This window comes from Styela clava, chromosome 5 (assembly GCF_964204865.1).
Source record: "Styela clava chromosome 5, kaStyClav1.hap1.2, whole genome shotgun sequence".
NCBI classification, from domain to species: Eukaryota; Metazoa; Chordata; class Ascidiacea; order Stolidobranchia; family Styelidae; genus Styela; species Styela clava.
The window spans coordinates 12,027,313-12,140,864 of record NC_135254.1 but is presented as its reverse complement, the minus strand read 5'-3'; the positions used below and the strand labels follow the sequence as shown (position 1 = coordinate 12,140,864).

Here is a 113,552-nt window from a genome sequence, read left to right as displayed (position 1 = left end):
CTGTACTCTGCGTGCTTTCGTATGTTTGAATCACGTAGGCGATTATCACGCGCGAAAGGATTGCTGGACTCGTCTTCGCAGTAAGATACGGTCGTTTCCGTATCCCAGTGGTCGACAAAATACGGCGACCGAAGTAAAATAATCAGGCCCGGGACGCTCCACTGAATGGCCCGTTCCCCGACCTTGACCCCAGAAAATTTTTCCTATACTTTACCATTTTAAAACTTGCGGTGCGTATTTTAAGAGTGGTTTTGCGAGTTGTTGCCTGTAAAACGGGGTATTTGTTTCAAACTATCATTCTAATTTATATCATTCAACAATCTGTTTTTTAAAAGTACCAGTAAAGAATTTTAGCCTAGTCCATCAAAGATATTTCTACACCACATTTTTGCCTACTGTAAATAAACTGAAACTTCTGGGGAGACAAAGTAATCATATTATTTTAATTCACTTACTTACTTATTCACTTATTTGATTTATATTTAAATTTCCGAAAAACAATTAAAAACTAACGAATATATTTCAAAAACGCCAAAATGAGGTAATTTTCACGACCACGCCTGAAAATCTGACTGAGTGAGAAATTTGTCTGAGCGGATGCAAAAGGGGGCATTGTTACGTTTATTTTTGCATCTTGCTGAATGGCCAATGACACGAAGTAAACAAGGAAGTCTATGCCCGGGAAAACATCCAAACGGCGGTTTTGGCGACGAATTAGTTTTATTTACAATCTACGCTCGAGGAGTAAATTACATTTTTTTATGTAACAGAATTTATCGCGAGGCACGTTTAGACAAAATTTTATTATATCCTTAAAATTATATTAAACAGCTTCTCGTTTAACGAGCCTACAATTCAATTATAATTAGACACTAGGAAACACACAGAAGAGTTGATGCTGAGTGCAGGGGTTCAATAGCGCAGTAAATATTAGAATATATTGCAATGCAATAAGGAAATAAAATTCATATTCTATTCGAGGGATTTATCACTGCTTAATTCTTGTAAGAGTGTATCTTCTTAAAGAAAATCTTTATCAAAATTTGACAAACCATGCGATAACATTCATTTCGATGTTTGGAAGTACATATGTGTGCGAACAAAAATATTTTCGAAAATGAACATTACAAAGAACAAGATAGAACTAGGATTAGTGATGCCCATTTGGAAAATCTTCCAATCTTGGCGTCGTAAAGCTATCAAGCGTGATGTAGCAACAAGACAGTGTCACATTAAATGTCATTGTAAGAATTTTTTAATAAGACGACTGAGTTGAGTTCACGAATTGTCGCGGTTTTTGCCCGCTGTTCCGTTTTTAACTTTAAATAAATATATGCGACCCGCAAAAGATTAGCAACCCTAAATGTAAAATGGGGTGAATTTAGGGAGTTAAATGCTATAAGGCAAGAGTACACGGCGGTTTTTGAGGAGGTAGAACCTAGATTCTTCCATTTCCGACCGCTAATATGAAGAGCGGTTTTCAGCTGTGCTACTATTGCTATCAAAAAACGAAATCGTCTTTCCATCAGTAAACAGGGTAATTTTAGATATTATAAAAAACTCACTGAAGAACACCAAGCTCATCCATCTCATTAAAAAATACTATAAACTATGATTTGTCTCGTTATTCGGTCTGTAATATATTCGTTTCAGACTTTACATTTTTTTCGCAGTGCCGGGGGGCGATGAACTTGTATAAACTACTGTAGGGGGGCGATGATACAAAACGTTTGGGAACCACTGGTTTAGACGATACACGCCGTTTTTTTGGTAGGCCGAGGAAATAGCGAAAAATAACTATAGGTAATGGTTTTGCCTTTAGTACGAACTGGGGCGCTATTTTGTATATAATGGCCCACATTTACAATAATAATGGGTACCACGCCCTTTAACCAGATAAGGGCTAGCGAATCGAATATTCTAATTTGAGATGGTGTACATTTTATCGAAAGATTTGCCTCTATAAAAAAGTAGCGGTGTGTTTCGAAAGGGTAGTAACTATTATTATATATAAAGATTGTTGTTCCATTTTTCGAAATCGAATATCTAACGTTAATTTAATAAATTCATATTTAACTCCTAAATTAGAATGATGGTAATCAGGGTTCTTCCAGTATTCATCACGGTAACGGATAAAAATATTTTTATCACGATTGTCTGTTCCTGCCGTTCATATGTACTTGTATAATTGTTGAATGGAGAGCAATATGAAATTTATATCTAAGATAATGCTTACTCGTGGTTATTTATCCCAGCGTTACTATGGTGTTTGATCAATTTTCAGATATAATTCAGTGGTGGCCAACACGTCAATCGCCACGTCTCGTGTAGTCGATTGCGTCTGATGTTGAGTGAATTTAATAACATACCCAAAAATACCTTGAACCAGTTTCATGCAGCTTCTGTCGTATGTTTTAAAACAGAATGAATACCTTACTGTAGTGTAGATGCGAAAAATACGATATACACATGCAGTATTTGAGTCTTGATAGATCATGTTATTACATAACAAACGAAAGTTTGTTTCATGGGAATGAACGTTTTGACTGACAAGTGACAAACGATCCTACAATAGCTTCTGCAGTAGCCTATGCAAAAGGTATTGTCTCATTCCAGCAGTAGTGTGATAAATTTTATTCGCAACGGTATAACAGTGGCACCAGGATGCCCGATTTTTTCTAATTCCATGCGAGCGAAGAATCAGACTTGAAATCGGAGGAAATTGTAAATTAAATAGGCTACTGAAGTTTGATCAGTCAAAATTAGGCAGGCCTTAGATCTGAATTACATAAATAGATAGATTTTTTTGAAAACTTCACAATTTGACAATACAAACTGGAAAGCGAGCAAAACCTTCAAAGAAGTTTAAAACAAGATGAGTATCATGTGCCTGCTCACCAACAGGCATTCACACAAAAAACACAAATCTTGTTAAACAAGGCTTGACCAGAAATAAACACACAAAAAATACGCGAATGTAATAAATTCTCGGGCTGTTGAATACTTTTAAATACTCAGGCTAATAAGGCCAATTCGATCTGATACAAAGACAACGTGTGTAGGTGTAAGGTGACGAGAATTGTATGATTTGAATAAATCCTAAAGAAAAGATGAAACGTTTATTCTGGTACAATTACATAATCAAAATAGCAAACAAATAGAGCATATAAAATACAAACTTTTGTGGCGATTTTTTTTTAAAATGCACCAACAGAGCCGAGCTCATTGGCAGCGGTAGAATTGTCGTATATGTGCAGTCATCTGCATATTTAGTACTTATTCGTTTTTGTGTATGACTTCATTATCAATCAGTCGGTCGCGAGCTATTTTGAAGATTTCAGTCGATCGCGTTCGAAACAGGTTGGCCACCCCTGAGATTATAATATCATAATATAGCTATCGAAGATGGCCAAACATGGTCGTATTTCACGGCAATGGATGATAAATGAGTCAGCAGATAATGTGGCTACCTTATACTTTTTTCTTATAGAGGCCAGACAAATGAAAGCGTAAATAATGTATTGCGACAGTTTTCGCTGCTTCAATACATAATATTAGTTTAGGACGATAAGCAAACAAGTCAGAAAGCAGTGACAGGCTAATATGAAGGTCTTCGATGCTATTTCTGTATTTTAAGGAGTTCAGCGTTCGCAATATTCACGTAGAAAAGGTTAGATAGAAGCTTCTTTCTGCGAAACGTGAACTTCAATGAATATAAAATGCTAGTCATTTAGTCGCTGCAATTTTATATAAATACTAGTGTGTAATACAAGATAGCTATTGTTCGTCAAACAGTGAAAATGCTATACGTATTCTATTCTATGAGAATGAAAGTTATAGATAAGCAGGATATTCACCCAATGATTTTTAAATTTTCGGTAGTAATACTGCAGAAGACTCACAATGAATTGTTAAGAATGCCTTATTAGTTCAGAGTAATACGAATCTATTTTTTTTCATCGTGCACTTTTGACACGTAAAAGGTGTATGCAAACAAACACAACAACATTTTCTGTTTTATCCGTAAAGTATTCTGAAAGGGAAAGTAAGTCGTTGGATATATGTGACTCATTTTTCCTTCAGGTAACAGATTACTATAGCAATACTATTGGATTTATGTATTGAGTATAGAATGATAACTCCGCTGGATATATTATCAATTGAATCGTGGCTTCTGATTGCAAGCATAGTTTTACTTATCAGGTTGGTGCAAAGTAGACCGAGTAAGTGTATATAAATTTATACCGCATTTACGTTTTGACATTGACGATCGACTGAACGATAATCGATTGCTATTTGCAATAAGGCGCGGCGCATAAGAAGGTCGATTTTTGATGAATTAAAAACAATATTTATCCAATCAAGTATTTTGAAACAGAATTGGCGAATGTGAATCATACAGAAAACCGCATGTTGTAGTTTATACTCAAAATCACATTTCACAAATACGTTTTACTTTCAGGTATTATTTGAATCAAAAATGGAGCTACTTTGAAAAACTCAACATTCCCTATGATCCACCATCTATACTCAAACTTGGAAGCCTCCTAACTGCTTTCAGCAAAGACGTAAGATAAGATTTTATGAATAATTGTTTATTCAGAAGTTTGCCATAAAATACTGCATGAAATGAAATGCTTATTCAGTGAATTATGGCCTGTAATTAGTTATTCGTTTTTTATTTATTTTTTATATCAATTGAGAATATCTTTCTAATAGCATCCATAGTACAATGTTTTATACGAAATCGAATGGTGTTACTAAATTTAGATTCAGGTTCTTCCCAGCTGTTCGGGTCCGAGATTTCTATCTTGCCATGGCATAACAATTGGAAAAAATGACAATTTAGGTCCTTGGTGCGATGGAACCACTCATTCAAGTGATGATGAATTTTGGTAGCCTCTTAAACCTAATCATTTTACGAATTTATCATTTGACTGGTGGTTATGTGCCTATTTCATGAATATTATATTATTTTCAGAAAGCGTTTGAATACGACAACGAATGTAAGAAGAAGTACGGTAATATATGGGGGTAAGAATATATATAAGTGTATTGATTCAATTTATATCGAATAATTTGCCTAAAACACTATATCAATAAGTATAATATTGAATGAAATGTGAATATATCTGATCTGAATAAGCGAAAGAAGAAAAGATCGATTGCAATAAGATATTTTTAATCCTAAATCAATTGTTGTACGACATGCATCGTTTGGATTGTTTTTTTAAGTTTATTTACTTAACGCACTTATAATAGTTAAAAGTCATTGGACTCAAAAGTCATTCGTTTTAGGATATTCACGGGACTATCACCCAGTATAACAATTCACGATCCTGATATCTTGAGACAAATTTTTATTAAAGAGTTTCAAACATTTCCAGACAGACAGGTAAGGTCTACTTTATTCCACAAACAAATTGTATTTATGATATTCTAGTTGCAAAACATGAAATATGTATTTCGAATGACCGAGTTACATTCATTTACAAACAATTTGGGGTAGGGAAAGTATGATACATACGAAGTTCCAAATTTTCATTCAATTTAACTTCTTAAGCCGCTGCTAAACCTTTCAGAAAACATTGCTCAAAATAAGTGGAAAAGAATTGAACAATGGATTAACCGCAGTCCAAGGAAAACAATGGAAACGTATAAGGTAAGAATCGTGAATGTTAAACCACGTGAAATATTGAAAAAAAACTTCCCGAATACGGAAGTGTTAGAGAGGGATAGTGGTGGAAATTATTCTTACTGCATTTTTGTAATGGCTGTGAAAATTACATTGAATTAATTCGTGAAAAATTAGATGCATGATCGTGATACGTTTTCAATTCAATAAATTTTATTTCAAACTAACCGTACGTTCAAAAAGTTTAGTATGTTGTTGGTTGGTTGGTTAGCTTTATGAAAATCAGTATTAACCAGATAATTGGACAAAAGCGAGTAGTTTACACAAGACGAACACTTCTGAGATAATCTCGCAATGTCAATATTTATAAAGCCGGGCAGAAATTCCTGAAGTGAAAAATTAATTTTTCAAAAGTTAATTTTAATTATACATCAATTTTTATAAAATTCTCATTCAAGAACGACAATGACACCGACGTTTTCAACTTCAAAACTGAAGCAAATGTGTGGTATAATAGACTGGTGTGCAGGCAATACTGTTGATGCACTGGACCGAAAAGTTGAGAGTAACAACGGGGTTTTCAATTCAAAAGAGTAAGTTATACCGTGGTCTCATTCAACAACAAAGTTTCTATAATTTCTTGTTCTCGAAATAAATTATTTGTTATAATCATAACAACATCTGGAACGCACATCAATGAAATAACTGAAATTTATCATTGTTTCGGTTATTAAGCATAAATCTCCCGATATTTCCAGAGTCTTTTCCCGTCTTTCATTGGATATAGTATGCTCAGCAGCATTCAGCACCAAAGTTCACTCGCAGGATGACAGAGTTGAAGAGCCAGAAGCTGCCAAAAATGCCAAAAAATTGTTTTCCGGAACATTCAGTCCCCTTATCATATTGCTTAGTAAGTTTCACTGAAAGTTTTACATCTTTACCAACTCAGATTGCATTGTTACTCTAATCCTATTCTACATATCCCACGAAATTATTTGTCGAAAGTATGAATTTCCTAACGGCATATGAAAACTATACCAGAAGTCATACACGGAAATATGTAGTTATTCGTGGTCGAATTAAAATAACTTTAAACAGAAATGCGCCATATTTTAAAGGATTTTATCAATCTATACTGTTATACTCAAACGCGCATTTTCGCAAATATCTTAATCACATGGAAAATGTACAATTAAAATTAAAAAAAGTTTTTCTTTTCCAAAAAAATTCATAAATAATAATTAAATATTCATGTTATTTCAGTTATTTTTCCATCTTTGGAAAAACTTGTTTTCAAATTTAACATCGCATTGTTTGGAAGTGGTGGATTAGAATACTTCAAAAAACTAACACATCACCTAATAAAGCAACGAGAGGAAAATCCACATGAACGTGTAAGTATTATCGTTATTAAATTGATATTGTATTGTGTTGCCTTATACAGACAATTTTGACGTAATTAAAATTTGATTTTCGACAGATGTAATCGAAATAAAAACAATAAGTTACACATCAGCCTCGTATAAACTACCTTCGAAATCTTGACAGTTCAGCCAATCAAGTATGTCGTGAATCAAAGTGATTGCAACATGATTTTGAACTTATATCTAAAATTTATGTTTTCTTTGACAGACTAGAGTAGATCTTATGCAACTGATGTTGGATGCTAAAGTATCCGAAGAAAAAATAAAAGAAGGTGCAGAAAAAGGTTGGTATCTTGACATATGTAAGCTTGCGCTTCAATTTTAATAATCACTTTAAAGTTGTCATATAGTTACAGTATCTATTTCTGGGTCAGGTTAGATTACATATTTGCAATTGCTGTCATGTCTCTTTAATCCAATACGTCCCTTTTGTAATAAACTTGAACATCTAGTAATACCTTTCTTTACTCTTGTTTACTTTGATACGACATTTGTTAATCTTCAGGCATGACAAATATTGAAATCGTTGGAAATTCAATGTTAATGATTTTGGCTGGTTACGAGAATACTGGGAATACAATGAGCTGGACAGTCTATAATTTAGCTCAACATCCGGAAATACAGTTCAAAGTTCAAGAGGAAATCGATGAAATGATGAAAGTTCAGGTAAATTTATTCATACATACATTCATATGACTCAATTTTTACTTTTCGACTTGTCCAATGTCTTACGTTGACATCGTTTGGTTTGCCTTCAATCCCGTGTACTATGAGCAAACAGTTTATGCAAATAGGTCCAATAAGTTTGTACGCTCAAAGATGATTCGATAAAAACTTAGTATTTGTAGAGTAGTGATATTTTTTGCTTGGCGATGGATGTGTGAGATTTAGTATGGGACGCGGAAAATAAAATCTGCTCATTGCTCAGAAAATATTTGCCGACTCGAATCGACTGCTGAACGTACAACAATGCCCTTCTCGCGATTATCGTGTCTGACTAACATTTTGTGAGATAGCATGAACGCGTCGAATTAGTGTTATATTTAACTGCTATTTTAAATTTTATTATATCATTATTTATTCGTCAAAATTAAACCAGCAAATCTTATTCATTCTATAAAAGTTCCGATTTCGCATTTATGACCGACATTGTTTCAAAACTTCTTTGTTGAAATTGTTTTTATGAAGGGCAAATTTGACTACGAAAGTATGACAAAATTGAAGTTGTTGGACATGTGCATCAACGAAACTCTCAGACTTTACATGCCGATTATAAAGTTTGTATATTTTACCAAACAGCCATATTCGTTTCTCTAATGACGAAATGTCACCTGAATAACTGGAGAATACCTTTAATTTTTGAGTGTAATGCAATTTGGTTAATGTTTTTTCGCATTAGTCAGAGATTGCAGACATCTCTTGCATATTTTGAATGTACAACTTGATACTTGAATTTAAACACAAAAGTTGAATTAGATCATATGCAAATTAAAGATTCTTCTTTGAGTTTTACATGTCGCGTATTTTTGCAGGAATGCTCGCTTCTGTGAAAAAGAAATCACTATCAATGGCTTAACAATTCCAGAAGGTATTCAGATAAATGTACCAACGTTTGGACTGGCACATGATCCTGAATATTGGGATGAACCTTACGAATTTAAACCCGAAAGGTAGAATTTTCATGTCATTTATGTGAATATGAATTTTAATGCAGCGAGTTTGTCGATTTATCGTTTCAGTCCCGCTCTATATCCCACGATTCCAATTATTTCAGTATTTCTTGAAGTTCATATATTAGACTGAAACCGTGATTTGCAAATTGTGGTGCTTGTTGCTATTAGGTTCATTGGAAAGTTATTGACTCATAATTTGTGCGGAACGTGAGTCAATTATTTGAATTTGGAGCGCTCGTTTAGCCAATGCACGTTGGTGTGCCTGAAGTAGGCATGTAACGTGATGAACAATGTCAACAAATATGTGATGTGTGGCAGGTACAGCATGTTCCGCCACAAATACTGCGACATTTCATAAGTATACCGACATGCTTTTTTTTATTATATTCTACAACTCTCATACGCGGTGTTGAATATAATGACTATTTTCAGGATGGAGGACATGAGCCAAATTGACCCAATGGTTTATCAGCCGTTTGGGGCAGGACCACGTAATTGTATTGGGATGAGATTTGCTTTGATGGAAATTAAGATGTCTCTAGCAAAACTTTTGCATAAATTCACATTCAAACCTGCTGAAAATACACCGGTAGGATAAAAACTAGACTTTGAATATTTTTACATATAGGATAGATTATATTTAGAGACTACAATTGTGTCATTAATTATGTGATGTTAAGTATGTACTTGTCCATGTAAAAACATTTTTTTTGTTTTTGGCGTTCTTTGTATCCCATGAAAGTAAACCCCTTGACATTTCTGTTTCAGCAACTTTTTCTATTGCTAAAAAAACATTACTAATTTTCCACCCTCATCTCCAAAATAGGTGAATTGATTATGACTTGGAATCGTGTAAATTTATTTCTGTGCCATCTTATGTATTTATGTCTTTCAATAAATTATCAAGTGCAAACTATATAAGCATTTCCTATTTAAGCGTTTGTCTGTATTTTATTTCCAAAAGACATTAACATCCATAGGCGCAGTAAAATGACTTCATAAAACGGTGAAAATATTATTTCCTGAATAATATCTGGGCGCTGTTTTTGATTAATACACCATGGCTCTCGTGGGAACTTTTTTATTCTACAAGAGTAAAACCTTTAGCAATGTGTTTGACTAATAATCATTCAAATTAATAATAATAAACCATCAAACATTTCGTTTTCCAGGCACCTCCTCTGAAGTTGAAATTTACAATGTCTGTGCGTTCTGAGGTTGATTTCAACTTGGTCGCCATACCTCGTGATTCTGTTTCCACCTAATTGCACTTGGGCTAATTGTGTTAAAGCTTGATTGGCAGCGCCTGTCGATTTTAGCTTTGTATTAAATTTAATTTCTTATTGGTATCATTTGTGAAATTTAACTCTTTACTGAATCTATGTATACTTAACCTTCGGACAGCTCAAATCCCTGACATTTTTATGGGTATTTTTGAACTTATTTTTTTTGTCAACCATTAAGCCCTAAATCTTAACTCATGGCTTTTTGAAAGCGTCTGCTAGAGTTCTATTCAGCAATATATCTTTAAAACACACTCATCGAAAAAAAATTTTTGCAAAAAAATTTCAAAAATTTCTAAAAAAAAAAAAAACTTTGAGATATTCTGTGTACAGTAGAGGGTTAATAATTAATTCCTGATTAATTAATTTTTTCTTCAACGTTTTCGTCAAGTTTTTCCTAACATAACAATACCAAAACGACTATTATAGCATAAAAGGGTTATTACTTTGAAATTCACAATTGTATTTACAGTATTATCAAGTTCAAGGTCCAATTACCGATTTTGATGACGTCACAGCTCTTATTATTACTGCACAGACCACCCCCAATGCAAAAAAATTAAATTTTTTCGACGGAAATGCGCGTAGAACGACGTAAATAATCCCATACGTACATTTACGCGTTAAAATTACCATTAATTTTACGTTTTTTTTACATACAAAAAATCTCCATACCTCTGCCAACTATGGAGCAGTCAAAATCATATTTATCAAAACAACACAGCGCCAGGGATGGTCAGGGATAGTTAGTATGACTGAAAATACATGCTAAAACAATAATAAGTCGTTATAAAGGAGTATTTCCTGTCTGAGCTGAGTCGACATTTTCAGACGTCTGACAGGCAATTTTGAAATCCACGCTATTTATACGATTCGCACTTTGCGTCACGGCTGGAAGGTTTTATCGCTTCTCTCATACCAGGGCATTAGGTCAATAAACAGCTAAGAGCGATAGCAACAGTAGGTTACCATGTGCTAGCCTTAATAGCGTTGAAAAGCCCATATGGGCTTACCGGCTGTGGGAGGGTTTTAAGATGTTTTCTTACTGTAGTATAAATGTAATATTTGTTAGTGTAAATCTCTAAAAATGATTACGGAATCTATTGTTTTGTATTACTATTGTTTTGTTTTGCGAGACACTTTTGCAGAACCTATGTCTTTGTTGTGATTTTTTTTTATCCATGCTGACACGATAAATCGACATTGGGGCGAAAAAGAATAGTACTCCCGTAGTATGTGAATCAAAATGGCAGACACCGGAACGTCGTATGTGTACCAGGTTAGGGTTAGGCATAATTTCAGGTACAAAAAGTACGGGAGTCATTTGGCTAGTACCCGAACTCTTAATATAACTAAAATAAGGAAAATTGGAATAGAATTATAGCCTAACCTTAACCTGGTACTCATACTGCGTTCCGATGTCCGCCATCTCGGTTTACAGACTATAAAAACAGGCTGTACGCCTTTCCAGTGTTAGGCATAGTCATAAATCAGGACTTCTGAAAACATGACTTCAGTAAGTATTTAACAAGTAGAAGACGGCCAGGAAACGAATATTTTCAGATACCATGATTTCCAATAGTTTTTAAAACCCATATTTAATTGGAAAATTTTATTGACTTCTCAAGTTCATTCAAAAATGTTTATTTTATTCTATTTTGCAAACCTACATGTAATTGCACTCTAGTTGGAAATGTATTTTTTTTATTGAGTATATTAAACCGCAAAGGCTACACAATTTTGGTAACGTATTGCTATATGCCCCGTTGCTTTTCACCTAATTGAAATGATACCACATTATCGTAGCAACCACTAATGATCACCAACTACGAGAACAATAAAACATCATTTTAAAACGTCATATACGTAAGTATATTAATTTTTAAGTTTATTTCATCAATATGATGCTGCAGGATCAAACGACAAAGAAGTGTCAGCCTTTGTTTTGTCATATAATTTTTACTATATCTATGCTTTATTATTTGAGAGTAGTTTTAGTGAACAACAAAAATTCCCTGCACGTGTTCTGAAAGAATTTCCCGGTCACGGCGACAAACCTACCGCACTACGCATTCGGGCACCATCTGCAAATAATAGCGCGTAAAATAAAATGCATGTATCACATGTATGAATATCGATACAAATGTATGGAAATACATAATACTCATTCAAACATTGTACATGTAGTTATACGAAAGCACTATGCAGACATAAAGTTCTTCAGATTGGTGGGATACAAACTCACTTTCATATATGCTCATGCATGAACACTGTTTCGTGCGTACACTGATGATATCCATATAAACAGTGGCGTTATCATCGTGATGCAGTAATGGTTTTTCTAGCATTCGCAAAAAATACAAAATTGCAGTTATAGGTGACATACTGATACAAATGAAGCAACGTCCATTGAAAAAGAGCGATTTTTGTCGATTATTTTTTCGGAGTTTTTAAAATGAAATTGCCATGTAATAAATCTTTGTCACATAGAAGAAATGGCAAGTGTTCCAAAAGCATCAAGTCTGTTGCGGTCATAGTAGATTTTTCACCGCGTACCCCCAATACATAACACAAAACATGGCTAATGATGAGGTGTGTTACGTTGGCGACAGTTGAGTGCACGGTGACCGGTTCTAGATGTACGTAAGACGCAAATTTTTCTGCATTTGGATGACCCAGATAGCGGATATGTTTTTCGGCTATAAGGAACGATCGACCGATGAATGTCGTCCGGGCCTTATGGGAGAGCCGCGCAAGGCGATGTCTGCGACTCTGCTGTTTAATAGCTAGATCTAGATGGGTTTTTTTTTCAAGATCTAGATATAAAATTTGGAGCCTATGGAGCCGGGTAACGCTGCAATAGACTACGCTGAAATTGGCTAACAGTACAACATGTGGTTATATATTTTTATTGAAAATGATGGTTTTGAACAAGTAACTCATTTTTTTATGCGTCAACTATCCAAAACTCTCTCAAAATAAGTATCAAGAATTTTGCTATGGTAAGTGCAGGAAATGTAAGTGTCGGAGAAACATCCATAGGATGATGCTAATAACTCTTATCTCTGCTTGTTATTATTGCTCTCTTCGTCGATATGATTCGGCTTTTGCAGTTTTCAAGACTTATGCTCTCGTGATGTAAAATACCACGCATAAATATCTATAGCTCTAAAGTTCCAGCGCTAGTTTAAAACATATTACCGCAATGTTGTTTTTGATATTTGTGAGATCATATGGATCATAACACGGTTCTTTTGATTTACGTTCTTATTCGTAAAAGAAATGTACATGTCCTAATTTTATATTAATTTTTAATTATTTAACTAAAGGTATCACCGTTTTGAGGAAAATCAACCCAACTTTTTGAATCAACTACACATTCTAAAACCACCTACAAGCACAAAAAGTGGCCACATTAGGTAACATAATAAAAATAAAGTTACCTGATTTACAACAAATTTTTGAAAACACACATGAAAACTGACAAACAACACGCAAAACCAGGAAATGGGGGCAGTGTTTACAACCTGCACGCTTGAATATTTGTCTGAGTGAAAGAAGTATCTGAGCCTTACAGACATTGCAATTGTTACGTCATTGTGGACTAATTTATGATTGGTCATTGTTAAGGATATAAACAAGGAAACCGATGTTCAGTGAAACATCCATTACATGGGGTGCGGAAAATTGAGTTAACTAAGTCGGAGCGAAAATATTTCGTCTATATTAAAGCTAGAAGACTTCGACGTTTTAACAGCCGCCTGTGCGATATTCTTGTTGAATAACGAATGTTTGAAGCAGCCCGCAAGAATTTCAACGCAGCAAGTTACAGGCTGCGAGACAATCTCACTCTTGTCAATGAAGCGTCATCCTTATTGCTTGTGAAAAAATATAAATTTGTAATACTTGCACTCGTTAGTGTATGCATGTACAATCAAGTTTATAAGGGTCCCTGGTTTATGTTTTCGTCACTAGTAGTTATCTAGAATTTTGGTAATAAGTTTTGGTGATATTGACGTGCTTGTCTATCTGTGTACATAAATAACTCTTGTGACATCACCATCATGTGTAGATCACGATTGCACGAAAATGGCAATGCACTATTTGAGAAAATTATATTAGGGTATTGACCCTTGGCTTTTGCAAAAAAACAATGTTACCAGTTGCGTCTTTCTTTAACTAACAGAAAATAGATTACGGGTATCATTAACTGTATAAAAAATGTATACATTGCTTCATTGTTTCGTCTATTGTTCTGTCTATTATTTTCTCCATTTTGTCGTCGTACGTTTTTGTTGGATTTCTAGTTATATGCCAACAACAAGATCAAGGGAATCATTAATTGCTACGACCTGGCTCGAGATTTTATCCAGTAATTTGTTAAAATTGAAGAGTTCATGTAATTGTTAGGTGCAAGTATATGAGATATTATCAAAAAGTACCAAAAATATCTCAGGTTTTCTACCAAAGACGTACCCGACGTCTCTATGAATGGTTTATTTGCTATCAACAATGACGGTCTCTATTGAATTTTCAATGCAGACTTTGCAAACAACTTCAAGGAGATTGGATATAGAAGATGGATTTTTACAGTGCCCCCCTGTCGAGCAAAAAATTGGGTGAATGTGCTTTTATAAAATGATTTTCAGTGAGATTAAAAGTCTGTAAGATGACAATAAGGAAATTTACAATTAAATGCAAATTTGTCTAAGGTGTGGCAACTCTCTGTGCTACTACGAAACCAACCTATTATTACCAAACAAGCCGCTAGGGTATCTGCGTTCTGTGCCCTAATTTTTCAAGGGTAAATACATAACATGCAAACATAGAATATCAAATGTTTTTCACAATCTTTTTTCCGAACGACCCCAAAAACAACTTTCAAGTGTCCAGGGCGACCCCAGGTCAATTTATATATTTTTAATGAAACTTCTAAAGCTTCTTTCACTGGACTTTTGAGTTTGGTTATGTGGTGGTATTGAGTAAAATAAGCTAAAGCCAAACAGTGATGTTACAATGGGTACCTACATTTTCTATAGCATGAGCCTAGAATAGAGCGAAGCCTATGGGCCTGTTTTTCAGTAAGCCATGGTACAAACTGCTAAATTTACCATGATTTGTCAAATCCTAGATGTTTTTCACATCCATCCTCTACCATACCTCAGCGACTCCACCGACCCCATGACCTGTTTGCGACCCTACCTACTTATCACTCCGACCCAATTTGGGATCGCGACCGCTGGTTTGGGAACCCCTGTCCTAGATGATCTTTTTGAGTGGACTTTTTGATTAGTATAGCCCCTCAAGCTTATAATATTTATTGAAGTGGCAGACATTGCGTGTCGAACCAAATCACTCGAATTTGGTATTATCAAAACCCCCGTCTGGTATCTGCGAATGATAAGCATTTTCAATGTAGTATGATGCTGTACAATCCATATGGTATGCTTCAAATGTACAGTGTTGCTTTTCGTTCTAGACGGATCGGATCCAAGCCGCTCATTAACACATAATGACAAAAGGTGACGAATTGGCTAAAGGTCACATCCACGCATTCAAGTGTGTTTTCATTTCTCAAGACCTCTGCGTCGAAATGAATCGTTGTATAAATCATCTTTTCTTACTGAGTTTACATAAAACAATCCAACAGAATGCATTGAAAATAAATGCTAATGAGGTGTTCGTACCGGCGGAATTTCTTTGCTAACAACTACGTGTGACTCAATAACCGCTATCGGGGACTGAAATTCGATATCAGCCGGGGTACTTGAGGGTCAACTGCACTCAAACGATACTTACCTTCAATGCTGCCTCAATAAAACACATGCATTTAGGTGAATGAACATGCTATGCGTTTAAATTTTGTTTGTTTTAATCCTCCCGTAGGGGTTTGTTTGCTCTCCTGATTCTGTAATCTGTTATTGTCAATTATTTTATTGCCTGTTTATCATATACACCTCCAAGTTTATAATCTTAAAACGAGGCGAAGCGATTACTGGATATATTAACCCAATTTAATTACATAATATTGTAATCAGAGGCAACGTATTAATACCAAGAATACTATCTTTTTTATATTTTCATTTATAGTAAAAAAAATTAACTTTCTAGAACCTAGAAAGTAAAGTAAAATGCACAAATTTTTTAATAAGAAGAAGAAAGGAAATAAGTTCAATCAAACATTTTTATTTCATTTTTTTTTAAATTTCTTGCTTTAACTAGTTTCATTTTCACGCCAAGTGTTATTCCAAGAATTGAACGATAGGCAGCATCCTCAATGTTTGGATTATAAACAGTGGGGGTGGGATTGGCGAGATTCAGAAACGGTAACGTGCTGGCTTTTGTTCCTAATGACATACAATTTTAGATAAATAAACTAAAAAACGGTAGCTTGAGTATAGGGGTTGAATTAATGGTATCGGTACTTACTATAGTACACCTGATTACTGGTAAAAACTTGGAACTATTTGTCAAGTTTAATGCGGACGTCGTTCATTCTAAAAACTCATAAATAAACTACAGCAGTGACGTCATTACTACAGCTCCAATTAAGGACGAGTTAGGTAACAGATATGCGTTCTGGTTGAATTACACCGGTTTTTGTTGTCCTTGCATCATGTTTAGAGTAACCTCAAGCAAAAATGCATTCATAAGTTTGAGACAAAAGAAAAACAGCTCCACTAAAGTATCCCTAGATTAGATTTTCTAATTGCCAAGTTAGGCTTATCAGCCAGCGGGTCCGTGAGTTTTCAAGAGTTTTTTTTTTATTATTATTATTTTTTTTTGGGGGGGGGGGGGGGAGGGGGGGTCCGACCATCAACTCTCCGCTGGATACGCCCCTGGTTAAAAGCGATACTTAAACTTTAATTCAAAACCTAATGTGTTTGATAAGAGTCTTCAAGCACCGAGTGACGTGGGGGAGGGGGGGGGGGGGTCTAAGTAGCGTTGAGCTAAGTAGCGTTGGTGGCTAGTCAATACATTACATTTAAATTCAGATTCGATTCACTTCGAATCTTTGATAAATAGTTACTCGAATTCAACTCGAGTCGAGTCAATAACACGAGCTGCAATCCCAACCTTAAGATATTTGCCAATACACATTGTCAGGACAATAGGGTGAGACGTGAGAACAGCTCAGATAACCTAGTTCTGTTTATTTATAAAATATTAGCCAAAGACGTTCACGGTCTTGAAAACAAGAAACCCAAAAGCATTTTATAATGATGGCTGGTCCTAGTATGACTCAGACTTGTAAAATTTCATTGTTAAGATTACACCAGCAGTAAATGAACAACGCTTTAACGCCTGATTACTTTGAAGCAACAACGGAAGAGTCAAGCATTTATTCCCCTCGAAATATTTTCAATATGCAGAGTAAACTGTCTGAAAAACATAGCAGTTCACCTAATTGACCGACATTAGAAATGATTAGCTTATTATCGGTCTTGCACCTATTCTGACATAGCCTTGGTATTGTTACCTTCTGGTGAACATGAAACTATTTTTATGAAATCCACTTCAGATATAATATTTTAGATAATAATATGCCAAGATTTACTGTAGTTTAATTGACAAATATTTCTGAAAATCTGTTGAAAATTTACTTCCACCCACAGTATTATAGTGTTTATATAGTTATGTTTTTGCATTACAAGTGCATAATAGAAGAAGATGAAAACTTTATTAGTAATTCCTAGCACTGGAACTGACTATGTAAAGATTGCTTGATTCTAGTCAACCTCTCAATAGGTCCAATACATTTGTGAGGCAAAGCCCAGTCGGAAAATTCCAAAATAGGAGCTCCTTAAGTATATACGTGACTTACTACTAGCCTCGCGCTTTGTTTGAAACAAAAAACGCATAATACCAATAAATTATGTTAAGAACAAATTCCATCAGTCCAATTCTATTTTAAAAGTTGGATATCAACTATGTTAGCAGATTTGGAAGTTGTTTTTCATACGAAACTTATTTTGACTTTCGTTGATATCAAACGAAATGTCAAAGGGTGACAATTTTTGAATGAAACAGAATCTTGTGGGTTCGACCGCCAACATGCTATCGCTAAACAAATATTTCACGTACATACTAATTACTAATTTTGTTAAGTTGTACGGTGCAAACAACTTTGGAATACTGCGGGAAAGGATGTGGTTTAACAAAAGAGATTTTGAAATAATTTTAATACGAATAATAACCCAGAACCGAGAAGAGATCTGTCTTTTCCGATAAATGTATTATGTATTTGATAATGACTAATGCAATTCAAATCAAACTAATACCTTTACATATCTACATTTGATATTTTGTGCCTATACTAACTTGAAGATGAGCTTAGTCAAATTTCTGATTGACGAAATGGAAGTTTCGAAGTTTGTGTAATCACTGAATCGTAAATAAATACTGTAAACCCAGTTTCCCGGTCTAGTCTTCACAGATTACCGAATGGAAAGTTTTAATTTTTTCAAATAATCTTGATACAAAATTTAGTACGTGGTATAAAAATATGTACCAAAAATACCAACAAAAATAGACTAAAGATTTCTTGATTACCTAAAAGTCGATATAATCCTTATATGTACTCTTCAGTATATTTTACTTTCCCAACTCAAATGTACTGGCATGATAACTCAAATATCTATTGTAAAACTGCATGCGTTGTTTTTCTTGAGTATTATTTTTAGGGTAGCGACTTGGAAGGGGATTATTTATTGTCTCTTAAATAATGAAATAATAATTCCCGTGTAAAAACAACACAAGGTCCCAGTCTGAGAGCGACGGAAGTAGGAGAAGAAAAAGGCCATCTTCTTTTATTTAGTTTCAATCAGTCCAATAGAAAGGAAGCATATAAAACTGGGGAACCCAAAAAACTTACTTTATTCCTAAGCTTACAGTTAAGCTTTAAAGAGCAATTAACATCGTAACTTGTGCTTTACGGAGCAAACACAAATCTGACTTTTGGGTGAGGCGAATCAGAGAATAAAGAGCAAATGGATTTCCACGCCGCGATATCGGTGGTGATGGTTATTGCAATGTCCTGCCTCATGGACGGTAAATACTTTTTAATATTTATTCTTAAGAATATAGAATGTAATATTCTGGTTCAACTCATTTTGGAGTAACAATTTAGGTTGCACTTTTTACTCCCTTTATGTATAGATTCTTAAAAAAGATGCTCAGGTACATCCCATTGCCTATATTCACAAAGTTGCAATTATTCGCTAGTACTTGGACTTAACTGTAATGGCATGGCAACTTTAAAGATATAATATAAAACCAACATGCGCGCCACCTTATCCACGGTACAATTGCAATGCATTGTTCGAGTAAGTGTGCCTAAGCGAAGCCAAGTGGATTTTTCCAAAGAGTCAAATTTTCTAAAAATAATAGCTTCGTACGGATAGGTGTCTTGAAGATTTAGCGCAACCAAGTACGGCTCTCGTAACAATTTAATATGGCCCGTCGAACTTGAATGAAATAGTTTAACCCTTTTTTTTTTTTACATTTTTGCGTTTTAGATACCACCGTTGTACGTCATTATCATCAGTTTAAGCATGTGTATATTCATAGCAATTCAGTTACACCGGTATCTTAATTATAATTTTCGGTATTGGGATTGCATACGAGTCGCGTATTGCGTGCTCTCCCCCTCCCGGCCCGCGAATATCTTTCCGCATCTAATTTTGGCCCCCGGTTGCCCAACTTTGGGAACCACTAATTTAACCGAACTAAAGAGATAAATCATCACAATCCCTATTAAGAAAATTGGGGTCCATTCGTCCTTTACTGCTGCTGGGTCTTGAAAGGAACACCGCTATTCTACACACTTTATTTCGTAAGGCAAAAATATCCAATGAAAAAAAGGAGATAAAGTTCATTTCAAGTATTTATTTTAATTCCTTCAGAATGCGCGGAACGTAATTTATTTGAGATATGAGAAATTTTCACTTGAATCATCCCCGGCTCAAACATATCATACTGTAGGTTGATGTAGCACCGTGTTCTAGTAAATTGCTTTTGCGTGATGATAGTCGCACCGAACAGCTTTACAAACTCGGCGTTTGAGAGTTCTCAAAAGGTCGCTAATATGTTTGCAATACAGTATTAGAAATGCCAAGTAGAAGTGTTTGTGCCATACTTTTGTATTTATTATTATTATATTGCCGGTTTTATTTTGCACGTTAGTTAATTCAAATCTAAAACTAATTTATTGTCGTTCGTTTGCCAACCCATTTGTCTGCCTCGTAGATCGAAATATAAACAATCAACGCACAATCCAAACAACAGATACAAAAACAAATATCTTGAACAATATTATTTCAGAAAACACGGACATAAAGAAGTCAGATATACAGAATACAATCTTCCTTATGAAATAACAGTAAATTCTGGCCTGAAAGCCCCGATAAGACTATTGTTAAAGGACGATGCGATGTAAATTGTGCGACGAGCTTTAACAAATCTTCACGTTCAAAACGACGAACAAAATATTGAATTAACGTGTGTGGGCTCGAATATGAAATTTATGAAACTTATTGTTGGGTTTGCGGCGTATATCTATGGTGACCGTCTTAGGTGTGGAAACTTGATTTGGTAAACTTGGTGGCATATATATATTTAAAACTTCCATTTATATTAATATTTATCATCTCACGTCTTGTCATCAATTTTAAATCAAGATCAGCATCCACGGGACGATGTGCTTTTTGGAGTACCAATTTCTTTTGGCTTTGGCATAGACAGCACAATTTATTGATATGATACATATTTAGCCGCTGTGCAAATGGGAAGATGCAATAGCATTATCAATATGCTATTGTGATACAACTAAAACCCTTTCTTCTTTTGCTTGGGGATTCAATATGATACGTGGTCAAAAGTGTTACCGAAAATATAGTTAAATATCAATGAGTAAAAATAGGTAACGCGTCAGCATCCATGAAAATTATTGATAGATAGCAAAATCTAGTTTTGCTTGTATTTTTGCATGCATGTATAAGCTATCATGAAATCAGGTAATTAGGTAATTTTTAAACCTATATTAAATTATTTCATAATTTTCTATTTCAATCATGTACTTGAAATCATATGTAAAAAAAATCATTAATTATTTTATATTTTTATCATTTCAGCTCAAGTTCAAGCTCAGTAAGTAACGTCTTATTTTTTTCATTCATCGTACGTGATAAATATTTGATTTTTTCGCAAAATAATGTTAAAATAACGTTGAAATAAACAATGCGTGAAAATACAAAATATCGCCCAAAATCTAGAAAGTAATATCTGGACCGCAAAATAAGGAAATTGTATGTCTGCAAACTAGCAGAGCTTAGCAATGACCAATGCCTAGGAAAATATGTATCTGCCTGACTTATCATCCATTTTAAAAAGAGTAGACCCGGGGTCGGCAACCTGTTGTCGCTCGTGGGACAAAATTACGGGTTGCAAGTCTTTGGCGGGCCGCACATATTTTTAGAAAGTTAAAAACCGAACGACACATCTCTCGAATAGAATATAGATTTTTATTTTTTCATGGAATTGCATCTCAAAAAATTCCATTTGAATATATTCGGCGCCATTGAATCCTGTGCCGACCCCTGGAGTACACAATAACTTATTTTACTTCTGGTGCATAATGTTACGAAATAATTAATAAATTGTAATATTCGCATGAAATTTGGCGAAACACGGCAAACGCAAATTTTTTTTATGTTGTCTCAACTTCATCGGGCGTATGCTATTCAAATTAACGAGAACATCTGGCACGCTCGCGCTTTGACCCAATCTGACAGAAATTGTACCCAAGTCGTTTGCAATTCGATCTAATTTCCAGTTGTATGCGTCAACAATTTGGGTTCGTTAATTGTACGACACAAAAGAACGACACTCGAAACGGGACAATGAAAAATTTTTTAATACCATTCTTTCAATGCCCGACTTGGTTCACTAGACAATTGCACCGCATTGAAATTGGAGAACTACTTCACTCTGACTCAGCTACGTATATTTAGAAAAAGTTGTAGATTTACCAAGCAAAACTATCTGCTGTTATTTGTCTTGAGAGTTATTTTCTCTAATATTTCGGAAGAAAAAAATGCGCGCATGAGGCAAAATATCACACCGGTCACAAACACAAAGTGACCGTTAATAATTAAAATCTGGTATCCCGTCTTCATTTGTTATGTTCACTTCCTTGTACTCAGTATATATATACATTCAAGGAATGAAGCTTTTTTCAAGAAGTCAAATCGAAAGTTGTACAAACAGTCCTCTTCTGATTTCAACCCTGGAAGTTTTGAGAAATTGTAATGCTATATACAAATCATTTTGGCGTCATTTGATTTTTTGGCATGTTTGACTTGCGGTGCTACGATTGACTTTGTCATACCACGAATTGGCAATTATTGCTCCATAGCGCCACACATCGCCAATATGATTTTTATTCGAGAGCAATTTACAGTTATTCAATCAATGAAAGACGAAACTACCCTCACGAATTAATAATAATGAACAATGAACATTGCAAATTATATTCCGAATTGTTTCAAATTGATCAGTTAACAGCAACAGAGTCATCTTATGACCGAACGTGTATGTCACGGGATAAAGCTATGAATATCTCTGAAGTTTTCAACTATACGACACTTTAAAAGAAAGATATTTTTTGTCGGGAATTTCTAACACTCGGCGACACAAAGTTAACGCTGTGGTGCTTTAGATGCAAGCTATACATTTTTATCGCCGTTGACACTGATTAGAATTAATGTTTCAAATGTGTTTGAGTCCATTTTTTTTGAAACAGACATTATATTTGTCTAATTGCCCATCACGTTTAATGTCTTTATGCTCTTTCGAGAGTGTTGGCAAGGCATCATTTAATGGATTGTTGCGGCGTGACCCATCATCCATTAATAAAAAGCTCAACATCCAATTAAGAGTATTGTAAATATAAAATTTTTGAGTAATTATTCAGTTTTAACAATTGATGTATTTTTTTATGCTTGCGTATTATTAATATTTTCTATCCATATGTTCAGGTCATGCGGAGGACTTCATGACGAAATGAGTGGGACAATTGAATCGCCGGGTTACCCTAATAATTATCCTCCGGACCAATACTGCAAATGGGACATTCCTAAAAAAGATAACTACTATATTATTATCACTACAGACGATTTTCTGTTAGACGAAGCGTACGACGGCAAATGGTAAGAATAAGATATGTTTATAAACTTTCAAAAGCTTTGATGTGGCCATGTATTTAAAGATTTCTCGTCATGAAGACGTGATTTTTACAAACTGTTTTTAACGCAAAACAACTGGGTAATATACATATGAATCAATATTGAAGGGAGCAGTAAACTTATAAGTGACTTGAACGTATATATATTGCTTTTATATACAGGGTGTCTCAAAAGTAAGTATACATTTTTAATTTTGATTTGTTTTTCAGGTACTCATCATAAAGCGTTCATTTTTTCAGAAAATATAGTATGTATATGTAGTAAAATTTAGGTATTGTTTTCACTTCTTAAAAACCCATAGAATGACGAGGAGATTAACCCAATAAATAAGGTGAAATGAAGTGCTGTTTGGCAAAAAGCATATAAATAAGACGAACTCAGTGCCTCTTTAACATAGAATTTGGAATTAATTCGGCTCCTACACGACGAAAAATTTGTGCAATCCATCATAAATTTATGGAAACTGATCTGTAGTTGATGCACAAAGATCAGAAGGATCAAGGAGCGGACGCTCTGAGGTAAACATTCAGAGCCGAATTAATTCCAAATTTTCTGTTAAAGAGGCACTCGGTTACTTCTTGCCAAACAGTAATTTTGCAATTATTATTTAGGTTAATCTTCTTGTCATTCTGTGGGTTGTTGAAAAGTGTAAACATGTCTAAATTTTACTATGTTTTTACTATGTTGTCTGAAGAAATGAATGCTCTATGATGATTATACCTAAAAAAAATCAAAATTAAAAGTGTAAACAAACTTGGGTATTTACTGTTATTGGGTAAAGACAAGCTCAAAATTATGGGATGGGCAAATGGGACAGTCAAATAAAAAAGTAAACCTTTTGTTGATCTTGGCGATTCCTGGAAAAATCTTTGATGTATATCATAGGTTACTCTGTGAATTTTTGAAGTCTAGATTCAAACTAGCTCTATGTACCATGTTTTAAATAAAAAAAGAAACGTTTTTTCAACTTCATTATCAAAAAATATAAATTCATTTAAATAATTAACAGCTAAGCAGCACGCGGGAGAGTATTTGTTATATATATTGAGAATTTCCAAACATCTTGACCCATTTCAGCAAATGCCCTTAGCAAATGTTGCAGATGAAAAAGCGGAGGAGAACGCATTCTAATATGATTATGACACCATATTATATATTTATATATATATATATATACATCTTTGTAAACGTTTCTTTTCTAATATCTTTGATTTCCAAATTTTTAAAAGCTTGGACTACTTATCTATCAAAAAAGAAGAATTCTGTGATAAACAAAACTTTACGAGAGAGTATTACGATGGTGCCACTTTACTATTTGAGTCAAATACAGATCGAGAAACAAGGGGATTCAAGATGTCCTTCGAACAAGTACTCATACGTGAGTATAGCAGTTGTGATGCTATAGACTAGAGCATGGGTGGGCACGGTGTTTGAACCAGCGGCCAACAATTTTGGCCACCTAGTCTGGCGGGCCATGTTAGTGTGACGTAAAAATTACGATTTATGAACAATATTTACAGTATTACGAAGCTAAGCTAAAGAACAATAAGTTTTCTGCCAAAACTAAATTTAACCGCAATTACAACAAATTCCTTGAGCTATTTTTAGCTAAAACCTAAAAAATTTGGTTTCAGTTTGGTTGTCGGAGCATCAGGTGGCCAGATTGAATTAACCAACGGGCCATATTTGGCCCGCGGGCCGTTTGCCCATGTCTGCTATAGAGTGACATAATATTGGCTAACGAATTACCCAGCTGTGGTGGATGTATAGTTTCAATAAATGTATTCAATTTTCGAACTAGTAAGTTTATAAACTGTTGAACTATACCAATCGTGGTAAGCGTTAGGAATACGTTTACCATTGTACTTCTGACACCACGTAGCGGTTCGCGGTTTCGAGTCCCACAAGGAATAATTATATTTGAAAGGAGTCCTGGACTCCTCGCCGTCAATTACCTTCACCATCAGGCACATGTATCTGAAATAAATAGCTGGGTAACTGATTTCCTACCCGATACGGACTGGTAACAAGGTACGCTATGTAAATACACCTTCTTATAGGCTCTTCTCTCCCCTGTGATAAGTATGAAAATTGTATTCTACTATATAACACGAGCATTATCATTTTAAAAAATATTTTTTGATACTACTTATACATTTATTGCAATATTAAAATTTGGATATTTTCAGCTACTTGCAATCCACCGTGTGAAAATGGGGGAAGTTGCATTTTAAACGATACCTGTTCCTGTCCTGAGTTTTACGCTGGATTCAGATGCTCATACAGTAAGTATCATTTCAAATTTCGTTTTGAAATTACGAATCTGGAAGATCATTGGCTAACTACGTAAATATGGCACAATATTGGCCTATTTTTAGATAATTTCCAAAAAATCTAAATGAATAACAAATTCCACTTGAAATCATAAATGTATTATATAGTTTCACATTTTGTTTTTTAATAATTGTAAGAACATACCATGTTAGGAAATTGGTAAATTTTAATACAATTATGTTAGTTTTTGTATTGTTAACATATATACTATATATACCGGTATATATATATATACATGTATCCATTTTCGTAAATTAAACTACTGCCAGGATTGTTAGTAACGTTAATTTACGTTTGAAAATTTTGATTTAACGTATATGATTCTTAGGTTATGCAGATCCAAATTCATTAATACCAGCTATGGAATTTCAAACTTTTTTTCCCTCGTACATCACATGTGCACTCTACGGAAATTCCATCATTCGAACTTTCGACGACCTACACTATCATTTCACAAGCTCTTGTCTGTACACATTGAGTGAATTTGGCGCTTTTAAGGTAATAACTATAACCACAATATAATATTTCACATTTATTAAGCTTGTCTATTTTATGATAATATATATTAATTAAATTCGCTTCTGTAGTATGTGCATCAAGATGTCGCACAACCTGAAACATGATCGGTACAATGATATGTTCAGGTTGTGCGCCATTTTAGTGCACGTACTTCTGGAGCTCCTAATATTTTATATAGCACAGCTTATACCTTTAACGAAAGTAATGTGTTATACAGATTACGGTTGAACTGAAAAATAACACGATCAGAAGCAGGAGTTCACTTAAGTCTATAAAAATTACTAAAGGGGGAGTTGACGTTCTTTACATTACAAGAGATGAAAGCCAAGAAAACAAAATGGGGGTCAAGTCTACTGACGGAAGGTAAATGAATTTTCAAATAATGTATAACTTTTGTACTGGACTTTGCCATTTGTTTAAAATAAAATCGTCTATTAATTTATACAGATATTGCTATACCATGTGACAAACCACCTAAGCTTCAGAAAGTGATAATAGGCAAAATGTATATATTGAACGATTTGGTTTACACTTGCATAGTTTAAAACAGAATTTGATGACACTTCTCATTTTACCAAACCAAACATTCAGCGTAAAAATTATAAGGCTCTTAACAATAATAACTCACACAGAAGCATTATCTGGGACTCTAAATTAAATATGTTTCAGGTTTTTGTTTAATCCACTCAAATGCTCATAGATTTGGGAATCAAATTATGATCAGCTTATCTATAGAAAATATCTTACTCCATGAAGTCAATATAAAAATCAGAATCTACGCCAGAAGTTTGAATTTTTAAATTTTGATGTTATTAAAAAGAATATAAGGTGACTAAGCATTCTCTAATAACAAAAAGAAGGCTTGGCTACCAGAGTTGGAGTCAAAATTTCATTCAAAGAAAATATAATTATGTGGTAATCTTTACAATATTGCACACATTATAGCTTTATTCAAACTACCGGATATGTTGGCGTTTATCAAGTGACTGTGACGTATAGCAAAATTCGTATAAGACAAGATGGATTCAGCTTAGAAGTCGACAAAACAGGAGAAAGGACATCCCTAAAACTAGATCGTAAATATTCCGGAACAGCCAAAGGCTTATGTGGAAACTTTGATACCGTAGCTTCAAATGATATGAAGACACCTTCTGGTAAGCAGAGATTTTGATAAAGAAGTTAGTTACATGTTGTCAACGCCTGTCTTTTCCAAATTGTTATACGAAATCATCACCTTAAATTCCAATATATTAATGCAAGTATTTTTATGTCCATGATATATTTACCTATTTCTATATTATTCACACAACAACATTAACCCCGTAGCTATCGGTATATGTACAACATTCTGATGACAAGAAATTAATTAGCTTACCACTAAAATATAGAAAGAACTTATAACTCAGACCGCTGCAGTTGAATTTGTTAGAATTTTGAATATAGTTAATAGACATCATTTGTCTTTTTTTAGGTAATTTAGCTGATAAAAAGCTACTAGAAATGTTCCTAAATTCATGGGCACAAGACCAAACATGTGAAGTGGAGAGCACAACAATCGATACCCTTCCGCCTTACGTAAGATTGAGTCGAACTTCTTTTATTGTGAATACAAATACTAATCAGACTACAGACAATAATATAGTAGGATGGATGAATCGTTATAGGCAGGGCATTAAATTGCATAGTGAACGAAGTCGTTACCTATCAGTGGTTAGGCAAACTTGGCGACGATCCACCAGTCAGTCCTCGTAGGCATTATCATCCCGGTTTGCTAACGATTTGCACAATGGACTAACTGTCGAACATTAGCAGCCCCTCTCAGATTGAAATATTTTGTGTTGTTTACAAATGGTAATTCAGTGGTACTCAACCCGTTTCGTTGATTTCCTTCCTTCGTTTATTTTGTAACTTTTTATTCCTCTCTTACTATGCATAAAAATTTAATTTGTTTAATCTTTATTGGTCCTTTAACAATTGATCTGCAAGTCACACTCTTACTTTAGTGCAGTTCAAGTAGTTTATGAGTAGTTTATAGCAAATATTGAAGAAAACCACAGGGCGGGTTTAATGATACAGTGACAGTGTTCAATAATATTGTTGGCTACACAGAAAATGCGACAAAACTCCTCTCTTGGAAGAAATTCCTCTCCGGTTAGGATAACGCGGCTGCACGTAGACAAATGAACAATCTGGCTGGCTTCTTATTGTTGGTTCAATATGTTTTAGATTAAATACAATTGTTCAAGCCTCTGAATTAAGATATCGGATGGTTTTGAATTCTGCACACATGATACAATCTAATTCTAAAATTGCCTAAAGTCAAAGAATGCGTCTCTTTCTTGCACAACAGTTTGCTGATATTGATTCTCATAGATGTTGCTAACTTGTTTTTCGTTTTGTACAAATACAATAACAAACGTATATATACCATTTATTGAAAGAGTGAGTGAATGAAAGATGAAACTCTTCATTAAAATAAAAATATTTTATTTTTTATTTTTCTATTTACAGGCAGAAGAAGTTTGCAAAGTCATAAGGTCAGCACCATTTGCGGAATGTAATCAATTCATTTATTCAATCTTCTATTACGAAATGTGCCAATGGGACGTAACTGAATGCGGTTTTACGGATTCCAATAAAGATTGTCAATGTTCTTCCTTAACACAGTATGTTCAAGATTGTATTGAACTTGGCTCACTTAGTGATCTCAAATGGAGAAACAACTACTGCCGTAAGTTTATATATTTATATACCCAAATTTTACATTTTAAGTTACTTTACTACGTTTATTAGGTTTGATCTTAATACCTCAATGTCCAAAACTGTGTGTGATGCTTTTAGAATTGAATTTTCATCCTGACATGAATATCCATTGACTTACTATAGAAATCTGTAATCAGATCATTCTGAAGTTTTAAATAAAAATTGCACATTAAGCCAGACGTGACGCGTTGAGTAGATTAGTTTCAGCGTCTACTTTATAATATAATTTTACGAGTTTCGAGCTCCTGCTCACGGAAAACGTTTATACACAAGCTTTACTTATATAAAATAGCAATGTTTTTATTTTCTTGGGATGAATGAGCTAAATTTGAAACATTGAAAAATGGTTTTTACCATGAACATTTATTTCATTTTTTTATTCAGTGAGTTACGTTTATGTCTTTTAGAAAAAGAGTGTCCGTCAAATCAAATATACAGTGAATGTGTTTCGTTTTGTCCCAAAACTTGCAAACATATAAAATCGCATGCGAGTGAATGCGAAGGTGGTTGTTCAGATGGATGTACCTGCCCGGACGGTATGTAGATATACACTTATGACTTGTTCTTAATTTGCCACTTTCATGCTCAATTTCATCCATGAAGGACGATAAATTATTAAACACAATGTTAGTTAAAATTGAGCTGATTCGAATGTGTAAATACTTTCATTTTGAATTCTATAGCCAATCGTACTGTAAAATTGAACTGTATTGTTCGGTGCTATATTATGTACGTAACTGCATTTTTTCTTGATATATTTTAATAAATCAGGATTATATCTCGACGGAGAAGATTGCGTTAAACAGGAGGCATGTTCTTGCTATATCGGAGATCAAAAGTATACCAACGGGAGCATTTTACCAGAATCGTGTAAAACTTGGTAAATATTGATTATATAACTTCATATATATTTTATATGTGTTAATAACGTAGTAGGTGCCAATTCCATTTGTACATCACTAATCAACAGATGGAGAGCCCCATCGCCCGATTTTGCTCAACTCTCTGTATAATATATCTGTATACGTATTTAATCTAACGTTTCTTGTTTTATATTTGTCAAAAAGAGTGCATGCTGCACATTTGTGTTTTAGGCTAGTAGGTCCTGTGTATGCATCCCGTCTCAATTATTAATATTTCTTACTATTACGACACACACACACATACATACAAGATAGTAATACTAAACCCATGAACAATACCAATTTCTATTTGACTAAAACAATAGCATAGACTATAGACGTATAGCATGTTCATTTTTTTAATATTTTTTATATTGATCGAGAGATCATTTTAACCAGAGTGTTTTTGTTTCAGCACTTGTAATGGTGGAGTATTTGACTGTCAAGAGACAACGTGTGATGGTAAGGTTTAACAGTTATAACTTTCAATAAATAAATTGTCCAATCTCAGGTTGAAGGCATAATGTGATCAAATATTATTCTGTGTCCTGGGCTTTCCAGCGATGTTGTGCATCAACGCGGAAACCTATTTTAATCCTTGTTGTGTTATTTTCCATTGTAAACTATAGATTACGGAATGGTATATGGGAATCCAAATTATTACACGTTTGATGGTTTGGTTTACCCATACGATGGCGTATGTGAATACGTGGTTGTTCAACTACCGGATTCTCTACAAGTTGTACTCGACGTCGTTAAATGTGGAATGGAATCAGATTTCACATGCATTGAGTAAGTTTGATTTTGATACAAAGAAAGTTGCAAAATTTTTTTTTACAGCTTATCATTCAGTAAACCAAAAAAATATTTCTGTTATAAAATTTAATAGTATTTTTTTGTTACGATATGATTATTTGAGTAAACAAGTCTCGATAATTCCATCTGTTATCATATATAATCAACTAATTCTCTATAAAATATTGTTTTTCAGTCATGCGACAATCATTTCCATCTTATTTCCGAGAGTAAAATTGCTTAAAGATGGCTCTGTTGAGATAGAAGGCAGACCGGTAAAGCTACCGTATCAAAAATGTGGGTATTCTTCACCAGTTACTCATAATTAAGAAGAACTTACATTAAAATTATTGTATATCCCCGCATATAAGCATATTCAAGTTTCGAAAAAAAGAGTTACAAACAAACGGGTTGGCTTATACGCGCTTAACTCTGATCGCACTCAAACGAAATGACATTTTATAAATAAATACTCAATAGCGCAAACTTAAACTGAACGATATTATGGTCTTTAACGGCACCAGGCTAACAATAAATTCTGTTATAAATACTACATAATATTAATTAAGAGCTATTTCATAGGCTTTAAAATGCAAGAAATGCTAAAAATTTCCTGTCATGCTTGGTCATTATCGAAACTGAGGATGAAAACAAATAATTGCGACACAATTTGCGTTTAGATTTTTTTCTCGTGGTCACCCAGGATATCTCGACAATGTTAAAATATACATGAATGTTGTAAAATATCCTCGACCTGTTATAAGTACTTCAAATCGGCATGATTCAAATTCTTTTCTGTTGGCGGCAGGAGACTGTTTTCAGTTACAATAAAACATAAAATATTATAATTATAAAACGTGGAGACAGGCTAGCTAGAATGTTAGCGAGATTTTCGATATCCTTTTAAACACTAAAACGGTATTCGAAGTAATATTTGAATATCAAATTCAAATTGGACATTTCTGTCTGTGATAAGTGCGTACGACGTATTACAATTTTTAGAGTCAGCTCATATGCGAATTTTTATAAATTCACGTCTTAGGACCATTTTAGAGGTCGGCTTATATACGATGATATACGAATACAATCTCGAGTGTCAAACTTAGGATATCATTGTTAAGTATCTGAAGCTATGACAACGAACCTGGGTGAATAAACACTAAAATTGTATTTATTCATTTTATAGTTAATATAATAGTATATGCTTGTGTAAGTCCATGGTTTTCAATTAGGATTCCGTGGAAAGCTCGGGTTCAGCCACTATGGTTAAGATGTTCTACAGTTTACATTCAAATTCGAGAGTCTGTATCAGTAGTCGACAAACTTTATGTTCTGCTGGGCCAAATTTACGTATTTCCAGTAGCGTGTGGGTTCACTTCAATTTCCGCTTTCAAACAACCGATATCAAACTTTATGACGCATCCGCAACTCCAGTTTTTGCGTTAAGTACAACTAAGAAAAATGTGTCCGGCCCGCGGGCTGCAGTTTGCCGTCCAATATTCTATATTAGAATATATATGTATAATATTCGGATACAATCAAATACACGACTATAAAATGGTCATGCAAATGTGGTTCACTTATATTCCGTTGAAAACCACCAGGGTGTCCGCATCAAATTGTTGTTTCACATTTTATTGATTGGCATATTTTACAATAGCAATCGGTAGAATGTTTCATTGGGGCACTGAGAAGATTTAAAACCACTGGTCTTAGCTTTTGAACGACAATCTTTATTCGATCAACAGCAATTCACTCACTATAAAGACTGCAGTACTATTTATCAGCGTATAAATATGAATTGAAACTGGAACCTTAACTGTCAGCAACCGAAAAAGTCATTCTTGTTTTCGTTAAAGGGGCCTATTTGTGTTGAAAATAAAAAATGAGCTTACCTCTATTGGTTTCGAAAAATTAAATAATAATATACCGAAAAAGTCATTCGCATTATAAACATTAGATATTTTTGGTATTAATTCATAACGTCACCTGTATCCACAGACGGCCTACTAGAAATTCAACAGATAACTTCAACAACAGTAGTTGTAAAAGTTGTGAAGTCGAAGATTGAAATCCGATGGAGCATCGGCCCCATTCTTCTGATCGATTTGGATAATTCTTTACAGTGTGAGTACATTGCTTAACTACTAGCTCGCTATAGTTAATGTTAAAAAAATGTATCTTATTTTGCAACCGAAATTGTAAGGAAGGTCAATTCAAGCATAATTTTAAACTGTGATTCTCAAGTTTACACTAACACTTCAATATTGAATTTCAGCTAAACCTCGTGGCATGCTGGGAAATTACAATTCTAAAACAAATGACGATTACACAAGCAGTAATAATATAGTTGAAACACTCAACAGTTTTGCGGAGTCGTGGAGAACTGACCCGATGTGCAACGAACAACCTCCTTCCGGAAATGAAGATTGTATTCCAATAAATGAAGACAGTAAGTAGAAATACTAGAAACAATATTCCCATAACAAATTAATATTAAACTAGTGTGAAGTGTATATATGAATTGTGGTACTAAATCTTTGATGTGATAAGATAAAACATCGCTTTTCTGAACCCAATTTTTCTATGGTATCGGATATTTCACCCGTTGCTGTTTTATTTTAATTCACAGAAAACACTTTTTTTTTATAAGTCATGGTGACACTTTGATATGGCCCCTGACATTCATGATTATGTATTTATGTATTGCTTTCTTGCAATTTCAAGCATCTGTTTCTTGATATTTCAGTCGAATATTAAAAACAGTTTTTCTAGTTTTTTTTTTAATATCTATTTCATCAATTTATGACCTAATTTTTTATTTATTTATTCATTTATAGAGACAAGATGTCACAATGCAATACATAAAACAGATGCATTTGAACGCTGTTTGTCCACCAACTCATTCGCAGATGAAATCTTTAAGCTCTGTCGCTCATCTTTATGCTCAACCACATCTGAGACGCAAAAAGAAGAAATGGTCTGTTCATCACTAGCTGTCCTTGCAACAATGTGTGCAATGCAAGGTTTCATTGTAGATTGGAGGAGTGCAAATCTTTGCCGTAAGGCTTTAATGTGTTTCTTTATTGGTTACTAAGTAAACCTAAAAATAGAGAAAGCAGTTCCCTTTGCATGGAACGTTTTATGCTAACATCTGAAGCATTGTGTTTGCAAGCAAATAGGATATTGCAATATGCTCTTGGTTAGAGTATGTAATAAACTATACAATAATTTTAAAACCTATCTATCATAAAGAGAACAACAAATAGAAATTACCAAGTACAGATTTGAGCATAATACTACTTTCGCGTAAGTGTATATGAGGAAAATTTAATATTCTGCATTTCATCTTTTGTTTACCATCACTTTCCTCATTCTCTATTTCGTTTTTGTTTCATATTTCTATCTTTTTGTCAGCCATATTATGCCCAAAAGGCGAAATATATGAGCCATGGACAACATCATGTGGACGAACATGTATAGGACTCAGTGATACTGAAACCTGCACCACTACACTTAAAGCGGAAGGATGTGTCTGCCCTGAAGGTATAGATAAAAATTGTCAGAGATAAAGTGTCACATATAAGTCATAAGAGTTAATGAAGTGTTTTTCTTATCAATTTCTCGACGACTAAACATGTGACAGACTTTCCCTACCATTTGCTATATAAAACTACAAAGTGTAAATAATTATCGCACTCTTCTACGTATTTTAATAGTATTCTTCCTATATCTGTAAGGCGTCTCCTAAAGATGGAAGATTTTGACTTTTGCATTGAACCACAACGATATAGTTTCCACATTATCACATAGTTGGTCAGTTTGGAAATAGTAACATCTAAAAAACAGATGTTTGATTTCTACATCTCTTATCAATAATTGGCATTTTGCTTTGGTCCAAATTAGATTATTGCTGATGTGTGATTGATTAATTAATGTTGTAATGATTCTACCCTGTTGAGAATTTAAAGATAAGATTACAAATTAAGTCTGGTGATTTTATCCAGCCTGTTTAGTAAATGATTTTCCAATATAGGGACACGAGGGTAGAGCATCGATAAATATAGCTTAGCCTCAGTATACCAGATTTTCTGAAAAGATATGATCCATCTGTGAATACCCTTACTACATGTTATACAGTAAAAAATAAAACTGCGCGCGCACACGAGCAGAATTGTAAAATGCTGTTTACTATATTGAACTGCAGGAAAATTTGAAGACACACATGGAAATTGCGTTGAAATAAGTCAATGTGGATGCTATTTCCAGGAGGCATGGCGTCGACCCGAAGAATACTTTGATGTTGGCAAAGACTCGTGGTATGTGCAATAAAATAATTTATTGATCGCATCGCACTCAGCGTTAGCAATACACTTGATACCTTCAATTTCCCTGCGTTCAAATCATGTAGGAATTAGTTATTTGTGAAAGGATTTCTTTACTCCTAACCGCCGTAGTGGGTTCACGTAGCTGCTGGTCGTTTACGGTTTTCTCTATCATCAAGCCAATCCATCTGAAACAAATTATTGGTGAACAAATCCCATACCCTTCATGGGCTTGTTATCGGGCAAGACGTTGTACACCGCGTGATTAAATCGTCTTATTGGATTTTCTCTTTTTTGGAATAAATATTTCATCTGAAAAGTCTCATCTAAGATACCTAAGCAATAAAAATAGTTTCTAGACCAGGGGTGGGCACACCGCGGCTCGCCAGACTTTTTGTGCGGCTCTTCTCGCTAACATAAATTATTATACAAATTTTAACTAAGAAAAAAACTTTAATGTTAACTCTTTTAATTTATTAAAAGTCGTAAATGAGTTTTTGTCAATGATTAAGACAAATTATGTTTTAGTATGAAAATCGCTGTAGCGTTGAATTTAAGTCAGTCAAGTCAGCAAATCTTTCGTCACAATGGACAATGTTTATTGATGCGTCGGCGGTATTGCAGCTTAATTGCGGTTAGTTAGTCGAAGTTACTGTTCGATATGTCCTCAATTAAGAAACGAAAGTACGAAGATGAAAACAGAGTTGTCAAGTAAGAATGGGGAGAAGAATACGCATTTACCAGTCAGAAGAATAAACCTTTGTGCATAATCTGCCATAAGCTACTAAGTCAGAATAAAGTCAGCAATGTTAAACGGCACCATGAATCGAATCATGAAAACATAGCTGCCTTGTTCATCTATTTATTGTTGTTAGACTCTTGTGTGAATTTTTTTTCTGTTCATGGTATTTTGATAATAATGATAAATTCACAAATTCTGCGCTCTTTTAAAGTTCTGACTTGCAGCATGCGGCTCTTATACTAGAAAATTGTGCCCACCCCTGTTCTAGACTCCAGAGCGAATTGAACGAACAAAATCCATGGGGTATATTAACATACCAATTTCGTCAAAGCATTCTAACATATTTTCATATCCAAAAAACAACAATATTTTAATGTAAGATAGAATAGAGAAAAAAGACGAATAGAGGCATAGCAGTGTCGTGTTTAGATAAGGGTAGACAGTGAATGTTGATTGATTCGTTTGATTTTTTGAGTCTGACTTGAGTTTAGACCGATAAAAGTTTGTCCCAAGTTTGTGAACTGACTTGTACCAACAAACACAGTCAAAACCATATGGGAATTAGATAGCATATCCCAAGATTGACTGACCAGAATTTGATAAACTTCGTTGACCGACTCTTACTCGGAAGCCCCCTCCTTCCCTCTCAACGACAACACCTGCGTGAATGAAAAGACGTTGAAAAATCTTCATTTCATTTTATTTGTAGTTTTCCACGATACACAGAATACAAACCTATAACTCATATCCAGACTAGAAAAACATTGAAAAATATTGAACGGTATATAATATATATATATACGATGTTCAAACAACGAATTAATATTGGAAGTGTTATCTCGTGATTCACGTCATTAACAGAAACTCTTATTAACTCAATAGGAGTTATTATGTAAGTCGTACGGATGACAACTTAAGTCTGATTATATATCAATTCATTTTAATTTGATAATGACAAGACGAAACATGTTACTGAAAGCTAAAGGAAAAAAATCAACTTTGTTTTCATAATTTTAACTTCAATTGGAATAAATCTGAAGGGGTGATATTACAACAGTACTAGCAACTTTTTGTTAAGGTTTAAAATTTAATTTCAAAACATTTGAGACCTTGGCACATGGCCTACCTCGAGCATCGCAGATTAAATACAAATCCGTTCCAATCCTCAACATGTTCCAGAACTATATCAGCTTTTGCGTCTTATTGCACTCCTTGTCTATAATTATATTTGGAATGTGAGAATAAAAACGTCGGGTAAAAATTGAAACACACGTTTTTACACGAGAAGAAGACCCGTTACTTTGTTCAATAAATCTTTGAAGTTGCCACAGAATAATTTTGTGTACACGTTTTGGTGAGTTTACTCAATGAGAAATTGATATTTTACAGCGAATGTAAAGATGGCAAAGTTACCTGCACTGGACCATGTAAGTGTTTGTTACTTAATATAATTACTGGCCCTTGGTGCTAATATATAAGTAGTAACATGTATATTAGCTACTTTTATTATTACTTATCGATTTTAATCGGTAAGTATGTTGATAGGTATTTGTCTGTTAGATTCACGCGATATCTCACGAAAGCGAGATCGAATCTGCTCAAGATTTTGCATGTGCACTAATTATATGTCGTACCAGAAGCCTATTGATTTTGGATGAATTATGTCGTATAATTGCGAGGTATTAATTAATTATTGCTGGGACACAAGGTGTCACTATGGAGTAAGAGCGCTGTTTTGGGGGATCACCTACTTTTCGATCGAGTCTTCGGTCTCTGACCGATATTCTCGTTTTGATTTTGTTCTTGTCGTAACTCCCGCATTATACCAATTTTACCTGATTAGTTTAATTATGAAAAAAAAGAATGCTTAAATTTATGGACATATACGAAGGTCAAATGACGGACCGCGGTAGATCAGGAGACTTAACGACCTACACGTGTCATTTTACCCGGGTTTGTCGGAAAAATGATAGTGCAGCATGACGAATACCAAGATCCCATGTATAAAGTGTTTCTATGAACTAAAACAAAACAGTAAAATTGGGATGATATTATATCATATATAAAATGAAATGAAGTCAAAAATTAATAGCTTTTTGGCAATTTTTCCAATCTTCAAATGTTGAACGTTTGGAACCGATTTGTGTTGTTATTCAGAGGGCCACAACATCGTCAAGAACAGCAATTTATCATTCTGATCCATGTGTACAATTGGTGTCCAATAATACCAAGTTTTATTTTCCAGCTATGAACTGTACGGGAGACATGGTATATTCACGTTGTGAAGGTGGGAAATGCCAACCAACATGTTCAAAAAAATCAACAAATTGTGAAGAATGTGTACAAGGTGTTTGTTGAAATCTTTTGAATAAATATTTTAAATTCAAAATGTCAATATCTTTGTATTTGTGTACAGCAGTCAACAAGAGTAAGACCTTCTATTTACGTGAAATATCGATTTGAATGACTTTAATTTTAGGTTGTGTGTGCCCAAACGGAACGCTGTATGATCAAGGAAAATGTATAAATGAAGAAGACTGTCCCTGCCATTTTAAAGGTGGGACATATCAAGATGGGGAAGATGTAATAGATGATTGTGATCATTGGTAAGCAGCTGCAGAAAATCCCATTTAATATTATTGAACTACATATGTCCATGTATAATTCTGTAAAAAATTGGCTTTCATATATAAATTTATTGTTCCAATGATCAATTCTTTTAATACCTGTTAATTCAAAATAACAATTATAGCAATGGCTATTTTTGTCATTGGTATTACTATAGTACAAACCACAGTTATACCTCAATGACGAAGTGGTTACCTCGATATCTTTTACACTTTATGAAATGAATAGAAAGCTATTTTATTTAATATTTTATTAATAAAACTGTAACATACATATTTTATATTTGAGCCTGAATTAAAAAATAATATATTCTCACTTTCAGTATTTGTAAGAAAGGTATGTGGGATTGCAAAAGAACTACAATGTGTTCAAGAACTTGTAGTGTAACCAGCGGAGCCTATTATAAAACATTCGATGAGAAGCGATTCCATTCAAAGGGAACATGCACTTATCAACTCATGTCGGATGATTGTGGGAATGCAACAGCATCAAAGAACTTACATTTCTTTGATATCAGGATAAAAAGTTATCTATGTGAAGATAGTGAACATACAATGTGTAACATATCATTGCATATCAGAGTTGGGGTGAACCATTTTTAAATCTTTTCAATATTAACAACGAAAACTTTGATGTCTGAATTTATATGATTGCGTTTAATTATCATTACAAAATTATATGTGGCTCTATCGCTTGTTATTACCGCAAGGTTATTCATAGGATATCTTGGGGTTTACTTTTAGAAACAACCGACTACATTTCAACTCATACATTTCATATCATATATCATAAAAATAGAATAAAAATTTAAACAGAGAACCAATTAAGCGATGTCTGATCTGGAAAAACTACCATGCTACTTGGCAATGTCTCATCAATGTAGTTAACACTATACCAGTGTTTTTATTTAATATTACAGAAAGTCAAAAGTTACATCGCCAAAAGTTCCATTTTGTTTAATTCTGAAATTGCCCCTATTCCTTCATCTGTATTCAAATACCGATATAAGTATTTATTTTCAGAATCAAATATTCATTTTGTCAAGAGATCAGCCAATGCATGAACTACCTGCTTCAAAAATTTCATCTGTGTATGGAAATCCAAAACTAAAAAAATTGCGACTTGGATTTCACCAAGTTTTAGAATTCGATTTCCCGGAGTACTATATTCAAATCAGTTATGACAATAAAACATCTGTTAATATCGAAGTATCCAGAAACATAACAGTAAGTGCACAGAATTGAAAAAATAAGGTTGAAGCATTCTTATATTTTAAATTTATTTTATTTTTAGTGTCTTAATTTAAGCGTGAAATTACACACTATTTTGTTGAAAGTCGAGTGTGAGCAAATTTTATTGCTTCGTTTATTTGTTTATTTTTGTAATGATATTTTAAATAAAGATTTTCCCAAATCACGATATTTGATAGTGTTATGTGAATAAATAGGTTGCAAAAATGCAGTGTGGAACTTTTAACAGCATATAGAATAATTATTTTTAGGATCAACGACCCCTGTGTGGTCTTTGTGGTAATCTCGACGATTCAGCCTCTAACGATTTTGGTTTGACGGATTCTGCCGGTTTCGTGAATTCGCACAAAATTGACCAATCTTGCGCCGACATTATGCCGTCACAAAAGACAGCATGTGAGGACAATGAACATGCTGAAAAGAAGGCAAAACAACAATGCAACATTATGAAAAGTTCTCTCTTCAGCAAATGCCACTCAATTGTATGTCACACCTTAGTTTTGCAAACTAACAACTAACTTTTTATCTGAATAACCTTAAAAACATTTTCATTAAAATGAAACTCGTTCTAAAATACATAATTCTCTTCATTTCTCTATCAACTTTAAAATTCTAATAATATAATAAATTATTGCAATGTTTTAGTGACACGAATTTTAATCTATACCTAAAATCTATAAGTATACTTTTTAAATATTCGATCATCGACTGAACTTTAGGGCAAAAGCTTTAAATAGACTTGGCAGATGTTGTTTATATGACGAAAAAAATTTCAAATGTTTTTTAAAGTTTGCATTTATTGACGTAAAACATACGATGATATTACAATAATAACTGAAAATAGGTTGAATTAAAGTAGGAGCAGTTTTTTTTTAATTACAAATATATAGGCATCGTCGGAAGTTACCAGGGCAATCTTCTAAATAAGATATCCGCCTCAGAATTATCTCAACTTGACTTATTCAGACATATATTTACTGGGACTCAGATTCAACAGAAAATTTAGAAATACGTAACTCGACTTGACATGCAACACGGGATTCGGGGAATTGTACTGAATATTAGTTTTGGGCATATAACTCTAAATTAATTGATAGGTGACTCATGTCCACTCTAAATTCCAACAAATAAATCTGTAATATTTTTTCAATTTTGTTATTTCATTCCTGTTTGTTTTTCATACGTTAGCTTGATGTTCGAGAATACTACGAGACGTGTGTTGAGCAAACCTGTTCATGCACAGCTGACACAGATTGCGACTGTTTTTGTAGTTCTGTGGCTGCCTACGCTAACGCTTGTGGACGTAAAGGAGCCAAGGCTAATTGGAGACCTTTAACAAGTTGCCGTATGTTCATTAATATTTTTATTAAATTAGTTTCTAGAATTAAAATATTGAGATTGAAATGAAAAGGAGTAATTTTTTGGGCGAAGTTTTTGCTTGTATTGTTACTGGTAAACAAATAGACATTAAACGATTATAGCAAGTCATTAATTGTAAAAATGATGCGCTCATCGAAGATAAATAAACATTTTCTATTCCATTTAATTTTTAGCCGAGTTAATTTTTTCTCAGTTTCTACTAAGAAAAATGGGTACAGTTACGAACGGGCCAGAGTAGAGTTTGTCAGCCCGTTTATCCGAACTTTGGCTATGAGGATCTTTGCTTCTTTGCGTTGAAGTGAAAAGCAGTTGCTAAATTTTTATTGTTACGTTATAGGTAACTTGTTGCTGCTCATCTATTATATAATGTTTTCTTGTAATATCCCATTTTCCTGGAAACATAATATGAAAAGCGATGAAATATTTAGAACAGGTATTTGTATGGCCTATTGCATATTCGCACTTTATATTTTTGTAGCTGTCGAATGTGAGGAATTTACCGATCCTGACGGCGATCTGTGCGATGTAAAGTACGATGTATGTCACAATTGCGTCAAAACATGCTGCGTCAGTTGTACCAGAGGTTGTTTCGAGGGATGCTTTCCCAAGTAAGCTTCAAAACACAGGTTTCTCAATTTGTGATCTAAAATTCAAATCGACTAAATTTTAAGATTTCATCCCAGTGATTAAATTGCACGTCATATCAAATTTAGCCTAAGTAATGACGATGAGTTTTTGAACAACATTTCAAGCGTTGACGAGAAATCTTATTGTCTCAATACATATTGGAATAAATCTTGTTGATACATCTATAGGTGCGATGAAGACTTGGTATTTGATCCAAAAAACCAAAATTGTGTATCCGAGAACAATTGCACCGAATGCCATTACAACATAACAAAAATAGGTAAATACTGCGAATTTTTAATTTTACCTCTCTGATGTAAAGAGGGATTTTTTGAGATCCATGTTGACATTGGCACATATAAAACATACACTGCAACACACTACAGTAATGTGATAAAATATCGAACTCAAGTGAAAAATGACAAGAAAGCAATAAATGTATATGTTCGATCCATGGTTCCCAACCCAGAGAATTAAATTACCAAAGCAAAACAATCATTTTGCATAATATTTATTTCCACAAAACTTTCTAACTCGCACTAGTGAGATGATATGCCACCAGCGAGGTATTGAAATCATTGCGTTGCTTTAAGAAAATAGATACTGTCAAGTTCTTGCGCTGTGATACTTCCCATATATACAATTACCATTGAGCAACACTTCAATTCCAAATATAAAATGAACAATAAAATTTACCACAAAATAAATAAGTAACTTTCGATTTTTTCCATAAAAGTCGCGACTCATTGGTTGGGAAACACTTTGTTAGAAGAATACTGTGTAAACACAACATTTTACTTTTATTTTAGTGACAGCCCCAGTTTCGACTACTAGTTTCACCATGGCATATTCGACAGGTAATTTATATATTTTATACAATGTTTTTTATGTAAACTATAGCCTGTAAATGTTAATATCTATAGAGAAGAAGCAGGGTTCATCTGATAAAAGGCGGAATTTAGTAAAGTAACAACATATTACTGCACTTATTGTTGTGAGATTTTAAGCACCTTAGCACTATCAATCATCTGTCATATAATACATGGGCAAAATACGGTCCGTGGGCCAAATACGGCCCGTTGGGTAATTCAATCTGGCTCCCTGATGCTGCCACAATCAATCTAAAACCAAGTTTTAGCTAAAAAAAAGCTCAACGAATTTATTGAGATTGCAATTATTTTTAGTTTTTGGCACGTGGCTAATTGTTTTCCACTTTTGCTTTTGTAACACTGTAAATATTGTTCATAAAATGTAACCTTCTACATCACACTTACATGGCCCGTCAGTCTAGGTGAGCGAAAATTTCGGCCTTTGGACTGAAAACCTTGCTCACCCATGCGTTAAATGCAGCTGGTCTGTAAACAGATAACGATATTGATTTACAAATTATGTCGCACGTAAATACCAGTAAATTATAGTATTTACAACATAACTCAAGTCCATTTCTATTTCATGCAGCTACAACTACAATGATATCGACACCTGGCTTTATTTCCGGTTAGTGCTGTTTAGGTTTCTTTTAGTGGAAAAAGATTTATTCATGTATGATAGAATTTTTGTGGTGATCCTTATTTTTTCGTGAGCAAACTCTTCAATAAAATATAATAGATGTAACACTTCTTTGATTTGTTGATTTCAGCCACTGCGCCAATAGCGACAACAATCTCTGAACGTAAAAAATATTTCGAGCCTAAATTGTTTTTAAAAGGTATTTAATTAAAAATTTAATCAGGTCAATACAACAAGAAAATTTCGAACAAGAAGTCAAAATAAGTTTTCATATATTATATGAACGAGAAAAAATGGTTATCAATAATATTCGAGAAAATGTTTATTGTTTACACTCTTACAGTAACGACAGCCTCAACTTGCGAGACAGTTTGCACAATTATATTTGATGATACAACATATGTTTAAGTTTATTCTAGTAAAAAAAAAGGTTTATTCATATACGATAAAATTTTTGTGGTAATCTTTTTTCGTGAGCAAACTTTTCAATAAAATATAGTAGTTGTAACACTTCTTTGATTTGTTGATTTCAGTCACTACGCCGATGGCGACAACAACTTCCCCAATTTCTGAAGGTAGAAGAAATTTCTATTACATACCTAAATTGTTGTTATAAAGTATTTAAAAATTTAATCAGGCCAGTACAACAAGAAAATTACGAACAAGAAGTCAAAATAAGTTTCCATGTATTATATGAACGAAAAAAAATGGATATTAATAATAATCGAGAAAATGTTTATTGTTTACACTCTTTTAGTAACGACGGCAGTGACGACAGCCTCAACATGCGAGACAGTTTGCACAATTATGTTTGATGATACAACATATGTGTTGGTAAGTCGGCAACTTCTGTAATACAAATTTGATCTAGGAATAGTTTTGATAAATTGCTATTTTCCATCTTTCCTGTGTTGATGTTAAAACGAATCTGATTTCGAAAATATTTACAATTTTGCGTACTCTTTAAACTGGAAAAACTCTACAGACCCTATTATTTTGATATCAAATTTTCTCCCGGTGCTCAAAGGAACCGATATTTCACCCGAAATTTTGCCATTTTATTTAGTAAAAGACTAAAAAAAAATTATTACGCCTGTCCACCTATCTTTTAGGGCAACTCCAAGCTTATGGCGCACCGGTACCAATGGCCGATCTTCTTTTTCATATATCCAAGCATTGCTCCAACTTAATCACTCCTTTTTAAAAACGTACATTGGTTTCAATATTATTATCGGATATTATTGACGTTTTGTCTTTAATTATTTATGAGTTCAGTGACCGTGTATTTTTTTAATTTTCTAAGAATGCCAATGAATCGAGGGATCTCAGCTGTTTGAACTACAAATGCAAGTTAAACGAAGACAATTGTGCATTCGTGACTAGTGTTTCACGAACATGTCCAGATGTAACTTGCACGGAACAGCAAGATGAGGTTCAATATGCTACCCCACATCTTACACAAAATCAATATTATTTCTGCCGAATTTCGGTTATTGTATTTAATCATGGATTCAAAATTTCTGAGAAGTTTTTTCAAGTTTAGATATCAGCCTCACAAATCAACGATATCTAATTAGAGTTATTCAATTAAAAGTATATTGCAATTAATGTTTAAAGAATAATCCAATATTCCATAATATGTATCTTTGATAGAGTTCTTTTGTTTGCTGTCACTTTGTTCTATAACTCGAGTGGATTTTGTTTGGAGCTGTTTACTTCGTATCTTGCATTGAAAATTGATAATGATTCGTTTTTGCTTAGGTTCATAAGTTTAGAATCATATTAAGGTTATTTTAAATATCATAGGTTACTGTGGATTGCTGTACAGAATGCCAATGTGCAAGGTGCATTGTTGGAGACAAGTCGTATGATGCGGGGACCTATTGGAAGGAAGATGATGGGTGTACCGAAATGGTATGTTTCAGATAACAAATTGTTTTACGTACTAATAAAATATGCAGCTTTTGCGCGAACATTATTTTTTGCAATTTGAAACTTTAAACTTTTTTTTTTACATTGAAGAGTTGTCAAATAGTGAATGAAATTGAAATATATATCTTATAGATACACAAATTTGAATGCCCCTTAATATCTTTCCATCTAAAGATAATGACACCCGATGTTTGATTAATGTTTGATATCATCAGTGTATATTTTTTTGCACGGTTCTTGACCATTTTTTTAATATAACACATTTAAAAAATATGATACCCAAAACCAAAATATGTAAAAACATGATTGGAATATAATGACTTATCAAACTATTTGTTTTATAAAGCGTTGTAATCCAAGTACCTGCGAACCTGAGAAATATTATGACTACAGACAGGATTGCAAAGAACCATCATATTGTAGACTTTACGAAAGTATAAAAACGATGAAAACTGTTGGAGAGTGTTGTACTAAATACATGTGAGACTTCAATTGTTTTCATATGATAAATGCTTACAAGATATTTATTGACACTGAGCTTCATTTTCTCGTCGATGTGTACATGAATCAAAACTCAATTTATATATGCTAGATTTTTATTCAATGTGTAAAGGCTATTGATACAGAAATAGGATATTACCTAATAACATATAGAAGTAGAAAATCGTTTTGAATGAAACAGCACGTTTTTGTTTTTTTCTCGTGCTGATTTAAAATTTACATTAAATAAAAATAAAAAATAAAACGGAGAAAAAAAGGTCTGAAAATAGCAGAACAGAATGTATTTGAAATAATTTCAAAAACTTTGAAAACAAACATAAATTCAATAATTTAGTTGTGAATGCAACTCGACTCTTTGTCCAACAAAGAAATCGTGTTTCGCGGGTTCAAGAATCAACCAGGGTTTGTCGAATGACTGCTGTAGAGTCGAAGAATGTCTGCCAACTTGCCGATACGATGGAAAAGAATACGCGGTAAATATTTCCCTATTGGATACGATGTTCCCCACGGGATTCTTGTTGTTAAGAACTAAAATAGATTTTTCCCCCGACTACCACACCACTCAAATTCGAATAGTAATAAACAGAAGTGTCTCCAGAGCAATACTTTTGTATTATCTGGAATTGAGAGATTAATATAGAAGTTTTGCCACCCGTAATTTCTGCACTAAATTCCGGCAATCCAGCACATCAACAACGGCATATAATGAAATTACAGGTAGTGTTATTCACTTTGAGTTGGGTTGCGCGAGTCTTACTTCCTATCCGTCCTCTATGTCTTTATGCTAGTGGATCCGTATGCGTACACTGCAAGGATGCTGTAGCAGGAATAGTCATGACTATTCTATACAATTGAAGAATCCTGCTGCACATCTACATAAATGCATTTCTTTAACGTTTTGTCCGTAAAAAAACAGGCTTCAAATTGTTGTAAACTGCTTGTCCGAGAAAGTCTGAGTTTGGTCGGACGAAATGATACAGAAATACATTTATGTTAGTGTGCAGTAGAATTCTTCAATTGTATAGGATAGTTTTGTTTAAGTTTTATTATTATTGATCAATGATCTCGTGATATTTACGTAGTAATATTGAATTAAAACGTGTACAATTGTTCAACAGAATGGTTCTCTGATAAATATTCAAAATTGTTATGACGAGTACTGCGAATGTAGTGATGCTGAGTGCGAAATAGTGCGACGGGACGAAATTAAATGTCCCCCAAGCGAACCGTGTACGAACAATGAAGTAACTCATTACCCTTCAATTCTTGATGATTCCGGATGCTGTAAAACTCATCAATGCAAATGTAAAGATTTTCTTTTAAATTATCGTTTATACTAGTAATGTGTTAAAAAAAATGATTTAAATAGTGCAGCAAATTCGCAGTACAGTTTATTAATGTAAATATTACGTTTCAGCTCAGGGGTTCTTCATTATTCCATTATTTAAGTTTTTATAAATTTCAAAAGTAATTTTTCCCCTCAAATATTTTACATTTTTTATCTACAAAAAATGTATAATGATTATGGGGCAAGTTTGGCTTGAAAAAAATATTTAATTGATAATTGTGAACGTGGATGCTTGAAACTGATTGCGTTGAATTCACATACATGCAATTAAATTAATTCTTACCTCCAACTTGAACTCACACCTGGTTGTAAACTCATGTTTTGGTTGAGAACCTTTTAGAAGATAATAGTTTTGGAAGATAATAGTATTGTATTGACCATACAAAAAGTCTTTACACTCATTTGTCTCAATGTTCAAACATCACTCCAATCTATCGTGGGTGCAAATTTTTCATTTTTTGTCAAAACGGAGTTCATATTACCAATTCAACCTTTTTTTGTTTTTAATTACATTGTTCAACTTGGCTGCATTTGATTTTCTCACGAGGAAGATTCTTTGCTTTTCAGTGAGCGATATAATCTCATTAAAATTTATTTCCCGTCCCGTTTTTGAACTCTCATTCCAAAATAGGGATAAATTATTTCATTCTCAATTTTCCAGGCGAGTGTACGGTATATGGTGACCCTCACTATATTTCATTTGACGGAAAGAGGTATTCATTTCAAGGAATGTGTCACTATACTCTTGTAAAAAGTCGAGATACGGACGATTTAGAGATAATCTCGTAAGTACAAAAATTAACAACACAAAGTTGAGTTAGTTCCTCGAGGGCTAACCAGTTCGAACACTTCGAATGAATTTGGTATTGGTTTAATATTCATGTAGTGACATTAGCCTAGTGTATACCCAGTAGCATAGCAACCGATATTTCAGCGTGCAACAATGATACAGTGATGTACATAATTTGAACCTCCAGAAGTATGGGCACCAAGATGGCGCACAACCTGAACATAGTATGTGTGTATCGGTTAGGATTCAGTACAATAGGATCGGTTAGGATCCTGTACAATCTTTCGGTGAACCGAAGGAAAAATGACTCACAACTTTTGAGAAAATTCGTATATTTTATGATAATACAGACTGCACCAATTTCACATTTTGCATTCTTTACTATTAAATGTAGATGTTATTGATTAGTGACTTTCTGATAATCTGAAATTGTTTGATTTCCTCATAGCAGAAACCGTCAATAATTATTTATCTCCAATTTTCAAATTTTAATCTGCAATGGTTTTTTATGCTATTGCGTTGTCAATGCCATGATTTTCTGATATACTTCAATACACCACGTATATAACTTATTCATAAAACGTTATCATTTTAATAAAATTTAACGAAGCAGTAGGTGCGTCTAAAACTGTAACCCATGTAATAGCTTGAACCTTGGACTGCTACGACTTGGATGAAGTAATAAACGCAAAGTAATAAAACAAAACAAACGACGAGTTGACAATTACGACACCGCTGCGTTTTGCATTTGTCTTGTATCGTTTGGACTATCAATCTTAAAAAATACAATCAAGCCCTAATGTCTAATATTGCTTCAAATATCTTCGAGCAGTTTCTACCTTCAAATCCCATGATCATTCAAAATCCCGCGAGACTCCATCGCCCAGCGCGTCGATATATTTTCCTAAACATGGAAATTTTTGATTTCTCGTGAATGCATGACTGTAACCATGTTTTGTTTCTGTCTGGTACAGGGATAATCAAGATTGCGTTCCCACTGTGCAAGACGTGAGTTGCGTGAAGTCAATCATAGTTATATGGAAAGGAACAAAGGTTGTACTTGCGGTTGGAAATATAGTAAGTGCTAGAATTTAAGATTATATAGTTGATTACATTAGCGTGTTCTTAAATACTGTCTCTTTTTCATTCCTGTATGTTAGTGTATCTGTATACACCGACTGCAAAGATATTGTAGCGGCAATCAAAGCAGCTATATTGAATGGTTCTAATATCTTGTATTACAGAATGAAAATTTGTGAAAGTGTGACATAAGATATTAGAACCACTAAGAATAAAGGGTTGTACAATTGTTCAAAAATATATCAATCAAAAATAGCACATCTGAATAGCACATATCTCTTGTTAATATCAGTTAATTGTTAGCAGGTCTTTATAATAAATATTTTGTACGGTTTTCCTCATTGAAAATGAATTTTTTACATTTCACATTACAGAAAAATACACTTATTGGCTTATATCTTGTGTTCAGAACTAGACGAAAGCCAATAGGGAATTTTTTTCCGTAATGCCAATGTTTTAATTCATTTTTAATGTAGGCAATTGTACAAAAATTTTATTAGAGAGATCTGCTAGTGCTAACAATTAATAGATATTAACCTATAAAACTAGAATTCGGTTGGAAACCGGAGACTTATCGACCGAAGGTTAGGGAATCCCCCAAAACAGTGGTCTTACTCTATAGTGACACCGTGTGTCCCATCACTAATTAATCAATAACTCGCTAATCATACGACATAATTCATCGAAAATTAATAGGCTTCTGTTCCGAACTATGATGAATGCACATGCAAAATTTGGAGCAGATTCAACCTCGCTTTCGGGAGATATCGCGTGTATCTAACAGACAAACAAACCAACAAACAGACAAATACCTATCAACATACTTACCGATCTTAAGATCGATAAGTAAAAAGAGATACTTCAAATATACTTTGAATGTGTTATTTCTGATTGATATATTTTTATATTTGAGGTAGTTAATTAGTTTGTGACCGTTTTAAATAAATATTAATAATTATAAACTCTACTCATTTTTTTTGTAAATTTAGTAAACCTTATTATTACAGATAAAATAAATAATTGGAGATTCTGGAGTGGTATTTTGAAACATTTATTATGGACTATTCACATATTTTCTTCATTTTTGAATGTACAACTGCATCAGATTTAAAAATGAGACCGGTTTTCATTATTTTTGTATTATATATACTTTTTATAAAAGCAAAATTTTTGTCCACCCATGTTTTATATTACCGAAGTGCAATTACCATATTATAGGGCGCACCTTAAAACCTTTTTTTTTAAAAACCCATTATGCACATTATCGGTCAATGCGCCAAGATCAGGTTTTATTGCGTACCATCAAAAGCAGTACTTGTACTCGTTGCGTTATATAGACAGATGCGCCTTATGTATGAATGAAAACCCCGAAGTATGAATGAAAACCCGATCTAAGCAATTTATTGACAGTGCACGTTATAACACTTTCATTTAGTCTTATGATTCGTAAAACATGATAATCCTAATATATTCTGGCTTAGTGATATGAAACCTGCAGAAAATTTTGATTGTATACATTTATTTTTCAAGATGTATCTCAATGATGAACGAGTGACAACTTTGCCGTTGGATTCTGGTGGAATAAGAGTCACAAGATTGCCAGATTTCTACCTTCGCCTGAAAATTGATGAAATCAATCTTGTCCTCGATTTCAAGGGACATAACAAACTAGGCTATACTTTCATCAAAATACCAATGGATACAAAATGGTTTAATAAAACCGTTGGGTTGTGTGGTATGTATGGAAAGAATACTAAACAGATTTTAGTTTTTTATATTTTAAATTTTGGTATAGAAGTTATATTATGTATGCCGATATTCTTTGGCACTTAAATATTCATTTCTTATGGTTCAGTTCTTACCAAATGAGAACTGTTGATATTGATAAATTTGATCGTTTACGAATGTCAAATTTTTGACTGTTTGTTACTTTTTGATTCTTTATAATCAACAGGTTAATTTTGCAGCATTCTATAATCAAAGTGTGTGGCCTATGTGTCGTTAACAAAAATTATTGTTTATCTCGTTAAACTTTTTTTTTTCGTTTTTATTTTTATCCAGTAAAAGTGTTAGGACATGTTCTTATACAAATATTTTAGCATTATAGGGAGAGTATTAAGCACTATCAAACTCTTACCATGGAATATTATTATTTATTAACAACGTAATATTTATTGTAGGTACGTGTTCTAATACCAGGGACGATGATTTTGAAACAAAAAATGGAACTAACACAACTGATCTTGAAGATTTCACTTCTAGTTGGCAATATAACGCAACAGACAAAGAGTGCTTGCCATGTAATCCTCCTGATCACAAAGCATGTTGGAATTGTACCGATCCAAGGTTTAAATTAAGACTGACTTTAATTTTTCTTCAAATATTCTCTGAAGTCTGAAAACGACTTTGAGCAGGCAGCCAATGCTACGTTTTCAGCTGGTTTATAGATTAGCACTACTCTTTATTAAGTGATTTGTATGGCTTGGAATTATAACAATTTCAGTTTTGAATACATCCTACTTTGTGTAGATTATTTAAGAACAGCATTTTATAATTTATGTCATATGTTTTATATTTTTTCATTTTCCTATCACCAATCAATTTGAACCTGATAGTGAAATCGAACTCCGGCCGTCAGACTAAACGCATGAATTTATTTATGACTTAACCAAGCTATAATCAATACACAACCTCTATGATTATATTTCTAGAATTTGTATTGTGTAAATCTTGTTTTATTTTTAGACACGAAAATGACATACCTGATTACTGTAAAAAACCTTGTAACAACAGTTCATGTGAAATGTTGAAATCAAATATCTTTGCAAATTGCGCTATACCAGTCGACAGTTATTATGATTCTTGTATGGAAGATAATAAATTAACAAGAAAAGTAAGTAGATTTAGACCAAAAATATTTTCATAAATCAAAAATATTTTTTTTCAAATTGAAGTAAGAAATCAATATGTTTGTCCGGTTATTTGCGTCCCATTTTTTTTTTCTATTGAAACACTTTTAAAGCACTTCGATTTTCGCCTTCGTATATTTGAGCGCTTTTTATTTGTTTATTTATAGTGTTCAGTTTGTGACTCAAATGCAATCGCAACATATGCAAAGAAATGTAACTGTGTGAAGTGGCGTAAAGACTTCAATTGCAGTAAGTATCAATACATGATTTAAAAATATTTTTCGAAATATTTTTACAATTCCAATTTGAATTTATACAAAAAAAGTAATTGCTACAACAAAGTTTGATTCTCATATTTTTTATAAAATCTTTTAATATCATAAAATCAGGCACAGAATGTCCAGAAGGCCAAGAATTTGAAGAATGTGTGCCTGAATGCAAGCTCATGCGAACCTGCTTAAATAAAAATTTACCTCTGTTACAAAGAGAATGCGATTCAACCTCAAATGAAAGTGGCTGTGCCTGTCCCGACGGCACTGTTCTACAGGATGAAAACAGCAATATATGTGTGGAAGAAAGATGTGTGTAGTTTTTTTTTATATCTAATTTAAATAATTACCCAGATGAGTTTTACGATGCAAAAATATTTTGTTGATTATTTATAAGTTTAGTCATAATTTATAACAGCACACCAAATACTCATTTGCGACATTCTTTTTTTATGTATATTACCCCAAACTACAAGATCTACTAAATAAAGCTACTTCCAGAATTTTGCCCACCTCTAACCTCTATGAAATTGTATGCAAAATCCAAAACCTAATTGTTCCGAATAGAAGATGAGGAAATACATCACAAATCTTCTTGGCACATAAGTGGCATAAACAGAATAACACCAAAAGGGAACAAGTTAGAACTTGCATTCAAACGCACTATCAAGATAAAGTGATTAAATAACATTACAAAATACACAGTCACCAATATTCTAGTAAATGTTTAATATGATAGAAATCTTTATGATATGACATTATCCACCTAATTTGACATATTTAGAATAAGGTTGTGGGCTCGGTTTTTGAGATCAAGATATTTGATCTACAATGTCACAATTGTGGGTCCAACGCTTCCAGCCACCAAGCTACCACTACCACTTTATATAATCTTACCATTTATTTCATAACTATTTCAATAAATTATTCAAAAGTTCAAATCTGATATAATTAATTGATGGGCTATTCAATAGGCAATTGTGATGAAAGAGAAAACTTTTATTTTATTCTGATTGAAGTTATATATAATTGACATCATCTTGCTTTTTCTCTTCAGGTTGTGATTGCCAAGACCCAGTATGCAAATCCTACGAAACACTTGTTTTAGAAAAAGGGGAGAATCCCGACGACTGTTGCGCGAAGAAGAAATGTGTGTGTACGCCAGTCAGCGACCCGCCTTGTGTTTTACCTAAAGTTTTAATATCGACTGATGGTGGAACACCTGGATGCTTTCGAAATGAGTGCAGATGCCCGGATGACCCTCAGTGTGATCAAGTAGAAAATTCTTGCGATCAAACTTCCGGTTGCACTGGAAAAAGTAAGTCTCGCCAAAAGAACAAGATTAGAGAGAATATTCTGTAAAATTTTGAAGAAAATACAGAATATCCGTAATTTGTTGATATTCACATTATTGATTTATTTGTTTGTAATTTATTGATTTGCGATCAACAACACCATAATAGGTTAATTAGTAACAAATGAATTTAAATAAAGAATGGAGGTTTTGTTTTTGAACCATTCAAATTAATGTTATATAAATCTTTCGCAGTGATATCTGGATTATGCGGATGTACTGAAAGATACGATTGTGTGTGTGATGAAACAAAGTGTCCTCAAAACTTCGATCCTTGTCCAAAATGTTTTACTGAAACAATGCAAAAACCTAAAATCGATCCGGATCAATATTGCAATGGGTCTTGTTGCGATGAACAAATTTGTAGGAAGATTCTGTGTGATCCTATACAGAGTACGATGCCCGATTATCCAACAGATTCTTGCCCTTTTATACAGGTGAGTTGTTGCATTGCTATTTGAAAATTGGGCAAAAAATATTTTGACAAAATATAAATAAATGGTCATGAGCGTTTGATGCTATAGCTTCTTAATTATATATTCAAAATATAGTACAGTGATTCTGGAACGGTTGGGTGCGCCCCACAAAGTTGACGTAAACAATTTTTTGAGGGAGCGCGAAGCAAATTAAAAATTTAAATATTTGTTTGATTTGGTCTTGTCCGCCTTATTTTAGATATTTACGTTCTATTCGCATATTTTCAACGTGTTTTTAAATAAAACATACTTTCGCCTCACTATCTGTTATTTGTAGATTATTGTAAGCTAGTTATTATTAAGGAGAAGCTCGAGACTTGACAAATTCTTAAAGGGGGCGTGACTTAAAAAGTGTGGGACCCACTGAATTATAGAGGAGAATGAAGGTGGAAAGTTAGATTATTATATAAATGGTGATAAAATAGTAATATTAAAGAACTGAATAAAAATATTTTGAATTAAACATGAACGGTACAACTTAATAAAATTGAACAAATTTCATTTTCAAAGCTATTATTTAAATTTTGTTTTGCAATTTTCAGAGAATTACTACAGGATTTTCTGAGACAGATTTGGAGGAATGTTGTGGTACTGCATACGATGTTGAATGTTTATCAGATAAGTGCATTGATGAATTCGCAGAAGAAAGTTGCCAAGCTGGATATAAATTAGTGACCGCTTCAGCGATTAATTCACCAATTTCGACCATTCGCGATTACGCCAACTGCCCTAAAGTTGACGAATGCTGTCCGCACAAAATTTGCGTTTGCGATTCATGCATGTTGTCCGATGGAAGCCGCTTGGCCATTGGAGATGAAAAATATTCTTTCAACGGGTAAATGCATTAGGTTTGCAATTTTACACCAATGTCTTGCATAAACAGTGTTACATTGCTAACAATTTTTTTTTTGTTAGATGCGAATTATATACATGTACCAACACTAAACTAGAAAATGGATGTTACAAGTATACTACACAGACACCGGATGCTCCATCATTTCCCAAATGCAAATGTTATCAAACTATGCGCACAATATCTCCACGTGAGGGACGACCAATAGATAAGAGTCAGTGGGGAGAATATTGCGTACCATCTTACACGTAGGTTCTATAATATTCTAATATTATAGGGAACCTTTCTTTCATTTGGTCAGGAAAAGTTTCAGCAAGTGGAAAATGGTACAGGCATAAAGAAATTATACTGGTGCAAATTTTGCGAATATATTACTCACAACAAATTTCAAAACGTTTTCTTTAACTACACCATAAACAGAATAAATTTTATGTGAGGGAAAATTTATGCAGTTCACATTGTTCAATTTAGAAACTTAGTTAATGAGAAGAGTTTCTACGACAACATGGCTACATACGGTACTCCTACTTTTATATGAGGCAATTATTATATTAAAAATAAACAAATTTTAAATCAGATGTCAAAACAATTCCTGTAGCGATAACTACTCTCCTGGAAATGATGATTGCAGTTATCCTGCAGAAGTACAAACCAATTATGAGGTGGGTTTAAATCATAATCAATTCAAAATATCAATAAAAAAATGTGTTTGTAAAAGTGTGTGGTTTCTTAATTTTTTTTATTAAAATCAATTTTTGCTTCAAATAGCTGCCAATATTTTCATGATACTTGTTACATATTAAATTGTGTATTGATGCATTTATTAAAACAAAATAATTTATGTTGGTAATTCATTGCAACGATTCTTGTGAATGTTTGAACTAACTATGCATTATTGAATGCATTATTACTTTTACTAAATCTATGCACAAAATAGATAAAATATAAAATATTTGAGTGATGACGCCAAATATTGTTATTTCTAATACAGACGGATGATACGAATAATTGCGAGAACGAAGATTGTCCCGTATCAAAATGTGTTTGTTCAAAATGTTTTGATGGAGATCTTGGAGAATCTGACATTGGTATTACTGTTGAAGGCAATGATCATTGTGAAAACTACACCTGCGTTGCTGGTAAGGTTTGAACATTTATATAACAAACGTGTTTGCTGAACAAGGATTTGATAATTTGATATGTATTCTTTACAGTTGATGGTGAACTTTGTCCAAAATATAAAGTTAATCGAGATCCATGTCCTAAAAAAGATTGCAATGAGGAATTTGAGAATAAAACAACAACTCCAATTCCTGGGGAATGTTGTGACAAAGAAACCTGTCAGTGCAAGGTAACTGTGAAAAAGAAAGAATTAAAAAATTTTATGTAATAAAGACGTACAGCAACATTTTGATTTCATTAATAATTGGGAACGTTTGATAATAGTTGGGCATTATTTGTCAAATGGGATAGCGATATATACTGAGCTATATTTAAATATTTCTCAGCCATATGAAAAGTTAGAAGACGTTTGTAGCAATTGGAAAATAAATACAGTTTCATGTCAAGATCCGAAGTACATGGTATTAGAGGACGAACAGGACAAGTTTCAAACGCACCGATGCTGTCCTGAGAAGAAGTGTGTATGCAAAAGCGATGAGATTTTGAAAGACGAATGTCCAAAATGGTAAATAATTGGAATTATTCTTATTCTGTGGTAGTGAAACTTACTTCAATATCACTTATCTATATTATTTATTTATTTGTAGGAATGATTATCCATGCGAATCTCCTTATCAGAAGAGAAGACTCAAGACAGCCATCACAGAGTCAAATTGCTGCCCAGATTATGAATGTACCTGCGACTGTTCAAATGTAACATGTAAATACGACAGCTGGGTAGCTGAGGCGTAAGTCAAACTGCTATTTATAAATATAATAAAATGAAAATGCTACACCAGGGTGGTCCAAATCTAAGTCTGTGGGCTACATGTGTCCTGCTGCATCGTTATCCGTGGCTCGCGTCACATTAGCTGATATAGGTAACAATTAGTGATAATCAAAAAATAGTATTTTGCATTGCTTCCTCAAGAATGTCACCGAAAAAATCTTCTCACATTATCACATCACTAACGTACTTGATTTTACTTGTGACTGGTAAAGCTGAGACAGTCAGTGGACAGTTGATGTTCGAGAGCACTTCATTTATGAAAACACGTTCTCCGTTGTAAAGAGTTTGAAATCTAATAAAAGGAACAGATTGGGTGACGAAACATAGGATGACAGAGCTTTCAACAACCAACATAATTGTTGATATAAAAATTTTGATTCATGATAAATAATAATCAAATGTCTTGAGACTAATGTGACCCGCGAACAACACAAAATTAAAATTGTGGCCCCCAACGCCTACAACCTTGGACCACCCTGTACTCCACATTCAAGAAATATCGCGGTCTGACATTGAATAAATACCACATTAACGACATAGCGTGTACGAAACATTTTGAAATCTTCGTTTTGCAGAAATCATTTGTATTCAGTTGCCTTTTTGAATTCAACAAATATTTTAGTTCAACTGATCAATGCGACTGCCAATGCAAATGTAAACCAGAAAAATGTACCGAAAATATTAGGAGTTGTGGAATTTATGAAAAACGTATTGAAAATGGAACGAAAGATGATGGTTGCTGTAAAGAGTATGAATGTGTTTGTGTCAAAGAAAGCTGCCTTCGGCATCTTCCATCGGCAGATTGTAATCAATATCAAATTGAGGTGAAATGAATGAATATATTCATATTTACTGTATAAGAGAAATAAATATTGATTATTGGTGATGGAACTAGTTTTCTATCAATAAGCTATGAGTGTAATTTTATTTCCATTGATAGTCAGTATTCATACCATATATAAATTGTGATGAATTTCACATGTTTCAGTCTTTATGCATTATATACATAATAGCAATAATATCTATACAAGTTTCATAATTTAGAAATTTTATACTGCACTATAATTCATTGCAAGATAGCAACTTTTTATTCTCAGATAAGTTGAAGTTAAAAATATTTCGGAACAAGTTATGTTTAGTATATAGCTGGTTCATTTGGTCCATTTTTACACAAAAGATGAAAATTGATTTGATGATACATTGTTCAAATAAATAAAAATAATATACTCAACTTTTCTTATACTTGTCTCCAAAGCCTTCATCGCTTTAACTTTTTCTCAATCTTCAGTATGATTGGTACGAAAATCCCGGAGTTGATTGTTGCGCAAAAGAAAAAAGATGCAGATGTAACTCTAACTCTACATTATTACATGAATTGTGCAATGCCACAAAACCAGACAAATGTGGGGCCGGTTACACACCATATGTGGAAAATGTAAAGACATCGCAAACACAAGGAATGTGCTGCGATATACAGTGCAAATGCTCCAGCTGCTTTACTGAGAAGAATGAAACTAAATTGGTATGTGAACAAGTACACCGACCTTTAATCTTTAGCAGACATTAATCGGCTAATTGATCCACATTTGGGAATTTTAGGTTGGTTCTACATGGGAAACAAAAGAAAATTGCTTAATAAAGAACCATAGATGTTCGGAAGTGCTGTTGACAAACGGTTGTCATAAAATAATAACAGAGGTGAAAAATGTATCTTGTGATTTTATATCCGCCAGTAGTTACGAGAATGAAAAGTGTAACGCAAGCTCATATGCTGTTGAAACATTACCCAGAGAAGGATGTTGTGCTAATTTCAATTGTGGTAAGTATATCAAATACGTTGATGAATTTTCAAACTGAAAGTATGAGTGTCCTTATAATGGTCTTTTCTTTCGATGAATAGAATCTTGCTCCTCGAAAAATTGGACTTGTCACTCTCCATTGGAATTTCTGTCTAAAAACGATACAATAGAACGATGTCCCGGAGAATGTAGATGCTCGGATCCCTTGAGTGAAATTCAAATTCGGATTTGCCTATTGAGCGCTTCTTGTCCAAATTATTACACACCTGTTTTGCTTGATAAAGATCAAACAGGGGGAAAATCACACCCAAACAAGTGTTGTCCCGACTTTAAATGCATCTGCTCACCTTGTTCTGAGAATAACAATATTCTTCACACTCCTGCACTATGTGAAACTGTTGGAGTAAGGGAAAGTGACGTGGATAAACCTTGCTGTAAAAATTATGAAAAGCAATGCAACAATTCATGTAGTTGCCCAACATCAGAGTCAAATTGTCAAACAACGCTAGGCTGCACTGACAAAGGTACATTATTCAGTTTCTTTTTCAATCCCATTGATATCAATGTAATACTTTATTTACAATACCTTCCAATATTTAGAAATCTCCAAATCATTTTGTGGGTGTGTTACTTCAACAACATGTGAATGTAAACCTGAACTATGTCCCATAAAATCTTGCGGACCTTGTGAAAAATTGATAAATGCATCTCGACCTATGAATGAAACAGCTGCCTGTAATGGAAATTGTTGTCCAATACAATCTTGTAAAAGAGTGGAGTGCCCAGAAGTACCTGAAATTGTGATACCGGACTATTGCACTTTCGCTTCAAAGATAAGTATTTTTATTTGTATTCAGATGGATTTTCTGTCATCTTTCATTAGTTTTGTTTCTTATTTTTTTTCTCACTCAAATTATGTTTAGCTTTTCCTTTTAAGACTTTTTTTAATCAAGTTTACTGAAATATTTATTTTAATGATATTTGCATCTGTTTTATCTTCTTTTCTCTTTTTAGTACGTTTATACATATCCACCGGATGAGATTTGCTGTCATAATGGAGAAGATGTGAAGTGCAATAACACTTTATGTCCTGACATTTTGAAAAACCCAGATAGTTGTCAAGATGGATACTCATTGGCTTCTCTTCCAGTTGCAAATTCAACTGACGCAAAGGTCAATGCTTTCAAAGATTGCCCCAACGTGGACCAGTGTTGTGAACACAAAGCATGTGAATGTACATCTTGTGTATATGATGACAAGCGTCTCGATATAGGAGCACCAGGAGTCTACTCAGAAGATGGGTGGGTAACATAGTTTCCATCTAACATTAAGTTATCTTCTTCTTTTTTTCATTTTCATTTGTCACAGGAATGTGATAAATTTATTTTATTTTTCGTGATTAATGCAAATAATTTATTCCTATAGAACAGTGTTTCCCAACCCGAGTCCGCGGTCTCAAATGAGTCAGCGAAGCGTTTGAATGAGTCCGCAACGAGCCAGAAATTTAATGCGGGCTGCAAACGTTTTTGCGAAACTTAATTTTCAGCCAAGTTACGATTTACGTTAGAATTTACATAATAAGCAAGTTTATTCACATAACATTAATCGAGTCAATAATAACTGGATAGTGAGTAGGGATGGGCATATATTCGAATATTCAACTGTTAGAATAGCAATTACTATTCGAAAATTTGGTAACACGTGACGCGACAGGTCACTTGCGCGCCACTTAATCAAACGATGGGAACTCACTTGCGGATTCCCGACGAAAACACGAGTCTGTACCCGCGTCGATAAGTGGTGTTTCTCGTGAGATCGAACGACGAGAAATAAATTTCTTTGGAAGGTGTCAATGGTGGCCACCCAAATTTTCTAAATTGAAAAGCGGCAATACAAAATACTAAAAATAAAACGGAGAACACCATAAGTTTTGTTTTATGATGGTTCGCGACCGATTAAAAACGCTTTTTTAGACATTGCAAATCGCAAACTTTCGGATGCTACCGTAGTACACGTACCAGGGCTTTTTCCCTTGGGAGTATTTGCTTTACTGCCTCCACATTGGTACGTACAGTAGTACTGAAGCGCCGTAAGTGTTGCACGAACAGCTTAGATTTGTCGAATTCACAAAAGTACGAATCAAAACAAAATATAATCGGGCACTTTACCACGCATTTTCGTGTCCACGAATCGTCATGATATTTTCTGAGTAGTATTGCTCTTATTTTGTCAACACAACCCCAGATTAAAAAGATCACAAATATGAATGAATTGAATATTTTATGCAACAGAAAAAATCATTGAATAGTCGGCTCTTTTAACAAGTGACGTTCACGCGACGTTGTTCCGCGAGAATGTCAAGGCGATGAATATGTATTTTTGATTTACTAATATACTTTAAATATATTTTCAATAGGTACTAAATTATGTTATACATTCTGGACATTTATAGCAGATAGTAGGCATTTTCTCACGGTGCTAACGAATTCGCAAGATCGCAAAAAACTATGTATCAAAACTGAATATAACCGGGCAATATATTCTCACATTGTTGTGTTCGCAGATTGCCGTGGGATTTTAAAGAAATATTGCTTTCATCTTGTCGTATGTCGACGCAACCGAGTTACCATGAACACAATTAAATTAAAATAGAAAGACATTTTGAATTCTCGTCGTTGTCATGGATTGAATATTGTGCGACAGAAAGTTCATTATACACTAAAAAAAAGTCGGTTGTTTTAATGAACGCGTAATTACGGCGAATTCCTCATTTTGAAATTCGTTAAGATTCTGTTGTGTTTGGTTTTATTGCTTCTTCACACTGAATGCACTTGCAATAAACGCACCCTGAGTCCATAACGGTTTTCGTCGGTGAGAAAATAGTCCGCGGCCAAACAAGGTTGGGAAACGTTGCTATAGAATCATACTATGCACGAAAGCCCATACAATTCGTATTCACTTTTAACCTAAAAATAGAATCTATCTGTAAATTTCTTCTTTTGTTAGATATCGAAATATCTACATATTGTTTTCTATTGCAGTTGTACCTTTTATACTTGTACTGGAGATATCAAACTTCCAGATGGTTGCTATGAAATATCTGAACAAAAGCCATCTTGCTCATCTAAACAATCCTGTGATTGTTATCAAACACTGGTAACAACCGATCCTGAAGGAGGAGCAAGTGATAAAAGTCAGTGGATGGATTATTGTTGTCCAACTCACACGTAAGTCTCACTATTGTATACATTTTTAATATCCATGAGTTTAGCCATTATATATTTTGTATTCATTATTGTCAAATTATTGTTCTCAATTTCGCGTGATATATTCAACTATGTGAGGATTCTCATATTTCAACACACTATTTCAAGTGCATAATAATTTTTGTTATAAGTCAATACAATATTGTTGCTATTTTTCAGTTGTATGTATTTAAATGATAAAAATTATTTAAAATAATTTAAGTCTTTATTACTGGTAAAACTATTCATGACTATTCCATTTTCAAGTGGATATATATATTTTCTAATAAAAAAACTTTTAATAATTCAGATGTCAAAACAATTCCTGTAGCGATAACTACTCTTCTGGAAATGATGATTGCAGTTATCCCGCAGAAGTACAAACCACTTATGAGGTTGGTTTAACTCAGCGGTTCCCAAAGTGGGTGAAAATGCCCCCTTGTGGGCGTATGCAATAACCTAGGGGGGGCTGATGGCGATTTGGGCAATTGGGGGGGCGCTGACATCAATACTCAACTCACTCAAACTCACAAAAGCTGTGATATTTTATGTCATTTACTCCTATGTTTTTGTTCAAACTTATTCTGTTCAAATTTCTCGCTTAATTAAGGTAAAATAGGTATTATGACTTTTTTAAATCCGTATTGTTTCACAATAATACATAGCTCATACGACATACGCTTCCCTCATGTACTGCACGTTTCGTTGTACTGTTTTAAATAACGGCTCCATTTTACTATCTGGTTCTATGGTGCCTTGGAGCGGTAGTATAAGTACAACACCATTATGTTATTATTATGTTTTAGTTAAGAGCAACATGCTGGGAGCTGGGTTCATTTTTATTTCTTGGGTCATTGAATAATAAGACTACATAAGTAATACATGATTTGGCAAAAATCTAACTTGTTGTTATATCATGTTGTGTCTGACATTGTTTAATGTCGGTTTATCATTTGCGTTGCGTAAGTTCAAAATATCGAAGACAGTGACTAGCTGCATATTTAACCGATTTGTATTTAAAACAGTAATATACAGCGTGGTCCACAAAAGACGAGACCATCAATTTCTCGATTACTTATACGAAAATGAAGTGAATTATTTAATTTTGTCTATACTTGAAATTCTGTTTGCGTATGTTTGTACCCAGAAGTGTCCAAAAATATAGGACGTTTTGCACAAAAATCATGTTGCTCCTAGAATATGTTCCAAATGCCTTCCTCGGCAATTGCATTCTTTTTGCAACATTGAAACAACGAGAAAATTAGGTGAGTGGTTGAGATTTTGCAAAACTTCTGAATATAATCATACGCAAACAGAAGTTCAAGTGCAAATAAAATTAAATAATATTTTTGAAGAGAGAAATGTTTGATTTCCGTTTTCTAGATTACCCCGAATTTTTCAGAAGCGAAAATACTTTCAAACCCATGTTCAGTGTTTCATCTTTTTGGTAACAGAATTAAATTGAAATTTTCTCACGAGTGAGATCGGGTTAAAAGTATTTTGATTGCTCTTGCCAGTTCATTCTTGGTAGAGCGGGTATTTAGTGCAGTGACCGTACTTTTACATATCGGGAGAGATTCCCCCGACAGTGTCATACGAGCAGACTTAAGACTGTTTTTGAATGAAATGAAGCCAGATATTATCAAGCTGGTGGCATTTCACTAGGCTCAACCGTCACAATATACTAAACAAAACACAATATGATAAATGGAGAATTGTTTTGACTCTTTTCTTAGGGGGACGTTTGCTAGTTAAAAAGTCGTCCAAGGGGGCGCTGGCAGAAAAAAGTTTTGGAAACACTGGTTTAACACATAATCCATCCGTTTAAAATAGAAGTATAAGAATGCTTTGAAAATATTTGTGCTATTCAATAATTTTGGATAAATTCATTTAATTTTCACTTCACTTTATACGAAGCAATCGATATTTTCATGGTCGTTGATGGCCGAATATTTGTTTGTTTTCGAGTGGTAATACTTGGCTTTTGTACTTCTTAATACAGAGGGATGATACAAACAGTTGTGAAAACAAAGATTGTCCCATATCAAAATGTGTTTGTTCAAAATGTTTTGATGGAGATCTTGGAGAATCTGACATTGGTACTACTGTTCAAGGCAATGATCATTGTGAAAACTTCACCTGCGTTACTGGTAAAATTTGAACATTTTCATAAAAACTGTCTTTCTATGGAATAAGAATTGATAATTTGATATATGTTGTTTATTTACAGTTGTAGGTAAACTTTGTCCTGAATATATAGTTAATCGAGATCCATGTCCTACAAAAGATTGCGATGAAGAATTCGAGAATAAAACAACAACTTTGATTCCTGGGAAATGCTGTGATGCAGAAACTTGTGCATGCAAGGTATCGTTGGTATTGTTATCATTTTGTTTCAACAATATTTTAAAATCGTATTTTTCTAGATTTTACGAGTTTAGTAATTTTCTAAATACAAGTTTTTAATAGTTCATTTAAAAACTAAAATTCAGATTTATGTCAAACTTCAATTCATTTATTTTATACTAATTTGTGATTGAACTGTCTTTTACAATTCTCAGCCCTTCGAAGAACTTAAAAACATATGTGATGGATGGAAAAGTGACACATCACATTGTTCCGACCCAACACACATGGAATTGGTTCAATCAGGTTCTACTCTGCAACATCGATGCTGTCCTGAAATGGCTTGTCATTGCAAAGATAAGGAAACAATAAAATGCGACAAAGAGTATGAGAAGTTATATGTTTTTAGTTAACAAACTTTGTTCATTGCTTCAACTGATTATTCAACTGATTACAGTTTGTTTTCCCAAGTTTCTTATGAATCCTATAAAATATGTTATTTTATCCTACGTCAAGGTAGTCCTCTGATTGGATTTTGCGGACTCTTTGCTCATACACATTTCACTGTGGGTAGTTATTGGAATTTATGTCCACATTTTGAGCTTTGCTCTCTTGTTACTTTGAAGATTGTTTTTGAAGAGGTTTCTTCAAAATTAAGAAAACCTTTGCCGTGTTAGATTTTCACAAAAAAAATAATGATATTTAATGTTTCAGTTGTCTGAAGAGTCTTATGGATGCCAATTTATAAAACGTTCATCAAAATACATGCTAAACATTTTCCGATTAAAGTGCTTACTCTTTTTTTGTTACTTTTTCAGCGAAAATTACAAATGCCCAGCAAATTATACTAAAGTAAAAACAGCAGAGGTTACATCCACAAATTGTTGCCCTGACTTCAATTGTACATGTGATTGCTCCGGTGTGAAGTGCGAATGGGAGACGTGGAGTGCAAAGTCAAGGTATAACTTCAAAATGGGAAACAAACATCCGAAATCACTATAAGAAATGGTTCACACCGTCATATAAAGCTAGTAAAATCGAAAAATTATTTCATCAAAAACTTTTTCGAATTGGGCAGCGCTCTGCAAATTAGCAATTCAACTTTTGAGAAAACCATAATATACAGGGTGGTCGCTAGAAAAGCAAAAAATTTGAAGGTCAGGTTTGATCATGAATAAAATGCGTGCTTACTCATTTCTTTTTCGATACGTTTTTATTTTTTTTTAGGTTTTAAGTTGATTCATTTTAAGTCCTATGTGGTTTCTATACATGTTATATTGTCTAACATATGCCTTTGGAAAACTTTGTAAAAGTTATTCTTCGTAAAAATATATACCTGATGAACAAATTTTGTTTTTTTGTTCTTCAAATGTATGTTATCTAAATAATATATGCAGTATATCTATTCTAAATGATTGGTTTGGAATTAGCGAGTTCTCATAGCGTTCTCTTCGCTTTTTATGCCAATTAAAACCTGACATTTATCTTCTGTGCCAATTAAAATTTACATTTATCTTATGTCAACAGTGAAAATGTTTGTGACTGCAAGTGTAGCTGTGACCCCATAAAATGCGGGCCAGTGTTAACATGTTCACAATTCAAAGTTCCCACAATTAAAAGTTGGACAGATGGTATCTGCTGTCCAGTGTATGAATGTGTGTGTAATAAAACATGCAACGAAAGCAACTTGGATTGCAACATCTATCAGGATGTGGTAAGAACCAATTCTAATCGTTGAGTTATGATTACTATGTTCAGAGCTAATCAAGGACAACATTATTCAATCAGACAATTTTTAATTGATCGTGTTGTAATCAATGAAAATTCCTGAGATCCGAACAATGTTGTTCACTAACACATCGCTGTCTGTTTGATCTTTTCAACTGGTTATGTTTTAAATTAAATACAAGAATATGGACTTTTGATTTAAGTAACTTTAGTTTGGTAGCTTCTCCACTAGTGCCCAACTACATATAAATTAACCTGAATACGTTCAGAGGTTTGTTCATACACGTTAATTAAATTGGTTGGTCAGATAGATGATGCTGCCATCTGCAACTTCTACCCAAATTCCTAATGTGATTGGTATTCATTTTGCCTAAATCAAAAAAGCGTTCACCATAAAAATGGCTTGTTATGAAATCGTTTGTTTGGCAAGTACGTTGTATTCATGGAAATAATAGATGTAAATCTTTAATGCAGAAAAAGGCATATACTGATACAGAGGAATGTTGTCCAGAAGAAAAATGTGAATGTTCACAAAATAAAACATATCAAGAATCTTGTGTGGAATCATGTCCCGAAGGATACGCAATGTCATATAAAGACCCAGACACCAAATGTTGTGGAGAATGTATATGCACACACTGTAAAACGCCATCAGGAATGATGAAGGTATTTGAAAGACAATTGTTTTTGTTTGACATTACTTATCCTTGGATTAATGTTACTTGAAAACTGAAATAAAAAAATCTACATTTCAGTCTATTACTACTGTAAATGGTTTTAAGTTCAATGAGGCTAAACAAAGCCGAATGAATAACCAAATGCTAGTAATAATAGTAATAACAAAGTCAACTTTCAGAGAAATTAACACTTGTTTTCTCGCACAATTTTCAGGTTGGTACATCTTGGAATGCAACCGATGAGTTCTGTAATGTTACAAAGGTTTGTTCCGAAGTAAAGGGCACAGATGGTTGTCATACTGTAAAAACAATATATACGGAAAAATCTACATGCCCAACAAAAGATTGCGGGCCATTGCAGACAGCTAAACAACTCCCATCACTTTACCAATGCTGTCCCGAATATAGATGTGAATGCATCGTTAATGATACCGTTTTGAGAAAAGAATGCAAAAATTATGATGGTATTGAATGTCCACCTAACAAAGAATCAACCTTTATTGGCATTATTGACTGCTGTCCTTATTATGAATGTAGGTGCAAAGAATGCAAATACTCATGTGACCCGGGTTTTATTGCGGAGATGTTACAAAATAAAACTATAGATACCCAAGATTGCTGCTTTGACTACAGATGTATATGTGACTCATGTACATCAAAAGATGGATCTGTTATAAAAGTTGGACAGGTATTGCCTACAACAATTGTTTCTGGATGTGTTGTCAAGGAATTTTGCGTGAGATCAGACGATATATGTACATTAGGTATAGATGACCCATCAACCAAGTGTCAAACCGAAGAAAACTTCCAATCACAAACTTGTAAAACCCCTTACCAACATGCTATAGCCACTAGTTCCTTTATGGAAAATAATCTTTGCTGTGAGGAATTTTCATGTGAATGCAATGATACTACTATCAATTGCCCTCATTCCTCAGCCAATTGTTTTCCTAGCGAGAGGACGGAAGAAAAAGGTGTGATTCCCAATACTGGAGATTGCTGTAAGGATTATACGTGTGTTTGTCGAAATGATACTGAATTGGAAAGTATATGTGAAATGTCAAAAAATTTTGAATGTAAAGAAGATGGCTTCGTTAAACATAGGGTGAGTAAAATCCCAAAGTTTGCACTTTTCTAAACCAATTTATCACTCGTGGATGTATGACACAATAGTTAAAAGTATTGTAATATATGCTATGGTCAATACTTGCGAATATAGATTCAGTTACCATCTTTAAAATAGATCAGCAATTTTCAAACTTTTTAAGTCTCACCACATTTTTAGAATTACTTTGTTTTCGCACCCCACCTCAAAATAACTAGCAAACAATAGGCTAAAAATAACAGATAGTCGAAGTCGAAAATAATAAATAATAAAATTAACAAGCACAACAGTTCTATGCAAAGTCTAAACAATAAACAAATGTAAATATCCAAAATAAGGCGGGCAAGATAAAATCAAACATATCTTTTTAATTTCAATTAGCTTCACGCCCCCACAAACAATTGTCTACGCTTTCCTTGAAGAGCTGCCCCACAGTTCCAGAACTATTGCAATAGATGGAGTTGCATATCCAAGATGGGGTCTATTTTTTATTTGTATAGTATGGATTAATAAAGTATCAAATTACTATATGACAGTTGGGAAGTTCAGATCCATGCTGCCTGAATTTTACCTGTACATGTGATTCTACCAAATGCTCGGATTACGGATTTACTTGCGATGATGAATTGTATGAAAGATATGAAGTACCGGGAGGTACAACATGCTGTCCAAAATATGGATGCAGATGTGTCAACTGTAGATCCGGCGATGATGTTATAAGAAAGGTAAGGTCTAATTTGTTTGAAAAAAAATCATTGACTAAAAAAATCAATCCGCATACATATGCAAGAAAAGCAGTTGGTGGCATTGTCAATGCGACCCAATAACGCACAAACCAGCGCGCTTGCTTATTACTCTTGCATCAAGCAATGCATCTACTACTTCATACATCTGGGGTGTGTAAACTGTGGCACGTGGTTCAAATTTGGCCAACAAGGAAAAATTCATCCAGTTACTTCATCTGTTCCACATGTATTAAAGGTTGTACACCGTTGTCATACATTGTTAAGAACGTACCGTAAGTCAAACTTGTATGCTATTACTGCTAAAATGTACGAAATTGGTGTGCTGCCCAGTGTAATTGTAGAATTCCTCTTTTCAAATGATTTCAATCTTACAATTTTGCTGAAATTCAGCATGTGGGAAATATTCGACTTTTCATAAAACCTAATATGTGTGTGTCTGAATCAGGGATGTGCACGGTTTTAGTATCGGGGGCTGAAAATTTTGCCAACTTGGACTGGCGGGCCGTGTAAGTAAGACGTAAAGAGTTACATTTCATGAACAATGTTTAAAGTTTTACAAAAGCCAACAGTGAAAAACAATAAACTTCGTGCCAAAACTAAATTTAAACCCAATCTCAACCAAGTTCTGAGCTATTTTTAACTTAGACATCAAAATTTGGTTTCAGTTTAGTTGTGATAGCATCAGGCGGGCCAGATTGAGTTACCTAGCGGGTCGGATTTGACCAGGGGCCCGTACTTTGACCACGTCTGGTCTAAATCTTTATGCAAGTAACTAAACTGTATTGTTTTAACTGATATCCGTATTTTGGTGCTAATCAACACCATTAGATAAACCGCGTATATTTGTTCGTTTGCTGGTCTTTGTTTGTACTCTATCCTGCTTAATCATTGTCACATCATGGTAGCGTAATCAGGCTATAATTTTATTTTTAGACAAATCAGACTTGGACAAATGAATGCAATGTATACACATGTACTGAAGGAGAAGGTCAATGTCCCACCATCACTAATCGTCCTAGATTTGACTGTGAACCAGTGGATGTCGCCGATTGCGAAGGAGTAAGTTCATATATCAAAGCAACTGCTGTAGTATTTAAAATATCATCGCTATTTTTATAACTGCGCTGGCCGTGCGATGAAACGACTCTGAAAACTGTGGAAAACACAGTCTCAATTTTCATTTATATATAATTATCATATTATGGATATTATTTTTTGTTCGATATTAATACTTAGAGTCTAAATTATACAAATATATTGTATTATTTTAACTAATGATATTTCGTAATAAAACAAATAATTTAATGCATTGATTTGCATTATAATTTAAAAAAATGAAGTAAAATGATGAATAAAAATTATATGACAAAATGACTATGCAGTCAATTGATTTCTATCCATTCAACAATATTTTTCTCGTTTTATTGATTTGTGATTATCAATAATTAATTTATTGAACCGACCTACTTGTGATATACATGTGTTGCAGAAGCAATTGTTATTTATCCTTTATTAATTCATTCATTTTCCAGCGTGGTGGAGTTGTCAGAGGATTAGATCAATATGACGGATGCTGTAAGGAATGTGAGTGTTTATAGTCATTGTTAAACGAATCACCATTGCATTAGCTATACACAGGATAATTATTAAAATGCATTATTTCGCTATGAACACTTTTTAATTCGGGCTGCCAACTGTATTTCAGTAACAATAAGAATCCTATACCTAACCATCCCCTGAATATTTTTACAATATACTGATTTGACAATTACTTATTATTTCCCAGGTACGCTGTGTAAACGTGTTGAGAGAAAACAAAACTTGACAGCCACAACAATCGGCGGATTAAACTGTTGGTCTATTGAAGATATAGATATTGGAGCTTGTGAGGGGGCTTGCCCTAACACTGTAACTGTTAATTACAAAACGGGAACATCTGATGGTAAGATAGACTAAAGAAATATATCAATTTACTGATATATATTTATTTTGGTTTGTTCTTATTTCAAGTCTTTTATTGTGTGTTATGACAGCTATGTGCACTTGTTGCGAGCCGACTATCGAAGAATCGGTGGTGTTAATGACCTGTGATGATGGCTCTCAAAAAATGAAAGCAATCAACAAAGTCGGATCTTGCAAATGTACAAGTGACATCGGCCCATAATATTATAAGATCGAAAAGATGATAAACGTTTGCTCTGTATTATCTGATCATATTCTTTGTATAATTTGTGCTCTAAAGTGCTTTGTAGATGTAGAATTTTCCATTGATTAGTATATGTGCTTCATTATTAACCCATTAACTGATCGCGTTACTGTAATGTACATTATATTAATAAAGGAGAAATTTTAAATAATGCAATAAAAGTTATGTAACTGATAAATCTGGTCTATAGTTTCCTTGATTCTGTCATTCTGATTTGGTGGTTATTTGCGTATGGATAAACTAAACGCACATTAAAAATGAGATTTGCGAAATCCCGCTTTGAATATTTTTATTGTATAGATTTCATCAACTGTATATGTAATTCTGAAATGATATCGCAAAAAAATATTTCTACTTTTATTGTCTGATTCAACCTTATAATCATCACAAGCAAAAACACTATTTAGTATATTGCTAAATTTTTGGTAATTGTTTTTATTAGGCCGGGTATGTACCACATTGAAATGGGCTTTAGTTTCTTGGTATATAGTGCAATTGTTTAAACACGTCACAAGTGACGTAATAAAATTCAGCAGCTGCAAATTTTGTGTTTCATATTTGTGTCTTGTTGGAATTTTACGGCGAACTGAGACGTATAATTTGCATCTATATTTTAAAAAAATCACGAAATTTGAGGCGGAAACGTCCGTAAATGACATCAATCGACAGGATAGTTTTTTATACATAAAAATCAAAGGGAAAATTGTAGGAATCGTATCGCGACCTCCATAAAAGCTCCATCCAGCTATCGATTCTATATAATTACATGACTAGCGATGCATTGTCACACTTAGAGAATCTGAATTAACGAAATAAAAAAGACGAACTAATTGGTCTAAGTGCTCAAATGCAACGACACAAAACGTTAACAGACCGGAGTGGCTTAGCCAGGTTATAAAAGACAACCTTTCTCAATCTCGCAAAGTGAAAAAGATGCTTTTATATACTCTAGTCCAGGGGTGGGCAACTTCTCTAGTCGGCGGGCCAGATGTGGGAAAATGAAGTACTCGGCGGGCTGGATGATTACAAAAAATTCTTCGGTATCCAATCTTTATTAGATGCTCATGGTGATGCTCTAGAACAGTGGTTCCCAAACTTTTTCAAAAAAATTGTCTGACGGACCCCTTGCAATTTTGTTTTTGTTTCGCGGCCCTGTGCACTAATTGACTAAAATAAAACATTATCAAAGAAAGACAGAAAGATATCACATAAAACAAGATCACAACAAAAATAAATGCTCCACACGGTGTAGTGCAAAACATATATCCACCTGCGTTTATCACGATAAAATTACATACGATTATCTCAATTTTAATTTTAGAAGACATTTTGAAATTGATAATACAGAGTTGAAAACGTAAAAATATATGCCTACCGTTACCGTGTGTCAAAGACTAAATTTGACATCTAAAAACTAAAACGTAGTGCCTTTCTGACTGCGCTATATTTAACGCTATCCACCTTTCAAAACAAAAGCGTAAATCAGCATTTAGAAACGGAGTGGCATACTTTATCAACTACCTACTGTAATTCTCTCCTATAACAACAAGCATGCAAAAAGGCAGCGCCATCTACTCCTCCAAGTGCAGTTTTAAGTATTTAGCGGGATTTCCAAACAATGGCCGCTATGGCTAAACGGCGCTCCAGAAGTATATGTACCAAGATGTCGCACGACCTGAACCCTAACCGGTACACAATACCATGTTCAGGTTGTGCGCCATCTTGGTACACATAGATTACTTCTGGAGCTCAGGTTAAACCACGTCGACTGAATTTTTAGCTGCCCCAAACCGGTACCACGGCAACAAATTAAAAAATCATGTCGGGTAAAATTTTGATGCTGTAACCAAGGCATGTCGGATGTATTGGCAGGGCTGCCCCTGTTGGTGACAAACAATGAGTAGGTTGGTACTTTTTTTGGTATATTAAACAAAAATACGGCGCATGACTTTGTTAATATGCCGATAATACTGATTACTAAATTATAGCGCCATTAAACCATGGCATGAGACGCCGCGGTTTGTTCGTGGCAGGAGCTGCCATAGCTTTGTGACGTCACAATCGGGAAAGCCTAATCGAAACAAAAAGTGAAGAATCAGTGTCCTCAGCAGAGAATGTAAAGCATCATAATGCGATAAATGTGTCTTTCCAAATTTAAGCAGTTAATTTTGCATTATCAAACTTTGAGCCATCCAACAGATTTCTTTCGCGGACCCTCGGAAAGTACTTCACGGACCCCAATAGGTCCGCGGACCCTAGTTTGGGAACCACTGCTCTAGAATATTATACTGTCTATCTTGATACATTCTGGTTTAAATAAAGAAATATCCATAACCTTTTATTTGGATTAATCAAGAAAATCATGCAGAGCGGAAAAAGCACGCATGCTGATTTCCAGGTTTCTGAATCTTGCGAGATTTGAAGGAGCGCTTTCACGATGAATCGGAACCGAAAAAGCAAAAAGTGATTACTCAGCGCTAAGACGTCGCCGGGCCATTAATACCGCACTTATCAAACACCGATATGACGGCAGAGGAGAAATTGCGTAATAAACCAACATAACTTTGACCTATTAATCAAGAAAAGCATGCAGAACGGTAAAAGCACGAATGCTGATTTCCAGACTTCTGAATCTTGCGAGATTTGACGGAGCGCCTTCGCGATGAACCGAAAAGTATGATTACTCGGCGCCAAGACGTCGCCCGGCCATCCCGCACGTATCCAACAGCAATATGACGCTGGAAGAGAAATTGCATAATAAACCAACGTAACTTTGTCTTTTCGGCTTCGGTAAAGCGATTGAGACCGTTGATAAACAACAAAATGAAATTTTCCGTGGACCGGCAAAAAAGCCTCGCGGACCGGCACCGGTCCATAGAACGACGGTTGGGAACCACTGATCTAAAGCATATGAAACTTTTATGGTGTAAATGAATTCTCAATAAAACATGCCCTCCCCCAATAGTTTTCTGAGATTACATCGAATTTTTAAAAGTATTATTTGAGAGACCAACTTTTCAAATAGTCATCTTCAGTGTGAAACTGAATAGGGTGGGAGTTGACCTCGATGACCTCATGGTCGTATCGCTCCCTCCTGTCAAAACCGAAGCAATTTTATTTGGTTATGTATTTTTTTCGTATTGATGACTGTTTGTTTTTGGTTGACAAAATAATGAATTTGTTTATGTGGATATGGGTTATGTTTATGGCATGTTTACAACGCTTTCTGCTTTGACCTTATATTGTTTGTTTAACAAGTGTGCTAACGCAATTGTTTGTTCCCTAAGGCAATTGTTTATTTTACCAGCTTGCGCTGACAGTGCGGTGAGAGTAGATCGGCAACCTTCAGGAATGATGCGTCGGACCACATTACAGGGTGTGGTTGGATACAGTCAGCGGGCCGGTCAAAATCTCGTCGCGGGCCGGATCCGGCCCGCGGGCCGTATGTTGCCCACCCCTGCTCTAGTCTCTAGCAAACACTACTTTTGCATATATAATAAACATCTTAAACACGAAGAAATGGACTTTGAAATCACTGTAACAAGATCAACATCAACACGATCCATATGTACATTTCGTGTCCAATGAACATTTTATGGCGTGTGCATTATCTAAATATTCATCCACACTCGACGTGTCAAAACTTGTTTGCCAGTTTTTATCAGACATATTAGATCTTTGTCTTGCAACATCTGACGCCATTTCGAGGTTATAGATTTGTTCTGAAATTAAACAATAACTAAATTAGGTTCAGGATGATAAGGTACAACGATCTAGAAGCGAGAAAATCTGTCTCCAGAACCCTATTTCAGAGTTGAAGTAGTCAATTCGGCGTAACGAAAGATAAGATGACACGTCGTGCTGATTCTTGTGAACTTGCATGCCATCTTTGTGGCGTATTTCAAGTAACGTTTGTTAGTTACAGCTGTCTTCGCCACACAGTATTTGCGCCTGGGGAAAATGACTATTGCAGACCACACCGGTTTACGTCACGATTATGTCGCCTTCTCACAACCCCGGGATCAGCGCTGGATTAGCCATTAAACAATATAAGCACGTGCTTATGGCACCAAGCAAAGAGGGTGATCACAGAAATTTTATAGCAGAATTTTATATAGTTTATCGGTGTTTATTGAAATATTATGAGTTTTACAGACGACTCAAACATCAAAATGTTTGCTTATTTTTTGTCTTCAAGTAGCCTATTAACCTTCTTTATTAAAAATAAACACTGAAACTCATTTATTGAACACGAAGTGGGCCCAAGAGTCGTTTTCATAATTTTTTATTGTTGTTTCTTCCAATTATTCTCCTTGCTGCTGCATTTTTGTTTTAAAAAAAATCACTTTTCTCTCCAACTATTGGACCAATAAACTATTTGCACTACTCGTATGTGGCGGTTCCGGGATCGCATTTCAACGATCTAGTGGCCAGCGAACTCGGGAGTTTTTTGATAAGGTAGACCGGGGTGGTCCAAACCCTGTCACGCTGATACATTCCGTGCGACCCACAAAACAATTTTAGCGTATATTTGTATCTAATAGCAGAACATTTTCGAGTTTTTTCAGCTAATCCAACTGGGGTTGGGATCCCGAGAATCAAACCCTTTTTCTAAAGTTTTGTGTTTTTATTTTGGTAAAAACACTGCTCTGTTTTCAAGCGTGGGCGACGTGACAATAGTGATAGAACGCAGAGCCGACTTAACGTTGCGCAATCCAGTTTTTTTTTTAGCTAGGTCCCGAAATACCAACTTAGACGGACTTGGTTGTTATTTGAGGATGGCGCTAAGCTTGCTCACGCTTCAAGTTTTTAAATTACTCAAATATATATAACAATTCGTAATAAAAATGAGTGACACAAGAAAGGTGACATAAGGAAAACAGGGCAAAACGCATTTCCATTCTCCGACTTGCGGCCCGCAAGAAGTTTTTGCGGTCCTTCAACCTTGAACCACCTTGAAGTAGACTACTATAGGTACCGGTAAAATTTTAAACTACAGTTGTGACTGGTATCTTTTGGTATTTCGATTCACGTTGGGACCGGGCGCATGAATCTGTAACACCCCCTCAGGATTAGAGCTCAACCAATATACCGGCCCGATATTGCGTGTTTGCCAATATATATATCATATCGGCAGTGAACGGCCTATATATATCGGTTACTTAAAAAATCTAAAGTTGTTCTTGAAAGTTGTTTTATTGACTTTTGGTTGTGATTATTTTTAATGGATAATACACTTATGTGGTTTACTGTTTTTATAATTTAAATTACACATAAGGGGGCACCAAAGTCTTCAGTGCTTAGGGCACTAAAGGGGCATAGAGATGATATGAAAGAGAGGACTCCTCCAAAGGTCAAATTAGGGCACTATGATTTCTATGCCAATTGTTCGTACATTGTCAATGTCAGGATAAGCGATGAAACTGAATTGTTCCAAACAGCAGAATAAATCATGAAATACACGTAAGCAAGTACACCGTTGAAATCCAAATTACGACTCCAACTAGAACGGTAAAAACGAAGGCAAGCAACTCTTTAGCAAAAGTTTTCGTATTAAACGTTGCATGAAAATATCATATGGAAAATGAATTGGGCTACAACCGTTTTCAGACAAATAACATGCGGTATTAGCAATAATGGGTTAAAAGGAATCATGTGGAGATCCCTTGGAGATCCTTCCCCAAAGCATACCTAACGCAATTATAATATTGGATCATATGAAGATCTTCCCCTAAACCGACTTTAAATTATCGGAATCCATAGTAACTATCCTTGTGTAGTTGCTGCATAAAATTCTTATTCTAAAGTTGTTTAGCGTATTTTGGAATATTTAGTGAGTGTACAGTTTATGACAAAAGATAATTGATCCATCGAGAAAGTTTCCACGCTATTGAGTCAGACCGAAGGATACACGCCGCTAAATCAATAAGCCAGCGATCTCTGATCGCTATCTTGTATTGTTTAATTGTTGAACGGAGAGCAATATGAAATTTATACGTAAGATAATGCTCACTTTAGGGATGTAAGTTTCGAATATTTTTTTTCGAATCGAATTTCGAATCACAAAGTTCCGATTCGAATATTTCCGAATCTGATTCTATTTAGTATATCATCATTAACTATCTTCAAATTTGGAAGAAATATCGTATAAAATTTGAAGAAATATCGTATAAATTTTGATAAAATAACAATAATGAGCTTGAAAAATGAAGAAAGTTACTAGAAAAACACAATGCGTGGATGTATCAACTACCAAATATATTGCGGCTAAGATAAATTTTTTGTTACATAAAGGTATACTCAGTTACATATTAACTTACATACAATAATGTTTGCAAACAATACAGGGTGTATAGCGATTGTTTCTTCTATAATTGACCTTCAAAATTCCCTCAAATGATAAACGCTAGTTAGTACCGTATGCGCCATGAATCATGAGCCGTCCATGATTTTAAAAGAAGCAATGGTAACGTGGGAAGAAGCATCGCAGACATATTTATAAGGAGTAAAGCAGTGATGTTTTATTATAATCATTTATGTAGATAATTTGAAGAAACGTTTATATATTAAAATATTTGCAAAACTTTGTAACATTTCGAGTAGTCGACCAAAATTGGGCAAAACCATTGGTCCCTCGAAAGCTGCTACCAAAATAAAATATAACGACTCTGGGAGTGTCACGGTTTTGGAAAGCTGTAAACGTAGGAAAAACAAACGCTTTTGGTCGTTATCAAAGCAGCGCCGCTGTGACATGCATTTGTCTTGTGTTATCTATAAAAAAAAATTTAAATAGAATCAAGCCCTTTTTTCCTAAAATGCTTCGAATCGATTCGAATTGATGTTGATTCGAATCGCTTCGATTCGAAATTCTGAAACTTACATCCCTAGCTCACTTACATGTAATTATTTATTCTCGCGTTACTATGGTGTTTGATCAATTTTCAGATATAATTCAATGGTGGCCAACAAGCCGATCGCCACGTCTCGAGTAATCGATCCCCACGTCTCGAGTAATCGATCGCGTCTGATGTTGAGTGAACTTAATAACATACTCCAAAAAATTGAATCAGTTTCACTCAGCTCCCGTCGTGTGTTTTAAAACAGAATGAATACATTACTGTAGATGCGCAAAATACGATATACACATGCAGTATTTGAGTCTTGGCACGTCCGATAGGACAGAGCATATTATTACGTAAAAAATGAAAGTTTCATAGGAATGAACGTCTTGACTGACAAACGATCCTACAATAGGCTCTTCAGTAGCCTGTGTAAAAGTTATTGTCTCACTCCAAGAGTGTGTGATAAATTTTATTCGCATAACGGTAGCAGTGGCATCAGGATGCCCGGTTTTTTCTAATTCCTTGCTAGCGAAGAATCAGACTTGAAATTGCAAATTAGATAGGCTACTGAAGTTTGATCAGTCCAAATTAGGCAGGCCTTGGATCTGATTCTGAATTGTACGATTTAAATAAATCTTAAATAAATGATGAAACATTCTTCCGGTACAATTACATAATCAAATTAGTAATTAATGAATGGAGCATATAAAATACAAACATGGTCGTATTTCACGGCAATGGATGATAAATGCGTCAGCAGATAATGTGGCTACCTTATACTTTTTCCTTATAGGGGCCAGACAAATGAAAGCGTAAATAATGTATTGCGAAAGCTTTCGCTGCTTCAATACATAATATTGGTTCAGGACGATAAGCAAACAAGTCAGAATACAGTGGCAGACTAATATGAAGGTCTTTGATGCTATTTCTGTATTTTAAGGAAGTCAGCGTTTGCAATATTCACGTAGAAGAGGTTAGATAAATGCTTCTTTCTGCGAAACGTGAACTTCAATATATATAATGCTAGTCATTTACCAGTCGCTGCAATTTTTATATAAATACTAGTGTGTTATACAAGATAGCTTTTGTTCGTCAAACAGTGAAAATGCTATACGTATTCTATGAGGATGAAAGCTAGATACGCAGGATATTCACCCAATCATTTCTAAACGTATAATATCTATCTTCATATCTTTAATCATGCACTTTTGCCACGCATCAGGTGTATGCGAACAAACACAGCAGCATTTTCTTTTTCAAGTATTCTGAAGGAGAAGGTAGACAGTTCGATATATTTGACTTAATTTTTTCTTAACCTGACAGATAACATCGATACTATTGAGTTGAAAAAACTGTGTGTATGATGATAACTCCGTTGGACATCTTATCAATTGAATCGTGGCTTCTGATTGCAAGCATAGCTTTACTTATCAGGTTGGTGTAAAGTAGACTGAGTAAGTGTATATAAATTTCCTTTAGAATAGGTCTAGCGCTTTTACCTTTTGACATTGGCGTTCGACTGAATGATTTCCACGAGGATAATCGATTGCTATATGTGCAATAAGGCCAATCAGGCAGTTCGGGTCTGCGCAAACCAACAACATAGCATTTACATACCATTGCGGACAATTAGAGTTGTAGTTTATAGTCAAAGCACATTTAAAAAAAGCCTTCCACTTCCAGGTATTATTTGAATCGAAAATGGAGCTACTTTGAAAAACTCAACATTCCCTATGATCCACCATCTTTCTTCAAACTTGGAAGCCTCTTGACTGCTTTCAGCAAAGATGTGAGATAAAATATTATAAATACCTCTTTATTCAGAAAAATTATCGGAAAACTTTTCATAAATTGGTACCTTGTCATTATTTTTTCGTTTTTTTCAGTTTATATATTAGGTAGAAAAAAAATTTGTAACAGCATTGAACAATGTTTATATGAAATCAATTTGTCCAAATGTAATCTAATAACGTTGCCGTTTTTTCTACTTTTGTTTGGACATTATGCAGGAATACAGTGTAACTTTACATTTCTATCCCTTTCTTTATTGGCAGAACAATTAACTAAACTGACAAGCTTAGGTATGATTTTTACAAATAACCGATTCTGGTCGAAGCTCGCATCTGAGTGCTAATGAATTTTGGTAGTCTGTCAGATTTTCTCCCTTATTTCATAAATTTAAAAATAAAAATATAATATCTTCAGAAAGCATTTGAATACGACAACGACTGTAAGAAGAAGTACGGTAATATATGGGGGTAAGAATATGGTGTCTTGCTTCAATTTACCTGTGGTAGTAGTAAAATATTTCCTTTAAAAAGTAATTTAATTACCGTATTTCACATTTCCCCTACAATCTGAATAATACTAATCTGAATTAGTGTAATATTTCTAAAATTGAATAATAAAAATCGATTGAAATGGGGCATTCTGAACCCGAAACCATGCAGTTGTTTTAGCACATGGATACAATTAGGTCTTTTATCATGGTTTGCTTGCATCGATTGAAGCTTATTCATTGCCATTTCAAAATGGTTGAGAGGCACGAGGCATGACTATTCAATAATGTTATTCATTTTATATTCAATATTTCGGGTTAATCGCCATTGCACGGCTATTGAAAAACATTGTTCGGTCAATTTCGACACTCCTATTTGATTACCGGAAAAACTGTCGTGTTAATATAATGAAACACCATTTTAGGGTATTCGTAGGAGTATCACCCAGTTTAACAATCCATGATCCTGATATTTTGAGACAAATTTTCATTAAGGAGTTTCAAACATTTCCAGACAGACAGGTTAGTTTTACCATACTTCGCATACATGATATTCTGGTTGTAAAACATTTTGGAAAGTCTGTAGAATCTGCAGTGGATTTTTAGTATCTGTGATCTGAAAATTGAGTAAATTCTCATATAAATGCATCCCTAATTGTCGACGGTGACTATTTATATTAGCACTCCATCATCTTTCAATTATACATATTTTTTCTACAAGTTTGTCTTTCACTTTATCAATTTTTCGCTTATTCTATTTTTTGCCGTTCTTGGACTAAACTTGCGATGCTCACTTTGTTTCATATTGTCTTGTCACGCAATGATTACATTTATTGCACTAATTCACAAACAATTTCCATTGGGAGAGCATGATACATACAAAATGCCAGCTTCGTACAGAGTCAAAGTTTTATTTAATTATAATTTTTTATGAAAAATTCAAAACTGTCGCTAAACGTTTTAGAAAAATTTGCTTAAAATAAGTGGAAAAGAATTGAACAACGGATTAACCGCAGTCCAGGGAAATCAATGGAAACGAATAAGGTATGGATCGTAAATATTGAACCGCATGAAATATTAAAAAAACATCCCGAATAGGAAAGTGTCAGAAAGGAATAGTGATGAAAAATTTATTTTACTACATTTTTTTATAATCGCTGTATAGGGATTAGAGATAACCGGGATACATTCATTTTTTGATAAAATAAATTTTGATTTCAAACTAAACTGCTGCTCAAAGAGTATGCAAATATGTTTTTATTATTATTGTTAAAAGCTTTATTAAAATCAGTGTTGGTTGGGTAGTTGGGCAAAAGCAACACTACACAACACACTTCCGATACACTCCGAACACTTCCGATATTATCTCGCAATGTAAATATTAATGGAGCCGGGAAAAATTTTTGAAGTGAAAAATTTGATAGGCTATGATTTTAATTTATACATCAATTTTTATAAAATTCTCATTGAAGAACGACAATGACACCAACGTTTTCAACTTCAAAACTGAAGCAAATGTGTGGTATAATAGAATGGTGTGCTGGCAATACTGTTGATGCACTGAACCGAAAAGTTGAGAGTAACAATGGGGTTTTCAATTCAAAGGAGTAAGTTATACCGTGGTCTCATTCAACAAAAAATTTGCTATAATTTCTTGTTCTCGAAATAAATTGTTTGCCATTATGATAACAACATCTGAGACGCACTTCAACGAAATACCTGAATTTTATCATTGGTGCGGTTATTTATCATGGATATTCCGATATTTCCAGAATCTTTTCCCGCCTTTCATTGGATATAGTATGCTCAGCAGCATTTAGCACCAAAATTCACTCGCAAGATGACAGAGTTGAAGAGCCTGAAGCTGCAAAAAATGCCAAAAAATTGTTTTCCGGAACAATATTCAGCCCCCTGATCATATTGCTCCGTAAGTTTAATTGAAAGTTTTACATCTTTACCAACTCAGATTGCATTGTTACTCTAATCATATTCTACATATCCCACGAAATTATTTGTCGAAAGTATGAATTTCCTAACGGCATATGAAAACTACACCAGAAGTCATACTTGGAATTATGTAGTTGTTCGTGGTCGAATTCAAATAACTTTGAACGGAAATGCGCCATATTTTAGAGGATTTCATCAGTCTACTGTTATACTCAGACGCGTAACTAACTTTGCATTTTGCAAATATCCTAATCACAAGGAAGGTGTACGATTTTTCACAGGAAAAGTTTTCATTTTTATTGAAAAATAATAATATTTCGTAAATGATAAATGAATATTGATGTTGTTTCAGTTATTTTTCCATCTCTGGAAAAAATAATTGTAAAATTCAACCTTGCATTGTTTGGAAGTGGTGGATTAGAATACTTCAAAAAACTAACACATCACCTAATAAAGCAACGAGAGGAAAATCCACATGAACATGTAAGTATTGTGTTGCTTCATTACAGACAATTTTGATGTAGCTGGAATGAAAGCAATAAATTACACATGCTTGTATAAACTTCCCCCAAAATATTGACAGTTTAGCAAATCGGGCATGTCTTGAATCAAAGTGATCACAACATGATTTTGTTGAATTTATATCTAAAATTTATGTTTTCTTCCACAGACTAGAGTAGATCTTATGCAACTGATGTTGGATGCTAAAGTATCCGAAGAAAAAATAAAAGAAGGTGCAGAAAAAGGTTGGTATCTTGACATATGTAAGCTTGCGCTTCAATTTTAATAATCACTTTAAAGTTGTCATATAGTTACAGTATCTATTTCTGGGTCAGGTTAGATTACATATTTGCAATTGCTGTCATATCTCTTTTCTCCGATACGGTTCTTTTGTAATAAACTTGAACATCTAGTAATAACTTTCTTTACTTTTGTTCACTTTGATACGACATTTGTCAACCTTCAGGCATGACAAATATCGAAATCGTTGGAAATTCAATTTTAATGATTTTGGCTGGTTACGAAAATACTGGAAATACAATGAGCTGGACAGCTTATAATTTAGCTCAACATCCTGAAATACAGGTCAAAGTTCAAGAGGAAATCGATGAAATGATGAAAGTTCAGGTAAAATGATTCCTACATTCATGGGTCAATTTTTACTTTCCGACTTGTCCCGCGCCTATATTAACGTTGTTTGCTTTGCCTTCAATCCCCTGCACGATGAGTAAACGGTTTATTCAAATACAGCCAATAACTTTGTACGCTCAAAGATGATTCGATAAAAACATAGTATTCGCTAAGTAGTAGTATTTTTTAGCTTGGAGATTTATATGTGGGGTTTAGTTTGGGACGCGGAAAATAAAATCTTCTCAATGTTCAGAAAATATTTGCCGACCCGAAGCGACTGCTAAGCGTACAACAATGCCTTTATCGCAATTATTATGTTTGACTAACATTGTGTGGAGTAGCATATACGCGTGGAATTGGTGTCATTTGACCGCTCTCTCAAGTTTTATTATATCGATAATTATTCATTAAAATTAAATCAGCAAATCTCATTCATTCTTGAAAAGTTTCGATTTTGTATTTACAACGGACATTGCTTCAAAACGTATTTGTTTTTATACAGGGCAAGTTTGACTACGAAGGTGTGACAAGATTGAAGTTGTTGGACATGTGCATCAACGAAACGCTCCGACTTTACATGCCGATTTTAAAGTTTGTATATTTTACGAAATATCTATATTCGTTTCCATAATGATGAAATGTCATCTGCATACCTGAAGTACACTTCTAGTTTTTGAGTGTGATACAATTCGGTCAATGTTCCGCTTCATATAGATTAATCAGGGGTTACAGACGTCCCGACATATTTCAAGTGTACAACTGGAAACTTGGATTTAAACACAAAAGTTGAATTAGATCATAAGTAAAATTAAAAAAAATCAAAAATTCCCTATTGAGGGTTACATGTTGCAATATTTTGTAGGAATGCTCGTTTCTGTGAAAAAGAAATCACTATCAATGGCTTAACAATTCCAAAAGGTATACAGATAAATGTACCAACGTTTGGACTAGCACATGATCCCGAATATTGGGATGAACCTTACGAATTTAAACCTGAAAGGTAAAATTTTCATATTCATTAAGTGAAGATAAATTTTAAGGATGCGAGTTTGTCGACCTTGGATCGCATTCCCGATCTACATCGCGTTTCATTTTTTTTTTTTTTTGACATTGATTGAAATCTATATACTGGATTGATATAGCATACGTCAAATGACCGGTCTAAACGCGATTTCATACCATGAATGTATTAAAATCTTCATTTGAAAATCGTACTGCTTGTTGTTATCAAACCCATTGAATATTTTTTGTCCCATAACTGTGCGAAATGTGTGTCAATTATTCAAAATTTAACGCTCGTTTCGCCAATGAGAATAAAAACTCCGGGCACGTTGGTGTGCATATTGTAGCCAGTGATATTTTAAGGTATACAATCATGATCTTTTATTATATTCTTTACTGCTTTTCTGCGCGGTGTTGAATATCAATATTAAATGATCGTTTTCAGGATGCGGGACATGAGCCAAATTGACCCAATGGTTTATCAGCCGTTTGGGGCAGGACCACGTAATTGTATTGGGATGAGATTTGCTTTGATGGAAATTAAAATGTCTCTAGCAAAACTTCTGCATAAATTCACTTTCAAACCTGCTGAAAATACACCGGTAAGATAAAAAGGAATAGACTCTGAATATTGACTACATTTAGAGAATACAATGTGTTACTGATGATGTTATGTATATACTTTTAAAAACATTTCTTTCGCTTTTGACGTTCATGACAGTTACCGCCTCGACATTGTTTCTCCCGCTACCCTCTCTTCTAAAAAACATTAATATTTTTCCATCCTCATCTCCAAATTAGGTGAATTAAATATGGTTGGAATCTCGAAATTTATTTATGTGCCTTATAATGTAATTTGGTCTTTCAAAATACTGTGGGGTGCAAACTATATGAGCATATTCTATCTTAGTATTTGTTTGGTATTTTTGGACGTAGTTGAATCACTTTAAGAAAAAGAACGGTGAAATATTATTTTATGAATGATACCTGGGCGCTGTTTTTTGATTTGCCATGGCTATCGCAGGAACTTTTTTTTATTCAAGAAGAGTAAATCCTTTAGCACAGTGTTTGGCGCTCCAGGATTGTATGTACCAATATGGGGGTAACTAATTTTGTTCGCCTACTCTACATCAAGTTGTGTAAAGGGACTGCAACCTATGGACCTGGGGTATATTTACTTGACTAACACAGGCAGTTCCCGGCTTCGTAATAGAACTAAAAAAAGGAAAATCCGAATAAAATCATGGCGTAGCCCTTACCTGGTACACACACTACGGGAGTACTCAGTGTTTGGCCAAACACCATTCAAATTATAAATTATTCCATTTTCAGGCACCTCCTCTGAAGTTAAAATTTGGCATATCTGTGCGTTCTGAGGTTGATTTCAACTTAATCGCCATACCTCGAGATTCTGTTGCCACATAATTGCACTTGAGCTAATTCTGTTATTGCTTGATTGGCAGAATTTGCCGACTTTAGCTTTGTATTAAACCTAATTTCTTATTGGTATCACCATCATCATTTGTAACTCTTTGCTGAACCTATATATACTATATATATGTTTTCTTACTGCAGTATAAATGTAATATTTGTTAGTGTAAACTGGGAATTATTAAAAATGATTACGAAATCATCGTTTGGCATTGCTATCGTTTTGTTTTGCAAGGCACTTTTGCAGAATCTATGTCTTTGTTATGATTCTTTTATCCATGTTGACATGTTCTGCGACAAAGGTTCCAACAGTAGTGATAAACCGACATTGGGGCAAAAAGAATAGTACTTCCGTAGCATGTGAACCAAGATGGCGGACACCGGAACGTAATATGTGTACCAGGTTAGGGTTATGAATAATTTCAGGTACAAATAGTACGGGAGCTACTTGGCTATAGTCCCCGAACTGGTAATATAACCAAAATAAGGAAATTTGGAATAGAATTATAGCCTAACCTTAATTAACCTAGTACTCATACTACGTTCCGGTGTCCGCCATCTTGGTTTACATACTATAAAAACAGGTTGTACGCATTTCCAGTGTTAGGCATAGTCAGAATTCAGGACTTCTAAAAACATGACTTTAGTTAGTATTTAACAAGTAGATGACAGCCAAGAAACGAATATTTTCGAATACCAAAATTTCCAATACTCTTTCAAACCCATATTTAATTGTAAAATTTCATTGATTCCTCAAGTCCATTCAAAAATGTTTATTGTATTCTATTTTGCAAATGCACTCTAATTAGAATTGTATTTGTATATTGAGCATATCAAACCGCAAAGGCTACACAATTTTGGTAACGTATTGCTATATGCCCCGTTGCTTTTCACCTAATTGAAATGATACCACATTATCGTATAGCAACCACTAATGATCACCAACTACGAGAACAATAAAACATTATTTTCAAACGGCATATATGTGGCTATGTGGGTATATTAATTTTTAGGTTTGTTTCATAAATATGATGTTGCAGGATCAAACGACAAAGAAACTGTGTCAGCCTTTGTTTTGTCATATAATTTTTAATATCTATGCTTCATTATTTGAGAGTAGTTTTAGTGAACAACAAAAATTCCCTGCACTTGTTCTGAAAGAATTTCCCGGTCACGGCGAAAAACCTACCGCACTACGCATTCAGACACCATGTGCGAATAACAGCGCGTAAAATAAAACCAGACATACACTTACATGTATGTATGCATATCGATACAAATGTATGGAAATACATAATACTCATTCAAACATTGCACATATAGTTATACGGAAGCACAATGAAGACATAGAGTTCTTTAGATTGGTTGGATACAAACTCACTTCCATATATGCTCATACATGAACACTGTTTTGTGCATACACTGATGATACCCATATAAACAGTAGCGTTATCATCGTGATGCAGTAATGGTTTTTCTAGCTTTCGCAAAAAATACAAAATTGCAGTTATAGGTGACATACTGATACAAATGAAGCAACGTCTATTGAAAAAGAGCGATTTTTGTCGATTATTTTTTCGGAGTTTTTAAAATGAAATTACCATGTAATAAATCATTGTCGCATAGAAGAAATGACAAGTGTTCCAAAAGCATCAAGTCTGTTGCGGTCATAGTAGATTGTTTACTTCTTACCCCTAAAACATAGACAAATCATGGCTGATGGTGAGGTGTAAGAAATTTCATCATTGTCGCATATAGAAGAAATGGCAAGTGTTCCAAAAGCATCAAGTCTGTTGCGGTGCTAGTAGATTTTTCACCGCGTACCCCCAATGCATAACACAAAACATGGCTAATGGTGAGGTGCGTTACGTTGGCGACAGTTGAGTGCATAGTGACCGGCTCTGGATGTATCCGATAAGACTCAATTTTTCCTGCATTTGGATGGCCCAGGTAGCGGATATGTTTTGATCGACCGATGAATGTCTTCCGGGCCTTACGTGACAGCGCACAAGGCCAGGGCTGCCGCGCTAGATGTTTTTCAGCTATAGATCTAGATGTTGTTGTTTTTTCAAAATTTGGAGCCTAGATGTTAGCTACCAAATTAGGCTTGCACGTAATTTACGGATTTACTGAATTACGGAATTATTTCGAGTTACGGAAGGGAAGTTACGAATTACGTAAAGTCGTAAATATTTGTCGAGCTCTTTCACGATTGAAACGAGCTCTTTTCAAAGCAGTCAATTCCGTCGATTGTAAAAAAATGAAAGTTTAATGAGTAGAGTTGCGTCAATCTCAGCCGTTTCTCTCTCTTTTGTTACGGAGGTGGGGTAAGGCATGACGCGTTGCCACCCCCGTTTGAAAGAAAATTTTAATGTGCAATTTCATCTACAAAAAAGCAGCAGCCTCGTTTTACGATTGCGCATCTTGGTTTCCCGGGCAAAACGATATTATTCTCTGCATTATCACGCAATTAACACCGCCAGACTTTTTTGTCTTCACGATATGGTATCTTTTCGGCGCTGATAATGAATGATAAATAAGAATGTGTGATTGTTGATTGCAATTCCGGAAGTCGTATTTTTCTTTCTCTTCATGAAACAGACATGAAACGAACATTACCGCCGTTATGGGCGCACAAAAGGAGAGAAGGGACTTTCTTTTCCCGACTCAATCACTTCTATTTATACAAATCACAGACAATAGAATTTATGAGCATTAATTTACAACGAGTTACGGGTAAGAATTTACCGACGGCTATCGCTAACAAATCACAGCGCATTGAAAAGCAAAATAGAATTTATTAGCATTAATTTACAACGAGTTACGAGTAAGAATTTACAGACGGCTATCGCTAACTGGTAGCAACGAAGACTGTGAAAAAAATTATTTCCTCCCCTTATTGCGTCATATTTTCAAAAAGCGATAGATTACTTGGCGCCGTGATAATTAATTTCGCGCTTATCAAACAGCAATATGACGGTGGAAGAGAAATTACGTAATGAACCAACGCAACTTCGTCTTTTCGGCATCGGTAAAGCGATTGAGACGGCAGAGAAACAACAAAACGACGGGATTTCCCGCCGACCGGTAAAATTCGTTTGTGGACCGGTGACGATCAAATATAATCAAGTACGAGCCAGTGTGTTTATTCTGTGCGAGATTCATTTTCTATTACGAAATCTTGATGTTCTGTTACAGGTTTTATCGTTATATTTCTGTCCGGACTTGGTGATTAACTGTCTTTACCAAATGCGGCAACTTATTTTTATTTATCGCGGACTCGAATACCACCGCCACTCGACCAAACTTGTGTCAATTTTGGGCGATAGCATCGTCGATTTGAGTTAGAAAAACGAGTTAATTTTTTCGTTAGTGCAAAATAAATGTCACAAAATGCATTGTTTTGCGATATAACTTTGTATTTTTGGTAAAGGCATGTCATATAAGTACGGCATTTAAATTATGCGCAAATAATTAATATTTGATACAAATTTATCGCAAATAATGTTATAACATTTAGGACGCGGAATGATTTAATGTAAAATGAGGCATGGTAATCGGAATATCGTCAATAAGTCGGCATCAATAATTATTATAAAATGCTAACTAGGTGGTGAAGTGGGATAATGTAAAAAACGGTGCAATGAGAAGTCTTCGTCGCGAGGCAAGCGCAATTATAATCAAACGAGAGAATACGCTCGTCGTAGATTTAATAAATTGGAATTCCGAAATTTTCATTTAATACGAAACTCGATTTAAAAAAAAAGTCAACTATCGTTTCATAAATATCCGTATACCAGTGTCGGTAATGACAAAATTGATCGCATAAAATTGGGACGGTTAATTTGCGAAGGCGATAAAGGAAAATCAAAGCTAACACAAAAGTTAAAAATCAAAATAAAATTAATTTGAATATACTCTTTGATATTTGTCTTTAACATATTTCGCCGGCGAGTAGTACTGCCAGGAATATGAAAATCGAACTTCGATGTCCCATTCGGAAAAGAAGTGGATTCAAATGGTTGTTATGATAGGTTTTTAAATGTGTGAAAAAATATCGCAATTACGGGGTCATTACGTAATCAATTTTGACGTAATTACGGAATTGATTTTTGTCAATTACGTGCAAGCCTATACCAAATCTAGATTATTTTACTAGGTTTTAAATATTATTCAGTGGGAAATAGATAAAGAGATGTGTATAATACTGTAATAGGTGAATGAATAATATTTCATTATTTAGAATTATTGATGTAAGATTGATTGAAACTCATTTATATTGTATTCTTCCACCTATACCAAATGTAATTAAAATATTTCAACACCGAATTAAACTGGTTCAAAACATGTGGCGTTTCAATTAACGTTAAATAGAAAGGATATTGTATTGCGACCAAGAGTGAGAATAACTTGTGTTGTTCAAGTTGCTTACTCCAAGATTTTAAAACTATAAAGGTATTCAAATCTATAAGGGCTATTGGATTTTGCTCGCTTTAAACATCAATCCTTCTAAAAAAGATTGGCTTGAAGACTTTAAGGAATGGATTGTCCCTGCAGATGATAAAAACAAGGCCTTTTGTAAGTTCTGCAGGTGGGAATTGAATTCTCGGTTATGATGTTAGCTTCTTCGACATCTAATATTACTGTATTATGTAATATATTAAACTCTGTATGCTCTTATTTCGTTTATTTTCATTAAATTTAATGACTTTATTTCAGATGTATAGATGTTTTGATTTTCAATCTAGATGTTTTTTGAAGTCAATCTAGATCAGGGTCGTCCAACCTTTTCGGCTGAAAGGCCACATGTAGTTTACTAATAAGTGCACGGGCCACTTAACATGGTAATTATGTTTTAGTTTTGGTACACTGACTACAGGTTATTGAAAAAACAAACAATACCTTCACGCCATATTTCACAAATATTAGAACAATAAAAACTGTTGTTTCCCAACTATAGGCCGCCATCAGTGGTTATTCCCGAAATTTCGCCAAAGACAAGCCAAGACGCTTGAACGATTTTCATCCCAGCTATCAAAAAATCAATGCTCATAGTCGTGCCCTCAATTGGGACAGTGACTGCGAGCTGTTCGGTAATTTCAAAATCATCATTAATTAACTCATCGCATGATGAGCAGTAGACTTGTCAGTGCTTTCGTCGAGCGCCAAGGAATACGATGAAAACTCTCCCGCTCTTGCAATTAAATTTCTGCTATAGAATTCCCAAGCTCTTCGACGCGGCGAGAACCGTCTGTCTTGATAGGCATATTTTTGCAAACGCCTTTTTTATTTCCGAACAGAAAACATTGACAACCCCAACAATACATTGCTTTAACGAATTCTCAATTTGAGAATGGCTGCGATTAATTCTGCCTCGAAGTAGCTCGCTTTTATGTATGTATTATGGATTTTATGTATGTATGTAGCGACTATGGCACCTTTATGCATCGATATTTTTTCCCATTTGGTTTCGATTCAAAATGGCACTCGGGGCTCGTTTAGAAGGGCTGGCAAAGCGCATTTCGGGAAAAAAACAAATCGTTTATTTCACATCTTTGCATACTTTCATCACTCGGATAATAGTTATATTCAATTTTTTTTATTCAATTCCTAAAAATACAGCGCGGGCCACTCGAAATGCTTCTGCGGGCCACGGGTTGGACGATCCTGATCTAGATGTTTTCAGTGAGGCGAAAGTGGCAGCCTTGCACAAGGCACTAGTTTACTAAATATGTGAGTGAGAGGCTGACAAGACTGTAAAGGCTTCTCTGTTACGTAATTATGTGTCGCTACCTTTGACCAATTTATTTCGTATGCGCATGATGTAAAGTGTAAATACACGTACACACAGACGCTTATGCGCCCAACTGTTAACTGTAGGCTTCAATTCACGAAATTATGCATGTATATATGAAAATCGGAATACTATTTATCTGTATGCACTATTGTTTTCGAAAAATTTTTTCATAAGATCTGATTATAAAGATTGATAAACTGAAACTTTAGAAACATACGTTGAAATCTCGGCACGCTCAGACATGACGATATATTGTTTTATGAATGAGATATAACTGAGATATAATACGATTTTATTAAACTTTTATTTACCGTAGATTACACAATATTTCCAATCAATTCCATTCGTTCCAACACTTCATAGTAATCCCTAAAGAACGTTTATGCGTAATATTCTAATTTTCAAGACACAAGCTATGCTATTTAATGTGTTTTGATGAATTGCACAAATAGCACCAAAGGTCATATTTTACTACCATGCTGAATGAAGGTGAATAAGAGATATTGACGGAAACATGATTACGTCACTCTCTTTCCTCCGATCTGATAAATATGCACGTGTTTGCTATCATACGAGGCAGAACGTCGTGAGTGGTACTGCGATAAGTTCGTGGGCTCAGCACACATACGAACCAGAAAAGTGTTTTTGTGGTTTGATCTCTGTAATTTGAAACTGTTCGAAGGCAGCCAGTACACTTTTGTACTTTTATTATTATGAAAATACACTTTTACTGCGTATAATTAGACCAAATTTCAACGAAATGTTCGATTGAACCAGCAAATATATCAAAATCTGCAGGTCAGCAGAGACCCAATACTCATGATGTACCCATTCAACTGCAAATAGTACCGACATTTTTGAGATTTATTCGATACGATTGCAGATGACTTCCATAACGTGCCATCGGGCGTGTAAACCCCATTCTACTATATTTGACTTATTTTTTACGTTACAGATTCACTGCAATATTATAGATAAGTTGAAAAACTCTGTGCACGATGATAACTCCTCTGGATATTTTATCAATCGAAACATGGCTTCTGATAGCAAGCGTGGTATTGCTAATCAGGTTAGTACTCAGAACCTCATTGTATAATTTAGATCGACAGAAGTAATGCATCGGAAGTGTTCTCAAGTACTAAATTACTTGCTTTTTGTTACAACCGGAGAATAATTCGATTCCGACAATTTTAGGGATTTGCGAGGACCACGGAAAGTTAACAAATGTCATAACAAAGTTATACAATACAGCAAAGCAATCCTGCTCGCATACTCACATGAGAGTGAATCGTTTTTGATTCGCGGAGGCTGGTGAATTGTATCAATCCGAGTAACCCATATTGTAAACGAATCGAAGTAGCTTATGGCCGTTATGCCTATTTTACTTTCAGGTATTATTTGAACTACAAATGGAGTTACTTCGAAAGACTCAATATTCCTTACGAAACACCATCTGTAAGAGAAATTGGAAGCATGCGAACTGCCTTTAGTAGAGATGTACGTTTTTGTTTATGACGCGAATTAAAAATAATATATGAAAGCAATGTATAAAGAAGAAGTGCGAAACTGGTGTTTCATGATATTTCAAATTTTAACGGATCTTATTTACTTTAAATGATACAATTTTTTATTGAAAGATTTACCCTACTCTCGTTTGTAACAAGCTCCTGCACAAGTGGGCCATGCACAAGCACCTGAAATTTTATAGTAATTGAAATCCCAGATGGATTCTGATCGTGGCTTATTTAGACCATTGGGCGAAACACAGTTCAAGCCTCCCCGTGTAACGGCGGAAGCATCTTTTTTTTATGAATGGCCCACTTTACTATAAATGAGATACATATAATGAGTTATGTATATATACATCGCATAAATATTATTTTCAGAAAGCGTTTGACTTCGATAACGAATGTAAGAAGAAGCACGGTAATATATGGGGGTAAGAATATTTTCTATATAGGATTTGTAACAAAAAACAGAGTGCAACGAAACTGCATGTAAAAATATTGTTTTAAAACGTAACGTTCGAAGTCAGAACCTACATTAAGCGAAGCTTGTCATGATTCAGAAGCGTTTAATTATGCAAAGTTTTACTGTTTGATATTTTGATTCAATACATTTCATGTGTTTGATTTAATATGGTTTGGTGTATCCAGCGCCTGTAGGCTAGTGATCAGTTTACACTGAACAAATTTGCGTATATATGATTGATTTGCGTACCCTGGGTTTCTTGGCAACTTCTCTACGTTTGATTTTGCTTTTCGAGTAGTATTCCAACAGGGGAATTATTATTCATTTCAACCTTTTTTTTTCGTAGAATGTCAGCATTTGTACAGCATGTCAGATTAAATTACATTCGAAGATTCAAAAATTATAGACAAAATCTAAACTAAATCTTATTGCTTCTTTAGTGTTATTCTTACGGTCCGCCCAAATTTCTACTGATGCCCAATCATACCCATCACCCGTCTAGAATTTGGGAACTCGCGCTAAACTGGCGTTTCCAATTCACCACCGAGTGAAATACTTTAATTTGCAAGAATCGTAAATTTTACTGTATTACTTACAGGTGAGAATTCTATTTATCAGATAATTTTAATATATTTCCAATAATATTTACCGAGAAATTAATACGATAAAATGCCTTTCAGGCTTTTTGCAGGACTGTCACCCTGTATAACAATACATGATCCTGATATTTTGAGACAAATTTTCATCAAAGAATTCTCAACATTTCCAGATAGAAAGGCGAGTCCAATTTCAAATTGCATGTAAATCGCACATATTGATATCCTAGACTTAGAGTAAGAAAGACATCTGAATATGAAAAATATCACGAAGTACATGTACACAGCAGTACCACTTTTAATAATGATAAATCTACCAAAAGAAAAGAAAACTCTCATTTTGTAGTGTACATTGATTATGTAAGATTAATTGTATGGATAGATGCTTATAATGTTGAATGAGTCTTTTCTGAAAAAAGCTTTAATTCTTTGTTCAAAATAATTTTAAATCACTCAAAGCGATGACAGAACCTTGAAGATTAGCCACTGTGATTCTATTTTAATGGAAACGTCTTCACAGTCAATTTCCTTAAACGTTTTGTTTTGTTATAGAAATATTTTAAATTGATTCGATAATCCTCACACGCACAGTATCCTATTCACATTTCGCTTAAACCTATTGCTTTACCTTTTAGAAAACACTAAGCAAAATAAGCGGAAAAGAAATGAACAGCGGACTGTCTAACTTGCATGGTAAACAATGGAAACGAGTAAGGTCAGATTATAAAATTTTGAACTAATGTCAGATGCAGAAGATTGCCCGTTACTACTATGGAATCTTATCTAGAAAATGGATTGTTCAGCTTCTTACAATATCATTATTTCTACAGATCGACTATGACACCGACGTTTTCCTCTTCAAAACTGAAGCAAATGTGTGGTATAATCGACTGGTGTACCGGCAATACTGTTGATGCACTCAATAGAAAAATCGAGAATAACAACGGGGTGTTTAATTCAAAAGAGTAAATAATTTACGTATTGAAAATGTTTTCCGACTCAATCTGCTTTACTTTATATTTTGATATTTCAGATTTTTGACGAGAAAAACCGATAATTTTGTGTGCTTGACATTCATTAACCGTTCTGATTGCTGATACATTCAAGTAAATTTAAAAAACATTTCAGAATCTTTTCTCGTCTTTCATTGGATATAGTATGCTCAGCAGCATTCAGCACGAACGCTCATTCACAAGATGACAGAGTAGAAGAGCCAGAAATTTCAAAACATGCCAAGAGAATGTTTTCCGGAAATTTACGAAGCCCGTTGCTATTTTTGCTATGTAAGTGAAGCCTGATGGTAACAAAATTTGACTATTGAGGTTTTCTTTTCACAGCATATGAGTAATGATGACCTCTTAGTTATAGGCAAAAACTATAAATTGTGATTAGGTGAACTGTGGATTTACGCTGGAGTATATGTTTCATGAGCACTAACTCGATCGGGTTTAAATTTTTTTTTTCTGGTTATTCAGCAATACCAATTTTGGGTGGTATAGTTCAAGTTAACATGCATATAATATGCTTTACATATTATTTTTCAGTTATTTTTCCACAACTTGAAAAACTTGTTGAAAAATTTAATTATTCAATATTTAATAAAGAAGGTTTGAACTACTTTAAAAAGCTATCACATCACGTGATAAAGCAACGACAGGAAAATCCACACGGACAAGTAAATATTATATTTTATATGCGTTTTCACCTTTAAAAGATATTTACCCCGCGATGCCATTGTACGCCCTTACTATGGGTCTTAGTTTAGTAGAATTGTACAGCGGGGAATCGAAACACCAGACCCCGGTAATACGCTGGAACAGGGGTGTGCAATTTTTACTACAAGAGGGCCGGATACAAATAACTGGGTGAAACCGCGGACCGCACCTTCAATAAACATTGACTTTTTAGTAGTTACAGGTACAAAAAATAGTTGTTTTTTTGTTATTGATTTAATGGCATTATTAGGAGATCTTTCAGAAATGATGAGTTAAGACGCATAAATTTTTGAAAAAACGGCTATTCAAATCTATTGTCACACCGACTTTTAAACGAATTCAGTAAAGAAATTGCAGATAGTTTCTTTTCCCGACTACATTTTCCAAATTTGATTTTAAATAAATGCTAGCAATTCGATGTCCGCATTTTCCGAATGTTTGTCTGTCAGAACCAATCAATAAGCAGATTTCATGACGCCCACTTTAGAAAAAAAATTGTTAACGCAAATATGTTGTAATGCAAAGGGATTGGAATAGTTCTCCGGTACCAGATTAAACTAAATTATAGGAAATCGTTTCAATCTTAATTTAGAATTGGCCCTTCTCCGCGGGCTGCAATTTTTTTTTCTTGTGGGACGCATTTGTCCCGTGGGCCGCAGGTTGCACACTCCTGCTTTAGAAAGCACATAACTTCTGTGCAATGCGTCCTGGATTGCTTAAACTCGTGGGTACGATAATACACAAACCGAAGTTCACGTGTTTAATAAAGTGTCTACATTTTCGTAGACGTAATTGCAAAATTTATGAATTCTGTTTCTTCTATTTGTGATGACCAGATATGACTGACTAGTTTGGTGAATGAACGGTATAACGGCATTACTGCCTTTCCGTTTTAGTAGATCAATCGCGCTTCATAATTTATTGTTTGCAAAAGTAGGTATTTGAATCTAAATTTAAATTCATTTCATTCAAACAAACAGACACGAGTAGATCTCATGCAATTGATGTTAGATTCTGAGGTATCGAAAGATAAAATAAAAGAAGGTTCAGAAAAAGGTAATGAAATTTATTATTCGACGCGGATTGTCGAATGTCGGTTGTTTTCATGTGGTTGAGATCACGATCGCATACCAAAGTGGAACCCATTTTTTATTATATTAGAACACTTTACATCTTCATACAATATCAGTCTCAAATCTTTTAGAACTGTAACGTAATGTTGCTGACATTGCTGTAGACATTTGCCCTCTGTATGTATATATTTGAATTATGTTCTCTTGTTTATATATGAGTACCATTGAAGTGATGAGGTAACTTTTCACATGATTCTAACATAATGAATAATTTAGTCTGATTTGATAACAATGATTAGTACTTTTGTAAGAAAATTAAATGTACATTATATTGGAAAATTATCGCCAGTATAGTCGATGATGTTGCCGACAATCTTATTCTGAAGTAGATGAATGAAAATTTTTTGTTGTCATTTATCGGCGGTTAATTGTTACTGTTAAACTTTGTTATTTATTTGATACCGATTTTTAATTAGGAAATTCTTGCAATGTAGCATATGGCTTCCAATTATCTTGTCTTTATTAAATAACATTCAATACATTTCTTGATTTGATACTGTACTTTGATACAGGAATGACAAAAGCAGAAATTGTCGGAAATTCAATGTTAATGATTTTGGCCGGATACGAAAATACAGGAAATGTAATGAGCTGGACAGCCTATAATTTTGCTCAGCATCCGGATATACAGGTCAAAGTTCAAGAAGAAATTGATGAAATGATGAAAATCCATGTAAATATGAATATTGAAATATCAATTTCAATTTTCGGCTTCTTTCTATAGTATCACACTGGAATTTCATTTGATTTAATGAATCAAAGCGTTGTCTGTATTTTCCATATTATCTCGGGAACTAAAGCAAACATTTTGTTCAAATAAAGCTGATGACTTCGCAAATGTCACAGAAATTTAATTGATTTTGCGATGAATCAGTCACTATGTACTAGAGTACGTTTGAATAATGAACAAATAGTCATAGGTGTGTGAAAAAACTAACTAGGTGTGTGTAAAAATGTGTTTCATTGCGCATGGAGTGCAAAAAGTTTCGCTTTAATCTCAAAATACACAATTTCTTAGAAATTATCAGACAGAAAGTATTGAGAAAGATATACCATAGCTTCAATTGTGCTTGAACGTAATTTTTACGTTTTCCCGCCATCGTTAAAATTTAATAATATTATCTCCATACAGGGCAAATTTGACTACCAAAGTGTGACTAACCTGAAGTTCTTGGATATGTGTATCAACGAAACTCTCAGACTTTACATGCCGATTTTAAAGTACAGTATGATTTGACAGAATAGAATTATTCGTTTCATCAGAACATAAAAAACTAGAATAATCAGAATACAAAATTTAAATATATTTCCAATTGGTTAATTAATGTATTTCTACAAGAAACTTTAAAATTTGAACTTACTGATTGTCATGTTTCATTCAATGATATTTTTTTTCAGGAATGCTCGAGTCTGTGATAACGAGATCACTATCAACGGATTAACAATTCCAAAGGGAGTGTTGATAAGTGTACCGTCGTATGGACTAGCGCACGATCCTGAATATTGGGAAGAGCCTTATAAATTCAAACCTGAAAGGTCAATTCCTCAGCTTGATGAATAAAAATACTTATCGATGCTATTGTGTTGACAATCACTTTGAGTCGTATTATACTGTTTTCGTATATATTCGATATTATTTATCATCACTTTCAGGATGCGCGACATGAACCAAATCGACCCAATGATGTTTCAGCCGTTTGGGGCGGGACCACGTAACTGTATTGGAATACGATTTGCTTTGATGGAAATCAAGATGTCCTTAGCAAAACTCCTATACTCTTTCACTTTCAAGCCTGCTGAAAACACACCGGTAAGATGAAAAGGGTGTAAAGCGCACAACATTGGCATAATCTGAAGGATTAAAATTAATAAGCTGAGATTAATAATGTTGTTTTTATTGTTCCAATTTTCTGACTAAAATGGATGGCGCACTAGTATATAAACACAACTATCGTTAAATACTATTTGCGAAAACTACACCTATTTAAAATGAAGTATTGGTTATTCGCTTACTAGATCGCTTTCTTTATTCACATATAAAATAGTCTATATCTATGGTGCAATAGAAACTTGTTGCCAATGCTGGGAAATTTAAAGCATTTACAGAATCGATGTAGTTAACGGGATGCAATTTTTTTGTTTCAGAATCCTCCTCTGAAGTTTACATATGCTCTAGTTGTACGACCTGTAGTTGATTTCAACCTTGTTGCCGTACCTCGTAATTCTGCTGCGACCTAATTGAAGACTGTTTAGAATCCGGCAATGGCTTCACCTAACATGATCAACTATATTTGTTTTTCGTTATTTAAAATTTCTAAAAAATCTAATTATAAAATTAATTACACACACGCATATATATATATATATTGTCTGTTTGTGTAATTTAGTATGTTGTCAATGCTAAATCGTAAGACTTATTGAACAATTGACATGCGATTATGGGATAACAAAACGAACGAGATTTGCATTTGTAGTTGCCAGATTATGAATTGCATATAAGTAGTAGAAAACCTGGTATGAAATTTTTATATATACTCCTATTCGTTTATTATACATACCGAGATTGGTATATTGGTATAGGCATACGCATTTACCGAAGCCGCAATGTATGAATACACATACATATACGAATAGTATAAAAATGTATTCCAGCGCACATATGTATATGGGAAAACAAATTATACACATACAGGTATATATTATTCAATATATTCATACATATACATGTGTGAAACAGTACAATGGGACATATAGGCACGTGCTTATGCATAAAGGGACATCAGCACACTTATACGGATACAAATAGTTACATATTTGTATATATGAGTATAGTGGGGTGGATGAAGGTTGATTGATTTTTATCTATATTTCGAGAACCTTACGTCGAAAAATGCGGAGACTTGGCCAGCACACCCGTCTGCCCCAGCACATCCGTCTGCCAACCGTCGCAACGACGGAAATGATTTTATGCGCAAAAACGAAAAATCGGGTAAGATGGACATGTTGACGGGTATGTCGAACTAAAAGTGTGTTATGCTTAGGCTTACCATACGTCCCGCTTTAGGCGGGACAGTCCCGCTTTTTAGCGTTTTGTCCCGCCGTCCCGATAAGTCAGCCAAAAGTCCCGCTTTCGCGTTTTGCCATCCAGCATAATACACGAGAGTGTTCTCGTTATTGTTGTTGCTGTGTAGCGCAACGCTAGTCTACTTATTGAAGGTGAAAGCGTTATTTTGTTTGTTTCGTTGTTTCCCACTAGCATTGTTAGCGAACGTATCACATTAATTCTAATTGGTCCTGTTCGGACGTTCACGTGAATGTAACATTGAAAAACGTCTTTTTGAAAGTGTTATCTACAGAAAAGCATGCTTGGGCGAATAGGTAAATTCTCAATGCTTGAAGACTATTTCATTATTCTTTATTCCTTTTGCTGTACACAAAAAATCTAAATTCGAATCATTTGTATCGTTAGCGTCTATTCCTTCCTATTTTTCGAATTGAACCCGATATTTAGATAGAGAATATGCGCATGAACTCTCGATGACAATATGGTCAATGAAGACAGCCGTGATGGCTTTAAATGTAGGCATATGTAGTAAAATCGGAAACTGTAAAGTTACAGGATCACAGCTAAGGGGTCGTGAAGCTAATCGTCTTTGGAGGCGTCCCGCTTTGAAGTCAAAAAAATATGGTAACCCTAGTTATGCTGCATCTCAGGATATCAAAGTAAACGATGTATTTGAAAAAACAAATTCAAAAATCACGTCCATCTAACCCTATGAATTTTTGCAGTTAAGAACCATAGTATTGTATCAACCTCGTGATATATCATGTCGCATTCTCTATTTGTGATTTTATCTGGCGAATCTGATCACACTATTGTTGGTGTCTGAAAATGCCCAAATGCATGCTCTGGAATCTGCTCAATGTCAAGTGAATACAGTCCGGTAGCACGGAAAGAATTTACTGTTTGCCTACAATTTTGTAATTTGAAATGTACTTTGTCCAGGGCGTTTAAATATTGACTATGATACTGCATACTGACTATATCAACATTGCGGCTTTTACTCTTTTACTTTAGCACAGGGGTGTGCAACCTTTATTACAGGAGGGCCAGATACAAGTAACTGGATGAAGCCGCGTGCCGCACCCAGAAACTCTACCTACGAAAGGCTCTGGGTACAAAAAATACAACTAACGAAAATTCCTGTTTCAAAATTGCTTCAGCTAACGTAAGATTTTCTACATACTGCCGGAAACTTAAAAACGCGTGTAGTGATATATTTTTTTAAATTTTAGGTTAATTTATTGCAGTGTTTAAAAAAGGGATGTCCAATTCGAATTTAATATTAGAATATCGCGACCTTCAAATATTGTTTGCAAATGATGTGATGCTGTGTGATATATACAGTGTGATACACCGAACTGGGCAGGCAATGCCGAAGTCAAATCAAGATTCCATTTTTTTTTAAAGATAGTAGCTTTATACATCGTTGGATATCAGTGGATATCTTGATCGGACCGTAATGTGTTGGTAAGGGTCGTATAAAAATGTTATCAAGACCATTGGAGCATACACCGTAGCGGTTTGTGGGTCATGAATAAGTAGCTAGACAAAGACATGTAGTTTATACATAGTATACCGTACAAAGATTTTGACGCGTCAGGGATCGCTGGGCAGGGCGAGACCGCTTATCTATAGAAGACCTGTATATGTATATTTTGATTTGAAATATAACTTATGTTAGTTGAATATACATCGTTCTACGTTTTTTATACCGCAAGGATACTCCAAAGAATGAAATCAGGGGTTGATAGCAGCTAAAAAAAGGGGTCGATTTACTCTGTTAATCAAATTGTTTATTACAGAACAGTGTGAGTTATCACTGTACAATATGATACAATTGTTTATCCTAATTCCGATATTTATTACGACTGTGATATTATACGCGAGATCAAAATGAAGATCCCCGCAGTTGATTGAAACTCTGTAAGTAGTATATTTGCGTTTCAGATGTATGTATGTATGTTTATTTGCCTCAAAAATGTAACAGAATATGCAAACATTTCTGTAACCATGAATAATAATGCTTTTATAACAAAATCTTACAAGTGCATGTCCGTCATCTGTAAAAATTTGATACACGTTAAATAACATTCCGTCTTCTACAGACCCAAATCTCTGGCTTTGTCTATGCGTGACATATAACGATAGTCAGAGTCTTCTTGAGCCCATAGATCAGTTTTTTGAGAATATAACCTCCAATATTATCTTTTAAGCAAATCAATCATAGTATTGGATACACATGGAACAGTTTAAATCCGAATATTTTATACATGAGCAAATCATTGAATGAGATATTGTACAATGTAAAACTAATGTCAAGATTAAATGATTTGTTTTACCAATTATGAGTAAATCAGTTGAATAGTGCAAATATTCTTTGAAAATAGAGAATTGCATATTCCGCACAAGGATGGGTCTTTGGCGCCGGGTTTAGCCCTTGCACAGCTTTGAATTACAATAGAATTTGTTCACAGTAATTTGTTCAAAAACGGATTTTTCAAATGTTTTTACTTCACTGTTGGGAAACTCATGATCAGTTCTGGAATATTGCGAATCATGCGTGTATTCGGATTATCAAAACTTATGCGGGCACGTGGCTTATATGACTTCACTGCGCCCTACGGATACAAAATACCAGTGATTGATGAAGCGATGGGGGCAAATATAGAAGAAGCACGAAGCCTCAAAATAAGAGATGATGATATTTTTATTGCTACCTATTCAAAAGCAGGCGAGTACATTTTTCGCACGCGACGCCGTGTCAATTTTCTGTCTTTATTCTATTTAGGGATTGCATTAGGACAGTGGTTCTCAACCTGTGGTACGCGTACCACTAGTAGTACGCGAGAAGCTACGAAGAGAAGAATTATTGCAAAAACCGACTTCTGAGGTGGCGGAAATATGACAAAAACGCTTTCTCTGAAATTTCATTACTGAATGTATCTCTGAATAGTTTATAGCGTTGCCAGTCCTTCTCCTTATAGAGCGCTCTCGCCCGCTACTGCCCACCTAAAAAGAAACGAGACGGGCATATTTTCGCCCGTTTTACGTGTTACGTCCACAGTGCATTTGCATTGATATTATCAGCAACGAAGGGAGCGTTCGGACTTCGGAGGGGTGGTCGACGCGTGTCGAGATACCCTGATAGATACTTCATAGCGATGTTACTATTATTACCTGATGTATGTGTTCGTTGATCGGCATACCTTTGACTTTTGAGGCCAAATAATTTGAAGACTAGGTTATGCAGTTCCGGATAGCGGCTAGTGCCGACCAAAGCGTGTTTGTCCCGTGACGTGCGATAATTCAGTGGTGGCGATGATTAGAGCCTTTCAGCTCTTACAGTAGACGACGCAAATTTTCTCGTGATTTTGTATGCAATTAATACGTTGTTACTGCATATAATTAATACGTTGATTTGCGTTACGTTGAACTTTGCCCGAAGTTCTAAAAATGGATGTAAGTGCCACATAAAATACTACCATAGAGCGTTTCTTGTGCCATTGTTTTGCGCCACAAATGCGGTTTTGTCGGTGGTACGCGCCCATGGTAAAAACCCCAAAGTGGTTCGCGGTCAGTAGAGGGTTGACAACCACTGCCCTACTGCGTCCCTATCACCGTAAAAAAAGAAAATCATCAAACCCAGCTTGAAGTCACAAGAGAGGACAACAGTGCGAGTGATAACTACTCTTCACTCTTATACCTATCTATAACTAACTAGAAAACTATCTATCCGGCCGTCCCAACCGCCCATCTCAACATCCAACCGAAAGAAATTTTAGACCCTAGTTTTACAAAGTCTATTTAAAGCGCCGACCTGATCTATTATTGCAATGGTCGAAGCGTTTCCTACATATTCTGACCTGCCTAAGGTCAGCTTTTTTAACCCAATCTGTATTTATCATGTGCGCGGGCGATTTCACTCTGCTACGTTGAGTGAATCGTAGCTAAATAGTGCAAGCACCAGGGGTTTAGGCTATCTAGATCGAAGCGCGGGCGTCAGCTTCCCCTGCAATCACAAACACGAACCCAAATATTGCAAGTCATGAGATTGTTTATGACTGCCGGAATAATCCCTTCATATATAAACTGAAAGCTGACCGGCCTAAAAACCCTAAGCTGCCTGAGACCTAGAGGCAATATCTAAAAAGAATAGCGGACAACTTTGCATTGGCGCACAGTTAGCCTAATGGTAATATTATGATAAATTTCAGTTCTAGTTTGTCGTTTTTACGTGGTTTGTGCGTCACAATGCTAAAGTCACCAACTACTATTTGCCCTAGTACAACTACCTTACCAGAAGCTTAGTGCTACTGGGCTTGGCAACATTGAATCGGAATTCGATGAACAGAAATTCCGTTCAATATTAAACCAAGACTTCGCCTCTTTGAGCGCAATAGTGGCCAATGGTTTTCAAATAAATCCGAATATCGGAATAATCCAAACAAATGATTTGAAACTTTTTTCAAACAATTTCTTTACAGAAATTTAAAAGATATTGCCATTTATTGCAACCGAGAGGATCTATTGTACCTTCCGAAGTCTTTCGTCTGCTTCGTCTCACAATTTGTGAGACCCTGTACTGTGGCCTAATGTGCAAAGGGAAAAGCTCAAGTCTTATCCAAATATGTGCTCCATGTGACCGATTTAATTTAGAAGACTTTGAAGCCTAATCCCCAAAATATAGAATAAAACCTAACTCCCTATCTAACCAACAATACATAATTCAGTGCAGTAATAAGCCTAACCGAAACCCTTCTTTATTTCATTCAGTCGGTCAAAGGAGCAAATTTGGTTTCATTTCAAAGATCGCATTGCTAATAATGCTGACAGAAAGGTTTCGGCATTAATAAAAGAAAAATGGTGTTAGTTTGCCCCTATTTTAAATATTAATGATATCAAATCGACCACGAATTATTATTGTGTGAACCGATACATCAGAATGATACTAAATAAAAGTACAACCAGCAATTTATAGTGATTAATTTATACATCATGTAGACGCCCATAAAGAGCAGATTATCATTAAAAATCATTCGGATTCTTAAATTGCACTAACCCGCCGGACTGTGTTGTTCTTCTGTAAACATTTTTAATAAGAGCCATTGAAACACCTAGTCTAGATTCGTCTGTCGAACCCTATCTAGCCATTCCTTGCTGACTAACTAATAGATCGACAGACGAGAATGAATTTGTAGTACCACACAAGTGAAGAATCCTCCTGCGAAGGTTAGAAATTCTATCTTCCGTCTTCGCGCCATTTGCTCTTCGCCCTATGGCTCTGATTCTACATCAATTGTTTGTACAAAGAACATGAGCGACACGATCAGTTGACCTGGGATACAAAAAATGCGAACACTAAGTATGATTTTCGGATATTCATATACCCTACCTGAAGAATATCAAATATGAACGTTAGTGACTGATCATCTATTATTAAGTGTTTTTAAAATCTTTGTTCTGGGGTACCAGGTCTAACCTTTTGTGGCTCGTGGCCACCTTCAAAAGACTTTTAGCACTCGTACCCATATTATGAAAACATTATGAAATTTCCTCCAACCTGTAAATGGCATTATACTAATTATTTTATGATATTTATTTGAATGCAATGCATTTGTAAAATAAAATAATTTTCTCTGCTGTTGGTACAATTTTCTAATCGATTTCTGCCACTCGCGTAGTATGTGTACTTGTTTAGAGTGAGGCCCATAATTTGTATCCAATCTACCTTTTTTTAGTTTTATCACGAGTTCGGAGATTGTGTTAGCTAAGTGAATATTCCCCCCATGTACATATGTTTTAGTCTCTCTATTGGTATGCTCTGTTTAGTCCCTCTACCACTTGATGTAAAGTGGGCGAACAAAATTAGTGACCTCCATATTGGTACACAATTCTGATAAGCAATAGTAGGAATAGCAGCAATAAGTAGGTTAAAACGACATACAGTTTCTATAAATATCTTTTCCAAGTCGATAACGTATTTGAGATCTCCGGAACATTCAGTCCGTCAATGAGAACACGAACGTGCATGACAAGAATTGCAAATCAGTTCTCAAAGTCGTTGTACGAAACTGTGAATCATTTTCGGCTCCTGTGAAACATTCAGAAATTAAGTTATCACTGTAATTATTTATAATATAAGTTCAGATTGCCGAGTTGTAAAAAGCATGGGAACACTGAGAATGATATTCGGAAATTTATATTAGATTTTCAGTGTAAAAATCTAAGCGAACAAGTGTTGGTGCAAGGGACAAAAAACGACAAGCGAAGTTAGTTGGGCCAAGACAAAAAAAACATGAGAACACTAGAGTATGATATTCAGAAATTCATATTAGGTTTTCAAGGTATATAGTCTATGGGAAGAAGTGTTGGTGTAAGAAACACAAAACGGCAAGCGAAATTGTAATGACAGTTGGCCTGGGTTTAAAACAAAATGAGAACATTACATATGAAATTCGGAAATTTTAATTTTGCTCTTCCGGGTAAAAGTATAGTCTGACAACTGCTGTGCCCTGCTTAGAAAGACTCGAAAACGAATGAACCAAGTCGGTTATGAACTTTACCGACTTATTAAGTGGGTATTTTTAAAGTAGCCTAGAAGCACCAAATTAAAACTATTGTTACCGCGTTTTAGTAACTTCACCGCATTGAATGAACGCTCAATTGACGAAGTTAGAAATTTATTATTGTATATCACCTCACTTAGTTGATTTCAGGGCCGGACATCCTGAAAGCTCGAACAATATGAAATTTTCTTTAACTTGTAAATGGCCATAGAATCATAATTTAATGATTGTTATTCGAATGCAATGCATTTGTAGAAACAATTCTCTCCGCTGTTGGTACAATTTTCTAATCGATTTCTGCTACTCTGCAGTATGTGTACCTGTTTAGGGTTAAGTAATAATTTTATTCAGATTTACCTTATTGGACACGTTAGTAAACATAACGATCGTTTTGCATTATTTTTGGACACCTAGTGGAAAACTTTTGAATTCGCTTTACCCTTTGATTACTGGACCAATTTCTTCAACATTTTTAGTGGCTCAAGATGGAATTTTTTTTAGAAGGCTATTGCTTTTATTTATTTCAAATATTTCTGTAAGCTCTGTGGGATTTGTGTTTTCTTTGCCATGACGTCACCGAAAGTTCTGGGGACGCACATCAGCTGTTTCCGTGTTCGGCACTTGCCGGTGGATCTAGTGCTCAGCGAAAATGGGAAGTTTTTTTTATTCCGAACGGGGACTTGTATTATTTTCGGAAATTTGGCGAAATGCTTTACGTGTCCATATATTTGAGTACAACCTTCTTGTTTCAGTTTTGTTTCGAGTTCTGGTACTGTCTGTGTTAGCCAATTGAATGCACCTATACAATTCTGGAGCGCCGATTTTTTTATTAAACAATTTCAGCACAAGCTGCAATTAGTAGGCTAAAGCGACCTATAGTTTCAATGATTACCTTTTACAACTCGATGATGTAATTGAAATCTTCGGAACCTTCAGTCAATCCACGATACCGAAAACATGAAAAAACATGAATTGCAAATCAGTTCTCAGACTCGTCGTACAAAACTATAAATTTTTTTGGCCCCTGTGAAACATTCAAGAACATAATTACTTCTAATAATAAACATGCTTCATGCTGAAACAATAATCGCACTTGATTGATCAAAGTAACTGAAACATATCTATAATATAGAACTCACAGCGTGCCTGTAGCTGCGTATATCATATATAAGTCACAAGCATTAGTTACAGGCTTTCAAGTCAAGTTCGCTTAGAAACTTGAATTTTGAAAATTTCTGAAATAACATACGGTTTATCACTTTTTCATAGGTAATCGCATGTCATTCTTCTTGGCGATGGACAAGTTGTGGTCTTCAGCGTCTGTTCGGGACGAAGGTTGTTGTTGCGAAGCAGGTGGCAAAAAGACGACATCTTCAAACGGACCTGTCGCTTTAAAATTCATTACCAACAATCTGGTTGTTTCTTTATTGAAATATCAGAAATTTTGTGTTTTGACATTGAATAATATCATTCAATCTCTATACATGGAAACATGGGGAGGGATATGTGCACCTTTCATAGAGTTCAGAGTTCAATGTCCATACATAGAAACATTGGGGGATATGTGCACTTTTGATTGAGTTCATAGTTTAATGTCCATAAATAGAAACATTGGGGGATATGTGCACCTTTCATAGAGTTCAGAGTTCAATCTCTATACGTAGAAACATGGGGGGATATGTGCACCTTTCGTAGAGTTCAGAGTATAATGCCCATACATAGAAACATTGGGGAATATGTGCACTTTTGATAGAGTTCAGAGTTCAATGTCCATACATAGAAACATTGTGGGATAAGCGCACTTTTCATAGATTTCAGAGTTCAATGTCTATACATAGAAACATGGGGAGGGATATGTGCACCTTTCATAGAGTTCAGAGTTCAATCTATATACATAGAAACATGGGGGGATATGTGCACCTTTCGTAGAGTTCAGAGTTCAATGTCCATACATAGAAACATTGGGGGATATGTGCATATTTTATAGAGTTCAATTTCTATACATAGAAACATGGGGGAGTATGTGCACCTTCCAAAGGGTTCAGAGTTCAATCTATATACATAGATACATGAGGGGCTGGGTATATGTGCACCTTTCGTAGAGTTCAGAGTTCAATGTCCATACATGGAAACATTGAAAGATATGTGCACTTTTGATAGAGTTCAGAGTTCAATGTATATACATAGAAACATGGTGAGAGATATGTGCACCCTTCATAGAGGAGTTCAGAGTTCAATCTCTATACATAGAAACATGGGGGGATATATGCACCTTTCGTAGATTCACAGAGTTCGATGTCCATACATAAAAACATTGGGGGATAAGTGCACTTTTGATGGAGTTCAGAGATCAATGTCTATACATAGAAACATGGGGAGGGATATGTGCACCTTTCATAGATTTCAGAGTTCAATCTCTACACATAGAAACATGGGGGAATCTGTGCATTTTTTGTAGAGTTCAATCTCTACACATAGAAACATTGGGGGATATGTGCACAGACATAAAAACATGGGGAGGAATATATGCACGTTTCATAGAGTTCAGAGTTCAATCTCTATACACAGAAACATGGGGGAATATGTGCACCTTCCATAGAGTTCAGAGTTCAATTTCTATACATAGATACATGGGGGACTGGGTATATGTGCACCTTTCGTAGAGTTCAGAGTTCAATGTCCATACATGAAAACATTGGGGGTTATGTGCACTTTTGATAGAGTTCAGAGTTCAATGTATATACATAGAAACATGGGGAGGGATATGTGCACCTTCCATAGAGTTCAGAGTTCAATCTCTATACATAGGAACATGGGGGAATCTGTGCATTTTTTGTAGAGTTCAATCTCTACACATAGAAACATTGGGGGATATGTGCACAGACATAAAAACATGGGGAGGAATATATGCACGTTTCATAGAGTTCAGAGTTCAATCTCTATACACAGAAACATGGGGGAATATGTGCACCTTCCATAGAGTTCAGAGTTCAATTTCTATACATAGATACATGGGGGACTGGGTATATGTGCACCTTTCGTAGAGTTCAGAGTTCAATGTCCATACATGGAAACATTGAAAGATATGTGCACTTTTGATAGAGTTCAGAGTTCAATGTATATACATAGAAACATGGTGAGAGATATGTGCACCCTTCATAGAGGAGTTCAGAGTTCAATCTCTATACACAGAAACATGGGGGAATATGTGCACCTTCCATAGAGTTCAGAGTTCGATGTCCATACATGGTAACATTGGGGGATATGTGCACTTTTGATGGAGTTCAGAGTTCAATGTCTATACATAGAAACATGGGGAGGAATATGTGCACCTTTCATAGAGTTCAGAGTTCAATCTCTATACATAGAAACATTGGGGGATATGCGGACTTTTCGCATAGTTCAATCTCTATACATATAAACATGGGGGGATATGCGGACTTTTCGTAGAGTTCAATTTCTATACATATTTACGTTGGGGGATGTGTGCACTTTTCATATAGAAACATGGGAGAATCTGTGCACTTTTCGCATAGTTCAATCTCTATACATAGAAACATGGGGAGGGGTATATGCACCTTTATAGAGTTCAGAGTTCAATCTCTACACATAGAAACATGGGGGAATCTGTGCACTTTTCGCATAGTTCAATCTCTATATATATGAACATTGGGGGATATGCGGACCTTTCGCATAGTTCAATCTCTATACATAGAAACATGGGGGGATATGCGGACCTTTCGCATAGTTCAATCTCCATACATATAAACATGGGGGGATATGCGGACCTTTCGTAGAGTTCAATTTCTATACATATTTACGTTGAGGGATGTGTGCACTTTTCATATAGAAACATGGGAGAATCTGTGCACTTTTCGCATAGTTCAATCTCTATACATAGGAACATGGGGAGGGGTATATGCACCTTTATAGAGTTCAGAGTTCAATCTCTATACATATAAACATGGGGGGATATGCGGACCTTTCGTAGAGTTCAATTTCTATACATATTTACGTTGGGGGATGTGTGCACTTTTCGTAGAGTTCAGAGTTCAATCTCTATACATTGAACATTGGGGGTTTGTGCACCATATTATGAAATTGACATTGGATATTATTATGCAGTTTTTTGTGGAATTCATAGTTCAATGTCTATACATTAAAACACGAGACATGGGGAAGATCTTTGCGCCATCATTTAAGAGTACCTGTGTTTCATATCATCTTTCGAACGATTGCATTGTTTGATATTTCATCGTCACATATCTTTTTTTTCGATAGACGCAAAAAGAGTCCTTCAGTCATTTGGGATTCGTCTTCAATATTCATTTGAGATTGAGTATTTGATTGCTTCCTTCCAACTATGCAATAAATGGTGTAATTTCGGGAGTTGAGATTGTAAAGTCTTGCAATCATATCGTCAAGGCACCAAACAGGCACGGACTTTCGAATTTCATATTTTTGAAAAAATGTTCGACGTCATGAAGAAATTTAATCCATTGGAGTGATGTATAATAATGTTTAGTGAACAAAGTTATTTCCTGATCCAATTCATAATCGTGAAAATATTTTTAACAGTCAGTTTTGAGTAATAAATTTGGTATTGAACAGTTTTTTTTTTAATCTTCGATACTATTATTCAGCAATCAGTCTATTTTATCACCATAGTGAAAGTACACTTGGTATACAAATCGCAATAAATAAATAAAAAGCATTTCAGGGTGAGGGGGCGCTAGAAACCAAATTTGGTGATCGAGCATCGGCACCCATAAGAAAGTCTAACAAGAAAATAATACCAAACAGTAAATGTGTCCCGTCGAGTAAAAGTAAACAATGAAGATGAAGATTATATGATATTAACGATCTTGAAATGTGTGTGCCTAATCCAACGTCTGTTGAAGTCCGTCATTCAATTGGTCATCTGGTATCTGAAAGTCTCATTTCTGTTATAAGCAATAAAACTAAGACGATGGGTGAATCCGGCTGAATCCCAAATATATAACATTGGTAATTATAATTACAGTAAGGGTTTCGGCAACATTGAGAAAGAAAACATGGTTCGTTTGCTCTATTTTATATAGTAATTGTAACAAATTACTGTCCACGAATTATTACTGTGTGGATCGATACATTAGGATGAGGTTAAATAAAATTCCAATCAGAAATTTATACTGATTAATATATACATCATGTACACGACCATAAAGAGCAGATCATCATTAAAAATCTTTTGAATTACTTAATTCCTATTGCACGCCGGACTGAGATATTTCTTGCCCTACTGTTTTTAATAAAAGCCATCTAAACACCTAATCTAGATTCGTCTGTCGAACCCTATTTAATCATTCCTTGCTGACTAACTGATAACTCGACAGACGAAATTTGTACTACCACACAATTGAAGAATCCTCAAGCGAAGAGTCCGATCTTCCATCTCCGCTAGATGGCTCTGATTCTATGTCAAGTGCACGTTCAGTGACTAAAACGACATACAGTTTCTATAACCAGCTTTTCCGAGTTGATAACGCATTTAAGATCTTCGGAACATTCAGTCCGACCATGAGAACACAAACGTGCATGACAGAAATTGCAAATCAGTTCTCAGACTCCTTGTACGAAACTGTGATTCTTTTTCGGCTCCTGTGAAACATTTAAGAATTTAGTTATTACTGTAATTATTAATAATATAAGTCAGTAGGCGTGAGTTGGAAAAAAATGGGAACACTAAGAATGATATTTGGAAATTTATATTAGGTTTTCAGCGTAAAAATTTAAGCGAACAAGTGTTGGTGCAAGGGACACAAAACGACAACCGAAAATATAAGTTTAATTGGCCCAAGACACAAAACACGAGAACACTAGAGTAGGATGGTGCCATTACATTTGAACCCACGTACATTTGAACCCACGACAATTGCACCTGCATAGTATTGCACCCATGGACATTTTTTGTGTTTTACGGATATTTGAACCCATACTAACCCTAACCCATGGGTCTTAGCACTCGCATATCGATTGAACCCGCGGATATACACATGGGTTCAAATGTACGTGGGTTCAAATGTACGGTCACCGAGTATGATATTCAGGAATTCATATTAGGTTTTCAAGGTTTAAACTTTAAAGTTTATGCGAAGAAGTGTTGGTGCAAGGAACACAAATTCACAAGCGAAATTATAAGTTCAGTTGGCCTGGGGTAAAAATAAAATGAGAACATTACATATGAAATTCGGAAATTTTATTTTTGCTCTTCCGGGTAAAAGTATAATCTGACAACTGTTGTGCCCTGCCTAGCAAGACTCGAAAACGAATGAACAAGGCCGGTTATGAACTTTAGCGACTCATTGAGTGGGTAATTTTAAAATCCTCGTTCCGAGAAATAGCCTAGGAGCACCAAATTAAAATTATTGTCCCCACGTTTTAGTAACTTTGCCGCATTGAATGAACGATTAATTGACGAAGTTAGAAATTTATTGTTTTTCTCACCTCACTTGGTTAATGTCAGGGCCGGACTTCTTAAAAACTCGAATATCATGAAATTTTCTTTAACCTATTAATGGGAATATAACAATCATTTTATTATTAATATTATTATTTTTATGTGGCTGCAATGCTTTTGTAAAAAAAAATATTCTACGCTGTTGGTACAATTTTCTAATCAATTTCTGCTACTCCCGTAGTATGTGTACCTGTTTAGGGTGAGGTCATAATTTTATTCAGATTTAACTTATCGGACATGTTATTGGACACGTTAGTGGACATAACGATCGTTTTGCATTATTTTTGGACACCTAGTGGGAAATTTCAAACGTTGCTTTTTTCTTTGATTACTGGACCAATTTCTTCAAAATTTTCAGTGGTTAAAGATGGAATTTTTTTCTAGAAGGCTATTACTTTTATTTATTTTAAATATTTCTGTAAGCTCCTGTGGGATTCGTTTCTTGTTTGCTATGACGTAACCGAACGTTCTGTTGACGCACATCAGCTGATTCCGTTCTCGGCGTTTGTCGATGGATCTAGTGCTTAGCGAAAGTGGGAAGTTTTTTATGGCTTACGGTGGACTGTGGTATGATTTTCGAAAATTGGCGAAATGCTTTATGTGTTCATATATTTGAGCATAGATCTCTTGTTATGGTTTTGTTACGAGTTCTGGTACTGTCTGTGTTAGCCAATTGAATATACCCCCCGCACATATGTTTTAGTCCCGCTACTGGTATGCTTCAGAGATCCTCTACTATTTGATAGAAAGTAGTCGAACAAATATAGTTACTTCCATATTGGTACACAAAATTCTGGAGCGCCAATTTTTTTACCAAACAATATCAGCATGAGCAGCAATAAGTAGGCTAAAGCGACCTATAATTTCAATAAATACCTTTCACAATTCGACGACGTAATTGAAATCTTCGGAACCTTCCGTTAATCCACGATAACGAAATGCAAACTACAAATCAGTTCTCCGACTCGTCCTACGAAACTATAATTTTTTTTGGGTCCTGTGAAACATTTAAGAACATAATTACTTCCATCAATAAACATCCTTCATATATATTAATCTAAAACACTAAAATGAGTTGATGGATCATCGCACTTGATTGATCAAAGTTACAGAAACATATCTATATGATAGAGCTCACAGCGTGCCTATCATATATAGGTCACAAGCATTAATTACATGCTCACGAGTCAAGTTCGCGTAAAAACTTGCATTTTGAAAATTTCTGAAATAAC

The 113,552-nt window shown here is 34.5% G+C and overlaps 4 protein-coding genes across 6 annotated transcripts; all 4 read left to right on the top strand.

Moving 5' to 3' along the window:
• The first annotated feature begins 4,024 nt into the window (after positions 1–4,024).
• Positions 4,025–12,201, top strand: LOC120344194 (cytochrome P450 3A5-like). Its single transcript, XM_039413308.2, has 14 exons — positions 4,025–4,203; positions 4,463–4,568; positions 4,982–5,034; positions 5,299–5,395; positions 5,583–5,662; positions 6,094–6,228; positions 6,394–6,545; positions 6,899–7,029; positions 7,268–7,343; positions 7,565–7,725; positions 8,248–8,336; positions 8,592–8,729; positions 9,165–9,321; positions 9,905–12,201. The coding sequence occupies exons 1-14, from the start codon at positions 4,133–4,135 to the stop codon at positions 9,995–9,997; spliced, it is 1,539 nt and encodes a 512-aa protein (XP_039269242.2). The 5' UTR covers positions 4,025–4,132; the 3' UTR covers positions 9,998–12,201.
• Positions 12,202–18,913: 6,712 nt separating this feature from the next.
• On the top strand, positions 18,914–70,891 carry LOC120344168 (mucin-5B-like). Of its 3 annotated transcripts, XM_078112645.1 has the most exons (75): positions 18,914–19,066; positions 21,148–21,163; positions 23,053–23,223; positions 24,489–24,637; positions 25,449–25,544; positions 25,922–26,091; positions 26,330–26,475; positions 27,058–27,266; positions 27,584–27,687; positions 28,624–28,843; positions 29,283–29,411; positions 29,647–29,755; positions 30,193–30,239; positions 30,407–30,569; positions 30,769–30,869; positions 32,574–32,699; positions 32,851–33,024; positions 33,413–33,634; positions 33,990–34,118; positions 34,780–34,891; positions 37,029–37,066; positions 37,885–37,986; positions 38,119–38,245; positions 38,590–38,854; positions 39,290–39,493; positions 39,769–39,999; positions 40,706–40,862; positions 41,376–41,505; positions 41,713–41,804; positions 42,334–42,381; positions 42,983–43,021; positions 43,164–43,232; positions 43,567–43,608; positions 43,791–43,867; positions 44,337–44,465; positions 44,840–44,947; positions 45,312–45,445; positions 45,801–45,939; positions 46,585–46,771; positions 47,476–47,599; positions 48,579–48,681; positions 50,215–50,419; positions 50,865–51,030; positions 51,430–51,577; positions 51,761–51,842; positions 51,983–52,174; positions 52,920–53,180; positions 53,412–53,653; positions 54,235–54,527; positions 54,608–54,793; positions 55,123–55,207; positions 55,537–55,684; positions 55,760–55,896; positions 56,054–56,232; positions 56,315–56,455; positions 57,119–57,320; positions 57,785–58,018; positions 58,096–58,315; positions 58,397–58,819; positions 58,896–59,128; positions 59,313–59,596; positions 61,337–61,522; positions 61,851–61,935; positions 63,543–63,690; positions 63,771–63,907; positions 64,102–64,271; positions 64,705–64,845; positions 65,414–65,600; positions 66,089–66,280; positions 66,506–67,396; positions 67,933–68,121; positions 69,076–69,201; positions 69,675–69,726; positions 69,929–70,084; positions 70,176–70,891. In XM_078112645.1, the coding sequence occupies exons 1-75, from the start codon at positions 19,006–19,008 to the stop codon at positions 70,304–70,306; spliced, it is 12,051 nt and encodes a 4,016-aa protein (XP_077968771.1). In that variant the 5' UTR covers positions 18,914–19,005; the 3' UTR covers positions 70,307–70,891. The 3 variants fall into 3 exon arrangements, with proteins under 3 accessions (XP_077968771.1, XP_039269210.2, XP_077968772.1); XM_039413276.2 differs by lacking the exon at positions 43,164–43,232; XM_078112646.1 differs by lacking the exons at positions 55,760–55,896; positions 56,054–56,232; positions 56,315–56,455; ... (7 more) ...; positions 61,851–61,935; positions 63,543–63,690.
• A 7,250-nt stretch (positions 70,892–78,141) lies between these two features.
• On the top strand, positions 78,142–85,181 carry LOC120344872 (cytochrome P450 3A21-like). Its single transcript, XM_078113195.1, has 15 exons — positions 78,142–78,163; positions 78,514–78,624; positions 78,874–78,979; positions 79,396–79,448; positions 79,894–79,990; positions 80,433–80,512; positions 80,941–81,075; positions 81,241–81,395; positions 81,768–81,898; positions 82,086–82,161; positions 82,383–82,543; positions 83,049–83,137; positions 83,409–83,546; positions 83,994–84,150; positions 84,881–85,181. The coding sequence occupies exons 2-15, from the start codon at positions 78,551–78,553 to the stop codon at positions 84,971–84,973; spliced, it is 1,545 nt and encodes a 514-aa protein (XP_077969321.1). The 5' UTR covers positions 78,142–78,163; positions 78,514–78,550; the 3' UTR covers positions 84,974–85,181.
• Positions 85,182–91,728: 6,547 nt separating this feature from the next.
• On the top strand, positions 91,729–98,553 carry LOC120344200 (cytochrome P450 3A5-like). The gene is made up of 14 exons (XM_078113064.1): positions 91,729–91,845; positions 92,168–92,273; positions 92,663–92,715; positions 93,428–93,524; positions 93,979–94,058; positions 94,174–94,308; positions 94,472–94,626; positions 94,888–95,018; positions 96,039–96,114; positions 96,704–96,864; positions 97,324–97,412; positions 97,590–97,727; positions 97,845–98,001; positions 98,337–98,553. Exons 1-14 carry the CDS (start codon positions 91,775–91,777, stop codon positions 98,427–98,429), a joined length of 1,542 nt encoding a protein of 513 aa, XP_077969190.1. The 5' UTR covers positions 91,729–91,774; the 3' UTR covers positions 98,430–98,553.
• Positions 98,554–113,552: the final 14,999 nt, after the last annotated feature.

What these genes read in the sequence shown, in the direction of transcription:
- LOC120344872 (XM_078113195.1), top strand. Translation starts at nt 78,551, where the DNA reads ATGATGATAACTCCGTTGGACATCTTATCAATTGAATCGTGGCTTCTG. An exon ending in AGCATAGCTTTACTTATCAG is followed by an intron (nt 78,625 to 78,873) that starts GTTGGTGTAAAG and finishes TTCCACTTCCAG; the next exon opens with GTATTATTTGAATCGAAAAT. An exon ending in AGGAAAATCCACATGAACAT is followed by an intron (nt 81,899 to 82,085) that starts GTAAGTATTGTG and finishes TTTCTTCCACAG; the next exon opens with ACTAGAGTAGATCTTATGCA.
- LOC120344194 (XM_039413308.2), top strand. Translation starts at nt 4,133, where the DNA reads ATGATAACTCCGCTGGATATATTATCAATTGAATCGTGGCTTCTGATT. An exon ending in AAGTACGGTAATATATGGGG is followed by an intron (nt 5,035 to 5,298) that starts GTAAGAATATAT and finishes CATTCGTTTTAG; the next exon opens with GATATTCACGGGACTATCAC. An exon ending in TACGAATTTAAACCCGAAAG is followed by an intron (nt 8,730 to 9,164) that starts GTAGAATTTTCA and finishes GACTATTTTCAG; the next exon opens with GATGGAGGACATGAGCCAAA.
- LOC120344168 (XM_078112645.1), top strand. Translation starts at nt 19,006, where the DNA reads ATGGATTTCCACGCCGCGATATCGGTGGTGATGGTTATTGCAATGTCC. An exon ending in CTTCGAACAAGTACTCATAC is followed by an intron (nt 24,638 to 25,448) that starts GTGAGTATAGCA and finishes GGATATTTTCAG; the next exon opens with CTACTTGCAATCCACCGTGT. An exon ending in TTCGAGGGATGCTTTCCCAA is followed by an intron (nt 41,506 to 41,712) that starts GTAAGCTTCAAA and finishes ATACATCTATAG; the next exon opens with GTGCGATGAAGACTTGGTAT.
- LOC120344200 (XM_078113064.1), top strand. Translation starts at nt 91,775, where the DNA reads ATGATAACTCCTCTGGATATTTTATCAATCGAAACATGGCTTCTGATA. An exon ending in AAACAATGGAAACGAGTAAG is followed by an intron (nt 94,059 to 94,173) that starts GTCAGATTATAA and finishes TTATTTCTACAG; the next exon opens with ATCGACTATGACACCGACGT. An exon ending in CTTTACATGCCGATTTTAAA is followed by an intron (nt 97,413 to 97,589) that starts GTACAGTATGAT and finishes ATTTTTTTTCAG; the next exon opens with GAATGCTCGAGTCTGTGATA.